The sequence below is a fragment of the Triturus cristatus genome, chromosome 8 (genome assembly GCF_964204655.1).
Source record: "Triturus cristatus chromosome 8, aTriCri1.1, whole genome shotgun sequence".
In the NCBI taxonomy this organism is placed as follows: Eukaryota; Metazoa; Chordata; class Amphibia; order Caudata; family Salamandridae; genus Triturus; species Triturus cristatus.
Window position 1 is genome coordinate 1,071,358,434 of NC_140591.1, and position 144,179 is coordinate 1,071,502,612.

Sequence of the window (144,179 nt, forward strand, 5' to 3'; positions counted from 1 at the left end):
AGTGCATTGCGGGGGCGCGAGTTATAGTTAGCTGAACTAACTATAACAGGGGAATTTCTAGGGTTTTGTATGAGGGAAATGTCCAGCTAACTATAACGCCCCTGAAACCTATGGTTTTTTCAGTGAATATATATATATACAGAGCAAGGGTCAGCAGCTTCCACAACAAAAAATAATAAAGCTTTTAAAAAATGTAAAAACAACAGAGCAGTCATTAACAATGCGAAAAGACTGAGACCCTACGCTTGACCTATTGACTTTGCCACTGCTTGTTTTTAGGTGTAATACTGTTTATTTGCTTAATACAATTAGAAGGTAGTGCATCTGGTGTCACAAGTGTGCCCCAGTTAGGTGAGAAAAAGGAGTGAAAGGCAGGAAAAGTTTTGAAGGATCATTTTAATTTGGAATGGAAGTGAGCAACAGGTAACTAAAAACGCACAAAGGGTTATAGGAGGAATGTTTGTACTTTCTCTAACTACTAGCGATCGGTCGGGGTAGCATTCCAACCCATCGTTCTTTTGCTCACTATGTCACCTCAGTTTGGACACAGCCATATGCAAATCAGCCTTGACCCTGCTCCCCATGGGAATAGTCCAGCCCGAACTGCCAGGCCAGGTACTCCCTGAGCCGATAACAAGCATCCTGGGACCGGTTTCGGGGTTTCACCCCTCATCAGCCAGGCTAGCTTGAATCCAGTGACACAATGAGCATGGGACCCACATTCAACAAGTTTTATTTTTCACTTTAGAGTTCAAATGCAGTGTAGCCAGGACAGTCTTCCATTCAATGCCAGCAACTTGTTGAATAACATGTGAATGTGACAATACATTCAAGGGTGCGACGAAGTTTATTTCCTCACGATTTTGGTATTATTTGAAGATTTTGGAGTCATACCTTTAGTATTCATGAAAGATTTAGGAACGTTTGACCATGTACACAAGAGAAACTTTGCCCTTCCATTGTGTTTAATACTTGATGCCCTGACAAAGCCTTATCTAAGGAAAAACGCGTTAGCTGCGTGATTGTGAAAAAGAAGAAAAAAAGAGAAAGAGAAAGAGATAGTCAACGCAATAAAGCAAAGAAGCTAATCCACTAACCAGTTCTTATGACCGTCAATTTAGTTGTCTCCTGAATTTATGATGTTTACTAATTAATTGTGGTTGCTTCTCTTTTTGTATAAAATTCATATTTGCAAAGTTCAAACAACAATAAAAGCAGTACTGAAATGTGCCTAATTTCATACCTTATTGAAAGTGGGTGTTGTGTAGTCATGTCCTGTCTACCCTTCAGGCCCCCTTTCTTGGCTTCTTTGCTGAATGCAAACTGTGATTCTTGCCTCCTGTTTAATATTGGTCTATGAGACCTTATCATAGTAACATTCACTCGACTGCACGCCACAGCCAACTGTTATTATTTGGCTCTATGTTTGTTCAGTTATTACCCATGTAATCCTATGTAAATGTATCTGTGCCCTGCTACAATCTTTATTTATATTTATATACGTGATGTATCTACCTCAAAAAATTACCATCTATTTATCCTAATGCCTCCATATATCTCGCCTACACACTGTCTTTGTACTGTATGCCCACCCCAATATGTTCTGCTAATATGTGTTGTTAAAACAATATTTATATCTATAGGGAGGTTCTACCTCAAGAATGGATCCATCGATGTTTGACTGCACACTGCAGCCCATTGTTAGATGGCTCTATGTATATCACCTTATTCCCCGTGTAACCCTGTGCAAATATAACTATGCGCTGCTAAAAATTATTTATATATATATATCGGTCCTGTATCTACCTCAAAACTGTATCAGCTACTGATCTCAATGCCTTCTTACATTAAGTTACATGTGCTGTTTCTACCTCAAAAATTGTTCCAGCTGCTGATAATAATGCTGTCTTATGTTTCACTCACATACTGCCAATTTTTGCCTCCAACTCTACCTCAAACTGTAGACTACGTCATTACAGCAATGCACATATTGTGAAGTGCTCTGATGCCTTCGGGTCAAGTTCTTTCTATGTAAAACTATACAAATAAATGAACTGAGTAACAATTTGAAAGAGCCAATGCAAAGTTTTCTTAGTTACCTGTTGAACACAATAAGATGATGACGGAGCGCTGAAACCTTTCAGACACTCACCCCGAGTCACTATTAGATCTTGGTTGAATCCATCATCATTCTTTGCTCACTTCACTACCCAAGTTTAGCCCGAGCCATATGCAAATCAGTCTTGACACTGTTCCTCATGGGTACAGTCCAGCCCGAACTGCCAAGCCAGGTCCTCCCTAGACCAGAAACTGATGTGAATTCAGAGCTCCTGCAGAGTGGGCCTGTAGTGGGCTGTGCACCCCCTAAGAGCTCGTCTTTTTCACTTATTTCTGCAGCTCTCATCCTGAATAACAATAGATTCTCAAGAGCAAATGTGTGTGGTTTGTAGACAGACGCTTCTTCAGAACACATCCGGCTCAGCAAGTCAAGAAGCACACTGCTCTTTGCAGTGAAATCTGAGTACAGGGCCTCACAGGACCACAGCTTGCAGTTTCATGCCAAAGAGCGCAGTCCCAGCGGTGACCAGTGCCAGTGTGCGCGCACACTCTGATCAGAAGTACTGCCAGACATGGATGTAGGAATTGTGGGAGATGCAGGGGATTTTTCCCCTCAGATTTTGGAGTTTGGGGACACAGGGGACAAGTGTGTGGGGACAAAGGGGACAAACGACCCTGAAGTTTAAAAAGAGAAAGCGATGCAGTCTCAATTTAAACTTCATTTGTTTTCTGTGCATTGAAAGTATGGGGATTGAAAAATAAATTAAGTTTAAACGAGCTGCTGGATCTGACATTCCTTTACTGCAATGTCTGTTGTTCACTTGTATTAGGGAAAAGACACACTCTGAATTTAGGCCCCTGCTCTACCTGCCCCTTGTGCTGTAGCCCGAGCTGCTGCAGCTTCCATGACACACAGGATTCTTATCTGATGTGTGTGCTGGACTCTAGTACATCACAGGGTATTCAAAAGCCTTTTAAAAGTAGAGGAGGCCTTGTTTTTAATTTGGGTCCTGTGCCCCTTGTATCTCGCTCTCTCTTCAGCCCACTTGCAAGGTGTCAATTAAAGACTTGGTGGAGACAGATAAACAGGGATGAATATCTCCATTACCATATTGCTCTCCATTGCCAAATACACTGCAGTAGTACCTTGTCACACTCTTAACTACTACAAAGGAGAGGTTATGCAATTTCCCCTTAAAATATTAATGACCGGAGCAGTAAAATTGCATTGCCATTTTTATATTGCTTTCCTAACCCTTGTGAGTCCCAAGAAGCTGTTACAGAAATATTTATGAAAGAATATAAATGTTAACAATGTTTTTATTTTTATTTTCTTAGAGCCTTGAAACCATTCCAAACATAAGGCACTATTTAAACAGAATTTTTATTGAAAAAACGTATAGTCTGTCACCAGTTTCTATAAATGATTTTATTCAATGGCCCAGCCTTCCATGTCCATCTGTTGTTCTCTTTCCAGGTAATTGATGATTTTATCAAAGTGTATTGTGGTGCTGTAAGCCCTGTTGAACAAGTGAAAATCGCAATTTGCTTCTACAGAAGCTGTTTTGGGGGTGATTGGGTGAACGTGTGGGCCTTTTAAGTACTTGATGCACTGGGTTTGCACCTTCATGGTATGTTATGTTATGTTATGTTATGTTAAGAAAGATTTATAAATCGCTCGGCTACTCAAAAAGAGGTTGCCGGCGCTAAAAGTACCTGCCGGACAACAAACACTCACACACGACCTAAAGACCTGTCGAGGCAACATAATACAGTCTAAAGAAGAAACAGCCAGGTCTTAAGATGCTGTCTGAAACTAAGGAGTTCAGAGTCGCCTCTAAGGGCCAGAGGGAGGGTGTTCCATAACTTACTGACAATCACCTGAAAGGATCGGCCTCCCTTCCTGGTTAGAAAGAATTTTGGAACCTGAATCAGATAAAGAGTAGAAGATCTTAAGGTCCTCACAGGGCAATATGGGATAATTCTCTTTTTAAGATAAGAGGCCCCTATGTCATGAAGTGATTTAAAAGCAAGAACCAATGCCTTAAAATGGATTCTATGTTCCACTCTGAGCCAATGGAGTGTTTTGAAAAGGCTAGACAGATGTGTCCTAGGACCAACCCTCATGACTGCCCTGGCCGCGGCATTCTGAACCAGTTGCAGACGGTTCAGCAAAAATTTTGGGATACCCAGACAGAGAACAGTTACGTAATCTAATCTAGAGATAATAAGAGCCTGGACCACGGTCTGTCTATGGGGCATAGAAAGAAGGGAGAGAAAGTTCCTCATCATTTTAAGAAGCCTAAAACCTGTGCCTGTCTTGGGATTGACTACTTAACTGATCGCATAGCCATTGCCCCACTTTTGAAATGGATCTCAATTTGGCTAAATCCTGAACTAGAACTGAACCATGCAATTTTAAAAGATTGCTTATCTTTAGAGTATGGTAAAACTATACCGTGGTTGAACCATATTAAATTTCTAGCAAGGTATCTGGGCCGACCTGAGTTATTTGAAAATCCAAGCACTATAGTAAGGGGGGATTTAAAATGGGCTAAAGTCACCTATAAACAGAGGGCTATGATAATAAGGGAGGAAAGAGAATTACTCAAACCCACTGTAAAGGCACACCAGCTGATTACTACATCTAACAGTTTAGAGCCTTACCTGGGTATTGTCAACAAGATGGACCATCGTTTTTTATTAACTAAGTTCAGAATGAACAAATTCCATCTTTTATTACTGACTCTCCTGGTTGGACTAAGGAGAAGGATCTGGGGATCTGTTCGTGCGACAGATTCTCCATAAAAGACACTATGCACTTTATCTTCTTCTGTGACCACCTGTCTTTAATCCGTAAAAAATACATTATTCCTCTTTTAAAAAATAAAGGTTTCAGACAGGTGAAACCAGCTCTCATGTATCTTCAGATGTTGGGCTCTCCTTGGGAGATATTTAATATTGCCACTTTTTTAGTAATATCAATGAGATTGAGGAAAAAGATCACATGGCTATAGTGTATATCATTTTTGATTTTTGAGTAAATACCTATTGTAATTTTATGTCAAATGTTTTTAAATGGTTGTATTGTTTTATGTTCGTCGTACTTTTATGGTTTTTGCTATGAACCGAATAAAGTAATTTTGACTGACTGTGCCTGTCACAGATTTCACCTGCGATTGCATGGAGAGATCTGAATCCAGTAAGACTCCAAGATTTTTCACTGTAGTCACAGGATTGGGTGGAGAAGGCTGATCCTGAGGCCACAAATTTCTCCACTCGTCCCCAGGAGTGTGTCCGAAAAAAATAATTTCAGTCTTAGCCGAATTGCAGGACAACTGGTTCAAATGAAACCATCCAAAAATATTAGACAGACATTCCCTGATTAGAGGTTCATTAAAAGGTTCATCTTTCCCATAAGTAAACAGAATTTGTGAGTCGTCAGCATATGTTAAAATTTTGGCTCCAAATTTTTCAGCGAGAGGGGCCAGTGGGGCCATATATATATTAAAAAGGGTCGGGCTCAACACAGAGCCCTGGGGTACTCCCACATTTAATTGGGGAATAACAGCCGAAAAAGGAGGAGACCAAACAGATTGTTGACGCTCTTTAAGGAAAGAGGAGAACCAGTTGAAAACCGTGCCCCGCATGCCACACTCCCTCAATCTCTGAAGGAGGCGGTCATGGCGCACGGTATCGAAAGCAGCTGAGAGATCAAGCAGTATAAGAACTGCTTTACCTCCTCTATCAAGAGTGTTCTTAATGCTTTCAGAGATTTCTAACAGAGCTGTCTCAGTACTATGATTTGCTCTAAAGCCAGATTGGCTCGCATGAAGAGCATTGGTGGTTTCTAAATGATTAGTAATTACTGCATTCACATATTTTTCCAAGGTTTTAGAGAAAAAAGGAAGCAGTGTGATAGGCCTGTAGTTGTTGGTAATTGCTGGATCGGACGTGGTTTTTTTTAAGAGAGGGAGTATCTTACCCCATTTCCATCTCGCAGGGAAGGTACCGGTGCTCAATGCCAAATTCAGCACGTGATTAGCGGCTGGGTTTACAACTTCTGCAACAGATGCTGATATTTTGGCGGGACACCAAAATACATCTCACACCAAAAAAGCCAAAACCATTGGCCACAAGGCACTCACCCACTTCTACCCATCCATACATTAGAATCAGTCAAGAGCAACCTATCTTTCACTCCTTTTCACCTCAAATGTATGCAGGGCTTTAAGTGGACCGGGTCTGTCTGGGTCTCAAACCCGGCAGGATATTAAAGTGGACATTGAAACTGGTCCCGTTTAGGTCCTATATTCATGTCTTGAACTTTAGAGGTAAAGAGACTCCATGACTTCTGAATAATAAATGTGAAAACGTTAAGGTAGTTTATATTAGCAATTTAATTCCTGTTTGTTTCACATGTTTTTCTTAACCTTAATCTTCCACTCCAGAAGAGTGTTTACATTTCCAGGATGATGTGCTCCTGTATTTTTTAATGTATCATATTACTCTTGTATAGCACATTCTTTGAACTGAGTCGCCTCTGGGTGTTTAGAATGAGCCACGATTGTGAACTCTGGAGTTGAGGCTGAAAGCAGTGTGAGTTTCACACAGTCAAGAAAAAATGGAAGGTGCACTCGTTGCGGAGTCAAACAAGCAAGCAAGAATCTGTTCCAAAATCGCATCTTTTATTCAATCAATCTTTAAAACTGGCACACAGCCAACGCGTTTCGTTCCCAATTTTGAGGGAACTTTGTCAGGGCTCCTAAATATCCAGCTGGTCGGTGGTTGTGATAACTATGTATGGTGAATTTGGACCTCAAGAGGCAAGTTTGGCCTCAATAGCGGTATGTATTGCTAAATCTCGCACCCAAGAACTGCGGGGTTTCAAGTATCCTGAGTAATATAATGGAAATAAGGCAAGGTCCCAGTGACCACTATTCCGTAAAAGGACTTTATTGATGTGAAGTCATGCTGTATGTAATTTAGACCAGCGTCTTCTCATGTAGCGGCATGATAACCGGCACACAGTGCCTGTCAGTGGATCAGAAGAGATGTTCAGAATAGATGGCCATCCAGTCCTTGGCCTCTCTGCAGAGCAATGTTCACGTACTCCAGTTGCAATTTTGATTCTGTGCAAATGTGAGTGATGGAGGTACACAGTTTTCACAATTCACAGTTTCATATTAAAAAATATTCAACATTAATTATAGACAATAAAATCATTAACGAAACCAATAGTCCTAGCTAGTTTTAGGTGTATGTCAGTTATTGTAAAATACAATTCGGGTGGTGCGCTATGGACATCGCAAAACTTTAGCTGAAGTGTGAACGCCATGCCTTTAATGACAAACGCAACACCCTTTTTAGAGACCTCCGTACTTTTTTCACCCCACTTTTAAGCCCTGAATTCATGCATACGAGCTGTAAAACCATATGATAAGAGCACAGTTCTTATCATCACATACAACATATATGTAACCATTTGGCATTAAACTGGTACTAATGCAGTGAAACCTTTACCCATGCAATTTTAGGATTTGTAAATATGGCAATATAATGAAGTAATGCCATCGAAAAAAGTGTCACATTATGCAGCATAATTAGATTTTTACTGCTGTATAATCAAGTTAAAGCTCTCATGTAATTTGGTCCTCCCTGCCGCATAATTCCAATATTTGCCATGAAAATCATACACCAAACATCACTTATAATATGGTAAAGTCTTTTCAAAATTAAATAAAGAGTCTATTTCTTTAACATGTGGAAGCTTTAATAGTAATACATCACATTATAGACCTGCACTGAGAAGTATTTATTAAAAAAGTTTGGTTTTATACATGAACTTAGAGCCATTCCTTTCCTGACAGTTGTCATGTGAATCCTTTATGCAGCCCACATTCTTATCAATAGAGCAGCATTATAATCTATCAAATGCAACACAATCGTTTTGTTGAACTCATTTATTTGATGGTGCTTTTATATCCAAGAGTGAAAAAAAATGGGAATGGGTAAAATAACATATTTGCCTAAGATCACACAATTTGGTTAAGCAAGGAAGCACTGATTAATTAAGGTTTTCTGTTTTCACTTTGCACAGTTCAGCCACTAAACTGGTATACATTTGTCTCTCAAATGTTAATGTTTTGTTGTTTCCTCTTTGTGCATGAGAGTAGAGTGAGGGTGGCCGGCAGAAGTGACACAAAAGCTCGGCTCGTTATGGGCTTGAGGTTCCCACAGAACCCCAAGCTGAGCCAGGGTCAGGTTTGAGCCTGCTTGAACTTTCTGTGACACACCCACCTCTAGGTTAATATGATTACTTCAGATATCTGTATGTATAACTGGTTGGTGCACTGGGGACCAGTAACTTGTGTGTTTATAGACATATGAGGTCCCAGCCTGGCAGTGAAACCACTGTGACTATGTAGGACAATTTAAAGATGTGTTACAGGCTGCACACAGTATAAGATAGACTGCCAGAAAATGTGCAGAAAGACCTGGGGAAATGTACTACCTTTTTTCCATCAGGTTTGCATCAAAGTGTTGTATTGGAATTTACTTTCCAAAACACATCCTGATTTGCATTGGAAAGTTACCTAGCGGCTTTGTGACAAGGGTACATTCCATAGGCTGCCCATGGGCAGTCTCATACAACAATCCATGGTTCTTGTCAAAGCCTTATTTACTAAAATAGGTAGATAGGACTTTCTGTCAAAAATATACACCTCCTCTAGGGAGGCATAAAGTATTAGTAAAGTTTCCTTTTCTGAGAACCTTTGAAACTTTATGAAGGCACAGTACTTTACAGCATACATACAGTGGTAAAAATATTACACTATTTTAAAGCATAGTTTGTGTACTAGAAAAGTACCCTTCCACTACAAAAATCTATGCTTGACATCAAACACACCAATGCAGTAAAGCGCATGGATAAGTGCAGTGACTCAAGGCAGCCAAAATTGCACCAGCGCATGGAGAGACAAAACAGGCATCATACCTTAGTAGATATGGTGCGATTCTATTCTCTCCTATTGATGCAGGAAAGTAACTTTGATTACTGTGCTATGTTGTATCAAGAGTTAAAAATGTACCCCTCAGCGTTTAACTGCTTACAGACCTTGAAGAAATGTTTTTTAGTATGACAGATTTGGAATGTACCTAGTGCCATTCTTTTCAGGACTGGTAACAACCTTAGAGTGCCTTTCATAAAACAATTTCTCTTTGACACCAGAAAGCTTCAAACGATTCTATGCATTAAAGCCTGTCCTGGCTCAAAAGAAGCCCTTAGATTTGCCTATTTACCAAGCATCACCCACACTCATCTTGTTCTGTATATTTCACTATACTGAATTTCTGGGAGCATCTCACAATCCGGTGCCACATTCCTCATTGTTTCAAGTATCTCACGATGTAGGCTGCTCTGTATCTCACACAGCAGGCTTTATGCGTTTGTACAACCTGACACATGCACACTGCATCTCGTTTTTGCGAATATCTTGCGAACAGACAAACACACACACACACTGCATCTAGATTTTGACGTCATTTCACATATTAGGCTTTATGTATCTATTTCTTTCACATCAGGTTTTTTACATTTGTAAGAAAACTATCTCCAGTATGCAAAGAGTGTGCATCGCATTTTGTGAGCATCTCATACAGAAGGCATATTTCATGTCATGTTTGTCTGAGTCTTCAATTCTTCAGTTTGTGAGCACTCTACACTCATGGCATACATCTGCACTAATTCTTCCCACGGTGTAGGCAGCAAACGTCTAAAGTTTTTTTTAAATTCTGTTTCATATTTTGTGTTGCATTGAGTCCATACAGTGCCTCAATTTCCACCTTCTAGCCACAGGAGAGCAAGCAATGCCCTTCAACTGTCTGTGGAGGTATCTTCACCCTTCCTTTCCCTCTTGTGCAATTCTAAAGCAAATGCCAGCAAATATATGTGATGATTGACCATGAGCACACAGTTTTTCAAAAAGAGACGCTGGGAATAATTATCATTTTTCCTGGTTCCAAATTGACCACTGTACTGCAGTTATTTTGAGTTGGGTTCGGATGTAAATGCCCAGAGATTGCTGTTGTTGGCAAATGCCACTTTTCTGAACCCTTTACAGATTTTAATGCAGTGCTTATTACATCATATATTATTACAAGAGGAGAGGCTGGGATTAGAAATCTTATAGTTCCTTACTAAAACTGAAACATAGGATCATATTGAGGGGACTGGTGCTGTCTGCTAATGCCAGTGAATTGCCAACTGAAGATCTGGTCAAGGGTTTTTTAATAACATTGTTTCTAAGCACTTTCATTCTTTGACAAGCAGATTGTTAAACCTCTCCTAGAGGTCTTAGATAGTAGGTATTTACTGAATGATGAATACTGTAAGACATTGGGTTTCTGCTTGAGTGGGGTGAAACCCCTTCTGAAGGAACAAACACAATCCTTGTGAGGGTGAGCCACATAAGTTACTAAATTAATGTGTACTTAAACCTCTGATAGCTTGGCAAAAAGCAGTCAGGCTTAACATAGAGGCACTGTGTTCAGTATTTATACAGCACACAAATGGTAATATAGTGAAAAAAGACCACCAGAAAAACCCCACACCAATTTAGAAAATCAATGAAAATTTAATATATAATGTATGACCAAAATCTATTAGTAAAATCAGAAATATGCAATTTTTAAAGTTTAAGTAAAAATAGCACCAAGAAGCAGAAAGCTCTAACTGTGTGTATCTGGTCACTAGACCGGGAAAAAGTCACAAGTTCCGGCCGTCCACGATGGAATGCAGGACAGACACAGTGACCAGGTTAGTCTTGCTGAAAGATGCTACCTTCTGAGTTCAAAACTTCAGAATTTACCAGGAGGAGCTTAACTAATGTTAGACAAGGGTCCAGGAACTGGGGAGGCACCTACTGGGGATCCACAAGAGGCCAGCAGGGCTCAGGCAGGTCCAGTTGCAGGTCCAGGCAGGTTCAGGCAGAGCCACCAGGAACTGGGGAGGCACCTACTGGGGATCCACAAGAGGCCAGCAGGGCTCAGGCAGGTCCAGTTGCAGGTCCAGGCAGAGCCAGTTGTAGCAGGTCAGCTGGGCAGCTGCAGGGAGGCCAACAGGAGGTCAGCCAATTTGACCCTTATAGTCACTATAGTAGCCCTGGTTTTAAGGAGATTGTCCTCTCTCTTTCAAGCAACAAGGCAGGCCTCAAAAAGCAAGGCAGTCCTCTACAGATAAAGCAGGCTTCAAGCAACAGGTCAGTCCTCTGGAGAACAAGGCAGGCCTCAGGCAGCAGGGCAGTCCTCTGGAGAACAAGGCAGGCCTCAGGCAGCAGGGCAGTCCTCTGGTAGCAGCAGGGCACTGCTCTGAGATACAAGGCAGGCCTCAAGAGGCACATCAGTCTTCTGAGAAACAAAGCAGGCATCAAGCAGCAGGGCAGTCCCCTAGAGTACAAGGTAGTCCTTCTGTAGTCTTCGACAGGTCTAAGATTGTACTGAAGAGTTGGCTTGAGGGTCCAATAAGTTATACCTGGTGCCAGCCTCAGAAGTGGGAGACACTTCTAGACTTCCCCACATATGGTTCTGGAATTTCATTTCTTACCCTGCCCAGGTTACCAGGGGTCTGGGATGACATTAGACTTGTGTCAAGCTCTTTGTGAGTGTGATGAGGCTGCTCCTTTGAAATTTCAATTGGCCAGGGAATAGCTCTGCTCCTTTCATCCTGCCAACATCTAATCCCCCTTTGTCTCGCTGTCTGGGAACAATACACAAAGGCCAACTGACAACTACACCCAGTCATGTGACACAGGATACAAGCTACAGGCACCAAATTGTTAGGATGTGAAAATGCCAACTTTCTAAGTGGCATTTTCAGAATTGTCACTTAAAATCTGACTTCACCATTAAAGAAGATTATAAATTACAATTCTTTAGACATCAAACTCGACCTCTGACATGTTCCCAATTGAAATTTATCACTTATTAAATGTAAGAAGGCAACCTAATGTTGTCCTATGGATGAGGCAGGCCTTGCAGTAGTGAAAAATGAATTTAAGAGTTTTTCACTACCAAGACATTTAAAACTTACACGCACATATCCAACTTTTTAAATAACCTGCCCCCTGCCGTTTGGGCTCTTTTGGGTCTACCCTAGGGGTGACCTATATCTATTAAAAAAGAAGGTTTATGACTGGCAAAAGGTGTATTTCACCAGGTCAAAATGGCAGTTTAAAACTGCACTACTTGCTGAAGTGGCAGGTGTGAGACATGCTTTAAAGGGCTACTTAAGTGGGAGGAAAAATAAGTGCTGTAGGCTCAGTACTAGTATATAATTTATGATCCTTGGAGACATGTAGTACCACTTTACTAGGGACTTAAAAATAAATTAAATGTGCCAATTGGATGTAAGCCAATTTTACCATGTTTAAAGGAGAGAGCATGAGCAATGCAGCACTGGGTAGCAGTGGTAAAGTGCACAGAGTCCTACAAGCCAACAAAAACCGGTTCGGAAAACAGAAGGGGAGAGGCAAAATGCTTGGGGGTGAGTCTGCAGAGAGAGCCAAGTCCAAAAGGTACTGTTGTTATTATTGGTGTCCCATTCCTAAGATACTCTTAAATTCCAAATCAATATGTATTTATATACCTAACTTTCCAAGGGTAGCAGCCGTGGGCAGTCAAGATTTAGTCGAAGTAATAGAGGGATGGTGTCTTCCTTACTGCATGATACATTAATCAGACCCAATAAAATTCAATGAGTGATTACAGCTCTATCTTACAAAAGACTGAGGGCTTATTAAAGAGAATGGCAGTGTGGACTGACACCTCAAAAATGGGGACAGATACCTACACAAGACACCATTGCTCAATCCCAAGAAATCACCCTTTGCTACCCTCACTTAAGTTAACTGTATTACCAAGTATGTTTAAGTACTCTTCAGGGCCAGAACTTGTAGATATATATATATAAAATGCTTCCAAAAGAGAGAGCTTTTTTTACATAGGTTAAGAAACTATAACAGGTTATCCAGTATCTATTTTGAGGCTGAGAGAAACTTCATTGGTCCCCACTAATTGAAAACGTGGTTAAGATCAATTACATTCCAGAAAAGACTGAATCATGTCATATGCAATATAGAGTAAAGAGATGATGGAATCATTTGACATACAGACAATAGCAAAATAATTTGTGTTCCACACTGAACACTGCAAGAAAATATTTGGTTTTTCAAACAAAAGCTTAGGAGTTTATCATGACTGTCTGCAGCAAGGAAGAATGGCTTCTGATTAATCAAGTTGAATTTCAAGGTTTTTGGAGATTTTGTTTATTCTTCCTTTTTTCTCTCCCACCCTTGTTTGCTTGGTGCATGAAGATGCAAGGTTCATGTTTTTTTCACATTTTTGTAATTACTTGTGATGACATGCCCTCCTTTCTAGCTATTTCACTTCAGAACTATACATTTATCGAAGCCTGCGGCTCTCAGATGTATTTATGTACAAAATAGTCACTCTGTAAAATATGTGCTAAATATGAATTGAAGCTCAGGTCGTCTTGTGTCACTGGTACATACTAGGGAGCCACGTCAGTATCCGTCCAGTGATGTTTACCTGCAGAGAAGACAGGCTTAGAACATTGACGGAGGCACAGGAGTGGATTATTCTGGCACGGGCTCTATGGCAATGTGCATTGAAATGATATTCTAAATCTCTCATCCCAAATGACAAATAACAAACTGTGAGGGGCATAACGCAGACCTCAGCGGCCCCTGCCCTTCAGGGACCTCAACCCGTGTGTGGGGGGGAGCATTCAGCCAAAGGCAATTGATTATCTGTGAGATATGGGCAGGACTTTAAGCGGCCGCCTCCTGCCAGTGCTTAGCCCTGTCAGTTTTAAAAAGAAGGTGCTGAGACAGGTCCCTATCGGGCCCTCCATTTTTGCCCTCACCCTCGAAGTGGAAAAAAATCTTAACTCTGCAGCAGTACCACCCTTTTCTGACTTTGATGTAACTACAAAGAGACTCGCTCGTTCACATTCTCATCTTTTCAGAACTGAAACATTATCTTTATTCTATATAACAAAGCCATAGTTGTTGCATATTTCTCTTATGCAACTAACAACCATTGACAAAGCCAATAGTCATGGCTTGTTTTAGGTGTAATGTTACTTCTTGTATTACATATCTTGATGCAATGAGAGAAGCACCAAAATTCCAGTTGGGCGGCCCACTATGCAAAGTACATGTGCTTACATCTTTTTAAGCCATGCCTTTAATTAAGTTGGCCACTCCCCTTTAAGAGACCTGCCAGTTTTTTCATCCTACTTAATGCCCTGGATCTGAGAGACTCAGGGGCTCTTGTTCACATTGTGCAGGGGCGAGGGGGTCATCATTTTGGGTTCGCCACTGACACTGAGGCCCAGATTTACAAAAAAGTCCCGGAACACAGCGCAGTAGCCAGAAATGCTGTGCTGTGTTGCGTGAGAGGGAGGGAGAAAGAGAGCACCATTTCTACAGAGATATAGCTCTCTCCTCCCCTCTCCCTAGTGCCGATGCAGCTTTTAGCTGCTGCGTGCCAGGCACACACGTTTGCGCCATAGTGCAGGAGTGCTTGCCTAAATCTACCATAGGTTTTGTACTAGAAGGGTGCCCTTCCAGTATAAAATACTACACGTAGACACATGGTAATACTTTTCCTACTTTGCATGAGTGCTGAACAGTGCAGCACCCATGCAAAATTGGAAAAGAAAGGAGAAATAAAAACATTTCTTGTCTTAATGCCCCCTTTACAATGGCGTTAACTTTTGGTGCTAAACCCTGTCTACTATTGTTTGTAGATAGGGTTTTGTGTCAAAAGGGATGGGTGGATGCATGGGAACGGCCATGTACCACCCATGTAACGCCCCCTTGGTGCTTAGTAACGCAAACCAGTGTTTCGTTCTGCTTTGCGCTACTATCAGGGCCAGCACAAAACAAGTTTTGCACTGGAAAGTAAATTAGACAAGCATTGGCATAGCCAATAGGTCTCGCCTTTGAGACCTTATAAGTGTTTAGCTATGCAACAGTTGCATAACTAAATACTTATAAGGTCTCAAAAGCGAGACCTATTGGCTATGCAAAGCGGGCGTGAAAGTGATCGCGATCAAACATCAAAGCGGCCGTGTGACCGCCAAAGTGAAAGTAATCGCGGTAAAGCGCCGCGCGCGCGCCCGCGCACATGCACTGTAGCTCTAGGCTGGCCTGGTAGCACTTTTTGGAGCCCTCTCAATAAGTCTCGCCAGACCAGCGCATGCGCTGGGTCAGGCGAGACCTAAAAAAAACATTTAGGGTCTCATTTACAAACAATTGATGCAACGTGGCAGTGCAAGCCATTTTGCTGCACCGAGCTGCATCATTTTAAAAGCAAAGGTATGCGTCGCATTAACAACAGTATGATGCATCCATATGCTTTAACCTGCGTACAATTGGCTGCATGCACCAGCACAGGCACCTTTGCATCATGTTGCAAGGGTGCCTATGTTGCGGGGTGATTGTTTTTGTGCAAGAAGGGACACCTTCCTGCACAAAAACAATCATTGGTGGCATTTTCCTCTTTCTATGGGTGCTACACAATGCAGCACCCATAGAAAGAGGAAACACGAAGAGAAATAAAAGTATTCCTACTCGTTGCATCACTCTTAAGCCTCCCCTGGGAAGGCGTAGGATTCTGATGCATTCCTAACTTGACAAAACTTTGTAAATCTGGGAATGTGTCTGGTTTCATGGATGTTCATTGGCAACACCCACAGCAACACCCATGGGCCTCATTTGCAAGGCCATTGCACCGTCAGTACATCACTTTTTTGGATGCACCGGCCGCGCAGTGTACCTTCCCATATTTACAAGCCCACGTAAGGTCACCCTGCGTGTTTTTTCTTGGCCTTGTAAATATAGACACCTTTCACCCATTACTCTGCAGAGTGAAAGGGGCATTCCATGGGTATTGCTGTGGGTGTGAAAAGTCATGCAGGGTGACTCTACGTGGCCTTGCAAATACTGGCAGGCACACTGCGCTGCCAGTGAGTCAAAAAACGTGATGCACTGGCGGCGCAATGGACTTGTAAATGAGGCCCTTTGTGCTGATTTGCGTCACGTTTGTGACTCTAACCCAGTGCAAAATGTTAGCAAATCTACACCAGAGTGGTTCTAGATTTAGATGCGCTTAATATCAAGCTTAACCATAACAATGCAACCGCCCTAGACAAAACTTCATACTGCAAATAAACATGGCGCGTTGACCTGGGTATGAAACGCGTTAAAAGTATTCATTTCATCCCCAAGAATTGTAATAAATTACATAGGGTACAGAGGACAGATTCTTTGTTTCTTTTTGTGGTTTTCGACGAGGGTTTTCCGTGGGTTTTCTGTTACATTGTAAATATAAGCCGACTTCATGTATTGGCTGACTTTCGTGCTGACTTTCTGTTTATTGTCACAGTGGCTGTATGGTACCTTTTCAGCTGACTAAAACGCCAGTTATACACTTTCTCAAAAGACAAGGGTCGCATGTTATTTTTCGGGGAGGCTGACCCAGACTTTCCTTTCACAAAAATGAATAATTAATTACAACCACATAACATTATTATGATAGGAAACATCTATTTTCTAATATATTGTTGTTATTGAAATCCAAACTGTGAACTAGATCACTATAAATTGCACTAAACCCTTTATATGTTAGAACATGTATATTGATCGTTGCTACAGTGCGCATCCGGCATGATTCCTCCCTAAATTTAGGAAAGGATTACTGTAAAGAGGTATCCACCTCATTCTGATGAGATTGTCACGTTAGTATAGTCTCTATCGCCATCTAGCGGTAGAGATTAACACTTTCTAATAACTGCATAATTTGACAGGATTACTTTTACATGCAGAGTTCTTTTTACCACTCCTTTTTACTGTTTTGTTTTTCAGAAGAACTATAAAAATAAAACTGTGCAGAATACAGCACAATCCAAATCTTTTTTTTTGTTGTCGACCGGAGTGGCAAAGTGTGTGTGTAGATAGTAAAATGTGATGTTCTGTTACCTTGGGTAATTAGTAGATCTATGTACAAGTGTGTGTACAAATTTAAATGTCTGTAAAATTAATTATGAATACAGGATATTAATAAATGGATGTATATACAACTATAGGTGTGTGTAATGGTCTGTATTATATATTTATATAGATATTTGTTAATTTGTTATACAAAAACAATATATAAATATATATATATCACGCTAGAATGTTTTATTGAACAAAATGCGCGAGTATGAAAATCCACATTTTGCAGGGAGACAAGAAAAATGGGAAATTAATTAATGGTTACCAATGACTATAAGTTTCAGCACCATAATTACAGTCCCCAACACATTCGGCAGAGTTTAACCATATTACCACATTATTTTCATTATTTTGCGCTCGGAACAACGTTATTGAAATCTGCAAATAGCATAACAAATTATGTTGCAAATGTGGTAAAATAATTATTATCTTGTAAACTGCAACCACAGAATCACATAAATCCACCGCACTTCACCACTGCCCATTGTTTTATAAACAATGGGAGATATTCTCAAGAACGTGCGATAATCATCGCCAAAATAGGTTAACGCAATGTTTCACATCGCCGTCTAACGCGAGAAAATAACTCCGTGTTAACGTCCTATTCACAACACGGCGGTAACATGCAATAGATGCCCGATAACGCGACTGTTGTGTCCAAATAATTATTCCAAGGGCCACACTTACCATTGGCCCGCAATATTAGGTAAGAAGGAGCAGTTGGCAACGTGGAAGGTTCAAACGTTTATTAGCCACCGCAGAACTCTATATAGAGGAGCCTCGTCGATCCTCACCCATCAGGTGCGCCGAGGAAGACTGCTGGCTCCTTGACAGTAACACACTTTTATACATTATCAGTACAGCATACAAAACCATATATGTGGAAAAGTACCAGTTAGTCCTGGCGCCCCTAATGAGCTCATGCCTATTTCTAGTTTTGGTTACACATGCAAAGGGTTACTATCTTTACAGAGAAGGTCGAAAGGGTGACTCCCTTCTCGTCCCAGGCCTAGAGGAATTTGCCTGATACTCCCTTTTAGCAGATGTGACCTTGCTTCTCAGCAACTCAGCCTGTCTTCTAATTAAATGCAAGGAAAGGGGAAAGCAGAGGGTGTGCGGAAAAGACCACGTGACTTCCAAGTGAGAGAGAGAGCCGCAATCCAAGATGGAGGCGGTTCGGTTTCTCGGCCCTTTTTGTCGTACTAAACATAATCGGGGATCTCGAACCGTTTAATACACCATAACGAGGTAAACTATCATTAGATATACTGCACTAATCATATCGTAATATCTTGAATACCTCAGAACGGCCCTTTTAGCGCAGCATAGCTAATAACGGGGTCAGTCTTCGAAAATACCCTCATCAATCTGCATTAAGTCGTGCGTCTCCTTCTGAGCCCGCTGAGTATCTATTCTGGTTTGGACGGGCTCGGGCCTAGGGATGGATCGGCAAACTTGAGCAGCACAATATGCACAGCAAGTAGGCCCGCACTGTAGACAAAGACAGCAGGTGAAAATGACCCCCACTATTCCTAAAAGAATCATAAATAACTTCCATCCCCAGGTGGTCACCAAATCCCAAAACCACCCAGACAAAGACCAAGTACCAGTCTCGGTGTGAATTTCGGATGCTAGCCGATGTAGTTTCTGAATGGCTAAATGGACAGAAGGGGCGGAGTCAGGTATATATACACAACAGGAGCTGCCGATGACTCTACAAGCTCCTCCGCGATCAGCTAGGATAACATCTAAAACAAGACGATTTTGAAGGGTCACAAGCCGGGTCGCCTGGAGCTCCACTGCGATATTAGGTAATATTCCTGCAGTAGTATTGACCACCCCTTCCACTACTCTAGATAGCCTCCTGACTTCTTTACTATTGAGGATGGGTCCCCATATAGGCAATGCCCCTTTTATGATATCAACGAAGTGTTGGGCTGGAGTGTCAGTCTGGTCAGTGGCATCATTACTGGCGGCTTCAGCTTTTAGGCTCCGCCGATTTAAGGAATGAGATTTGTGATAATCGGAAGGAGCTATGTAGACCGGTGGGTAAAGAAAGGATAAGTAACATCGACCTGCCCATCCCCTGGGTAGCCAAGTGTATGCATTTTCACCGCACACGAAATAAACATTGGGAGGGGTGAGTGTTGGGGGACTACTGAAAGTCTGTAGTTTATAAGTGTAATTACATCTACTATAACCTACGGATAGATGTCCAGTACCCTGCACGCAGAAGGAGGAGGGCGTATTTAATACCGGGACGGGAATGATTTTCTCATCTGAGACATTTCGCTCCTGGAAACACTTGAAATACTCAGTAAAATTAAAGGTCATGAAATCCAACACTTCATCCCTCAACCAGGTATCATTCTCATGATCAGTGTATACGTTCATACAGGCGGTAGGATCAAGGGTACCATCCGTCCCCTCAGCATTAGGAGTAAAACCTTGGTGTGTCTCTATATAGGCTAAAATCAAGGCGTAATCCTTCTCTGAGAATCGACGTTCATCTATAGCGTAGTGTTCATATAGCATGGATAACATTTTGAACCAGGCTTCGCAACTACCTAAATAAGACAAGGGCATTGATATGAACAAATCTTGCTTATGCATCACTGACGGGAGAAGACCACAGACCCAACAATCAGTAACATTTGTGGAACTATGAGTCTGGTGCAGCATCTCAATGAAAGCATTATGTACATATGTCTGTCGGTGTCTCTCCTTATGGGGGGCAAAAGTCTGGAAATGATGTTCCTTAGGATCAAGGTGTGCACAGGATGGCGAAACTCTAGATATATAAACAGACCTAAGCATAGTACAAATGATACAATCAATATAGAAATGAAAACAATCTTAACACGCAAACTCCATGAGGAGAACATTGGCAAATGCGGGGGAATGGTACGAGGTACTATAGGCCGCCCTTCTTCAGGGACAAAACGAGCAAAAGGGTACATTTTCTCACTAAAAGTCCAATATAATCTCGGGAAAAAGGGCTACGAGCAGTCCGACCTGCCGGAGGGTGCTTCTTTCCAGTGTCCGTATAGAGCCTCACAGGCAGACTCCTATTGTTCAGAAAAAGAAAAAAGAAAAAACTTCTTGCGTTGGGGTCGCACTTGACGCAACCCTTGTTGAAAGGAAACTCCACCTGGGCCCCCACCAGTCCAACCAATGTCTCTACCTTCGTTCTGAACAGAGCTTTACTGAAAGTTCCATGCTCTCAACGAGTTCAGTCCAGTGTTCTACCAATCCTCAGGTCTTTTGCCGAGGCTTCCAACTTTTACTTGCCAAGGCTAGACCTGGGATTCCCTATTTCCGGGGCCGCAGGTGATATCGATCCCGACCAGGGGTTTCAGGATTCACAAACAAAGCAGGCACAGTGGGATCAGACGGGGAGCCGGGCTCCCGACCAGACACCTCACTCAGAGCAATTGAGTGGTCACAAAAAGGGTCTTGCAGGCTCACAGCACTCTCCCCTCGCCCGTCAACTTCTCTGCGGGTGTCCAGGGAAAGTCGTTTCCTAGTGCTGGGTTCGCCCTGGTTTGGCAGGCCTTCCTCCTGGTCAAGCTGCTCCCTTGGCAATGGGAGAGGAACTCGCTTAAGATGGGAGATATGGATCCAGCGCTGCTTACCCTCAACTTTCACCGCCGTTCGCGTTGCCAGGAGCACCTGGTACGGTCGGGACCAGCGCGGATCCAAGCTCGATTTTCGTTGATAGTTCCGAACCAAGACCCACTGTCCAGGTTCCACGCTGTGTCCGGGTCCCTCCGGCAGGGGCTGCAGTACGGCAGATATCTGTTGATGAATGGAATGGAGATCTTTAGTTAAAGCATACAAATAATCAGTCAACATAGGATGGTCGATGTCCCTGAAGGATTTGGGCCGGGGTACTCCCCACACGTTGGCAGGTCTGCCAAAAATTACCTCATAAGGGGAGATACCGCTCCGGGAATGGGGAGTAGTTCTTACGGACAACAGGGCCAGGGGCAGGAGATCAGGCCATTTTAATCCTGTCGTGTCCTGAAGTTTAGCCAGTTTCAATTTCAGAATCCCATTATATTTCTCAACTAGACCCGCTGATTGAGGATGTCGGGCTGCGTGAAATTTCTGCTGAATGGACAGACCCTTGCATACATGCTTAACTAAGTCAGCATTAAAATGTGTCCCGTTGTCACTCCAAATCACCCTTGGCAACCCATATCGAGGGAAAAACTCTTTTACCAGAGCTTTCGCGGTTGCCAGGGCAGTATTTTCCTTTGTGGGATATGCCTCCACCCATTTACTAAAAGTACAGATCACCACCAGCACGTATTTCAGATTGTTAACTCGTTCTAGCTGTATGTAATCCATTTGAAGTACTTCAAAAGGCAGGGTGGGCGGCGCAAAACTACCCGCCAAGACGGGAATGCTAACCCCAGGATTATGCTGGAGACAAATCATGCAATGCTGAACCAGGTTCCTAGCTGTCTTATGGATATTAACATTATACCAGACAGGATCCAATGTGGCACAGATGCCCTGGACCCCTACATGTGAAGGTCCGTGCGCCATAGTTACTACTGCATTTACGAATGCGTTTGGCAGTAACCATCTACACCTCTCTGACAAGTCAGTCCAACATCCATTCTCATCAAGCCTCCCCACCTGTTCTTGCCAGTATGTCAGTTCTTCCGGGGTCACCTCCTTTTGTAGCTCTTTCACACTGTCTATGGTGTTGTTAAAAACCCCTGCCTCTATCATTTTTGTCACTACAAACATGGAAATGGTGTCAGACTGGGCTGTTTCTTTGGCGATCCTATCCGTAAAGGAATTTCCCCTCCCCACATCATCCACTATAACCTTGTGTGCACTACATTTCACTATGGCCAGTGTTTTAGGCAACGTTAATGCAGCCAGCAATCGGTCAAATAATGGCCCATTCTTTATCTTTTCGCCATGAGATGTCAAGAATCCTCTTTCCGCCCATAACCTCCCGAAGCTATGTGCTACACCGAACGCATATTGGCTATCGGTGTAGACATTTACCTTCAAACCTTTCCCCAACTCGCAGGCCCTGAATAATGCAACCAATTCGGCCGCCTGGGCCGACCGGTATGGTATCTTGGCTGCCTCGACTACCGTTTACAGGGTAGTGATCGCATAAGCCGCAGCTGTCGTACCATCCGGTAATCTAAAGCAGGACCCATCAACATACAATTCTCCTTGGGCATCAAATAGTGGGGTGTCCGTTAGATCTATCCGGCCCTTGGTTTCTTCTTCAGTTCGAAAAATGCAATCATGTATGTCTTGTCCACCATCCCCTGAAGGGAGGGGCAACAACGTGGCAGGGTTCAAGTTAACACATCGTTTGATCGTTATATGAGGAGCAAACAGGGTCAATTCGTACCCTGTAAGACGTGCACTAGTTAAGTGCTGCGTCTGTGTCCTGTTTAATAATACGTCCACAGCATGAGGCACCATCACTGTCAGATCCGTATTCAGGACTAGCCCTTCCGATTGTCTGATCGCTACAGCCACTGCCGCTGCAGCCCTCAGACAACTGGGAAGTGCTCTGGCGACGTTATCCAAAACCGCCGAGAAATATGCACAAGGCCTTTGCTTACCACCAAAGTCCTGTGTCAACACTGAAAGAGAACAACCGTCCACCTCATGCACATAGAGCACAAAAGGTTTCCGGTAGTCAGGGGTGCCAAGCACAGGAGCAGAGCAAAGAGCAGTTTTCAGAGCAGAAAAGGCAGTCTGACATTCATCAGTCCAAGGTAAAGGTTCATGCACATCCTTCGTAGTTAGATACAAGAAAGGTTTAGTCAAGAGAGAATAGTTAGCAATCCATTGGCGACAGTAGGAGGTTATACCAAGCAAAGCGCGGACATCACGTTGCGTGCGAGGAACAGGCATGTTAGTTATGGTTGCGATGCGCTCAGAAGTCAACCGTCTTCCCTCCTTCGACAGGAGATGACCTAGATAGGTCACCTCCGGTCGACAATATTGAAATTTAGAGAGCGACACCTTGTTACCATGAGTGGCTAAATGCCGTAGCAGGGTAACCGTAGCATCGCGGCAACCCTGTTCTGTATCAGAGGCCACAAGGAGGTCGTCAACATACTGCAATAGGACATTACCTGGCGGCAATTGTAAAGAATCCAATACTCTTTTTAGGGCTTGGCTGTAGATACTAGGGCTTTCGGTATACCCCTGGGGGGGCGCGACAGAATCTAAAGCTGCGGCCCCCCAATGAGAAACCGAACAAATGTCTGCTATCTGGATGTATGGGAATACTAAAGAAGGCATTCTTCAAATCAATCACCGAGAAAAATGTTGCAGTGGGAGGAATCATGGTCAAAATGGAATTAATGTCTGGTACCACCGGATATTGGGGTACCACAATCTTGTTAATCTCTCGCAAATCAATCACAAATCGGTAGGTATCGGTATAATCAGGGGATTGGGGTACGGGGGCTCGTTTAAGAATCGGAAGAATGGGACTGTTACAGACATTAGAAGCCGTTTCCTCCACCACCCCTGTTCTAATCAAGTCAGAAATAATGGCCAGTAAAGCGCATTCCCCTGCGGGGGCTATTTTATACTGTGGGATCCTCGGCAATTTGGCATTCTGTTTCAGGATGATGGACACCGGGGGAATTTGTAGGAATCCTACGTCAGTGTCCCCCAGGGCCCAAAGATCCTTTGGGAGTTGTGCAAGCTCAGGAGGTAGTGAGTCCGTTTTCGAAAAACATTGAACGGAGGGGATAGAGGTATTCCGGATGGTCAGATAAACTCCATCGGGGGAGCAATAGATGTGGGCATGCAATCTTTTTAATATATCCATACCCAGGAGATTTTCCCCACACTGGGAGGTAAGGAGGAAAGGTGATTCTATCGAAACCGGTCCTAGAGTAAGGGAAAGTGGCTTAGAAATGGGGCTCACCACCGGAGTTCCAGAGAACACCACGGACACATTAGTCTGGCCAGACAGAGCGGCCCCCGGGACCAGGGCACGTGAAACAGAACTGTTCATAGCCCCTGTGTCAACCAAAAACTTTCCTGATGCATCCAACAATCGTGCATGGACATAAGGTCCAGCTTGGGATTGACACATGCCCCCTACTCTGCCCTTGGCTGTCCTATGCTTGAGTATACCCGGCGTCTTCGTCCGTTACACGTCCATCATTGTAGTACTGTTTACCCTGGTTTTGGTCGAAATAATTCTGACTGTTCTCACCTCGGGCTGCCTGTTCTTGTCTCGTGTATCCACCTCGATGCCCACTCATCCTTCCCCGTCCGCGACCCCTTGAAGCCGTATTCTGTTCATATAGTAACGGACACGGCGCTCTCCAATGTCCCTCCTCTTTACAGAAAGCACATTGATTTATGCCCAAATCTGTTCGCCCAGCTGTTTGCGTCGGTCCCGCCCCTCTTGGAGCGAAATTCTGCAACCCTCGTCCTCTTCCTCTACCCCTCTCCACTTGCTGTAGTAACACTCGTGTTTTCAACTCTTTTGACTTTCTTTCTGTCTTATCCTTGCTCTCATTCTCCCGATGCTCATAATACTGAGCCATGCTCAGTATCGTGGAGGGCGTGGTGGTCGTCCAGGTACTCTCAGCTGCCTGTAACCGAGCCGATACCTCAGGTAGCAAATTGGTTACAAATCTATTAACAAATAAACGTACACCCCCTTCCGTTGCCAAGTCCTGTCCGCTGAAGTCAATGAACACTCCCTCAAACCTCGTGAAAAAATCAGAGACACTCTTGTCCTTCTTTTGCTTACAGGCCGTCAGCTTGTCCCAATCTACTTTCCTGGGTGGGATCAGTGAATGCATATAAGTTATTATTCTCTCAGGCAAGGCCAGTATCTCAGGTCGGGGCTTGTTCCCTGGTTTACGATCTCTATCCCAGTTTCTCAGTTGATCCCATGTCCCACCAAATTCCGTAACATGGTCCTGGTCATGTACCTGGCGCCAAATGTCCACCGGTACTAATAAGGCAAAGAATAATTCAATATCTGCCAACGTCATTACCGCTGACGAGGCGGCCTCGGTCAGTTCCTTGTAATATGCGGTGGGGTTCTTTCTAGGATCTGGCAACTGGCTTTTTAGGGATAGTACCTCACTCCGCTTCCAGGGGGTATAAACCCATTGTTCCTGGAACCGGGCGTCTACCCCGGGACGGGTAACGACGCCGTGGGCATCTACTACTGCGGCAACTTCTGGATGGAAGATAGGGTGCACTTCCCGCATAGGGAACTGGGAGAATCCGGCGGGAGTGGCAGACTGCAAACGAGTTTTATAAGAGACCAAAGTCTGTACCTTCCCATACACCTCCTCCGGTGTCAACTGAGATTTATGGACCTGATCAAGAATATCATATAATATAGCCGGAGCCTTCCCTTCCTGGTGTACCTGTTCCCACACAGAAATAAGACGGTTGGCCATATGCTCCAGAGCATGCTGTTGCATCACCGGTTCATAGTCTCTCATAGTACTCCAAATATCGGCAAGCGTATAAATGGGATGTCGCATCCACTGGGATGCTTGTGTAGCAATAGCTTCCCTTTCTTCCGTTCCCAAGGCCGAACGAGTGAACAACTTCCTACCCTCAGTTAGACTGGCCGGACGTATCGGAGTAGTAGCAGCTGTTACCGGCGTGGTACTGGTGGAGGAGGAGGGCAGAACAGAAGGGGAAGGCATTGACCCCAGCGACAGCCGAGGGGTCCTGGCTGCAGCTGTCGTCAATAAATTAGGCAGTATGGCCATAACTTCAGACACAGATGTCGGTAGCCGGGAGAGGTTCGGCAGGGAGGGAGGGGTAGTGGTGGCCGGGGGAGCCGAAGCCGAGGCCCCCAGGGACATATTTGGAGCCGGGGCCGAGGCCCCTGATACCTCCGGATATATCCACTGTGGCACATAAGGGGGTGGTGGTCTGGTGTCCAGTAAATCATCTATCTCATCTTCTGCATTCGGGCGGGTCACATAGCTCTTATCCACCTTTAGTCGAAATTCACGATTCATGCAATCCAATCCCCTTTCTACTCTGTCTCGGTCATAGGCCATAGCTTTCTGAGTAACATTCTGTCCTGCCTTGGCTCTGGCTACTTTCTCTTCCCTTATTCGCCGTTGTTTGGCCTCTTTCTGCCATGCAATGAGGGCGTCAAACATGGCCTGCCTACTTCGCCTAGAAAACAGCTGTTCCTGTAGGAACGCAATTTTCTTTTCATCAAATGAGCCCGTTTTGGGCCAGCGTAACTCCTCATTGCCCTTGGTATACTTATGCCACAGAGTGCAAAACAACAACGGAGAGATCCCATGTTTGACATACATAAAATGGCTAGGACTGCCCTCCGGCGGGGCAGGTTGGCTCTCAGCTAGTCTGGAGTCACTTGTTCGACAACAGCAGCCAAAACAATTCAATTTACTAAAACAAGACATTTTGTTAGTTTTCAGACATGTATACACAAACAACAATCAACATGAATCATACACAACATACAATCAGTATCAGAGAACCAAGCCCGTCGACTCTGGTTCACAGTCCAAACACCAGACTGTACGCGGGCTTCCGGCCACCCTCCTGGCTCACCACTAAGGCCAGCCCCAAACGAGGACTCGCCCCGTCAGGAGTATGCCCTGTGGCTACCCAGTCTAGGTCGCGGGTCCTTCCACGCACAATCTGTTTTATAATCCTTCGGCGTGCCGTTTTTACTCAAATCAAATACAACCTGTACGTACTTCAAGTCAAACCACGGTAATGCTAACCTCGATCAAGCAAGACACCACCCTCCGGTGCGTGTCTTCAAATCAATGCACCGCTGTCCAGCGCGAGCTTCAAACAAATGCAATCCGTGTTCAAAATCAAAAACGCATCGTTCTCAACGAATGCTCTCAAATCAATCAAATAGCACACCGTCTTCGACGCGTGCCTAAACCAATAATGCACCGTGTACAACGCGTGCGTCAAAATCAAATCAATACTCACCGGGTGCACCCAGATACGAATGTTCGTTCTCCGCTGCCAACTCCTCCCGACCAAATCGATCCAGTTTCTGGGTTAAGCCCGTAGGACCCCGGTGAAGGGTAACTAGCAGCAGGGGACGTACCGAAAAGTCGTGCAGGGTGGGAGAAATCCTCAGGCTCCTCTCCCGCCAACCGGTCAGGACGCCCCCAACCCCACCACCCGAATACGGGGGGGGAAAGACCCTTTCACGGGGTCCCTTCGTGGTCGCCAACTGTTGTGTCCAAATAATTATTCCAAGGGCCACACTTACCATTGGCCCGCAATATTAGGTAAGAAGGAGCAGTTGGCAACGTGGAAGGTTCAAACGTTTATTAGCCACCACAGAACTCTATATAGAGGAGCCTCGTCGATCCTCACCCATCAGGTGCGCCGAGGAAGACTGCTGGCTCCTTGACAGTAACACACTTTTATACATTATCAGTACAGCATACAAAACCATATATGTGGAAAAGTACCAGTTAGTCCTGGCGCCCCTAATGAGCTCATGCCTATTTCTAGTTTCGGTTACACATACAAAGGGTTACTATCTTTACAGAGAAGGTCGAAAGGGTGACTCCCTTCTCGTCCCAGGCCTAGAGGAATTTGCCTGATACTCCCTTTTAGCAGATGTGACCTTGCTTCTCAGCAACTCAGCCTGTCTTCTAATTAAATGCAAGGAAAGGGGAAAGCAGAGGGTGTGCGGAAAAGACCACGTGACTTCCAAGTGAGAGAGAGAGCCGCAATCCAAGATGGAGGCGGTTCGGTTTCTCGGCCCTTTTTGTCGTACTAAACATAATCGGGGATCTCGAACCGTTTAATACACCATAACGAGGTAAACTATCATTAGATATACTGCGCTAATCATATCGTAATATCTTGAATACCTCACGTCAAATGTCCGCCATAGAATCACCGGGACGGTGATAAAAATCTATCCCTGGACCTGAAAAAAGCTGCGATGGGCCAACAGCGATAAAAATACAGCGATAAGCAGCGCCACGTCTGCAAGTCCCACAAGTCAGGTGGGAAAAAATCACTATAAAAACAGCAGCAAAAAACACATACAACTGTGAAGCACCATGGAGGTAGCCGGAGCAAGCACAGAGGACAACCAGAACCCCACAAGCCCCACAGAGGACCAGCCTGGGACCATCATTGGGGAGATGGTGGCAGGAGTTGGGGGACCGGACACTACACAACAGTGCCTGAGCCAACAGCAACAGGGTGAGGAATGACCAGGAAATGGGGGGACGGGGGGGAGATGGGCACAATAGCCCACATGCACAATTAAGTATAGCACATCTGCGGACAAACCATCCTCAACTCCGACCAAGAGCCCAATTTACTCAAGTCTGCAACATCTCAGCACTGTATAAGCACAATAGTGAAAGGCACACCGCCTGAAAGGGATAACGGCCCGCTAAATCAGAGATGAAGGGGCGACCCACCCACAATGCAGCACAAACACATAAGAATTCGAGCACCTCAACATTGTCAACAATATGGTACAAACTGCAACACTCACACAAAAGAACAGAGGACACAACAGCCGGTGCTTGTGTGCAGAAATTGGCCATTCACATTTGGCATAACATGAAACTGTGAGATGAGAATGTACAAGTACAACCTCACATCCCTGATGGAGTAGAAATGCCAACTGTCCCGCATCAAATAGGCAGCTCCTCACAAACAGTCACAATGTACATTGTCATGCAGTCAGTTAGTAAACTTGTACAATGTGTGAACATACATGTGAATACAATGTCAATATGCATCTCCCCTTCACATTGCAGAGGGACAATCAACACTTCCTGCAGAGCAGACTCAACAGCACAGCCTTGATGATGAAGAAGACCTCCCCAACATCGACACCGACGTCCTCCAACAGCTCATGGTCAGCTCTTGCACCCCACCCCCAGGAGCAGGGCAGCCCAGCTGCATCCAGGAGCACCCACCCCCTGCACAGACCACACAGCAGGAAGCACCCACCACAACGGCTGTCTCCCAGGACCCCCCGACCAACCCATGGCATTCCAACGCCATGTGTTAGAGTGCCAGGAGAAGATGGATGATCAGGTGCGGTGGGGTTTGACCTCATGGCAGCCAAACTAGATGCCATAAGTGGGTGTCTAAGTCCCATCAGGGACCACTTACAGTCCCTAACGGACACCCACTGTCTGCTCCATGCTCTCCAACAATCCATGGCTGAAATCACTGGAGTCATGACTCTGAGCCAGGAACAACTGTCTAGTCAGAGTGGCTCCAGCGATGTCAGCCAGAAGTTGGGACACATAAGGAGAATGATGGAGAGCTTGGAGCAGATGCAGGTGGAAAGAATGTTTGCCACGGCTGCTCACCAGCGAGATGTAGCTGGGATCTTCCATGCCCTGCAGATCCTCTTCGTGGCATTGCCACCACAAAGCCTGGCACGGATGAATGCTGCTGCTACAACACCATCCACATCTCCGCTCCCTGAAGTGTCAGTGCCACACAGTGCGACAGACATTCCACCTCCAGTTCCTGATGTGTCCCTGCCACACAGTGATGCAGACAGAACACCACCACCAACATGTGCGGCACCTGACACATCAGAGGACGATGATGATGATGAATCTGGCTTTGTGCTCCGAATGAAGTGGTAGCATTCATCTCTACCATATGGCGGTTTCAGCTTGGTTCCGCACTCTGCATCATGCCCTGGAATAACACCTTCCAATGTCCCCCGATACACTCAGCGAAACTCACCTTGGACCTCGACATGGACTGCAATATTTTTCTGGTTACCAATGACACAGCAATCACACTGTGGACTGAAGTCTTCCACTTTCCCTGAACTTGTCAATCCCTAAAGGACTCTGGCTGGCCCTCCAGGGGGTAACAATGTGAAGTGGGGTTTGCATGGCCCTGTACTGCTCCACCTTCAACACAACCACCGAATGTGTAAAAAACATACTAATTCACACAGATGTGTCATGGCTATGATCAATCAAGTATGTGAGTATGGATGAATGTAGGGACAGTGATTCAACAAAAAGGTACTCCCTGGGCAATGCTATCAATGCGCATGTATGGCTGTGACCCAGATGGGAAGTGAGACACACATTGTCATTCAAATCAACACTCATCACAGTTGAATACAATTGAAAATGCGTACACTTTATTAGCATATGCGTGTCAGTAGGGGCAGGAGAAGGGCCACAACATGCAGACCAATGCAGCAGTATGTCTCAATGAGGAACCTTGCCAAGCTCCTCTGTCCACTCCGGGGAGTGCCTCATCTTTCACAGGTGTGTGTCAACCCGCGTTGTTCTCCGCTCATGTAGTTGGAGTCCAGGCGAATGCAGCCATGTCCACTGTTGTCGTGAGATATGTGACCAGAACTCCAAGATGCAACAAGGTGTCAGGACATGTGCAATGGGCCCAAATCAGTCGCGGCTGCAGGTACGTAGTTACTTGTCCATGAAATCGATTGCACTTTTGTAGGCCATCATTTCCAACAGGAGGTCTTTGTCAACTTGATCTAACAGGATGGCGAGTCCATCCACTAGCAGGTTCGGACAGATGTGCTGCGTCCACCCCCTTTCACCAATTAGCACTACAGCCCAATAGGGGAGCTGTTTAATGAGGTCACTGCACACAAGGATTTGTGCAATCTCCCAGGTCCAGCTGCCAGCGTGTATGCCAAGTAGCAAGGCATCCCATAAACGGGTATCATGGTAACACTCCTGGTCGTGTGCCAACAGGGGGCGCACACACATGTCAAAATCCAGTTCATATACCTTCCTGTTGGATAGGGAGACATCCATGCACCACTCGAATATGCACGATCGACAATGCAACACAGGCTGAATGCAGGTGACGTTGGCAAGGCTTGAGGCTTAGCCCGTAACTGATCCACAGCACTGCCAATGACAGTGCCCCCAGTAAATGCAGCATTCATGCATGGTACAGTTCCATGTGACAGTGGTTATTCATGTGTCCAGGATGTTCAGCCATTGCGTTAGTGGCTCTTGTTGAAGCGGCACTGTTCTGACCTGCACCAGTTCTGTAGATAAAATGCCACATCTCGGATCAATGAGTTGTTTTAGTGTGCACCGGCTGTACGCCTGGGATGTTATGGGAGTAAGTGTGAAGGCCATTCCATGCAGGATAACTTCGAGCAAGGACTCCTGTGTGTGGGGTGTGTGTACATTGGTCTGTCGTCGGGCTTAGCATAGTGTGGGAGTCAGCATCAGCTGCTATAGTATCTGTCAGGGGGTGCCGGGCACATGCAATTCCGAGGTCGGAGGTGCAGATGTGCTTCCGTCTGATAATTCAGACAAAGGAGCTTTCATCCCTAGTGTTGGTTTTTCATCTGCTTGCATTCAGGAACTGTGAGGTGACTCGTTGGTTGCGAGTTTGGGGTTAATTTATTACATGTCTTGCATGTGACATATGAGCGGCATCACTGTGTGTTACGTTGCCTCACAGCTGTCGCTCCCTCCCCGAACCCATTTACTTATGTGCGCTGTGCAATTGCATTACTTGCACACCTACTGCACAGTATTGTCATGCCTGTCCACGCATGTCCACAAGCATGACAACGAAACTGTGTTGTTGGCCGTTGACGGTGGTGGGCCACATGAGTGTAGGCCTATGGTAAGGATAGGGTGGACACAGATGTAGAGTACATGCCTGACTGAACTGGCGCTGCTAATGTGGCTAGGCATTTGGCTCATGCTGCAGCAACACAGATACACACAACAGTTGGCATGTATGATCCTGGACCATGAGCGGTCTTACGCACCTTCATTACTCCGATCATGGGAGCCCACCCTCTGGGTGCATGCTACATTGCAACATTGTCGCTTACAGAGGGGGATGATGCAGCTACATGTCCAAGCTCTTACCCACTGCCTGAGGTGACATGGTTGCGTCCGCTGTCGACAGCGCAATGTAATGTGGTAGGGCCCGGGGCCATCATTCATACATATTGACCACACGGACACACCTGGATAGATAGTGGAACTGGCTTACGGGCACGTGCCCCCGGCCCTTTTTATCACCAGGATCACACATACAGTGACGCCTGTGCTGGATGGGTGTGGGGTGAGTGTGAGCAAGCTCTCAGGGAGTGGTTGGTGCTGGCAGCAACTTGAACACTGATCACTATTAAAGCGGAAACAAAAAACACCAACATAACACAAACAACTGCGAAGCATTATGGAGGTAGCCGGAGCAAGTACAGAGGTCACCCAATAGTCAATGAGAAGGGGCCATGACATGTGGTGCACTGAGAAAGAGGCACCAGAGCTGAGAATGGTCATGTGAAGAAATTGTCTATGATTGTGTCCCTTTGGAATATTCCTGCTGCAGCTGCAGAGCGGTGTGTTACACCTGCCTCATCTTCATCATCATTGTCCCAGGTCTTCCACACTGCCTGAGGTGACATTGTTGCATCCGCAGTCCACAGAATGTAACTCAATCATAAACAGTCCATGGGTTGTGGTGCACAGAGTTAGTGGCACCTGTGGAGCTCAGCGTGTGTGCAGCCTGCGATGATGCGTGAACCGTGAAGGTCATGAATGGATCTGATGTGCATGAGCCCTGCTGACCACAGTGTAGGCCAGAGGCAGAGGTCAGCAGGGGCCCACAGCCACATGGCATTGACTTGTGGTGCACAGAGTTAGTGGCACCTGTGGCGCTCAGGGGGTGCACGGTCTGCGATGATGCGTGGTCCGGGCGCGCCGCACTGGTAACAATGTCTTTTGCCTACTGAATTCTGCCTCAACAAGGCCTCGTGACGTTGACTTGTGGTGCACAGAGTTAGTGGAACCTGGGGTGACCAGGGGGTGTGTGTCCAGCTGTGATGCGTCATCCGTGCGGGCCACACTGGAAGCAATGTCTGTGGCCTTCTGGCCTGCACCATGAATTAATCAAGACTGGATTCGAATTATGAGCCCTGCTGACCGCAGTGTAGGTCAAAGGCAGTAGTCAGCACAGATATAACTCCGTGGTGCTGTGCCGCTGGGGGCCTGTGTCACGGTTGCCAGTGATTGGCTGAGGAGGCCGGTGGTCACGTCGGTGGGCTCGTGGCAGGGTGAAAGGCGCCGCCCTGGCAGACCTGTTGGCCATCCCGGAAGTGACCCATGCCCAGAACCCCGGCCTATTTATTCACACTCCTACACTGGACTCGCGTACGCCGGACCAGTCCACTCCGCTTACTCTTACAGGTGGGACGACACAGCCACATGACCAAGGTCTTCCCCACTGCCTGAGGTAACATGGTTGCGTCCACTGTCCAGAACACTGCAAACACCAGCAGTATGTGTCCACATGGACAGGTCTGTGCTCTGCATACTGAGGTCTGTCCAGCACATCACCGCCATACTTGGCATTGTGTGCATTCTTATTCATGGGTGACTTGCCTCCTTCACACATACTTGGTTCCCGCCTCTCCTCACATTCTGCAAATGAGTGGCTGAGGGGCCATGCCGATTTCGGAACGTCCACTGTCCTGTTCTGCGCTGCCTCGTCGTTGTTGGGGGGGTGGTCGGTGGGGGCCTGGGGGTGTTGGCGGTGGGTGTTGTGGACCGCTTGGGTCTCCGAGCTGCATGGTCAGTGTCTCCATGACATGTTTTGGTCTTCAGATGTAGCTCTGGGCTGTGCTTCCTTCCATACTGCAGGTAGTCATCCTGCTTTACACCAGTAAAAGGCAGGTGTTAAATCCCTGCTGCTAATGCGCCTTATCGCCTGTTTTTGGATCATATCGCAGATCTGGCTGGCCGTTGAGAATATCGCGAAGTGGTGTTTTCATGTGTTTTTGCACGGGAACGCCAACTCTGCATATCATTAGTGTTAGTTGTCACTCTCATCCGTGGCAGTGTTTTTTGGGAAAGCTATCGCTGGAAAACTGGCGATTTCGGCAGTTTGCACCAGCTTGTGAATGGAGCAATAATTCTTTCGCCACTTTTGCTGCGCTAAAGTGTCGATAACTCGGCGATAAGTCCTTGAGAATATGCCCCAATGTTTTTAAGGAAGACAAGCAAAACCTAAATGCTTTAACTCCTATCAATGCCCATTGTTTCTTGAAAACATCTTTGATTGTTTACAGTTAAGAAACCGCAATACACACATAAAGAAAAATAAACACAAAACTTTAGCCATCCCCCAATATGTGACATGCAGTAAGAAGTGATTGCTGACCAAAGCCCACAGAAGAGTCAGAGCAAAACTAAGGTATCATGCTCCAACACTCTTCTCATAGTTAGCTCCACTTAGAAGGAAACAGCCTTTTCAAGTGATCTACTCCAAAATAAATCTGCAATAAAAAATAAAATACATAATTGGTGGTTTATAATGTCACCAGAACCCCTAGATGTCAAATTTGGAATATCTATCTATCTATCTATCTATCTATCTATCTATCTATCTATCTATCTATCTATCTATCTATCTATCTATCTATCTATCTATCTATCTATCTATCTATCTATCTATCTATCTATCTATCTATCTATCTATCTATCTATCTATCTAGCCCTCTCTCTCTCTCACTCTCTCTCTTTTTTCTATCTCTCTCTCTCTCTCTCTCTCTCTCTCTCTCTCTCTCTCTCTCTCTATCTATCTATCTATATATATATATATATATCTATATATATATACTCACTGAAAAAACCATAGGTTTCAGGGACGTTATAGTTAGTTGGACATTTCACTCGTACAAAACCAGAGAAATTCCGTCGTTATAGTTAGTTTAGCTAACTATAACTTGCGCCCGCAATGCACTGCTGATGACATCACATATTACATCATTCATGACATGGTCAGTGACATCACTGATGACATCTCAAATGACATCACTGATGACATCACAACCACATTGCACCCGGGACCTGGCCCACCCGGGGGCCTCATTAAAATGAAGCGCGGGAGCCCGTGCTTCATTTTCTTTAACATTTTTGGCGGGATTCACGACCCCAATGCGAATCCCAAATTATAAAAAATGCTTTTTTCGGCCCTGGGGGTCCTTGTGGGACCCCCTGAGCAGGCCTAGGAGGTCAGGGTGTTTCTATCCTGCCCCCTTTTCTTGGCTTTTATCTTTGTTTTACTGTTTTCTTGGGCTGCCAACACTTCCTGGTTTGGAGTGTTGGCAGCCAATCAGGATGAAGCTCGTGCTCGGGAGGGTTCGCGAACCCACCGAGCCCAAAGATATCGATGTTTTTCTTTTTTTAATTTCTCAGGAACTACTTAACGGATTTACACCATTTAAAAAAAGGGGCTCTTTCTGAACCAAAACCTACCTTTCTGCCTAATTTGGTGTAATTCAGTACAGCAGTTCGGGCTGTAGCTTTGTCTAAAGTTTCCTAAGGAAGTAAACATTGAGAAAACGCATTTTGGGGCCCCCTTTTTGAAAAGTTTGCGAAGATTCGACAACCGGTGCTAAAGTTATGGGGGAAAGGAAAAACGCTTTTTGAATGAAAACGAGGTCCTAACTATAACTACCTACTGGCGACCGCAAGTAGGTTATATATATATATATATATAAACCAAGTTTGCCCTGTGCTTGGAAAATGCACTCCAACGAAGGTTAGTTCAACCGAACTTTTATTAATTGTCAACAGCCTTCCAAACAGAATTATTTTCAGAGTGTCCCTGACGCGTTTCGAGGCAGCATGCCTCTTAATCATAGGGAAAAGCAGTCAGTGTGCGCACGCATTCCAACTCATTTTTAAAGTTCCTAATCTGCATGCTGCTCACAGGTGAGTACTTTTTTCAGCATGCTGGGAGTTGTAGTGATGATTTAATCCCTCCAATGGGTATTTCACAAGCCTCCAGTGGCTAGCGAGCACTGACCTCGTTGATGCTTTCTTAATCTTTTAATCAAAACCCTCCAGTGGGCTTCTGTGTAGAAAACTGTTCATTTAAGACAACCTTCATGCCGCATTTCGCCAGTACAATCCCGGCGCGCAGACCCGCCCTTCATTCACGCGGGTGGTGCATCTTCCCACGGCCGGACTGCCGCGTGTAGAAACATAAACCAAGTTTGCCCTGTGCTTGGAAAATGCACTCCAACGAAGGTTAGTTCAACCGAACTTTTATTAATTGTCAACAGCCTTCCAAACAGAATTATTTTCAGAGTGTCCCTGACGCGTTTCGAGGCAGCATGCCTCTTAATCATAGGGAAAAGCAGTCAGTGTGCGCACGCATTCCAACTCATTTTTAAAGTTCCTAATCTGCATGCTGCTCACAGGTGAGTACTTTTTTCAGCATGCTGGGAGTTGTAGTGATGATTTAATCCCTCCAATGGGTATTTCACAAGCCTCCAGTGGCTAGCGAGCACTGACCTCGTTGATGCTTTCTTAATCTTTTAATCAAAACCCTCCAGTGGGCTTCTGTGTAGAAAACTGTTCATTTAAGACAACCTTCATGCCGCATTTCGCCAGTACAATCCCGGCGCGCAGACCCGCCCTTCATTCACGCGGGTGGTGCATCTTCCCACGGCCGGACTGCCGCGTGTAGAAACATAAACCAAGTTTGCCCTGTGCTTGGAAAATGCACTCCAACGAAGGTTAGTTCAACCGAACTTTTATTAATTGTCAACAGCCTTCCAAACAGAATTATTTTCAGAGTGTCCCTGACGCGTTTCGAGGCAGCATGCCTCTTAATCATAGGGAAAAGCAGTCAGTGTGCGCACGCATTCCAACTCCTTTTTAAAGTTCCTAATCTGCATGCTGCTCACAGGTGAGTACTTTTTTCAGCATGCTGGGAGTTGTAGTGATGATTTAATCCCTCCAATGGGTATTTCACAAGCCTCCAGTGGCTAGCGAGCACTGACCTAAGATTAAAAGATTAAGAAAGCATCAACGAGGTCAGTGCTCGCTAGCCACTGGAGGCTTGTGAAATACCCATTGGAGGGATTAAATCATCACTACAACTCCCAGCATGCTGAAAAAAGTACTCACCTGTGAGCAGCATGCAGATTAGGAACTTTAAAAATGAGTTGGAATGCGTGCGCACACTGACTGCTTTTCCCTATGATTAAGAGGCATGCTGCCTCGAAACGCGTCAGGGACACTCTGAAAATAATTCTGTTTGGAAGGCTGTTGACAATTAATAAAAGTTCGGTTGAACTAACCTTCGTTGGAGTGCATTTTCCAAGCACAGGGCAAACTTGGTTTATGTTTCTACACGCGGCAGTCCGGCCGTGGGAAGATGCACCACCCGCGTGAATGAAGGGCGGGTCTGCGCGCCGGGATTGTACTGGCGAAATGCGGCATGAAGGTTGTCTTAAATGAACAGTTTTCTACACAGAAGCCCACTGGAGGGTTTTGATTAAAAGATTAAGAAAGCATCAACGAGGTCAGTGCTCGCTAGCCACTGGAGGCTTGTGAAATACCCATTGGAGGGATTAAATCATCACTACAACTCCCAGCATGCTGAAAAAAGTACTCACCTGTGAGCAGCATGCAGATTAGGAACTTTAAAAATGAGTTGGAATGCGTGCGCACACTGACTGCTTTTCCCTATGATTAAGAGGCATGCTGCCTCGAAACGCGTCAGGGACACTCTGAAAATAATTCTGTTTGGAAGGCTGTTGACAATTAATAAAAGTTCGGTTGAACTAACCTTCGTTGGAGTGCATTTTCCAAGCACAGGGCAAACTTGGTTTATGTTTCTACACGCGGCAGTCCGGCCGTGGGAAGATGCACCACCCGCGTGAATGAAGGGCGGGTCTGCGCGCCGGGATTGTACTGGCGAAATGCGGCATGAAGGTTGTCTTAAATGAACAGTTTTCTACACAGAAGCCCACTGGAGGGTTTTGATTAAAAGATTAAGAAAGCATCAACGAGGTCAGTGCTCGCTAGCCACTGGAGGCTTGTGAAATACCCATTGGAGGGATTAAATCATCACTACAACTCCCAGCATGCTGAAAAAAGTACTCACCTGTGAGCAGCATGCAGATTAGGAACTTTAAAAATGAGTTGGAATGCGTGCGCACACTGACTGCTTTTCCCTATGATTAAGAGGCATGCTGCCTCGAAACGCGTCAGGGACACTCTGAAAATAATTCTGTTTGGAAGGCTGTTGACAATTAATAAAAGTTCGGTTGAACTAACCTTCGTTGGAGTGCATTTTCCAAGCACAGGGCAAACTTGGTTTATGTTTCTACACGCGGCAGTCCGGCCGTGGGAAGATGCACCACCCGCGTGAATGAAGGGCGGGTCTGCGCGCCGGGATTGTACTGGCGAAATGCGGCATGAAGGTTGTCTTAAATGAACAGTTTTCTACACAGAAGCCCACTGGAGGGTTTTGATTAAAAGATTAAGAAAGCATCAACGAGGTCAGTGCTCGCTAGCCACTGGAGGCTTGTGAAATACCCATTGGAGGGATTAAATCATCACTACAACTCCCAGCATGCTGAAAAAAGTACTCACCTGTGAGCAGCATGCAGATTAGGAACTTTAAAAATGAGTTGGAATGCGTGCGCACACTGACTGCTTTTCCCTATGATTAAGAGGCATGCTGCCTCGAAACGCGTCAGGGACACTCTGAAAATAATTCTGTTTGGAAGGCTGTTGACAATTAATAAAAGTTCGGTTGAACTAACCTTCGTTGGAGTGCATTTTCCAAGCACAGGGCAAACTTGGTTTATATATATATATATATATATATATATAACCATAGGTTTCAGGGGCGGTATAGTTAGCTGGACATTTCCCTCGTACAAAACCCTAGAAATTCCGCCGTTAGAGTTAGTTCAGCTAACTATAACTCGCCCCCCGCAATGCACTGCTGATGACGTCACATATTACATCACTCATGACATGGTCAGTGACATCACTGATGACATCATTGATGACATCTCAAATGACATCACTGATGACATCACTGATGACGTCTTCCAGTGAGTCTGTGTTTCTGTAAAGTTTTAATATGTTTAATATATATAGGGAAAGGCCTGTTGAAGAATGAGTGGGTGTACAAGTGTGTGAATGGATGATTTTCAAGGTGCGTATCTGACTATAAGTGAGTCATTAAATGTATCTTACTGCAGACTAGTGACTAAACTGTGTGAATGTCTGTATGTGTCTGTCTGTTGGTGTATAAGTGGCTGCATTTATGAGTGTCTATATGGGTTATTGATTGGTTGTCTGAGTATCTGTATGGGTGCCTGAGTGTTTGTGCGGGTAGGGTGTGTGTGACTCTGTGCATAGATGTGTGAGTGGGTGATTCATGGTTTTAAGAGTGCAACTGTGATGGACAGTATGGTTGGGTGAGTGTATGTATGGGTGTGTTAGTGATTAAATGTATATCTCAGTTGCACATGTGTCAGTAACTACATATGTGAAAGGCAGTGTATATGTGTGTAAGAGTATATAACTGGCTATATGTGAGAGTGTGTGATTGCGAGAGTGGCTGTATGGATGAGTGTGTGCTTGTATCAGTAATTGTATAAGAGCGTCAGAATGTGGTAGTATTTGTATGAGTAAGTGAACTTGTGTGTGTATAACTGTATAGGTGAGTAAATTGGAGTGTGATTAATTGGAGTGTGATTAATTATTTGCATGACTGACTAGGTGTGAGAGTACCTCTATGGATGATTGGTGGTGTGTGAGTGTCTATGTAGGTGTATAAATGTATATGATAGTCCTGTACTGAGTGACTGTAAGTATGAGTGACTGTACAGGTGAGTGAGTGGATGTGTGTATAGATCTAAGAGTCAATGAGTGAGTATGTAGTTATTTGTATTGGAGTATCTATGGTTTTGAGAATGGACATCTGAAATTTTGATTGCGTATATCAAAGGGTGTGAGAAGATGCACTAATTTATCACATGGATGACGTCATCAGTGATGTCATCAGTAATGTCATTTGAGATGTCATCAGTGATGTCACTGACCATGTCATGAGTGATGTAATATGTGACGTCATCAGCAGTGCATTGCGGGGGCGCGAGTTATAGTTAGCTGAACTAACTATAACAGGGGAATTTCTAGGGTTTTGTACAAGGGAAATGTCCAGCTATCACACCCCTGAAACCTATGGTTTTTTCAGTGAATTTCTAAGGTTTTTTAAATGCTAATTCCTATCTATAATTTATCACTAAAGCTATGATGTTTAATGATTTTCATTGGATTTCTACATTTTTCTATTTCAGGCTGTCAATTCCTTTAATTATGTTTTTTTTAATTCATTTTTATAACCTTTTTTAAAACGTATTTTTTCAATTAATTCTTTGAAAAATTAAAAAACATTATTTGTTTTTATTGGTTTAAAAAAAATTGTTAGTTTTAAAATATATTTTTATATTTTAAAAAAATATTTTTTAAACTATAATTGCAAAAAAAAAATTTTCCAATTTTTTGGGGATCTGTGCACCCTATGCGCACCCTTCACCACCCGTACGCGAAAGCATCCGCGTACCGTAAGTGTTGGGTGCGTGTTTGGTGCGCGATTACAATGCGACCGGTACGTGACTCTAAGCCTATACGCGACACGTACGATGCACGTTACGCGACGCTTGCGCACTTCTGCGATGCGTCATGTGCGTGCAAGACATGGTGGGTGCGCGAATCCCGCGAAATATTTAACATTTAAAAAACATATATATGTATTTTATGTGAATATTAATTGAACACAAACTCTAAACTACTCATAAAAGTAATATATTTTTACATTTAATCCTATATTCTTTTTAAATTCAATGTCGTGGCTGCACGCTGGGTGCGTGCTGTGTAAGCACACGGTGCGCGGATCCCATGTGACCTGAAAAAAAGAGATTTGATTGGCTCATTACACTTCCTGTTCTAACTATTGAAAGACCCCACCCATTTCAATCATTCTTCTTTGACCTTCTTTGGAGGAGCATCTTTTTGCAGAGAAGAAGCTTTTTTGACTAGGTTTTAACTTAGCTCAAACTTTTTTCTAACCAATCAATGGCTTCAGGGCAGCAGGCATCTCCTGGATCTCCTCATTCATCTGAGGATGAAATTTTGAAAGAGCCCCCACGCACACCACGTTTTTCATCTGTGGTGTGGAAATTTTTCACATATCCAGAGGGGCAAACAAAGACCAATGCCACCTTGGTCACTTGCAAGATCTGCCAGAGAGTGCTGTCTCGTGGGGATCCAAACAAGAAATATTCATGCGGAACGGCGAGCATGTTGAAGCATCTGAGGACCCTTCATCCAGTAAATCTTGCTCGGGAGGAATGCCAAAGGATGAAAGTCGCTCCTGCTCCTACGGATTCATCACAGCCAAGCACTTCAAGAGTGCATCCTTCTTCACAAAGTTTGGATATCCGTCCGCAATTCCAATTTTTGAAAGTGCTCTGTATAAAATGCAATGCTACTTTATGGTACAGGGAGAAGTATATCGATCTGATCTGCCGCAAGCAAGAAAGTCACCATTGCTAGTTTTTCATTTTTTATTTTTTTCCCCTGAAGTTCATTGTTTTGTTCCTCCAGTTCTATTTTTTCCTTTTTTTTTTTTTAAAGAAAATCCCATTTTTTTTTAATTGTTCAAAAAAAAAAAAAAAATAAATAAAAGTAAAAAGAAGAAAAAAAAAATTCTTCTAAGAACTAACTTTCCTGGTTTAAAAAAAGAGCTATATACTTGTTTGTTGGTGTGTGAAAGTTTAGATGAATGTATGTGTAGAACGTAATTGACTGAATGAATGCATTAATAGCGTATGGTGAATGAATAAATGCAGAACTATGAGGAAGTGTTGCAGCATTACACAGTAACCTCTTTAACTGCAGTGTGCTGTAGTACTCCCGAAGCACAGGGATGCAACATATGTACATAAATATGTTGCAAATCTATGCTTCTCTCTGCACGGCTGCTTAAATTGCAGCCATGTGGTGACACAGGCACCCTTGCACCATAGTGCAAGGATATCTGTGTCATGTGCTGTTTGGTTTTGTGCAGAAAGACACACCTTCCTGCACAAAAACAATGAATAAACGCATTTTTCTCCTTCAATGTATGCTGAACATTTTACCATGTATTGAAGATTTAAAAATGAGAAAAGAAAACAATTCTCCTTGTTCTGCTTTTGTACACCAATTAGAGAATGGTGCAGCATTCACACACATATCGAGATTTATGATTTCTGATAAATCTGGAAATGTGTCTTGTACTATGAGTATTCAGTGTAATCATACACAACAACACTTATAGAACAACCTTTAAACGCAAAGTGGTGCGTATGATGAGGTTGTATTTACATGGAGTAGAAAAAGTACACCGAGCGCCTTTCCCTCTCTTTGTAAATATGAAAGAGTGTCTTGCGCAATAACTATGTTACAAAAACTGACATATTTCTGTTTTAAAATTGCTTCCGAATAATTTAAGGTAAGCACAGAGTTTTATCTGCACAGATGCTCAAAGAAGAATGATTGAAATGATTGCGGTCCTTCAATAGGTACAATAGGAAATATTATGAACCACTCAAATCTGTTTTTTTGGAGGTCACATAATATCCAGTAACAAAGAGATTTCAAAACTTCATCGGTATAAACAGAGTGTTTTTAAAAAGTTGTTCAATCTTTGTAGGTTCTTGCAGATCTGCCCATTCTGCATATTTATACTTAGTTAAACTTACCTTCACAGTAATAGAAATTAAAAATCGTATACATTTTTTTCAGATTTTTTCGCAATAAAAATTGATGTAAACTGCTTATTTAACCCCTTCGCTGCTAGGCCTTTTCCCCTCCTGTGCTAAGCCCTTTTTGGGCTATTTGAGGTAGTGCGCGCTTAGGCCCCTGTAACTTTTTGACCACATTAGGTATCCACGCCAAATTTGCGTCCTTTTCTTCCAACATCTTGGGGATTCTAAAGGTACCCAGGGTTTGTGGATTCTCCTAGAGGGGTCACAGAAATTAGTCAAAATACAGCAATTTTTTTTTTTTTTTGTGAAAAATGTGAAAAACGGGCTGCAAATGAAAGCTTCTGGGTTTTTCTCTGCAAATGGTATCAAAAAAGGGTTTGTGGGGCTGAAATCACAATTTCTCCAGCTTTTAGGGAATGACAGACTTTTGTTAGAAAACCAACATTTTTTACACAGTTTTGGCATTTTTCTGGGACATACCCTATTTTTGCTATTTTTTGTGCTTTCAACCTCCTTCCAGTTAACGGTAGAAAAGGGTAACAAAACAATAATGGATCCTGGAAAGCTATACATTTTTGAAAAGTAGACAAAATTCTGAATTCAGCAAGGGGTCATTTGCGTAGATCCATCAAGGTTTCTTTATAGAAATTTACAGGCAAATATATGAGAAATTAAAAATTTGTTGAAAAAAGCAGCCTCTTGAGTCAACGTTTTTACCTGTAACTTCTTCGAATTATGACATCTCTTTGAAAGCAATGTACCGTTACATCCGGTAGACCTTCCTGGTTGTGTGGACATATAGGACTTGTAGGTTCATCAAGAGCCCAACGAACCCAGAGTAGAAAAATGAGCAGCATTTTGTAATGTTTTTTTTTTTTGGTCCGGGTATATAGCTATTATTGTGGGAAAATGTATACTTGGAAAAATCGGTATGAAAGTCACCTATGTATTTCTGAAATGGGAACAAATTACAGAGTTCAGAAACAGTGCATATTTGCACATTTTCGAAATTGGGAATACTCATATTTGCATGACAATTATTGGTCATTTTTCAAAATGACTTTTTTTTTACACAATGTCTTTCATTTGGAAGGGAGAAATGCATCAAAAATCAACAGGTAATAACAGTAGCTTTACAAATTTGAACTACCCTAAGTCTCCCGAGAAAAATGGTACCTCACTTGTGTGGGTAGGCATAGTGCCCACGACAGGAAGTGGCTCAAAACCTAAGGTGAACACACCACATTTTCACACTGAAAATTTACACTTTTTTTGCAAAGAGTCTAGCTGTAGTTTTTGAACCCTAGCCCTGCCGGCACCTAGGGAAACCTAGCAAACCTATACATTTTTGAAAACTAGACACCCAGGGGAATCCAGGATGGGGTGACTTGACTGCCTCCCACCATGGTCTGTTACCCAGAATCCCTTGCAAACGTAAAAAATTGAAAAAAAAACCACATTTTCCCCACATTTCTGTGATGCAAAGTTCTGGAATCTGCGTGGATCCACAAATTTCCACCCACCCCGCGTTCCCCAAAGTCCTACGAGAAAAATGGTACCTCACTTGTGCGGGTCGGCCTAGTGCCCGCGACAGGAAACGGCGCAAAACGCAACGTGGTTTTGGAGTGAAAAATGACCCTTTTTTTGGCAAAGTGACTAGCTGTAGATTTTGTACCCTAGCCCTGCCGGCACCTAGGGAAACCTAGCAAACCTATACATTTCTGAAAACTAGACACCCAGGGGAATCCAGGATGGGGTGACTTGACTGCCTCCCACCATGGTCTGTTACCCAGAATCCCTTGCAAACGTAAAAAATTGAAAAAAAAAACACATTTTCCCCACATTTCTGTGATGCAAAGTTCTGGAATCTGCGTGGATCCACAAATTTCCACCCACCCCGCGTTCCCCAAAGTCCTACGAGAAAAATGGTACCTCACTTGTGCGGGTCGGCCTAGTGCCCGCGACAGGAAACGGCGCAAAACGCAACGTGGTTTTGGAGTGAAAAATGACCCTTTTTTTGGCAAAGTGACTAGCTGTAGATTTTGTACCCTAGCCCTGCCGGCACCTAGGGAAACCTAGCAAACCTATACATTTCTGAAAACTAGACACCCAGGGGAATCCAGGATGGGGTGACTTGACTGCCTCCCACCATGGTCTGTTACCCAGAATCCCTTGCAAACGTAAAAAATTGAAAAAAAAAACACATTTTCCCCACATTTCTGTGATGGAAAGTTCTGGAATCTGTGTGGATCCACAAATTTCCACCCACCCCGCGTTCCCCAAAGTCCTACGAGAAAAATGGTACCTCACTTGTGCGGGTCGGCCTAGTGCCCGCGACAGGAAACGGCGCAAAACGCAACGTGGTTTTGGAGTGAAAAATGACCCTTTTTTTGGCAAAGTGACTAGCTGTAGATTTTGTACCCTAGCCCTGCCGGCACCTAGGGAAACCTAGCAAACCTATACATTTCTGAAAACTAGACACCCGGCGGTTTCCAGGGAGGTATGGCTTGCGTGGATCCCCCAACGTTTCCTTACCCAGAATCCCCTGCAAACCTCAATTTTTGCTCAAAAAATCACTTTTTTCACACATTTTGGGGTGGGAAAGTAGTGGCATCACCGGGCTCACACAAATTTACCACCACCCAGCGTTCCCCCAGGTCTCCCGGTAAAAATGGTGCCTCACTTGTGTGGGAGGCCCAAGTACCCGCGGCAGGCAAGGGCCCCAAACGTAGTGAGGCCACCTCAAGATGGCCTATCGCCAAACCACCTGGTTTTGCAAGGGGGGTCACTTTGGTTTTTGGCCCGGTGCGCGGCGGCCATCTAGGGAAACCTACCAAACCCAGGCATTTTTGAAAACTAGACACCCGGCGGCTTCCAGGGAGGTATGGCTTGCGTGGATCCCCCAACGTTTCCTTACCCAGAATCCCCTGCAAACCTCAATTTTTGCTCAAAAAATCACTTTTTTCACACATTTTGGGGTGGGAAAGTAGTGGCATCACCGGGCTCACACAAATTTACCACCACCCAGCGTTCCCCCAGGTCTCCCGGTAAAAATGGTGCCTCACTTGTGTGGGAGGCCCAAGTACCCGCGGCAGGCAAGGGCCCCAAACGTAGTGAGGCCACCTCAAGATGGCCTATCGCCAAACCACCTGGTTTTGCAAGGGGGGTCACTTTGGTTTTTGGCCCGGTGCGCGGCGGCCATCTAGGGAAACCTACCAAACCCAGGCATTTTTGAAAACTAGACACCCGGCGGCTTCCAGGGAGGTATGGCTTGCGTGGATCCCCCAACGTTTCCTTACCCAGAATCCCCTGCAAACCTCAATTTTTGCTCAAAAAATCACTTTTTTCACACATTTTGGGGTGGGAAAGTAGTGGCATCACCGGGCTCACACAAATTTACCACCACCCAGCGTTCCCCCAGGTCTCCCGGTAAAAATGGTGCCTCACTTGTGTGGGAGGCCCAAGTACCCGCGGCAGGCAAGGGCCCCAAACGTAGTGAGGCCACCTCAAGATGGCCTATCGCCAAACCACCTGGTTTTGCAAGGGGGGTCACTTTGGTTTTTGGCCCGGTGCGCGGCGGCCATCTAGGGAAACCTACCAAACCCAGGCATTTTTGAAAACTAGACACCCGGCGGCTTCCAGGGAGGTATGGCTTGCGTGGATCCCCCAACGTTTCCTTACCCAGAATCCCCTGCAAACCTCAATTTTTGCTCAAAAAATCACTTTTTTCACACATTTTGGGGTGGGAAAGTAGTGGCATCACCGGGCTCACACAAATTTACCACCACCCAGCGTTCCCCCAGGTCTCCCGGTAAAAATGGTGCCTCACTTGTGTGGGAGGCCCAAGTACCCGCGGCAGGCAAGGGCCCCAAACGTAGTGAGGCCACCTCAAGATGGCCTATCGCCAAACCACCTGGTTTTGCAAGGGGGGTCACTTTGGTTTTTGGCCCGGTGCGCGGCGGCCATCTAGGGAAACCTACCAAACCCAGGCATTTTTGAAAACTAGACACCCGGCGGCTTCCAGGGAGGTATGGCTTGCGTGGATCCCCCAACGTTTCCTTACCCAGAATCCCCTGCAAACCTCAATTTTTGCTCAAAAAATCACTTTTTTCACACATTTTGGGGTGGGAAAGTAGTGGCATCACCGGGCTCACACAAATTTACCACCACCCAGCGTTCCCCCAGGTCTCCCGGTAAAAATGGTGCCTCACTTGTGTGGGAGGCCCAAGTACCCGCGGCAGGCAAGGGCCCCAAACGTAGTGAGGCGACCTTTGGGATAGGCAATGTTGATGTTGCCTCACTACGTTTGGGGCCCTTGCCTGCCGCGGGTACTTGGGCCTCCCACACAAGTGAGGCACCATTTTTACCGGGAGACCTGGGGGAACGCTGGGTGGTGGTAAATTTGTGTGAGCCCGGTGATGCCACTACTTTCCCACCCCAAAATGTGTGAAAAAAGTGATTTTTTGAGCAAAAATTGAGGTTTGCAGGGGATTCTGGGTAAGGAAACGTTGGGGGATCCACGCAAGCCATACCTCCCTGGAAGCCGCCGGGTGTCTAGTTTTCAAAAATGCCTGGGTTTGGTAGGTTTCCCTAGATGGCCGCCGCGCACCGGGCCAAAAACCAAAGTGACCCCCCTTGCAAAACCAGGTGGTTTGGCGATAGGCCATCTTGAGGTGGCCTCACTACGTTTGGGGCCCTTGCCTGCCGCGGGTACTTGGGCCTCCCACACAAGTGAGGCACCATTTTTACCGGGAGACCTGGGGGAACGCTGGGTGGTGGTAAATTTGTGTGAGCCCGGTGATGCCACTACTTTCCCACCCCAAAATGTGTGAAAAAAGTGATTTTTTGAGCAAAAATTGAGGTTTGCAGGGGATTCTGGGTAAGGAAACGTTGGGGGATCCACGCAAGCCATACCTCCCTGGAAGCCGCCGGGTGTCTAGTTTTCAAAAATGCCTGGGTTTGGTAGGTTTCCCTAGATGGCCGCCGCGCACCGGGCCAAAAACCAAAGTGACCCCCCTTGCAAAACCAGGTGGTTTGGCGATAGGCCATCTTGAGGTGGCCTCACTACGTTTGGGGCCCTTGCCTGCCGCGGGTACTTGGGCCTCCCACACAAGTGAGGCACCATTTTTACCGGGAGACCTGGGGGAACGCTGGGTGGTGGTAAATTTGTGTGAGCCCGGTGATGCCACTACTTTCCCACCCCAAAATGTGTGAAAAAAGTGATTTTTTGAGCAAAAATTGAGGTTTGCAGGGGATTCTGGGTAAGGAAACGTTGGGGGATCCACGCAAGCCATACCTCCCTGGAAGCCGCCGGGTGTCTAGTTTTCAAAAATGCCTGGGTTTGGTAGGTTTCCCTAGATGGCCGCCGCGCACCGGGCCAAAAACCAAAGTGACCCCCCTTGCAAAACCAGGTGGTTTGGCGATAGGCCATCTTGAGGTGGCCTCACTACCTTTGGGGCCCTTGCCTGCCGCGGGTACTTGGGCCTCCCACACAAGTGAGGCACCATTTTTACCGGGAGACCTGGGGGAACGCTGGGTGGTGGTAAATTTGTGTGAGCCCGGTGATGCCACTACTTTCCCACCCCAAAATGTGTGAAAAAAGTGATTTTTTGAGCAAAAATTGAGGTTTGCAGGGGATTCTGGGTAAGGAAACGTTGGGGGATCCACGCAAGCCATACCTCCCTGGAAGCCGCCGGGTGTCTAGTTTTCAAAAATGCCTGGGTTTGGTAGGTTTCCCTAGATGGCCGCCGCGCACCGGGCCAAAAACCAAAGTGACCCCCCTTGCAAAACCAGGTGGTTTGGCGATAGGCCATCTTGAGGTGGCCTCACTACCTTTGGGGCCCTTGCCTGCCGCGGGTACTTGGGCCTCCCACACAAGTGAGGCACCATTTTTACCGGGAGACCTGGGGGAACGCTGGGTGGTGGTAAATTTGTGTGAGCCCGGTGATGCCACTACTTTCCCACCCCAAAATGTGTGAAAAAAGTGATTTTTTGGGCAAAAATTGAGGTTTGCAGGGGATTCTGGGTAAGGAAACGTTGGGGGATCCACGCAAGCCATACCTCCCTGGAAGCCGCCGGGTGTCTAGTTTTCAAAAATGCCTGGGTTTGGTAGGTTTCCCTAGATGGCCGCCGAGCCCTGGGCAAAAAACAAAAGTAACCCCCCTTGCATAACCAGATTACCTATTGTTACTACAGCGTGAGAATTTAGGAATAATACTGCAAAGAAAATGTGGCAGACAATTTGAGGTTTACAGGACAATGGGGATAAAAAATATTTTTCAAATCACTAGAGAGACATCACCATGAACTCCCAAAGGTTTTCGACAATATCTACAGTTGGTGGGTTATTCTTACATGGAAAGTGTACCTTGGCAGAGAAACAAAAAAAAAAGATTCCTGCACAACCATCTATTCCTCAAACACACACACATACTGGTTGGATTTGGCACGAGGGCAAGTCATGGTTCAGTGTATTAAATTTTATTAACAAGAGATTTCACAAATATGAAATGCACTGTCAATAATTAAATTCACAAAAATCCAAACCAATGACTTGCAGCTCGTGAGCTGTAAAGCCACGTCAAGGCACCAACCGCTTTACAGGCCATTCACACACCTTTCATACGTGATACAAACAAGACCATTCGCACCACCAGGTACAAAAGCAACACAGTACAAAAATCACCAAAAAGGGACAAGGTACACCCTGCTTCAAAAAAACAAATATTACTGCACAGTCATCTAACCCGCAAGCACACGCACATACTGGTTGGATTTGGCACGAGGGTGAGTGATGGTTCAGTAGATAAAATTGTATTACCAAGTGATTTCACAAAAAATGAAATGCACTGGTAATAATTGAAAGGGCAAGAAACTGAACCATTGACTCACAGCTCGTGAGCTGTAAAGCCACGACAAGGCACCAACCTCTTTACAGGCCATTCATACACCTTTCATACGTGTGAGACATACAAAACCATTCACACCGCCAGCCGCGGGCCCATCACATAACAAAACTCACACCGGCACACAGCGCCATTCAAGGGCCCATCACTTTCACACGCCCACAATCCAGACACAGCAACTACACAGGCAGAAGGATTGCGTGGAGTGGCACTCAGCTAGCAGTGTGTGTAGTGACCAGCAGAAAGTCACTACTCACACACAGCCAGCCAAGCACCGGTCGACACACACCGCTAGCCAAACGCCAGTCCACGCACACCGCTAGCCAAGCGCCAGTCCAGGCACACCACCATCCAATCGCCAGTCCAGGCACACCGGCAGCCAATCGCCAATCCACCTACACCGCCAGCCAAGCTCCAGTCCACGGACACCACCAGACAAGCACCATTCCACACACACCGCCAGCCAAGCTCCAGTCCACACACACCACCAGACAAGCTCCAGTCCACGGACACCACCAGCCAAGCTCCAGTCCACGGACACCACCAGCCAAACACCAGTCCGCACACACCACCAGTCCACACACACTGCCAGCCAAGAACCAGTCCACGCACAGCGCCAGCCAAGCACCATTCCACGCACACCACCAGCCAAGCACCATTCCACGCACACCGCCAGCCAAGCACCATTCCACGCACACCACCAGCCACGCACACCACCAGCCACGCACCAGTCCACGCACACCGCCAGTCCATGCACACCGCCAGTCCACGCACACCGTCAGCCAAGCACCATTCCACGCACACCACCAACCAAGTGCCAGTCCACACACACCAACAGCCAAGCGCAAGCCTACACACACCGCCATCACATTTTGGATTTTTTTAGAAAAAAATAAAAACACAAACAAATCGCAAATAGATACAAATTTTCTAACAGAAAATCAGCAACTAAATACATTGCACTAACACCAACCTTGAAACAGAATCAAATTATCCAAAGAATACAGACCAGCCAGTTCACTTTACCACTCAAGAATCCTCCCAAAAATTTTTTCGCGTGTGGTACGCTCTAAAACAAGCAGAGAGACACAGTGCAGGATGAGAGGGACAATCGGGGCAGTACATACGACACTCCTTCCGCGTACCTCTTCGCCAACAGACTCTACATCTCCTACTGGGAAAATCTTTTGCGGGTGTGGGAGGAATGTGATCTGGAAAGTGGCGTTCTTTCAATCTAGCAACATCCTCCACCAGTCCAACTCTAGGAACACTTGCCTGTTCCACTACAACAAGGCTGCCTATTACAGACTCCTGAAACTTAACAAAAGTCATCGTTGACTCAGGGCAAGAATCCTGGAACACAACAAAAGCATTAAACATTGCCAAGTGGAAAAGATGGATAGCCAACTTCTTGTACCAAATGTAAGCCTTACGAAGAGCAGTGTAAGGTTCCAACCTCTGATCTACTCTGTCAACACCACCCATGTACCTATTATAGTCTAAAACACATACAGGTTTGCGCGCTTCAGCGACCTGACCCCAAACAGTCACAGGTGCAGTGCTTTCATCATGGATGGAAGTCAGCATGTAGACATCTCTCCTGTCTGTAAACTTCACAGCAAGAAGCTCCTGGCAACGCAACGCACTGCACTGTCCCCGCACAAGCTTTTGACAAACAAGTTCTTTCGGAAAACCTTTACGGTTACAGCGGACTGTGCCACAAGCAAAAGTGTCCACTTTGGCCAATTCCCTGAACAACCGTACACCAGTGTAGAAGTTATCTACATATAAATGGTGGCCTTTGTTAAAAAATCCTCTTCCAAGTTCCCAAACAATTTTCTCAGTCACTCCAAAAGTGGACGGACAACCAGGGAGGTTAAACCTAGATTCCTTACCGGTGTACACCCTGAAATTAGAGACATATCCAGTCCTACTGTCACACAGCATATACAGCTTTATTCCATAGCGTGCCCTCTTACTAGGAATGTATTGCCTAAAAACCAAGCGGCCCTTGAACAACACCAAAGACTCATCCACTGCAATTTCTCTACCAGGGGCATAAATCTCAGAAAATCGATCAACAAAGTGATCAAGGACAGGCCTAATCTTAAAAAGACGGTCACAATCAGGGTGATCTCGTGGCAACGCTAAACCATTATCTACAAAGTGCATCATCCGAAGCAGAAGCAAATACCTGTCACGACTCATGACTGCCGGAAAAATAGACGTTGCCATCAAGGGACTGCTAGACCAATATGAAGCCAATGATGGCTTCCTTAGCAAGCCCATCAAAAAAGTTAAACCCAAGAACTTCTTCATCTCTTCAACATTTGTGGGAGTCCACCGGGTAGCTCTAGAGTGTGGCTTAAGACTGGCACTGTTGTCCCTCAAAAACTGTTCGGCATACAAATTAGTCTGCTCAACAATCTCTGCCAAAAACACATCGTCCATAAACAACTGAAAAAAATTTACAGGCAAAAAGTTCTCGGTATTCACTCTAGACCCTGGAACACCAGTAAACTCAGGAAATTCCGGCTGCACCATGCCAGGGGCAACCCAGAGGTCATCACTTTCAACGGGAAGACTTGCAGCCCCAGCCTGCAGCCCAGATGTCTCTTGCCGCACTACACCAACGGAAAGGCTTGCAGCCCCAGCCTGCAGCCCAGATGCCTCTTGCCGCACTACACCAACGGGAAGCCTTGCAGTCCCAGCCTGCAGCCCAGATGTCTCTTGCCGCACTACACCAACGGGAAGCCTTGCAGGCGCAGGCTGCAGCCCAGATGCCTCTTGCCGCACTATCGGCACATCAGTCTCCTCCTCTAACACAGGCACTTCATCCGCGCTAAGAGTATCTTCATCATCCGATGACCCCATACGGAGAGAAAACTCACTGCCAGAATCGTCCCCTGCCCCCTCTCCCTCAGAAGCAGAGTCAGTCTCTGACCCAATATCAGAGGAAGACTCAAACAGCAAACCAACAACCTGCTGAGCAGTCATCCTGCGGCTAGCCATTATACCTACTAAGATGGAAGACTGCACAAACAAGTCAACAACAACCAACAATGTGCAAACCAAGTAAGTAAAGAAATGTGTACCTTATATCAATAAGATCAATGTACTCAAAAACTATACAATCCAAAATCAAAAGAGACAGCTACACTCACCAGAAACAAACTCTGCAGTGACACAGCAAAGACCAACGATATCAAACTAGAAAGAAGAAAAAAAAACAAATTACTCACAAGACAACAAAATACACATCATGCACCAATGCAAAAAGTTTTTGAAACTCAAAAACCAAACATACTGCTATTATTACACCATTTGCAAAAAAAAACAGGCAGAGAAATCAAACACATTTGCATTGTACAAAAAAACAGTCTCTTACCAAACTACACAAACAGCAAAACCACCAGAACCAAAATGTCACCGTGAACAGAAGAAAAGCCTTCACCTAGAACAAAAAAGTAAACAAAAAAAACATTACAATTGGAAATCACAAAACATATAACAATAAACATTATAACATGCCATGTCACTACTCAAATGGTCAATCGGTTTGTGTGCCAGGTCAGGCAGAAAACAGCAGGAAAAAAAAGGCTATTCAGTCCCGGGGCAGGTGACCCAAATACATATAACAAATTGCACCCTGGAAGCGAGGGGTCACTTCTATTTCTAATTGAACTAATTCCCTGGTGTCTAGTGGGCTTTTCTGCCTCCAATGGGAGCAGAAACGGCAAAAAAATAAAACCGATCTGCCCACAGAGGGGGCAGAAAAGTCTTCAAAACATTTAGGGGCCCAAGGAAGCGACCCTTGCCCAAGGGGTCGCTTCCTACAATAATATTTATATCCCTGGTGTCTAGTGGGCTTTTCTGCCCCCCCCCAAAGAGCAGAAACGGACAGAAAGACGACCAATCTGCCCCCAGGGGGGGGCAGAAAAGTATTCTAAAAAATTAGGCCGCAAAGGAAGCGACCCTTGCCCAAGGGGTCGCTTCCTACATAAAGAAAAAGACATCCCTGGTGTCTAGTGGGCTTTTCTGCCCCCCCCTGGGGGCAGAAACGGGCAGAAAGACGACCGATCTGCCCCCAGGGGGGGCAGAAAAGTCTCCTAATCACTTTACCACCCTAGGAAGCGACCCTTGCCCAAGGGGTCGCTTCCTACATAACGAAATAGACATCCCTGGTGTCTAGTGGGCTTTTCTGCCCCCCCTAGGGGGAGAAACGGGCAGAAAGAAGACCGATCTGCCCCCAGGGGGGGCAGAAAAGACTTCAAATTATTTGGCCCCCAAAGGAAGCGACCCTTGCCTAAGGGGTCGCTTCCTACATAGCATAACCAATATCCCTGGTGTCTAGTGGGCTTTTCTGCCCCCCCCGGGGGCAGAAACGCGCAGAAAGCGGACCGATCTGCCCCCAGGGGGGGCAGAAAAGACTTCAACAAAATTTGCCCCCAAGGAAGCGACCCTTGCCCAAGGGGTCGCTTCCTACATAGTAGGAACAGCATCCCTGGTGACTAGTGGGCTTTTCTGCCCCCCCCGGGGGCAGAAACGCGCAGAAAGCGGGCCGATCTGCCCCCAGGGGGGGCAGAAAAGACTTTGCAAAATTTTCGTCCCCAAGGAAGCGACCCTTGCCTAAGGGGTCGCTTCCCAAATCCAAATAAACAAATCCCTGGTGTCTAGTGGGGCATCCCTACTCCACGATCGCGACGCTGTGCGCGATCGTGGAGCAGGAATGCCCTGTATTGAGACATCGGGGGAGAGGAAATACTCTTTCCTCTCCCCCGATGCCTCAATACAAAAGAAATCACCCCCGCGGCCCCCACCGGACAACGGAACCTACCTCTTGCTGCCTTGGACGCGCTGGAAGAAATGGATTCCAGCGCGTCCAACGCTTCCTGATGACGCCGGCGCGCGCTGTGCGCGCTGACGTCATCAGAAAGCGTGGGGGGGCTCGGGGGGGGTCGGGGGTGGCAGCGGAAGCTCTTCCGCTGCCACCCCCGTAAAGGGGGGCAAGATCGAGGCAAAAGGGGGGGAGCGCCAGCGCTTCCCCCGGGGGCTGTCCTCATGACGGAACGGTTCCGTCATGAGCACAGCCCAACCGATGCTCATGACGGAACCGTTCCGTCATGAGCATCGAAGGGGTTAAGAATTAGGATCTGTAAAGAAAAGAAAAAACAGTTCTAACATGTAATAACATATTTTTTACAACACAGCATAATTTCAACAAAGTAATTTGTTTGCCTTTTTTGCTGTTCTTAGAATATATTGAATTTCACTAGAAATAGTGATTTCAATCGTACTCATCAAAAAGATTATTTAAAAACACCCAACATGCTATTCTCAGTAAATTACCACAAGATACAAATCACACATATATGAAATGCTTATGGCTAACAACATTTTATAAGTTTAACTTATAAAAACTGTAAATGTTGTCGCTTAAAAATATTCACCGAGTCAATGAGCACAAAAAAGTCCATAATTCAAACATATACCTTTCCTTGGGGCCAAATGGTATTTTTGCACTCCTTTTTATGTAAATAGTCCAATGGTAGTCCTATTAACTTATAATAATAAATTTCTCAGAGAGTGAATTATCTTCCTAAAACTTTGACTATAAAAATATTAGGTAGGAATTTGGTAATTCCCTTGGCAAACGTTGTTTGAAAAGCAACTGGGAATCATTACAAAGTGTCACATTTTAGATAGGCAGTGTAATGTCCAGATGTGGTGAAAGGACCATCATGGAAAATTATTGCAATTGCTACAAAAGTCCTTCCTGATATTGATACTTGTGTTGCTACAAACTGCTTTATTAAAGTATCCAATTTTCTTCCATCAGCTGTACAACGTTGCATCATTAAAATTATGTATTGTCCATATTTTGTTAAACATATTGTGGCTAACATTTCTTAGTTACATTGGCTACACTCCATGTTTTGATTTGCACCTTTAACTAATTTATTGAAAGACACTGATTTACAGTCTGGTAATGTTAAATACAGAAGTCTTTCAGTGTCTACATTAGTGGAACATGTATACATGCAATTTTCACAATGATGTTCCCAATTGTAAGAAAGGCCAAAAATATTTTCTATTTCTACACCTTCATTTTCAAAAATGGTAAGCATATACATTACCAATTCCTGAGCATCTTGTTGGATATTTTGTGTAAATTGTGTACAACCAGAACACACATCCAAAAGATTATGAACATCTGAAACAGATTGTATTTCACTTGTATCTGTTGTCAATTTTTCAAAAACAGAATGCAACAGAGAACAAAATCTTTCTTGCCGATTCTGCATAATTTGTTCTTGCAAACCTTCAAGATAAAAAACAGCATTGATCACTACATTATCATAGCAGTTGACATCTGAACTATTTTCAAACTGATAACCAACAACTTCTTCAACAGTGTCTAACTTCTTTTTACTTGCAATCACAACATTATCTTGTTCTATTCCCTTCTGGACACCTTCAGAACAGATATTCTCAAACCTTCTTTTTCGACCAATCACACGCTTTTCAAATACAGGATATTGACCTAAATTTGGAGCATACACCCTTCTTAACCTATTATACTCTTTTACACAGTTTGCATCTGCAGTAACCTTTGTCTCACCAAAATCAATCAAAAACAAACCAGATAATGTTCTGACTCGCGACAAAGCAACATATGCCATACCCTCTTTAAATACAGTAGATCCAATGTTCACCAATGCACTGTCTACACTTAATCCTTGAGATTTATGAATAGTCACTGCATATGCCAGAGAAAATGGAAATTGTTTCCTACGGACATATAAATCTTTAACAAGCAAAAAACGAACTGAACAACGACCAATATCTTTAACATCTTCAATATGATCAAATTAAATTTTTAAAAATTCAATTCCTTCTTTTTTCTGATAATTAACAAAATCTACCACTTTACCCATTGCGCCATTAACTAACCCTTTTTCTACATCCAAATTACGCCTTAAAATGAACCGACAGTTTACACACGCATACAGTGTCTTTTCTAAACCAGCTGTTTTAGATATTTAGTTTTCTGAAGAATTCAGTTTTGTTTTCAACTTTCCCGTCAAAATAATAGTGATTCCTTCATGCTCTATTTTATCGATGGCTTCCATTTTTATATCTTCATTTTCCAGTTTCAATAGTTCTTCATTGAATATGGAACACTCGCGCAGTGTTGGCATTAAACAGATCACTGATTTATTTTCAGCAATTTTCATGTACACTTTTGCAGGAACTACATTTTCATTTGGAAAAACATTGCAAAGTAATCGACTTTCCAAAGCTTGTTTGCCATGTTTTGTAAGAATTCCAATTCTTATATCTTGAAGAATACTTCCATATTCAGCATCATTTGCCTGTCGCATATTTGTTGTCAGTTCTTTGTATTCAAAATTAGTCCAAATGTTCACATTACCAACACTACCAAGGGACTTTCTGGTATCTTCATGTGTAAGTGTTTTAAATACCGGTTGTCTTTTTACCGGAGTCAGTTGCAATGGATCTCCAAAAACTATGAAGTGTTTTCCTCCAAATAACACGTCATACTCTGTTTTAAGAATTTGCTGCATTCTTAAATGCACAAAGGCAAGCATCAAGTTTGAGACCATGCTCACCTCATCAATAATGAGAAGTTTAATTTTCTTCAAGACTCTTGAAACTTCACAACAAGCTTCTCCAGATAGCTTGTGGTATTCCAATTTGTTCTCATGCTCTACTGGTAGCATTAGTAAACAAAGTAAAGTAATTCCTTTAATGTTATGTGCTGCCAACCCAGTTGGAGCAGTGACAACACAAGACAAATGCGACTCAGTTGTTGTCTGCAGATAACTTGAAATTACTTTAATTAGGAAACTTTTTCCTGTTCCAGCTTGACCACTCACATACATTCGGATAGGTTGAAATGATGTACATGAGCACCCTTTCTTTTCATGAAGTAATCCATGGTCAATCTGTAATGTAATGTAATGTAATGTAATGTAAAGTCCGCTTCTATAGCGCTGCTATCACTCCAAGGAGTATCTTGGCTCTCACCCAGCTCAGATGTACGAGAAGGGGGGGAGTAGACACAGTTCGCGCAGGACACTACATCTCAAACCATTGCTGTACAAGCTGAATCGGTCATAGAGTATACCCAAGTTTTTAATGTTTTCCTGTATTGGGTTTCATCCGACAAGGAACGTAAGGAAAAGGGGAGCTTGTTCCATGCTTTAGCACCCAACACGAAAAGAGATTTGCCGCCTTTGGTTGTCAGCCTGAATTTAGGGATAACCAACAGGTTCTGGCCCACAGATCTTAGACAACGTACCGGATTGTATCGTCTAAAACCCTGGATTAGATATTTAGGGCCTCGATGGTGAAAAGCCCTAAAGGTAATCAAGAGGACCTTAAAAAGAATTCTCTTTGCAATTGGTAGCCAGTGTAATGCATCCATTGCTGCAGAAGCTGATGATCTGTGAGGCCAGCCTAATACTAGGCGGGCCGCTGCATGTTGGACCATTTGCAATCTGTGGAGTACCGATCTACTGGCTCCCGCGTATAAACTATTACAGTAGTCCAGCCTAGAAGTGATCAAGGCTACTGCAACAGTTTTCCGGGCTGACAACGGCAAGAAATCAAAGAACTTTCTCAAGGTTTTGGTTATGTTAAAACATGTGCCAGCTACCGCAACAGCTTGTTGTTTAAAGGACAGCTGATTGTCAAATTTAATGCCTAAGTTCCTGACTGATGTGATGGTATTGGGAGGAGTTACCTCACCATCAGGCCAACAACCTTTCGGGGAAAACAGATTTTCTTTCCCAACCGGAAGAATTTCCGTCTTATCGGCATTACATTTAAGATGATTATCTGTCATCCATTTAAATGTTGCGGCTAGGCTCTCTTTGAGATTTTCTTCGGCACCAGCTCGATCCCTGTCTAATACTAGGATAAGCTGGGAATCGTCAGCATACAAGATGGTATTGATCTGAAAGGAAGCAATCAATTCTGTCAGGGGAACCAAGTACAGATTAAAGAGTATGGGACTTAAACTTGAACCCTGGGGAACTCCAGAGCTGAGGGCCTTTGCTTCAGATTGATACTGGCCCAATACTGTAATTTGGTGTCTGTCTCTAAGAAAGTTTTTCAGCCAGGTCAGAGCTGTCCCATCTACCCACGCGGCAGCTAGACGGTCCACTAAGATGTTATGTGAGACCGTATCAAAAGCTGCCGACAGGTCAAGTAGAATTAGGACCGCCGTCTTTCCCTGGTCGATGGCCAAACGGAGAGTCTCAGTTGTAAACAATAGGGCAGACTCGGTAGAGTGTTTTGACCGAAACCCTGACTGATTAGGATGTAAAATATCATTTGTTTCCAGAAAATTTGTGAGTTGGTTATTCACGAATTTTTCAGTCAGTTTGGACATCACCGGAAGCAGGGAGATTGGGCGTAGGTTGGAGAGGGTGGTAGGGTCGGCGAGATTCTTTTTCTGAAGCGGTTTGACTGCAGCAAGCTTCCAATCGCTAGGGATATCTGCCGTCGCTAAAGATGAATTTATGATGCTGTTTATGATGGGATTAATAGTTTCTGCCAAAGATTGTAGAGCCAAAGGAGGGCAAGGATCAAAGGGGGATCCGGATTTGCTCGCAATAATGGCTTTAAGGGAGTCTTCAAGAGAGACAGGGGCGAAAGTATCCAGACTAGTTGAAGATTTCACCCTCTCCACTCTTTCATCTGCTTCTAGAATGGAAGAAGCTGGGGGAAAGGTTCTCACGATTTTAAGAATTTTGTTCTCGAAGTAATCCGAGATATCATTACATAGGCTTTGAGATGGCGGAATCTCCTGCGACAAGACAGAAGGATTCATAAAGTCCTTGACTATATAAAAGATTTCCCTTTGCTCCTGAGCTGCCGTTTCGATGGCCTGAAGATAGTAAGCTTTTTTAGCTGATTTTATATCTGCATGATACTGTCTTCTTTTTTTTTTTTTTTTTTTTTAAAAACCTTTATTGTCACTTCAAAATGTACACCGCTATTTAGCCAACAACCCGGAGGCAGGCAGCATAGTGACGTGGCGGCACGCCGCCAAAGCTTATCCACATCGTACATCTGAGCAGAATATCCAAAATAAGAAGATACACGATTCATAACAACAACAACCAAAAAGCGACAGTCGATGAACAGTAGCACACGCTAATCATCAGTACTCCTGTAGTTGCCAACACGTTACCCACGCGGTGCCGCAGCCGCGGAAACACCAGGCAGCCCATCCAGTCATACCGCAGCCCAGCCACCAGAGCATCAGCGGTCAGGGTAGCGCATCCCCATCGCCAGTTAGCTTCCACATGCAGACCCAAAGCGCGCCCTTATCAAACCACCAGTCCAACCGCTCATGGCCTCAGTCCTCGCCAGTCGCATCCCTCCTCGCCAGCCAGTCCACTAACGGCTGCCATATATCCACAGGTCGTGAGCGCTGCGGCAACTGGTCCCAATAGGCAGCGAGTTGGTCCTTGCAGTATATCGCGGACCTAACCCATCCCGCAACGGCCGGCGGGGCCTGCTTCTTCCAGTGTACCGCCAGTTGACGCTTGGCGAGCAGTAAGAGAAGGGCCACAAGACGACGCGACGCTGGGGGTATATTCTTAACAAAGCCCAGGAGGGCCACCAGTGGGTCCGGAACAATGAGCATGCCCACAATTTCACCGACGGCTTTGAAAATGTCATCCCAGAACCCGTCAATGGGTCCACATGTCCATACAAGATGGAAGAACGTAGCGTCCCCCGCGCCACATCTCCAACACTTCGCATCAGCCTGCAGGCCCATCTTGAAAAGTTGTATAGGTGTACGGTACGTCCTGTGTAAGTAGTTGAAGTGTACCAGCCGCAGCCTATAGTTAGGCGACAATTGCTCAAGCTGGGCGCAGCAGAATTCCCACTGTTTTTCCGTGATGCGCACACCCGCTTCCCCCTCCCACAGTGTCCTGGAGTCCACATGCGCAACAGGCGTCGCGCGTTGTGTAGACCTGTATATGCGTGTTATTAATTTCCGCGAGGAGGAGTTGGACAGTACGTCCTCTAAGGCCGCCAGCGACGGCGGGGCCTCCGGGAACGTAGGGTACCTCTGTTTACAGGCCGACCGTAATTGATAGTAGAGTAGCAGCTCCGATGCCGTCGGTTCAGAGGCCGCGGCCATGTCATGCAGTGTAAGGAAAGTATCGTCCGGATACAGGTCACCTGCCACTGTCAGCCCACACGCACGGGCCCGGCGCGCCACCGCCACGTCCGTCAGCGGACCCAACAGGGGATTGCCCTCCAAAGGCATGCTCGGGGCGTAGAGATCAGAGATGCCCGCGCGCCCAGCAATGCCCGCCCAGGCCCATCGCACCATTTCCACGGTGTCAATGTCTTCCCTAGGTCGTTTATATTTCTGGTACACCGCTGTCCGTAGCGGACAGGGCGCCGCCACGTCCATCTCTATCGCCACGTGTGGCTGGTAAGGAATCGGGTGATGCCAATAGTGCAAGTATTGTGCCTGCGCGCTGTACGCATACAGCTCAAAGTCCGGGGCTGCTAGGCCCCCCTGACGGAAGGGGAGTGTAAGGAGGTTCCAAGCCACTCGAGGCTGCCTGCCCGCCCAGACCAGTTCGATCACGGCTGAGCGGAGGCGGCGGAAGAATGCCTTTGTTAGTGGTAAAGGGATGTTTACAAATAGATAAAGGAACTTGGGCACAACGACCATTTTCGCGATAGCAATGCGGCCCAACATGGAAAGCGGCAGCGCCTTCCATCTCTTCACCTTGGTCTCCAGCCACTCCATGGCCACCCCAAAGTTAGACAGCCACACTTCCTGAATTGAGCGACTGATCCGAATGCCTAGGTACTTGACCTCGTCAGTGGCCCATTCAATCGGGAATTCCGTATGACATGCAGACGTGCCGTCCGTCAGCGGCAACATCACTGACTTCGACCAGTTTATATCTATGCCGGTTAGGCCACTATAGCGTATCACCTCTCTCATCAACGGATCAAAGTTCTCTGACGGGTTCAACATATATATAGTAAGATCATCAGCATACATCGATATCAACAGGCCACGTGACGTGAAGCCTATGCTGCGCTGAGTGTGGTGTTGCCTCAATCGAGCCGCCAGTGGCTCCGTGGCGATAGCAAAGAGTAACGGCGAAAGCGGGCAACCCTGTCGAGTCCCTCTGGTTATGCGTATGGGCGCAGACGTTTGACCATTCACCCGCACTCTTGCCGTCGGGCCATTATAAAGTACGCCGATACGCCTAGCAAAGGGCAGGCTAAAACCCATTCGGGTAAACAGTGTCCGCAAAAATTTCCACTCCAGGGAGTCAAACGCTTTGGTCGCGTCCAGCAACGCCACCGTCGCCTGCACCCTAGGGTCCAGGTAGTGTAGGAGCCCAAAAAGCACCCTCAGGTTCTGGGAGGTGGATCTCCCCATGACAAAGCCCGACTGATCAGACAGCGCTATCTGTGGCAGCATAAATTTTAGGCGGTCAGAGAGCAATTTCGCATATATTTTAGCGTCAAGGTTTATCAGTGAAAGCGGGCGATAGGAGTCCGGGCTAGTGGGGTCCTTTCCTGGTTTCAGCAGCGTGATGATCAATGCTTCACGCATTGACTGGGGAAGGATACCCGTTTCCACCGCCTCCTCAAATACTTTGTGCAAGCGCGGAACCAGGATGTCAGCATATTCTTTGTAGAAGGCCGCCGTCAGCCCATCAGGGCCTGGTGCCTTGCATGGGGGCAAACTAGCGATCACTGCCCTTATGTCGTCCGGCGCAAACGGGAGGTCCATGTACTGTCTGGCGCTATCATTGAACCACGCCAACGCTATCGTATCTAAGTACTCTCGGAGAACAGTGTCATCCGGATCCACCCTGGAAGTATATAATTCTCTATAAAAGTCTGTCATAGTGGCGAGTATATCCGGTGGCTCCCGCACCACCCCACCGTCTTCCCTCTGTAATTCCAGGATATGATCCGCCCCACGCGGTGCCCGCAACAAGTTCGCCAGCGTGCGGCCCGCGCGGTCCCCCTCTCCATATCGTCTGGCCTGACAGTCCTTAGACAAATACGCGACCTCACGGTCAGCTTCCTCCTGGTATCTAGTCAGCGTCGATCTAAATGCAGCCCGCACGCCATCAGAAGGCGCCGCAAGCAACGTGGACTCCAGCCGCGCAAGCTCCGCCTCCAAGGAGCGAAGCGTGAGCCGTATGGATCTCAGAACTCCCGACTTCAGGGACATGCAGTACCCTCTTGCGACCACCTTGCAGGCCTCCCACAGTATGCCCGGGGACTCCACAGATCCCTCATTAAGCTCAAAGTACTCCTCAAGCTTTTCGCGGAGACCTTGCTGGAATACCTGGTCGCGCAGTGCCCGGGAGGGGAACCGCCAGCTAAAGGGCGTAGCATATTTGGAGGGGGTAGCCAGTGACAATACCACCGGAGCATGATCAGAAAGTGACCGCGGCAGGTGCTCTACCTCTAGTACCGAGGTGTGTAGATCTCTGGATAACAGCCAGTAGTCTAGCCTGGACCAGGCAGCCCTATGCGCAGTTATGCACGTGCCCGCGCGATCCCCGGGGTGCAGTACCCTCCAGGAATCCACCAGCCCCGCATCCTGTATAATACCTCCGAGCGTCTCCGCCGCTCTAGGATGATGGTCCCTGGCCGCGCCCTGCCTATCCATCGTGTCAGATAGCACCACGTTGTAGTCACCCCCCCACAGCACTGCCGCCGGCCCCCGGGTCTGTACCTTATGCCATAACTCTCCATAAAAGTCGGGATTGTCGTCATTAGGGCCATAGACATTCACCAGCACCACTCTCATGCCATGCAGCGCCCCCACCAGTATGATATATCTGCCGTCCGCATCCCTAATCGTCTCATGTGTGGTCCATGGAAGCCCTCTTCTGATTAAGATCGCCACCCCTCTGGAGTAATTGGAATATGCCGCATGTACTAGCTCTGCCCATCTGTGCCGCCGGAGCAGCTGTATCGCAGTAGCAGTTAGATGGGTTTCCTGCAGGAGGCAGATGTCTATGTCTTTCCTAAGTAGGTAGGCCTGCACCAGCCTGGCCTTGCGGCCGTCATTCATACCCCGCACATTCCAAGTTAGGCACTTCACTTTCTGCACGGCGACAAGTACCTCAAAAAACCATAATCCAGCAGCAGGCCATATCCGCTCAGCTCGCCACTCCCGCCCCACCCGCAAACACAAGGGTCAAACCCCAGCAGCACGGCTAGCAACCAGGCACAGGAGTGAACGCAGCACCTCGTGCATATTGACGGAAAACATTGCAGTGTGTACTGTATAGTAAACAATAGATCACAGCGATGCGCTTCCTCTCGGTCGTCGCTACAAACCCCACAACTAACCATAACATCCTCCCAACTCCCAAGTCCAGAATCCCCACCCGCGCCAACCCCCCAATCAGGTTGTGCAACATCCCCCCCGATTACCCACCCCACCCCACAATCGTTAACTAAGGCCATTGGTAGCAACCCGTAAATGGGAATCATCCCCTGAGGCGCGCAGGTTGGCCACCTACTAACCCCGTACTCTTGACAGGGCGATCGAGCGCCTGCTGGATGTGCCAGCTCGAGGACCCCCACCCCCTAGATCAAGAGGTCATAGTAATAGCAGCCCAGCCATCTGGAGGAAATCCCCAATGTCCCCAGCAGACACCAGTCTCCAATCTAGCCCATACAGGCAGGTCACAGTGAAGCACCAAAAAACCCCATCGGATACAATCATTCCACATCACTTAGCCTGTCCTGGAGAACTGGTCCCTCCGCAGGCGGGTGGTTCTTCTGGTCTCTGGCCAATTGCTTCGCGTACTGGAGGGCTGCCTTCGCATCCACGAAGAAAGAAGGTTTCCCCGGGCCCTGCACCCGGAGCTTGGCAGGGTAGATCAATGAGTATTTCGTGCCCGTTTGTTGAAAGATTTTCTTCGCCGGCATGAATTCTCTGCGGGCCGTCTGAACCTGTAGAGTGAAGTCCGGGTACAGCGCGATGTGGTTGCCCTTGTATTGCACGTCCTTCATGTCTCGTGCCATGCGCAATATCGTGTCCCGGTCCCTGTAATTCAAGATGCGCGCGATGATGGGCCTGGACGGTGCTCCCGGCTTTGGCCTAGGTCCCAGTGTCCTATGTGCCCTTTCAACTAGGAACATCGGCGAGAGACCTGTCCCGAACAAGTCTTTCAACATCTGCTCGACATACTGCTCCATGTTGGTGATGTCCGTCGATTCTGCCACCCCCGTGACGTGGATGTTGTTGCGCTTTGAGCGAGCCTCCAAATCCTCGTTCTTTTGCTGTATGAGAGCCAGGACTTTTTCCATACCCCTCATTTGCGTGGCCAGCGCCGACTGGTTCTCCTCCGTCTCCGCGACACGGGTTTCCAGCCCTTCCACTCTGCCCTCCTGCTTGTCCATTTGCGTCGTAATACCATCCATGCGCGCCGTCTATTCCCTGCAGGCTCGTCTTTAGTTCCTGAAACATTGATTTGATGTCCACGTCTTGAGAGCCGCCCTGGGCATCCTTCGCAGCTTCGGAGTCCCGAACGTCCGGATCCGGCGTTTTTTGTTTAGATTTGTCGAATGTCAGTCGCGGTTGGCGGGTATCAGGCTTGCCCATTGCTGCCTCGCAGCGCTAACAACGGAACGGAGCCGCCGCTATCCCCAGACCGCAACCCGAATGGTTGTCGCCAGCAGCCACAGTCCCGCGCGGCAGAGTATGCCCTTCCACGGATCAATACGCTTCTCCGGTCCAGCTGCGGCACAGGTCACCAGCCGCAGGCCGCCCCCAGCGCGACCACTGCACTGTTAAGATCCCAGGTCAGGGCTTCGCGGCAGCACCGCACGGCGTCAGCAACGCTCCGACCCGGCAAAATGGCGTCTCACACGGTGCCTCCAAGGCGCAAACGCCGCCCGTCACCACAGGCACACGCACCGGACCTCGAGGGGTTGCGGCCCACTAACGCTCAGTCTCAGGGACCAGGCAGCAGGCACTCCTCCCTCAGCCGCAGCTGTAGGCAGACCGCAGTCACAGGGAGCTCCCACGCAGGCAGCCGTATCTTCGCTGGTCCTGGCGCGATGGTCGTCCTCCGTCCCCGGTCCCGAGTTACGGCGCAGATCCCAGCGCTCAAAGGAGAGCAGAAGCGCCCCACAAGCACAGCACGGATTACTTCGCCGGGTGGATCGGCAAATCACGCCCTGCTCACGGTGTCCCACAGGGCCCCTCTCCGGGCGACGGCTCAGGCCCACGTTCCTCGACCTCCGTTATGGCCTTCAGGCTCCCCCAAGCGCGGGGACACAGAGCGCCCTCCTGGCGCTGAATTGCAGTTCCGCCAGCAACGAACCTCAGCCCAGGGCGCACCGCCACCGGATCCCAGCGTCCCCCGAGGGGAAAGAGTCAGTGAGGCAGCGCTCAACCAGGCCCGGGGAGATCAGACGCACACCTTCGAGCAGCACCGCGCCTCCCTGGGCACCAGCCCCACGCCAGTCCCCGGCTTCCACGAGGGTCTCAGGCCCCGCCTCCGGTGGTCGCTCGGCAGGCCGATAGTCGCTGCAGCCGCACTCGCTGTGGCAGGGATCCCCTCCGGCCGGGCCCCCACACCAGGCGTTCAGGCGGGGGCGAGAGGGCCGAGACCAGGCACAAGTTATTCGGATAACCGCCGGATTAATTTACGCGATCGGCGGAGCTGCGGTTTCAGGCAGCCATTCCGCCTCGCAGCCAAGCCACGCCCCCCTGCATGATACTGTCTTCTGGCCTGTTTATAAGTGTCACGGGCAGTGATCTCATAATGCCTGCGCCACCGTCGTTCTAGTATTCTTAATTTTCCCAGTTCTACTCTCAAGGGTAATGTAAACCAAGGAGCCTTCTTTTTCTTTTTGATAAGGTTTTTAGTGCTGGAAGGGCCTAATTGATGGCCTATCACAGTTATCCAATCTCGCAGCTTTTGGTTATCTACAGAGGTGTTACCTGTTGGCACCAGGGTACCAATTCCAGGAGCATCCAACACATCAAGTCTGCTGGATAGTTGTTTCCAGTTAGGTTTACAAATCAAATTAGGAGTGATGGTATTATTTATGGTTCTGGCCGACATTTTATGAGTTAATGGAAAATAGAACGGGATAAAGAAATGGTCAGACCAAATCTGGGGACAGGGAGATTGAACTGTCAGCCTGCTGGAATTGGAGCAAATACAATCTAATAAGTGGCCTCCCGAGTGTGTATATTGATGAGTCAAAAGAGTGAGTCCTAGAATGTTAATAATATCCATAAAGCAGTCGACTCCAGAAGCTTTTGGAGAGTCAAGATGCAAATTTAGATCACCCAGTATGGTAAAATTCGAAAATCTAAGTACCAAATTGCTGAGTGCTTCACCCACAGTTTCCAGGAATTCTTTAGGGGGGCCTGGGGGGCGATAAATAAGTGCACCTGAGAATGTGAATGAATCATGTATTCCCAAAGAGAATGCTAACGCTTCTGCTCCCTTTATCTCAATGAGTTCATGGGAGGAGCATTTTAATGAGCTACGATATATAATAGCAAGGCCACCTCCCCGTTGTTCCTTTTTATCTAGACGCTGAATAGAAACATTTTCCGGGAGAGCTATAGCCAAATCAGGATTACACCAAGGCTTAAGCCATGTCTCAGTAATCAGAAGCCAGTCGAGTTCATTTTCAGAAATAAGCTCATGTATAGTTTGAGCATTTTTACACAGCGAACGGGCATTGATGAGACCGCCTCGTAGTATAGGAGAGATAGGCGACGTTTCCATGGAAAACACAGACAATGGCATAACAATATCTTGTTTACACGCGGCAGAGACAGAGCCTACAGCCTTGTAACAGTCAACAATAGGAACCGTGCCAAGTGGTACGATCGTGGATGCCATACATGCAGTGGAGTGGTATAGATAAAGCCCAAGAAGAGTCTCCCGCCTCCGCGCCTCCGATGCGCTAACGGGCGCAGACGGGCAAGACTCTGGCCCGACTCAGGCACGAGTCAGGCACTACCGCTGCCCGTCACCGCTGCGCGGTCCAATGTGAGCTTTAAATAGTAACTCCCCTCCCTCCGCCTGAGCACTAGAGCGCTCAGCGCGATGGTGTCACGAGGGAATCCCAAGATGGCATCAGGCACAGAATAAAACAATCGATTCTGCCCGCTAAAGAAGCGGTGAGTTTACTATTTATCTGCTCTTTCACTTGTTGATATATTTGTTGATATATTTGTTTCTGTTCAACATTCAGTTGTTCTTCCAAGTTTCCTAACTGCATTACATCTTCTTGAGCTTGATACATTACTGTTTCCACCTCATTCATGGCAATCGCTGCTTCATTTTCAACAATTGGTTGTCCTAGTGGATCTTGACTCTGTGAAGCAGAACTTTGACTGTCTTGAGAACTGTCTCTAGCAATCTCAGATGCAATTGTAGCTTCTTGATCAATTTCATCATTCAACATTTTCACATAATTTGCAAAAGTACTACATTGTATGCTATATTTACAAGCATTAAATTAATCTTCATAGCTCTGAAAATCTCCAAGTAATTCCAGTTCTGAACGCCATGGTTTGAACATTTTCAAAAGGGCTAAATAGTAAAATTCCCTTTTATCAGCAACTCAGTTTCCTGTGATTAATTAAATTTCCTTTCCTTTGTTTCACCAGACATCCTTCAGAACCAATTAATGCATATTTTCCATCATTGATGTTCTCTGTAGTATTCCGTTTAAAAGTGTAGTTTTGCAGCACTTCATAGAGACACATGTTCTCAAGATGATGACTTCTGTTTGGGTAATATGTGTCCAACATATTCGTTTTCAGAATATCTGTACTTTCAGGTTCTTTTTCTGCTAAATATTCAATTTCTTGAACAGATTTCAGTACCCAATTTCGCATTCCTGCAAGACCTAGACTCACTCAAATGATTCTTCTACTTTTGGAATATAGACTTGCAGATGATAACCGATCTGAACATTCATATGCTCCAATTTCACGATGCGATAACATCTTCAAACTGAAACTGTATAATTTCTTACTTAGAGTCTTCTAGTGAGAAATCTCTTCCCACATTTCTTTCAATTCAGTCTTTTCTGATTTAGTAATGTAGGACGTTACATATCGTGCAACAGCAATGGAATTGTCAGCAACATACTGATTATCCATGTCAGCATTCCACATGGATAAAATAAATGGATGGTAGTCATTTATGTATTTTGATTCTTCACTTCTTTTTAAGTTGTAGGTATTTTTCGGAGACTTTCTTGTGTTGGTATGTCGCATAGCTGACATAAAACTGTTCACTCTTCCTTTGAATAATATAGGACGTGGAAATCCAAAACGACATTTAGTATAGAACTTATCCTTTGACTTGTACTTTCGTCAACAGTATTTTCCAAATCGATGGCTTTGGAATCGTAAGACTTGTTGTATTAAGTTTTTATGTTCTCTGCTATTGGGTACAGCACATGTGGCATAATCTTCAATGAAAGACAAAACAGTTTCATCTGAATCTGTTCCAAATTTGGGTTTGTCCTTGATCCATAACAACATATGTATATGAGGAGCACCTCTTGCTTGATACTCCTTTCTCCAAAAGAAATCCACAACTTCTCCAAGAGGAGGATTCTTTTTATTGCAGAGGAAAGACATCATAGCTTCAAATCTATGATTGAAATATCTGCATACATTAACAGGATCCAATGAGCACAATTCTCCAGGTCTCTTGTATTCAATAGTTTTTATATTGGAATTTGCCTCTTGAAGAAGTTCAAGTAAATCATCCCAAGCATACTCAGCACAGCTTAGTGTAACAAACCATGTAGGAGTTCCCAAGTTACGTAGCATACATTTCAGTTCTCCCTGACGACGGTACCAATATTCATTAGTCCCACGCTGACATGCTATCAGATTAATCAACTGAGATTCTAAATGATCATCTCTCTGATGCACTTTATCCATAAAATCCTTTGCAGTTACATTTTGCAGATGAATTTCAGTTTTTAAAATGTGATTTACTGCATATGAAAGTCCAGACAAGTCACTTTCAAACAGAAGATGAAACATATAAGGAATACATTGTCGAAATCTTGGATCTTCTGCATATAATCTTGTTGTCCGATATTCAGATGCAGGAATCTGCACAGGACGTTCATCATATTGTCAACCTTTTCCTGTTGGAAACAACCGCGGAAAACAACGAGCTTCTTAACTCTCTTCCCATACACTCATGGGACTTCCTGTTGCTTTTTTCATTTGGAACAACTCAATCGTATTCCCCATCACCTCTTTGGAATGAAGTGGATGTACACTGTAATGTTCATAGATGTCTTCACATCTGGACATGTCCACTTTTTCAATTTGTCCACTTAATGTTTCAGTATCTTCTGCTAAATCTATTTCTTCTTCTCCTACAAACACATTTCTATAGTACTCATTATTTTTTAACAGATACAATGATGCCTTTTGCACTTTTCTAACATCCACTAACTCTTGCCAGATTTTCTTATTCTTAGTAGGAACACCATTAACTAGAATGGCTAGTGGCTCATTTTCTGCATGGTCTACACCAATAGTTTCAATATTTTTCCTTAAATCTAACGGTAAATACACAACTCTTCCTTTCAATCCTCTTTGCAACTCTGATGGAGGTAATTTACCTGTTTTAGGCTCCATACGAACAATAGCCTGAAACGGGTGAACACATTGAATGAGAATAGACTCATACGTATTTAAATCTATCAGCTCTGGAGGAATAGCAACCAACTCTAGATTATTATGAACAGCTCTAGCAGGCATTTTATTCTCATCTAATTTGTTATAACAAAATTTGCAAATACGCTGCTCAGATCCCAAATCAAAACAATCCTCTACCAACAAATAAGTTGCAAATTCCATCCACTTATCATTATCTTCTATTTCACTTTTTAAATACAGATTGACACCCCTAGTCTGATTTTTTTAGTGACTTCGCCGACAACAAATACAAGAAACATTTGGTCTTTCACCTGAAATTACCTTAAACTTTGTGATTTCATCCTCAAAATTTTTTGTAATTACGGGTTCTACATTGTCTTCAACATTTTGTTCTACTAATGTGTTAGTTTCTGCACTCTATTGCTGAGGACCAAAGTAACAAAACTCAATATCATCACAAACCTTCTTCACATCTGATACTGAGCCACGCAAAAGAGCACTGTTCAACTCATTTAACTTTAGTGCTGGACTTTTCGCATAATACAATCTTCTCACTAACTTCCGCATTTGAGTATGATGTACTGCCAGCATCCTGAAATGGTGAAAAACACTTTCACAAACTTTCCTAGAAAGACAAGCCAGAGAATGACCTTGCAAACCAGTATTTATTCTCACTCTGCAAGGGTCTAGTCCTTACAACACCTTAATCTTTTGTTTAACACTTTTATTACTGTATGCTCGTAAAAAACTACATAATTTATCAATAGATTCCTGTCATACACTACAAATACTACTGCAATCCCATGTATACACAGGGTGTTTAGGACGTCTCCCTAGAACTTCACCAGCTATCACTTCTGCATTTCTTTCAACCATTTTCTCTTTCTCAATTGGACAACCATCTCTAACTTCATAACCTCTACCACTGGTGTCAACTGCAAACAGTAATTTTTTGCTCTGTAAATAACTCTCTTCATTAAAGAAAGGCTCTGAACTGGAATTGTGTTTCCATTCTCCCAAAAAAAATCACACTTTTTTTCTATTAATTACTCTTTTTCTCCTACTTTTGGCCTTCAAGAAATGGATTGGTTTATCTAGTGATCGAATTCTATTTAATACTAAAATGAATAGTTTCCTTTTTACTTCAAAAGCCTTTTCAACAATGTTTTCAATATGCTTCTTCTTTTTATAAAATAGAGCTCTCTTTTTATATTTCTTCACATCTTTCAGCAAATTATGTGCTACTCTCTTGTAAAATATTTTTTTGCGTAATTCCTTATACTGATTTTGCCTTCTTTTAGCATACTTTGTCTCCTTTGACTGAACATTTTTTTTTTGCTTTTCCTCCTATTTTGATATTTTTTTCTAGTTGAAACATTCTCAGTGGTTTCAGCATTCTGTACATTCTGTTTGCTCCTACAAACATTTTTAATAAATTGCTTTGTGATCTTACCAGAAGATTTTTTCTTTTTAGCCACATTATCTTGTACATTCAATACTTGTGGTTGATGTTTCTTCAAGTAATTCTCCTGTCTCTGTTCTTTTCTTTTTCTTTTTTTTTCTGGCGTGATTTCTCTATTTTAACGTTGAAAAACAGTATCTGTAAAAAAGAATCACAAATAAAAGTATATTAATAACTTTCAAATGTATACTATTCTATTACTGTAGAAACACATTTTATATAAAAACCGACTTAGAAACTATAGCCCTGAAGCACAAGTGTGACGATGGTTAAAACACTACATGCATAGTGCATACTACTTTGAAGCAGTTCATGCCCTTACGCCTACCTCACTAAAAGACTACATGCTAACTGACTGAATGATTACAATACTATAAGGAGACACACTGGGTGAGTGACAGGGTATTTCCTAGAAGTGTATGAATACTGACATGGATATTGATGGTGTGAAAGACAAGTGTGTAGGTGAATAGAGACCTACATGCATAGTGGACACATGTTTGAATCCATCCATATGTTAAGGCCTGTATCACTCCAATAGTACTTGGATACTGATTAAATGATTAGAGTACTGCAAGGAGAGTGCCTGGGTGAATTTATAAGTGTTCGGGTTTTGGCACAGTGAATGGATTAGTCCATGGTGCTGAATGGGTCACTAGAGGACTGCAAGGGGAGTGACAGGGTGTTTGCTAGAAGTAAATGAATACTGACTAGGGAATTGAAGGTGTGAAAGACAAGTGTGTAGGTGGTTAGAGGACTGCATGCATAGTGGATAGGCATTTGAAGCAATTCATGTGCTAAGGCCTGGCTCACTGCATGAGTACTTGGGTACTGACTGAATGATTAGAGTACTGCAAGGAGAGAGCCTGGGTGAATTTATAAATGGTTGACTTTCGGCGCAGTGAATGGATTAGTACATTGTGCTGAATGGGTCACTGGAGGAGTGCAAGGGGAGTGATAGGGTGTTTGTTGCAGTGTATGTATACTGAGTGGGGAATTGAAGGTGTGAAAGACAATTGTGTAGGAGGTTAGAGGACTGCATGCATACTGGATAGGCATTTGAAGCAATTCATGTGCTAAGGCCTGGCTCACTGCATGAGTACTTGGGTACTGACTGAATAATTAAAGCACTGCAAGGAAAGTGCCTGGGTGAATGTATAAGTGGTTGCCTTTCGGTGCAGTGAATGGATTAGTACATGGTGCTGAATGGGTCACTGGAGAAGAATAAGAAGAGTGACAGAGTGTTTGTGGGAACTGTATGAATACTGTCTGGGATATTGAAGGTGTGAAAGACAAGTATGTAGGTGGCTAGAGACCTACATCCATAATGGATAGACGTTTGAAACAGTCCATAGAATATCACTGCAAAACTACCTGAGCACTGACTGAATCATTAGAGTACTACAAAAAGAGTGACTCTGTGAATCTTTTTAAGATTTTGGATTCTAATGCAGTGAATAGGTTAGTACTTACTGCCAAATGAGTCAGTGGAGGTGTGCAATTAAAGTGACAGAGTGTTTATTGGAGTTTATAGATACTGACAGAGAAATTGAAGGTCTGAAAGGCAATTGTGTTGGTAGTTAGTCTCCATGCATACTGGAAACACGTTTGAATCAATCCATGTGCTAAGGCCTGCCTCACTCCATTAGTACTTATCTACTGACTGAATGATTAGACCATTGCAAGAAGCGTACCTGGAGGAATTTACAAGTGGTTCAGTTTTGGTGCAGTGAATGCATTACTACATGGTGCTAATAAGTCACTGGAACACTGCAAGGGGAGTGACAGGATGTTTGCTGAAAGTACATGGATACTGTCTGGGGAATTGAAGGTGTTAACGACAAGTGTAGAGTGTGTTAGAAGACTGCATGCATACTGCATAGACATTTGCAGCCCTCTATGTGGTAATGCATGGTTCACTACATGAGTACCTGGAAACTGACTGAATCATTAGACTACTGCTAGGAGAGCGCCTGGGTAAAACTTTTACGTTTTTCACTTTTGGCGCAGTAAAAAGATTAGTACATGGTACTGGATCAGTCACTGGATGAGTGCAAGATGAGTGACAGGATGTTTATTGAAGTGTATTGATACTGACTCGTTAATTAAAGAAGTGAAAGACAAGTGTGTAGGTGACTAGAGGCCTGTATGCATACTGGATAGGGGTTTGAAGCAGTCCATTTTGTAAGGCCTGGCTCACTGCATGAGTACTTGGATACTGACTGAATGATGAGAGTACTGCAAAGAGAGTGCCTGAGTGAATTTATAAGTGTTTGGGTTTTGGCAAAATGAATGGTTTAGTATATGCTGCTGAATGGGTCACTAGGGTACATGGGGAGTGACAGGGTGTTTGCTTGAAGTGTATGAATACTGACTTTGGAATTAAAGGTGTGAAAGAGAACTGTGTAGATGGTTAGAGAACTGCATGCATAGTGGATAAGCATTTGAATCAATGCATGCGCTAAGGCCTGCCTCACTCTGTTACTACTTGAATATTAACTGAATGTTTACAGTATTGCAAGGACAGTTCCTGGGTGAAAACATATGCAATGACTGTCTTCTAATTCTACCAAAACTTGAGTACAGGAAAGTTTTTAAGCAGTTATTCGTATTCAAACATATGAAGTACCCAAATGCTTCTCTCACAGTGGTTCCCAAATGCACACAGACTCACAGTGTGATTCTAGACTAGCAACACTATCCCTAGGAGTTTACCAAAACTCATTCACTACTGTGGAAGGGGTAAAGGAACTGCACACAATCTACATATTTCAATACTGCACTTTACTGTCAATTTCTGACTCATTTTATCAATGCATAAGCAATGACTGGCTTCTAATGCTACTAAAACTTGACAACATGACAGATTTTAAAACAGTTATCTCTCAGCAAATACACGATGTTACCAAATGCTTCTCTCACAGTGGTTCCCAAATGCACACAGACTCATAGTGTGATTCTAGACAAGCAACACTATCTCTAGGAGTTTACCAAAACTCATTCACTACTGTGGAAGGGGTAAGGGGACTGCAAACAATCTACATATTTAAGTACTGCACTTTAGTGTCAAAGCCTAACTCATTTTATCAATGCATAAGCAAAGACTGGCTTCTAATTCTACTAAAACTTGACAACATGACAGGTTTAAAAACAATTGTCTGTCAGCAAATACATTATTTTACCAAATGCTTCTCTCATAGTGGTTCCCATATGCACACAGACTCACAGTGTGATTCTAGACAAGCAACATTATCCGTAGGAGTTTACCAAAACTCATTCACTACTGTGCAAGGGGAAGGGGACTGCACACAATCTACATATTTCAGTACTGCACTTTAGTGTTAAAGCCTGACTCATCGTGGTGCCGCGGCCAGGGCGACTGACTCCGGAATCTGGGGATCACGGTTCGATCCGCGGTGCCAGAGGCAGATTAGCACCATGTGACTCTGGGCAATAGCTTGCTTAATCTTCCCGACGGCCCCCAGCGCCGAGAGACCCTTACGGGTGATTGTTCGCGATTTACAAATGTGGATTATTATTATAAGCGAAGACTGGCTTCTAAAGCTACTAAAACTTCACAACATGACAGGTTTTAAAACAGTTATCTGTCAGAAAATGCACGATGTTACCAAATGCTTCTCTCACAGTGGTTCCCAAATGCACACACACTCACAGTCTGATTCTAGACAAGCAACACTATCACGAGGAGTTTACCAAAACTCATTCACTACTATGGAAGGGATAAGGGGACTGCACACAATCGACATATTTAAGTACTGCACTTTAGTGTCAAAGCCTGACTCATTTTATCAATGCACAAGCAAAGACTGGCTTCTAATGCTATTAAAACTTGACAACAAGACAGGTTTTAAAACAGTTATCTGTCAGCAAATGCACAATGTTACCAAATGCTTCTCGCACAATCCTTACCCAAATGCACACAGACTCACAGTGTGATTTTAGACAAGCAACACTATCCTAGAGTTAACCAAAACTCATTCACAAGTCTGGAAGGGGTAAGGGGACTGCACACAATCTACATATTTTAGTACTGCACTTTAGTGTCAAAGCCTGACTCATTTATCAATGCACAAGCAAAGACTGGCTTCGAATGCTACTAAAACTTGACAACATGACAGGTTTTAAAACAATTGTCTGTCAGCAAATACATAATTTTACCAAATGCTTCTCTCACAAAGCTTACCCAATTACACACAGACTCACAGAATGATTGTAGACAGACAACGATCCCTTGTACAAAACGCATTTACTAGTCTACAAGATCTAAGGTGACTGCACACATTGCAGAAAATCTAATACTACAGATTACTACCAAAATGTTTCTCTCAAAATGATTCCTAAATGCACACAGACTCACTGTGTGATCCTAGACAAACAACACTATCCCTTGCACTATACCAAAACACATTTTTTAATCTTCAAATACTACATTTTAGTGTAGAAACATGACTCATTTTGCAAATTTATAAACAATGAAAAAAACAGCCCATTTACCTTTCTGCAAAGACATGAAAAACACAAATGCTTATCACAGAATGATTTCTACATGCACACACACTGTCAATAAGATTGTAGACAAAAAAAGTACTCCCTGCGCTTTACCAGGAAAAATACATTAGTCTGATTAAAATAAAAAAACAGCACATACATCCCCTAACAATTAAATAACTCACCTTTCAAGTTGTTTTATAGATTAAGAAGTATATCAGTCACACACCAGATTTTCTTACACAGAATCTCTGCACTGTGCACCTGTCAGCAAAACCAAAGAATGGCAAAGTTTCCCTCTCATTTTCCACACATATACATGTAAACATCAAATCACATTCCTTCCCACATAAATTCAAAACCAAACACACATTTCTATTGGTTAAACATTTCAACCCTTTCCAAATGACATAAATTTAAACCTTACCCCCAATCTGCATTCTGCCTGTTACCATAGAAACAGGTCATGGAACACTGAACTGAGCACACAGGTCACAAGTTCAGCACACAATGTTGCTAATCAAAACTGCAAGTGTGCTTGACTTTTCAACATATCAGCTTATCATATATAATGTTCCTTTCACTCAGTTTTTGTTAACCAATAAGAATCATGCGTTTAAAAAACAGAAACATGCACCCTACCTTTCAGTGTAGAAGGTTGTCAAACAACCAATGATTTCTTGTCTTTTTTCAAAACTGCATCTTAGCCACCATTTTAGAAAAATCTTACTTTTCAAACTGCCATTTCATTTACAAAGACCATCTGAGTGCATCCAGACCTCCCTTCAAGATGCTTAGAGTGTGGATTATGAGACACAGCTATATTTTCTGGAGCCAAAGGCATGCAGAAAACAAAGGCATTCACAAAGACCTAGGTTTGCCAAATGTAGACATTAAATGGATTGGACAGAGAGGGTTAAAGTGGCACCAATTGATGCCATTGGTAAAATCCTTTATGCATATCCAACACCCTGACCTCATAATAGTGAACTGTGGTGGCAATGACCTAGGCACTTTGATTGGGGTAGGTCTGGAAATGCTTATGAAGGACACCTTGGCAGAATTGATTTCACTTTTTCCCAAAACTGCCTTTGTGTATTCCAACATATGCCAAAGGCAGAAATGTAACTGGTCCAATCATTTTTGTCCACAAATTGAACAAGCTAGGAAACGTGAATCAATCTGTTTCTGCTTTTCTCTGAGACTATAGAATGGGGTCCATTTACAATAACAATCTGCGCTTTCATATGCAAGAGATGTATAGGAGAGATGGAGTACACTTTACTGATGAAGGAAACAGAGTTTTCCTCAACAACTTTAGACTCTGTATAGGTACTTACTTATATGTACCAAAAACTCTCAATGAACACAACAGCTCTTTTTAGAGCCACTCAAGAACAAAACACTTAAGCTTGATATTTATCTCCCAAAAATGTCAGTTTTTTTTCCTTGGATCCGCGCAACCAATGCGTTAGGAACCCCGCACTCAACGCGAGAGGAACCGCGCACCCAACGCGTTAGTATGCGCGACTCCTAATTTTACCGCAAAAAAAAAATGGTCCCTATCACTAAATTTTATTATCCCCGGGGACCCCATCCCCCGGGGCTTATAAAAAAACTTTGGAGACCGTGGGGGGAGCCCCAACGCCCCCACGGTCCCAGCCAGCTCCCCGCTTCCTTCAGGAGCTGGCATTGCTTTTTCACATGGGGAGCTGTTGACATGCAGCTCACCGTGTGGAAAAGCAATATCGTTTGGATTTTGAAAGAGAGATCAGGTTTCCCTGCTCTCTCTTTCAAAATCCTAACAAAGTTTGCTATGGGAGGGCGGGAGACTCCCGCCCTCTCATAGCAAACAACAGTGTCCTGGGGGTGGGCACCCCAGGACACAGTAGGAGCCGGCCCTGGGGGGTGGCAGTCCCCAGGGCCCTCGAAGGCTCCAGAAGGGGGGCCACGCAACCTCCCTCCCTCGATAAATTTCCAAACATTTTACCCCTGGGATTTGGCCCACCCGGGGGCTAATTATTAAAGAAGCACAGAGCCCGCGCTTCGTTTTTTTTTTCTTTTTCGTCCGGATCCACGCATCCTGCGGGCATTTCGCCAATTTTTTTCTATTTTTAAAAAGGGGGGTCCTTCTGGGACCCCCCAAGCAACACCAGAGGATCAGAGGATTTCTACCCTGTCCCCTTTATATGTTTTATACACTTAATCCCCTTACTTCTTCAGCCTCGCTTCTAACGCACAAAATGGCTGCCAACAGTTCCTGGTTTCGAATGTAGACAGACACTTGACAGCCAATTAGCATTCAGCGTGTGATCAGGAGGGTGCGCGCTCGGTTCGGGGAGGGTGCGCTTAGGGTGCGCATAGGGTGCACGGATCCTCCGAGGCCATAGATATATCTATCTTTTTTAGTCTAATTTTCTCAGGAACTGCGGAACAGATTTACACCATTTATGCAAAAGGCATGAGTCTGAACTGAGGACTACCTCTTTGCCAAATTTGGTGTAATTCCGTTCAGCAGTTCGGGCTGTAGCTGCGTCAACAGGTCCTATGGGAAATTGCATGAGGAAAATGCGTTTTGGGACCCCCCTTTTTTCTCAGCCCCCGCTTGACGAATCACCACGAAACTTTCAGGATAGGAGCGGACCGGAGCTGGCCAAAAGTTTGGAAAATGTCACGAAGATTCGCCAACCAGCGCCAGACTTATTGGGAATAGAATGTTGCGGATTTCCTATGGAAAATAGGTCCTAACTATAACTACCTACTGGCGACCGCCAGTAGGTAATATATATAGATCGTGAACAAGGCAGCGTGAGTCTGCTGAAACGCGTAGATGTTAAACCTCGTCCAATAAATAAAAGAGACCGAGTGTCCAAATTTTACCTTGGAGTGCTGGATGTTCATTTCCAAAAAAAAAGGAATGCACCCATATTTGGATATATATATTTATGTTGATCGTGTGATGTCAACTTGCAATACTTAAACATTTTTTACAGTTCATTTCGATGCAATTTAATATCTGATGCCGAGTTGATTAATGCAGCCACATCGAAATAAGATGTCAAAAGTTAATAATTTTATCCTTTTGAGGCTCATGCATTTTATTGACTATTGTACATGTATTTATAAATATTTATTCAAATGTGTTACATCCCTTTTAAAACACATTTATTTGCTTTTATTAAGGGTAGGTTTTATCCGGTATTATTTCCGGGTTCAATAAAGAATTGATATAATACAGATATTTATTTATACATTTATAAATTTATATTTTTAATTACATTGCATCCATTTGCACATTGTTTGAAATTTAAGAACTGTTGTATTCACAATATGTCGTCACACTACTCAAACACAGTATTTTTTCCATGTCGATGACAAGGTGCTGTTTGAATGAGGCATTGTCACTTTAAATATGGTGAGTGTATGTAGTAGCGTGTCATGTGATCAAGGTCCCGTCAGAATCGAAACGCGTAATGGCGGTGGTGCTGGGCACACAATCAAGAAAAAGAAGAATTGCAAGTTTTGGGTTCGCTTAGTCTTTTCCATCATAGGAAGATAGAGACGAGTCTACAAGATACGTTTTACCGGGTTGGCTTCCCTGGTACCAGCGTAACCCCTTCTTCAGATACGGGTCGTACGGCAGGAAGCAGTTGTATCACAGCCGTGATATTTTGGAATCTCCTTGGAAAGGAGCAGCCGTGGTTGCCCCCGGTCAGCGGAACAAGCGCCTACAGCAAAGCGGCAGATAGCTGGTGTCGGACGAGATTGGCTCATCGACACGGAGGTAGGAGCAAACGCATTGACCGGTGAAGGAGTTTGCAGATAAACGCGAGCGCCGATATTTAATCAGGCGTTTGGTTTTTGACTTTGTAATTGCCCCCATTTTGAATGCACCATGACCGCCGACACGCTACGCATTCGGGAAGCAGCAGCATGTAATATGTTTGACGATTCCCCGAGTGGGGAACATCCATCCAGTTTTACTACGCAGTGTGCCTCTGACACGAATCCCACCACACGCGAGCTCTTTAAAAAATTAGAAAAACTTATGAAGGCAGAGCAAGCGAAGTGGTGGGAACACAGGTCTTTAAGTCGATACTTGGAAGTGGGATGAATACCGAGGGGGCTTCGCATAATGCTCGCCCCCAGCTATGAAAACCCCGACCCGAAGATGGTCGCAGAGTGGGCAGAATGTAATTTGGAGTCATCACGCAGGTTGGTGAAACTCCTAGGAAAATATGCTGAAAGTGATCGAGTAGCGCTCCAAAAAGAAATTGATATCCTCAATACAGAAATTAATAAAGTAGATGCAACAGACTTGATCATTAAATATAGAGAGGAGATGACCATACGCTTAACACGGGAAGAGGAGATAATCAAGAAAAGGAAAAGTATGAGCGAGACAAATTAGATTATGAACACGGACAGATCTTTACTTTTTCCAAGAAATACGACAGTGTTAAGGCAATTAAAAAGGTGGTTCCCTCTATATCATCTAGTAATGAGGTATCCAAAGAACTACATTCTGCAACATCCGTATCTGACCTCAGTTCTGCAATTGACAGTAGCTCTGAAAATGAATCAACTAGGTCACAATGATCGGGGTTTCACAAATTTTCCTTGGCGCAAGAAGTGGACTGTCTGCGCCAAGACAGACGTCAAACACTTCGCCCACGTGTACAGGGTGCTCAAAGCAAATCAACTGCAACAGAAAGAGATGGGAAAGACGACAGTGCTGTCAGCAACGCAGGCAAAAAGCAGAATAGAAAAATAAAGAAACTATGGAATCGGAAATGTGCACTAATATGCAAAACTATGATGCACAAACAGTCATCAATCTCACAGACATTGTTCTAACTGAAAATGAAACCTCCATTTTGTCCCTTGGCCTTTCATTCAGTCCTAGGAGTGACTTTAATTACGCGCAAAGCCGCATAGATCTGTACAAATTTGTACGCAAGATAAAATTGAAAAAATTCCATATGATGCAAGGTCCCCCAAAAAGAAAACAAGACGTGGTGACAACCAATATAAGCATGAGTCCTCCAATGTTAACAGCAGTTGATGCCAGGTTACTACAAGATCTTCATGAATTACAGAGGATGAAAACATTGAGGCCACTTGTAATTTCTCAGCGAATAGACAAGACATGGGTAATTTGACCTCATTCAAACCAAAGTCTACCTTCTGTCCGGTAATGGTAAGAGACAATATTGATGTGTTCCATGAAAAAGTGACACAAGAACTCAAAAATCTGTATAAAAAGCAAGGTGACATTAAAAAACGCTATACTGCCCACGATGACTCCTATTTCAAATTGATGAAAAAACTGCGACTTAACAACAACGTAATAATCAGACAATCCGATAAGGGCGGCAACGTTGCCTTATGGCCCCGTAATATGTTCATGACGGAGGCCCTGAATCAACTGAGTGACAAAGATTTCCATAGACACAGTGATATGACATCTGTCAAAGCTTCTTGGAACTGTTTTCACATCAAATTACTGGCATGGAAGAGTACAGGTCTCCTGTCCATGGAAGAATTTTGCTTTCTAAAAAATGAACATCCTGTGATGCCTGTGGTGTATTTTATACCAAAAATACATAAGGATGTACATACACCACCGGGCAGGCCTATCATTTCGGCATGCAACAGCATCATGGAGAATGCTAGTAAATATGTTGATTTCTTTTTACAGGAACATGTGAGGTCTTTACCGTCCTTTATACTTGAAACAGGGGACCTATTACGCAAATTGAAGGACGTGGTTTGGAATGATGATTTTTTTGCTTATATCGCTTGATGTCTCATCACTCTATACGAGTATCCATCACAGAGATGGCCTCAAGGCAGTAGAACATTTTTTAAATTCACGGTCCATTTGTTTCTATGAACATAATAAGATGTTATTGGCTGTCATAACTATGTGTCTGGAGAACAATTATTTTCTGTTCCAAAAACAAGTGTACCAGCAGGTTAGGGGCGTGGCTATGGGGGCCTGTTTCTCCCCCAGCTATGCTTGCTTGCATATGGGGCTCTGGGAGGAACAGGTCCTCAGGCCAACCTATGAGACGACCATGACCAACCATATAATTCGCTGGTACAGATACATAGACGATTTGCTCATTATTTCAAAGGGCTCGGAGATTGGGGCCCAGCAATTTATTGAGCAAATCAATGATAATAATCTGAACTTGAAATTTACAGGTCAGTTAAGCCGAGAGACAATTTGTTTTTGGATGTTGAAATTTTCATTAAAAATTCACAGTTGCACACTAGATTGCATAGGAAGGTGACGGCAGGCAATACACTGTTGCATGCATTAAGCCATCATCCAGCTCATTTGATCCGCATCATCCCATTTGGGGAAATGCTGCGAATCAGGAGAATTTGTAGCACAGAAGAGGACTGTAGTCGAGCACAGATTGAGTGCCGCGCAAGATTCATTACACGAGGTGACATCCCCAGTGTAGTTGATAAAGCTATGACTAAGGTCAACGAGCAGGGCAGATCTAAGGCACTGGCGAGTAAAACTCCTAACGAAAACCAGTCAGAGACAGTACAGACGACAAGACTTATATTGACATACAGTAATCAACATCAAACCATCAGGAAAATAGTCAATAAGAACTGGAACTTAGTGAGAAATGATCCAGTGTTGGGTGACAGATTAACAAGGTCCCCAAATCTAACATTTAGAAGAGCCCGCACAATGGGTGATACACTGGTCACCAGTAGTCCTGAAGTATCACTCAATACAAATTGGTTGACTTTAAGTCCTGGTTTCATCAAGTGTGCAGTCTGCAAAGCATGCAAACATGGTGTCAGCAAGACGGAGTACACTACACCATTTAAGAGTAGGCCTATCAAGATTGATAAAAAGCTTACTTGCAAAACTGAGTTTGCGGTGTATGTGCTGGAGTGTCCTTGTGGCCTGCGTTATGTGGGCAGTACGAGGCTGCAGGTCCACAAGAGGATACTCCAGCACATACGCGCAATCAACAATGGTGATACAACTTATCCGGTAGCTCGACACTTCAGTGAATGTCATGCCAACAAATCTAGTGAGCTAAGGAACTACGTAGTTGACTCAATTCCACCACTGAGAAGAGGTGGGGATCGAGACATTCTTTTGAGAAAACTGGAAACTAAATACATTCTTGACATGGATTCAAAAACACCTAATGGGCTAAATTCCAGTGAGGATTTCTATACGGATCTGTAAAATAATTATCACATTTGCGGAATAGACATAGTACCAATATTTTCATGCTGCTGTAACCCCTAGATATGGTTTTTAGATTTACTTATTTTATGTTATAACTATTTTTGCACATTAGGGTTTTAGTTAAGGGCTTTCTAATGTGACACTCTGAATACACTAGCACTTTAATCTTCAACATGGAGTATTTGCCCACTTGGGCTCTATTTATGTTGATCGTGTGATGTCAACTTGCAATACTTAAACATTGTTTACAGTTCATTTCGATGCAATTTAATATCTGATGCCGAGTTGATTAATGCAGCCACATCGAAATAAGATGTCAAAAGTTAATAATTTTATCCTTTTGAGGCTCATGCATTTTATTGACTATTGTACATGTATTTATAAATATTTATTCATATGTGTTATATCCCTTTTAAAACACATTTTTTTGCTTTTATTAAGGGTAGGTTTTATCCGGTATTATTTCCGGGTTCAACAAAGAATTGATATAATACAGATATTTATTTATATATTTATATATTTATATTTTTAATTACATTGCATCCATTTGCACATTGTTTGAAATGTAAGAACTGTTGTATTCACAATATGTCATCACACTACTCAAACACAGTATTTTTTCCATGTCGATGACAAGGTGCTGTTTGAATTAGGCATTGTCACTTTAAATATGATGAGTGTCCGTAGTAGCGTGTCATGTTCAATTCAATTCAATTCAAATGATCTTTATTCGGATATAAACAAGACATCCATAAAAGTACATACAAAATACAACAGACATTCTTAAACACAGTCAAATAAGTGCAGATTCAAAACGCAGATACTATAAAAATAGTTCTAGATCAAACGTGTCAGAGATTTCCAGAAAATACATCCATTAAAAAGCATAAAAAATCATCCCAATGAATAATAAAACATATTTTAAAAGAGCAACATGTCTAAGATACATCAAATGTGCAAATATGCAGTGTGCAAACGATAAAACAACCTAAGACATTGATAAAAACTAATCTTAAAAACAACGTATCTGATGGTACACCCAATGTACAAAAGTGCAATGAACAAAATAATAAACAGGCTTTCAAACCAAGTTCATTAAGGTTAGTGGACAACCAATGAACAAAACACAAAAAGTTAACTTGACAGAATAATCAACACACTTCAAGTCGTATTCATTGAGGCACGAGAACGGACAGCAGTTTGAAGAAAGTGGTTGACTCTGTAGATTACATCGTCAGTACTTAACATCCGTAAAACTCTGAAAGCCTCATTAAAATCCGTCAGGGCATTAGCTCTCAAATAAGGGATTAGAAAGTGTTTGGTGTATTTTACATAAAAGCCACAAAACAGTGTAAAATGCAACAAACTTTGCTTTCCACCCTGGTTACATGGGCAGGATAGACTCCCCAAGTTATGAGTGTAGCCTAAGGGGAAGCAGAGTAAGTTTACCACACTCCCATCCCTAAATCTAAACAGCAAACTCCAATTCCATCTGCCCAATTTCTTGCGTAGGTAGCCTTGGGGCATGTTAAATGGCTTAGTACATGATATTTGTAGTGGTATGTACCCAATAATTACTGGCTTTGTAAATTCCATTTTTTCTCTGTTCACTCGATACAAATCAAATAAGGCCCTTTTCACTATGGTCCTATGTGATGTATCGATTGCTTCGGGTGCTGAGAAGAGATGCCCCATATCTACGCTTAGAAGGCTCATCTTTACCGCGTTGAGCCAGGGAATATATTTTGCCCGCTCACTTTTTAGGCAGTCTGAAATTATGTCACGAGTCAATGAGGCTGCTGGGTTACGCCAAATTTGTAACCAAAACAGAGCAGGTCTGGATTTTATAAAGTCCTCTATGTATGGGAGGTTCAATTCTCTATGGCACACGTATGATGGTGCCGAGATAACACCCCCCAGTACCCTCCTACAGAACTTATTTTCTTCTATCTGGATGTTCGTGCAGCTCGAGTATCCCCACACCTCAGCACCATAAGTTCCTGTGGGGACGCACTGGGTTTTGTAAACTTGTAAAAGTGACAGAATGACTTCGGTATGCTTTGGTTGGCGTAAAGTGATTATAGAATTGATGGCTTTACCCAGTTTATTCCTCCCTCTGGCAACATGTGGTTGCCAGGATCCGAAATCGGAAAACAACAAACCTAAATAAGGGAAAGTGCTAGTGCTGTTTAGGACATTATTCCCTGACGTAATATGGTTGATTTTATGTTTCTTTGGCCCACAAGACATTATGTAAGATTTTTTAAAATTTGTGCATAAGTCAAGATCGGCCATATAGGAAACGAAGCCTGATATTAAAGTGCGAAGTGCATTAGGTGTACGACCTAAAAGTACCGCATCGTCGGCATAAAGCAATACAGGGAGGGGTTTGCCGTTAACGAGCGGAACGTCAAAAGTCAGTTTATCCAAGGATGTACTTAGTTCATTTATATATACAATAAAAAGCAGGGGAGCCAGGACACAGCCTTGTCTAACACCCCTGCCAATTAAAATCTCGCCCGAAACTTCACCATCATTGTTAATACGGACACAAGCTTTTAAGTCACTGTGTAAGTGGGCCAAAAAGTGGACCAGAGATTCATCCAAACCATACCTCAGCAAGGCTGTCCATAGGCGTGATCGGTTGACAAAATCAAAGGCGGAGCTTAGATCCATAAAACCTAGATAAAGTGGGGATTTTTTAGCTATAGTGTATTTATCTAAAACTAAGTTTAGGTTCAGGCACTGCTCAACCGTCCCTACGTTGCTTCTAAAGCCTAACTGGCATGGATGTAAAATTTTGTTTTCTTCGGACCAGATGTTAATCTTATTAAAAATGACCCTGCCCAGAATCTTCAATGTATTGTCAATTAATGATATCGGGCGATAACTCCCAGGATCAAATCTATCCCCTTTTTTAAAGATTGGTACGATGGTGCTATTGGACCAGGAATCAGGCAGTGAAGTGTTGGATAAATTATTAAAAACATTACACAAAAGTGGGGACCATAGATCAGGCTCTGATTTTATTAAATCAATAGATACTCCATCAGGCCCTGGCGCTTTATTTCCAGCGCTTTGAAGAATTGCATCCTCTACTTCCGTTATTGAAATATGCGGAAACCTAAATGATTGACAATTTTCAATAGGAGGAGTCGATGCCATGTAAATATTTGTAAAATGCTTCACCCATACATCCCCTGGTATGCTACAAGTTATGGGAGTGATATTAGAGCCAAATGATTTCAGGTTCTTGACCTCTCTCCAAAACCCGGCAATATCCTTTGTTGCTGCAGTTCTTACGAGTGATTCCCAATGGGTTTTTAAAAGCTCGTCGGATCGTGTTCTTAAAGCACGTTTGTAACTAGACCTCAAGGTCCTCACCAAAAGCTGATCTGGTGGATCGGTCTTTAAGGCAGCTCTCAAATCTCTATTGGCTCTGGAGCAAGAGTTGTCAAACCATCTGGGGGTGATGTTAATATTAATTAAGACTGGCTTGGATATCTCCTTCTTTATAGTCTTGCACAATTCAGTGAATGCTTCCACAATCGCATAATCAGGGTGGTCGGATGACAGGCAGGTGAAAACTAGTCCAGGATGAGATTTTATAACCTGGGCTAGTACCCCCTTATTGTTAATCCCCCTCCAGACCACCCTTAGCCTATCTGTCGACACGGCTAGATTTTTTGCCCCTATTTCCTTCCGCTTCAACCTTTTGTGGGGAAGTTTAAGAGTGGATAGAATGGGGTAATGGTCGCTATAGATACACCTGACTACTGAGGCCTCTAATAAAAGGTCCACCAACATAGGGCTCATGAGTACATAGGCAATTGTGGAAGCACTCCCATGTCCAATATAGGTGGCCACAGGGCGGAGTTTTTCCATGGTGTTTACTTTTTCCATTACATTAATTAAATCCCTCGTGGCCAAAAGGTTGGATAGTTCTTCACCTCTTTTACAGGGAGGAGTTTGACGGTGGATGTGTGCATTAAAGTCGCCTCCAACACATATCCCGTCAAGTTTACCACACATTTGTCTTTCAGTAATATCGTCAATAAAATTAAACAGCTCTATAAAATTCATATTGGGATGTGTTTTAAAATCGTTGTTATAAAAATTTACAAAACATATTCTAACACTGCTAATATAAAGCAATGCCTGGAAATTTCTATTGTTTGTTTCCAGTGGTTCAGTTATGACATCGGCACCCATTTTGACCCATGTTGATAGTCCCCCACTGGGTCTGCCTAAAGCAGGTATAGAAGCAGTTTGATTAAAACAACAGAAACCATCAAAAAATAAAGGAGTGGTACACCAGGTTTCTTGAAACATTAAAATATCGAATTTAGAAACCCAGTCCACCCAGTCGCTGTTTGTAACTTTAGCATTTAAACCTGCTATATTCCAGCTTAGGATTGCCAAATTGTTAATAGAAGATACCGGAGTAGAAACATAGCTATTATTCTTAGGCACCTTATCATCGTTGGCAATCACTGTATTTAAATCAATAGGAGAATCCTCTGCTGGCCTGAGTATTTTAGAATAGTTCCTAATTGCTGAGTCTGACGAAATAGTTGGTGGTCAGTCCAGAGTGCCCAGGTCAGACAGGGCACTGTACCTATTATATAAGGGAAAAGGCGGAAAGGTGGAACTAAGAGGTCTATAATGGGGTCTGTAAAAGTAACCCAATGGCAAGGAGGTTATATCAGTGGATGGAGAAAAACATGTATTAGTACTACCAAGGATGAATTTAACTGTAGAGGGATTTCTGAAATTGATGACAATACAATCCCCTTCTATATTCTTTGGTAGAGGCCCAACCCAGCTCACCCGTCGTGTAGTCAAAATTTCTCTCATGATATTGGGTCCTACCCCTTTATGTTTAGATAGCCAATCTATGCATTTGTTATTAAGCTGCATCCATGTCTCGCTCTGTCCCTCCCTTAACTGAGGGACGCCTGCCAGAATTATCACATAAGGGCAGGCGTCGGGGGGCAGATTAAGGACAGGCCCTGAGTGCATTGTTGGCCTTGTAGTAGTTATTTGGCCCATATCAGATGCGGTGTTAGTAGGTGCCTTCCTTCCTGTGGCGTGGAGGGTGGGAGCATCCTTAGGCGTATTAGTGGCTATAGTATTGGGGCATATTGGTTCTATGGCTGTGATCTGGGTGTGCTGTGGGGTTTTTGAAGTGTGATTTCTCCCGTCACTAACGCTGTTCGATACAATGTTTGCAGTGGTGACATTTCTGGGGGATTTTCGCACGTCACTTAGTATACCTTTGTTAACGTTTTCTAAATCTTTGAAAAAGCGCTCACCCCTTATTAGATCAAGACTGATAGCCCCCTTCCTCTTAACATCCTAATTTTTAATCATTGTTTCGATACGGTCCAATCTTTTAAAAATATTATTAAACTGTTTGATCATTTGACATTCTAACTGTTTAAAAACGGTATCTACAATGGTTTCCAAAAAGTTAGCATTTGATTTCATTACTGGAATATTTTCACTAACTGGCTCAGTCTGTGTGTAAGTACAGTTTATGCCGTTACTGGGAGGAGTAATATCCAGAGGTCCTTCAACCAGTTGCACTTCATCAGTCGTAGCACCACTGACCCCTATTGTTTTTTGCTTCCCTCTGGTCCACATACTCTGCGGTGTGGGTTGGCCCTTATTATACGGAACTGGTTTCCTTTTGTTATTTAAAGATTTTGGGGGGCCTCTTTTCCTTTTTCCTCCAGCAGGTTTGACTTTCGGGGATATATGAGGGATAGGGACGTATTCAGTGGTGTCAAGCTGGGATTCAAGGATAATAGTATCACTTTCCTCCTCAAGTGTGATAGATGGTGGGTTGGGCACATTGGATTTAGACACTGTAACGGTTGGAGATAGCGGTACAGTGTAAACTACGCTTGAATCCCTGGACTCAGGGTGTACACGCAAGAGTTCCAGTGACATCCGTCTCTCCGTACTCGCAATTTCATTGGCAACCATATTAAAAGCATTGTCCAGCATACTTTCCAAAGATAATGGTATACTCGTATGTGCCGCATCTGGGCCACCGCTTTGAGTAGCAGAGCGCTTCCCCCTTGTAGCCATATCGCTTCTCTCACCTGTCTACAGCTTAGATGGGTGGCCCGCCCGACCACTGTTGACCTCTGAGGGCCTCAGAGGGCCCACCCTTTGCCCGGGCTTAGCCCTGCGCCGCCCGCGCGCGTCCCGCGACGCGGGAGGAGCCGCGGTCTTTTGTGCGCCTCCGAGTGCGTTTGGCGGCGTCCGAGAGTGAGGGACCTCAAGGCAGGCTGGGGCTTGTAGTCTCCCCCTCTCTCTCGGCCGCTAGATGCTACGGCGGCGGGGGGGGGAGAGGCAGCTGACGAGACCCCGGTGATAGCAGCAGCGGCGGTAGGGTTACTGGCTTTCAATTTTTAAATTTCCCCGTGAGGATCGAAACGCGTAATGGCGGTGGTGCTGGGCACACAATAAAGAAAAAGAAGAATTGCAAGTTTTGGGTTCGCTTAGTCTTTTCCATCATAGGAAGATAGAGACGAGTCTACAAGATATATATATATATATATATATATATATATATATATATATATATACACACACAGAAAAAACATAGGTTTCAGGGGTGTTATAGTTAGCTGGCCATTTCACTCGTACAAAACCATACAAATTCCTCCGTTATAGTTAGTTCTGCTAACTATAACTCGCGCGCCCGCAATGCACTGCTGATGAGGTCACATATTGCATCATTCATGACATGGTCAGTGACATCACTGATGACATCACTGGTAACATCTCAAATGACATCACTGATGACATCATCCAGTGAATGTGGTTTAGTTTGAAATTTAAATATGTATTGTATATATACCAATCTGTATTGAAGATTGAGTGGATATATAACTGTCTGGATGGAGGATTTAGTAGCTGTCTGACTTTCTGTTTAAGTGAGTAATTAAAAATGTCTCACTTAATACATGGATTAGTAACTAAACTATGTGAATGTGTGCAGCACTGTCTCTGTTGTTGTATAACATGCTGCATCAGTTGGTCACTAACTACATGAGTGTGTATATTAGTTATTGATTAGTTGGGTGAGTATTTGTATGGGACACTGAGTTTGTGTGTGGTTGGATGGGGTGTGTGTAACTATGCATAGATGTGTGAATGGTTGATTGACTAGCTGGATAGGTTTAAGAGTGCATGTGGAAACAGTTGTTTGGGTGACTGAGTGTATTTATTTGTGTGTTGGTGAGCGAATATATGTTTTAGTTGTATATCTTCAACAAAGTAAAAAAATAAAAGGCATTGTATGTGAGAGTTGGTGTATATAAATCAGTATGTGTAAGAGTCAGTGATTGTGAGAGTAACTATATGAATGAGTGTATAATTGTAATGGTGCTTTTTTAACATACTAACTATGAGTTACTATGTGTTTGAATAAATGAGGTGTTGTTGGATAATTGTGTAAGTGAGTAAATGTAAGTGCGAATAATTTTTTTCATGAGTGAGTAGGATGACTCCATAACCGACTAAGATGACTGCTGATGTGTCAATGTCTATATATGTGTATAAGTGCATTTGATATTGTTCTATTAATTAGTGACTGCATGTATAAATGAATCTGAGGTTGAATGGGTAGTTGTGTGTGTAGACTTGGGAATCAGTGAGTGGGTATGTAGTGACTGGTATTGGTGTGTCAATGGTTTCAAATATGGTACTCTGTATTTTACAGTGAGTGATGAAAGGTTATACTAGTGTATGATGAGGTGTATCAGATTGTCACGTGGATGATGTCATCAGTGACGTCAGTTGAGATGTCATCAGTGATGTCATCAGTGATGTCACTGACCATGTCATGAATGATGCAATATGTGACATCATCAGCAGTGCATTGTGGGCGCGCCAGTTATAGTTAGCAGAACTAACTATAACAGAGGAATTTCTATGGTTTTGTACGAGTGAAATGGCCAGCTAACTATAACACCCCTGAAACCTATGTTTTTTTCTGTGAATTTCTAAGGTTTTTTAAATGCTAATTTCTAACTATAACGTCTCTGAAACCTATGGTTTTTTCAGTGAACTTCAAAGCTTTTTTAAATGCTAATTTTTAAGTGTGATATTAGTTATACCTATTTTTTGTACTGATTTTCTACAGTTTTTTAACTGTTTATTTATAAATATTTTATTAATTAAATAACATTATATATTTTTCTGAAAATTTCAACAAAAAATTTCAAAAAATAAAAACTGAAATATTGATTAATTTTTTGTTTTCCTTTTTTATTTTAATATATTTATATTATTTTCTTTTTAAAAAAAATCCAATTTTTTTCGGAGTTGCGCACCCAAAGCGTACACATCACAGTGGGTGCGCGCATTCTATCCATCATTTTAGAAAAGTCATGAAGGATCCGTGTATGGTGTGCAACAGCTGCGTGTTTTTCAGTTACATCATATACATTTAATATCACGTGATGTGCGCGATTGGTATGCGACCAGTCCGCGACTCCTGCTCCCGTGCATTCGCGACACATGTGCATTACGGTACAAGATGTTTGCACGGTTGCGGGTCCCGCATGACATCATATACGTGCTGGGGCGCGCTGGGTGCAAGACTCCCGCAAAAAAAATGTATGTTCCAAAATGATATGTATGTGTCTTTAATATACATATTAGGGCAAGAGATTATGTAAGATATTCATAAAAATAATATATTTGTGCTTCTAATAAACTTATATTATTTTTGGTGCATGCATCGTGAGTGCAGAAAACCAGGTCAGCAGAGCTGCTGTACAGCCAGAGAACCAGGTCAGCAGAGCTGCTCTAGAGCCAGAGAACTAGGTCAGCAGAGCTGCTCTAGAGCTAGAGAACTAGGTCAGCAGAGCTGCTGTAGAGCCAGAGAAACCAGGTCAGCAGAGCTGCTTTAGAGGTAGAGAACCAGATCAGCAGAGCTGCTTTAGAGCCAGAGAACCAGGCCAGCAGAGCTGCTTTAGAGCCAGAGAACCAGGTAAGCAGAGCTGCTTTAGAGCCTGAGAACCAGGAAAGCAGAGCTGCTCTAGAGCCAGAGAACCAAGTCAGCAGAGCTGCTTTAGAGCCATAGAACCAGGTCAGCAGATCTGCTTTAGAGCCAGAGAACCAGGTCAGCAGAGCTGCTCTAGAGCCTAAGAACCAGGTCAGCAGAACTGCTCTAGAGCCAGAGAACCAGGTCAGCAGAGCTGCTGTAGAGAGAAAGAAACCAGGCCAGTAGAGCTTCTTTAGAGGGAGAGAACCAGGTCAGCAGAGCTTCTCTAGAGCCAGAGAACCATGTCAGCAGAACAGCTTTAGGGCCATAGAACCGGGTCAGCAGAGCTGCTTTAGAGCCAGAGAACCAGGTCAGCAGAGCTGCTCTGTAGTGTAAGAAGTAGGTCAGCAGAGCTGCTCTAGAGCCAGAGAACCAGGTCAGCAGACCTGCTTTAGAGCCAGAGAAACCAGGTCAGCAGAGCTTCTTTAGAGGGAGAGAACCAGGTCAGCAGAGCTTCTCTAGAGCCAGAGAACCATGTCAGCAGAACAGCTTTAGAGCCATAGAACCGGGTCAGCAGAGCTGCTTTAGAGCCAGAGAACCAGGTCAACAGAGCTGCTCTGTAGTGTAAGAAGTAGGTCAGCAGAGCTGCTCTAGAGCCAGAGAACCAGGTCAGCAGGCCTGCTTTAGAGCCAGAGAAACCAGGTCAGCAGAGCTGCTTTAGAGAGAGAGAACCAGGTCAGCAGAGCTGCTTTAGAGAGAGAGAACCAGGTCAGCAGAGCTGCTTTAGAGCCAGAGAACCAGGTCAGCAGAGCTTCTCTAGCTTACACTGACTGACTGACACTGACTGACTGACACTGACTGACACTGACTGACTACTCTCTACTACTCTACTACTCACTCTCTACTACTCTCAACTACTCTCTCTCTACTACTCTACTACTCTCTACTACTCACTCTCTACTACTCACTCTCTACTACTCACTCTCTGCTACTCTCTACTACTCACTCTCTACTACTCACTCTCTACTACTCACTCGCTACTACTCTCTACTACTCACTCTCTACTACTCACTCTCTACTACTACTCTCTCTACTTCTCACTCTCTACTACTCTCTACTATTCACTCTCTACTACTCACTCTCTACTACTCTCTAGTACTCACTCTACTACTCTCTACTACTCTCTACCACTCACTCTCTACTACTCTACTACTCACTCTCTTCTACTCTCTACTACTCTCTCTCTACTACTCACTCTCTACTACTCTCTACTACTCACTCGCTACTACTCTCTACTACTCACTCTCTGCTACTCTCTCTACTACTCTCTACTACTACTCACTCTCTACTACTCACTCTCTACTACTCTACTACTCACTCTCTACTACTCTCTACTACTCTGTCTCTACTACCCTCTCTCTCTACTACTCACTCTCTACTACTCACTCTCCACTACTCGCTCTCTACTACTCGCTCTCTACTACTCTCTACTACTTACTCTCTACTACTCACTCTCTACTACTCTACTACTCTCTACTACTCTCTCTACTACTCACTCTCTACAACTCACTCTCTACTACTCTACTACTCTATACTACTCTCTCTACTTCTCACTCTATACTATTCTCTACTACTCACTCTACTACTCTTTCCTACTCTCTACCACTCACTCTCTACTACTCTACTACTCACTCTCTACTACTCTCTCTCTACTACTCACTCTCTACTACTCTCTCTCTACTACTCACTCTACTACTCACTCTTTACTAATCTACTACTCTCTCCTACTCTCTCTACTTCTCACTCTCTACTACTCTCTCTACTACTCACTCTCTACTACTCTCTACCACTCACTCTCTACTACACACTTTCAACTACTTGCTCTCTACTACTCGCTTTCTACTACGCTCTACTACTCACTCTACTACTCACTATCTACTACTCTCTACTACTCACTCTCTACTACTCTCTCTCTACTACTCTCTATTACTCACTCTCTACCACTCTACTACTCACTCTACTACTCACTCTCTACTACTCACTCTCTACTACTCTCTCTCTACTACTCTCTACTACTCACTCTACTGCTCACTCTCTACTACTTTCTAATACTCTCTCTCTGCTACTCACTCTCTACTACTCTCTACTACTCACTCTCTACTACTCACTTTCTACTACTCTCTACTACTCACTCTCTTCTACTCTCTACTACTCTCTACTACTCACTCTCTACTACTCACTCTACTACTCTCTACTACTCACTCTCTGCTACTCTCTATACTATTCTCTACTAATCTCTACTACTCTCTACTACTCACTCTACTCTCTATTACCCGCTCTCTACTCTCTGCCTCTCTACCTCTCTCTCTACTACTCTCTACCTCTCTACCTCTACCTCTCTACCTCTACACCTCTACCTCTACACCTTTACCTCTCTACCTCTCTCTACACGCACACATATGCACATATATATATGCATATATATGCATATGTATTACCTACTGGCGGTCGCCAGTAGGTAGTTATAGTTAGGACCCTGTTTCCATAGGAAAACCGCAACATTCTATTTTGAATAACTTTGGCGCCTGTCGACGAATCCTCGCGAAATTTTCAAAACTAATGGGGCGCTACGCTCCGCTCCTACCCTGAAAGTCTCGGGGGGATTCTTCAAGCGGGGGCTGAGATAAAAGGGGGGTCCCAAAACGCGTTTTTCCCATGCATTTTTCCATAGGACCTTTAGACACAGCTACAGCCCGAACGGCTGAACAGAGTTCCTTGAAATTTGGCAGAGAGGTAGTCTACAGGTCAAGGAAGTGCCTTTTGTAGGTTTGGTGTAAATCTGTTCAGTAGATTCTGAGAAAATAGCCTTTAAATCAATATATATATCTGAGCCAGCTTACGGTGCGCTTACCGTACGCGTACGGTGACGTGCGCGAGCGCGATTCTGATTGGCTGTTAGATCTTAGTAAACATTCGAATCGGTCAAAACCAGGAAGTAGAGGCCGCCATTTTCTCTCTCGCACTCTGAGAGGTGGTTAAAAAACAAAGGCCAAAAACATGTAAAGGGGCTGTTTCGACAGCTCCTAAGCACCTAGCCATGTTGAGGGAGTCCTCAACGATCCCCCAAGGCCAAAAACGGAATTTTAAATTTTTCGATAATTTCGCCGATTACGCTTACCGTACGCGTACGGTAAAAATTAATAAAAAAAAATAAATATCCATACTCTCCCCACCCCATGTGCAAATGGTGCCCGTAGGGCACCATTTTTGCATGGCCTATTACACATTTTTAAAAAAATTAAATATTACCTTTCACAACGAAGCGCATCATATGTCCTCCATGTGCGCACGGTGCGCGAAGCGCATCGTGCGTACATGGCCCATCTAGCGTAACGTGGGCACGCGGTGCGCGTAGCGCACCGCGTGCCCATCGTGCGTGCACGGCACTAACTGCGTAAAGTGGGCGCGCGGTGCGCGAAGCGCACCACGTGCTCACTTTGCGAGCACGGTGCGCGAAGCGCACCGTGCGTGCACCGTGCGCTCACGGAACGAACTGCGTTAAGTGGGCGCGCACGCCACGAATGGCGTAAAGTAACTTAGCATTTTAAAAAACGTACAAATTCACTGAAAAAACCATAGGTTTCCCACACGTTATAGTTAGGAATTAGCATTTAAAAAACCTTGCAAATTCAGTGAAAAAACCATAGGTTTCACACATGTTATAGTTAGCTGGACATTTCACTCATAAAAAAACAATGAAATTCCCCCGTTATAGTTAGTGCAGGCAACTATAACTCACGTGACCGCAATCTTCTGCTGATGCTAATACTGTATTTAGACACTTATTTGCCCATGTCTTCTTCCATTAAATTTTAGCTATACATATATTACAAATATTTTTTTTTCATAAAGACACATATGTCATCAGCAGAGGATTGCGGTCGCGTGAGTTATAGTTGCATGCACTAACTATAACGGGGGAATTTCATTGGTTTTTTACGAGTGAAATGTCCAGCTAACTATAACATGTGTGAAACCTATGGTTTTTTCACTGAATTTATATATATGTATGTATATATATATATATATATATATATATACACATACATATATAAACATATATATAATCTGCATATCTATATAAATATATATGCGTACATACATATACATATACATATATGCATACTTATGCATGTTATGTACATGAAAATTTGAAAAACACTAATACAAGCAAAGCTAAAAAGCCACCTAATTACAAACAGAATTGCTTTAACTTAAACGAGGGTGAGACCTATTGCATTTTCAATGCTTGTTTACTTTGGTTCCATCAAGAAGGCATTCACATGTGTCACACATTTGCCATAAATTCTGAATGGTAGCACTTTAGTTGCTCATTAGATCACTGTAGTAACATTACTGCTCACCAGGGAAGTCTGCTGCTGGTATTCAAAGTGCATGTTTCAGTCTGCATGTCAGAATTTTTTAAGGAAATAGAAGAGGATTTGAGAAGTCAAAATGTGCCCTAATTTTTCTTTCAGCAGCACTAATCATAATTTCTATGGCAAAATGAACCCCCTCATTTTGTTCCTTTGCAAATTAAATGTTTTAAGTGTTACCACTTTATTCCAATCAAGATGGCTTCAGGTGTGCCATACTTTTGTCATAAATAAGACTGTTAGCGCTCTAGTACTTGGGCTACATCTGGGTGATATTTGTGCTACATTTGGCCTCTTTTGTCTCTGCTGGCCATCTTGGAGACTTATTTGCTATGAAGTTTCCTAATTTCCTCATTTACTACAGTCTCCTCAGTAGGAAATACTTTTAGGTTTTTTACTTGCATTCCATCAAGAAGGCATTCAGAGGTGTCACACATTTGCCATAAATTCGGAATGTTAGCACTCTAGTTGCTTATTAGATCACTGTAGTAAAGCAACTGCTCACCAGGGAAGTCTGCTGCTGGTATTGAAAGTGCATGTTTCAGTTTGCATGTCAGAATTTTTTAATGAAATAGAAGAGGATTTGAGAAGTCACTCAAAATGTGCTCTAATTTTTATTTTTCCACACTGATCATAATTTCTATGGCAAAATGAACCCCCTCATTGTGTTCCTTTTAAATTAAACTACTCACACTCTACTACTCACTCTCTACTACTCCCTACTACTCACACTACTAATCACTCTACTACTCACTCTACTACTCACTCTCTACTACTCACTGTCTAACAACTCTCTACTAACTCTAATACTCTCTACTACTCTCTACCACTCACTCTCTACTGCTCTACTACTCACTCTCTACTGCTCTCTCTACTACTCACTCTCTACTACTCACTCTCTACTACTCTCTACTACTCTCTACCACTCACTCTCTACTACTCTACTACTCCCTCTCTACTACTCACTCTACTACTCATTCTACTACTCACTCTCTACTACTCATTCTACTACTCTCTCCTACTCACTCTCTGCTACTCTCTCTACTACTCTCTACTACTCTCTACTGCTCTCTCTACCACTCACTCTCTACTACTATCTACTACTCACTCTACTACTCTCTACTACTCTCTACCGATCATGTTCTACTACTCACTCTCTACTCACTCTCTACTACTCACTCTACTACATTCTACTACTCACTCTCCATTACTCACTCTACACTACTCGCTCTCTACTACTCTCTACTACTCTCTCTACTACTCACTCTCTACTACTCTACTACTCTCTACTACTCTCTCTAATACTCATTCTCTACTACTCTATCTACTACTCACTCTCTACTACTCTCTACTGCTCACTCTCTACTACACACTCTCTACTACTCACTCTCTACTACTCTAGTACTCTCTACTACTCTCTCTACTACTGTCTTTACTACTCACTCTCTATTACTCTCTCTACTACTCACTCTCTACTACTCTCTACTACTCACTCTCTACTACACACTCTCTACTAATTGCTCTCTACTACTCACTCTACTACTCACTCTACTACTCACTCTCTACTACTCCCTACTACTCGCTCTACTGCTCACTCTCTAATACTATCTACTACTCACTTTCTACTACTCCACTACTCTCTACTACTCACTCTCAACTACTTACTCTCTACTACTCTACTACTCCCTACTACTCTCTCTCTACTACTCACTCTCTACTACTCTCTACTACTCACTCTCTACTACTCTCTACTACTCACTCTCTACTACTCTCTCTCTACTACTCTTTACTACTCACTCTACTACTCATTCTCTACTACTCTCTCTCTGCTACTCACTCTCCACTACTCACTCTCTACTACTCACTCTCTACTACTCGCTACTACTCACTCTCTACTACTCTCTACTACTCACTCTACTACTCACTATCTGCTACTCTCTACTACTCACTCTCTATTTCCCACTCTCTACTAATCTCTACTACTGACTCTCTACAACTGACTCTCTACTACTCATTCTACTACACTCTCCTACTCACTCTCTGCTACTCTCTCTACTACTCTCTACTACTCAGTCTCTACTCTATTACTCATTCTCTAATCTCTACCTCTCTACCTCTCTCTCTACTACTCTCTACCTCTCTACCTCAACCTCTCTACCTCTGCACCTCTACCTCTCTACCTCTCTCTACCTCTCTCTACACGCACACATATGCACATATATATGCATATATATGCATATGCATTTATATATATGTATGTGTATATATATATATATATATATATATACATACATATTATCTACTGGCGGTCGCCAGTAGATAGTTATAGTTAGGATCATGTTTCCATAGGAAATCCGCAACATTCTATTTTGAATAACTTTGGCGCTGATTGACGAATCCTCGCGAAATTATCAAAATAGGTGGCGCGCTCCGCTCCTTCCCTGAAAGTCTCGGGGGGATTCGTCAAGCGGGGGCTGAGAAAAAGAGGGGGTCCCAAAACGCGTTTCCCCATGCATTTTTCCATAGGACCTTTAGTCCAAGCTACAGCCCGAACGGCTGAACAGAATTACTTGAAATTTTGCAGAGAGGTAGTCCTCAGATCAGGGATGCGCCTTTTGCAGGTCTGGTGTAAATCTGTTCAGTATTTCCTGAGAAAATAGCATTTAAATCAATATATATATATCTATAGGCGCGCACCGTGCGCGTACGGTAATCCTTACCGTACGCGCACGCTGCCGTGCGCGAGCGCGATTCTGATTGGTTGTTAGATCTTAGTAAACATTCGAATCGGTCGAAACCAGGAATTGTCGGCCGCCATTTTGTCTCTCGCAGTCTGAGGGGGTGAAAAACAAAGGTGGAGAACATGAAAAGGGGGCAGGGTGGACAGTTCCTGACCCCCTAGCCTTGGTCAGGGGGTCCCAGAAGGACCCCCCAAGGGCAAAAATGTAATGTAATTTTTTTACTAAAAATCGCGGAGTGCGCTTAGCGTGCGCGCACGGTAGAAACGGAAAAATTCAGCGAACTACATAACGTGGGCGCGCGGTGCACGAAGCGCACGGTGCGTCCACCGCGCGCGCACGGTGAAAAACCTTAAAAAAAAAATACATAACTTAGCATTTAAAAAAACGTACAAATTCACTGAAAAAACCACAGGTTTCACACACGTTATAGTTAGGAATTAGCATTTAAAAAACCTTGCAAATTCACTTAAAAAACCATAGGTTTCACACACGTTATAGTTAGCTGGGCATTTCACTCGTGAAAAACCATTGAAATTCCCCCGTTATAGTTAGTGCAGGCAACTATAACTCATGCGACCGCAATCCTCTGCTGATGACATCAGATATTACATCACTGATGACATATGTGTCTTTATGAAAAAAAAATATTTGTAATATATGTATAGCTAAAAATTAATGGAAGAAGACATGGGTAAATAAGTGTCTAAATACAGTATTAGCATCAGCAGAGGATTGCGGTCGTGTGAGTTATAGTTGCCTGCACTAACTATAACGGGGGAATTTCAATGGTTTTTCACGAGTGGAATGCCCATCTAACTATAACATGTGTGAAACCTATGGTTTTTTAAGTGAATTATAAACATGTATATATAATCTGCATATCTATATAAATACAAATATAAATGCATGCATACATATACATATATGCATGTTATGTACATGAAAGTTTGAAAAACACTAATAAAAGCAAAGCTAAAAAGCCACCTAATTACAAACAGAATTGCTTTAACTTAAACGAGGGCGAGACCTATTGCATTTTCAATGCTTGTTTACTTTGGTTCCAGCAAGAAGGCATTCAGATGTGTCACACATTTGCCATAAATTCTGAATGGTAGCACTCTAGTTCCTCATTAGATCACAGTAGTAAAGCTACTGCGCACCAGGGAAGTCTGCTGCTGGTATTCAAAGTGCATGTTTCAGTATGCATGTCAGAATTTTTTTAATGAAATAGAAGACGATTTGAGAAGTCAAAATGTGCCCTAATTTTTCTTTCTGCTGCACTAATCATAATTTCTATGGCAAAATGAATCCCCTCATTTTGTTCCTTTGCAAATTAAATGTTTTAAGTGTTACCACTTCATTCCAATCAAGATGGCTTCAGGCGTGCCATACTTTTGTCATAAGTAAGATTGTTAGCTCTCTAGTTGTTCTTTAAAAAACTCTGGGACATTCTGTCATTGGGCTATACTTGGGCTACATCTGGGTGATATTTGTTCTACATTTGGGCTATTTTGTCTCTGGTGGCCATCTTGGGAGACTTATTTGTTATGGAGTTTCCTAATTTCCTCATTTACTACAGTCTCCTCAGTAGAAATACTTTCAGTTTTTTACTTTGATTCCATCAAGAAGGCATTCAGATGTGTCACGCGTTTGCCATAAATTCAGAATGTTAGCACTCTAGTTGGTCATTAGATCACTGTAGTAAAGCTACTGCTCACCAGGGAAGTCTGCTGCTGGTATTGAAAGTGCATGTTTCAGTCTGCATGTCAGAAGTTTTTTAATGAAATAGAAGAGGATTTGAGAAGTCACTCAAAATGTGCCCTATTTTTTCTTTCTGCAGCACTAAACATACCTTCTATGGCAAAATGAACCTCCTCATTTTGTTCCTTTTGAAATTAAATGTTTTAAGAGTTACCACTTTATTCCAATCAAGATGGCTTCAGGTGTGCCATATGTTTATCATAAGTAGGACTGTTAGCGCTCTAGTTGTTCTTTGGAACACTCTGGGAAGCTGCAGTAGAACACAAAGGAATCAACTGACAGTCTCTGCCCTTGTTGGATGTACATGTTTTACTGAGAATGTCAGACTTCATTCTCACATGTCTCAGAAAGATAATGTGAATTTACAGAAAATATGCACTCAGTTTAGCTTATAGATCACCTTCCAAACCTCTGTGGGAAAAGCATGAGAAAATAGTTTTCTCTCAAACATGATTCATGATATCCCAGCAGAAGGCTTTTTCACATGGTAAAATCACCTTAGAACATACCACAATTCCTAAGATGAGTATGGTACCATCAACAAATGATTTATAATGTAACTAAAGTCATAAAACCTTCTATTAACTGCAATGCTTTTTAATGAGGTGCTATCATGCATATTGGTCCCAAGATGGCTGCCAACACTTCTTGGATGAAGTGCTGACAGCCAATCAGATCTCACGATGAGATGTGTGGTTAGGCTCCGCCCAGATATATCTGTGATTTTACTTTTGATTTTCTCAGGAACTACTGAACAGATTTACCCCATTTAAGCAAAAGGTACCCACTCTGAACCAAGGTCTACCTTACTGCCAAATTTGGTGTAATTCCGTTCAGCAGTTCGGGCTGTAGCTGCGGCTAAAGGTCCTATAAGTAATTGCATGGAGAAAACACATTTTGGGACCCCCTTTTTTCTCAGCCCCCGCTACACGAATCATCCCGAGACTTTCAGGATAGGAGCGGACCAGAGCTGGCCAAAAGTTTTGTAAATTTCACGAAGATTCGTCAACGGGCGTCAAAGTTATTCCAAATAGAATGTTGCGGATTTCCTATGGAAAATAGGTCCTAACTATAACTACCTACTGGCGACCGCCAGTAGCTAATATATAGATATATATATATCTAACCTTGACTGTTTCCACTATGGGGTTATAGTTAGCTTTGGCCCCGTTTGACAAACCTCTTCAAAACTATACAAAAAGGTGCTACTTTAGACTAGTTTGCTCATGGAAAGTTCTGGGTTGATCCGGGAAGCCGGGGCTGAGAAAAAAAAGGATCCCACAATGGAAAATCCACATGAATTTTCCATGGACTTTTTTAGACAAGGCTAATCCGGATGATTGGGTCAGCTAGAGTCTCAAGAGAATCTCGCGGGAGCACCTGTTAGAAAACAAAGTGGTATTATAGGCCCAGGGAGCTTTATTTTCCTTGAACTAGCTCGTTTCCGTGGAGTCAGACTCCAGGGGGATGGAGCCTTTGATTGGCAGCCAGCAACATGAGAAAAATGTTGCTGGCAGCCATTACAGGACTCTCTGACTTAGTCCGCTGGTCTGATATTAAAAATAGTGATAATAATATAAGGGGGCAGGGTTGGGATACCCTGCCCCATGAGGGAGACCCAGATCCTAGCCTCCATGAGGGGTACCCAGAGGGGCACACAAAGAAAATAAATTGGCAAAAACATGCCGTGATCCCTTTGACTCCTGTGGGATTGGGAAATAAAACCAAAATGGCGGCCAGGTCGTATTCATTAGTTATAGATCCCTGGGAGCCGACCCCTGGGGCCAAAAGTTTGCAAAATGGGGAGGAGGTATGCAGCCCACCTACAAGAGCCTTTAGAGGCCCCAGGGACCTTATCCTCCTGGGCCAATTTCTTTAGTAAAGGGGAGCAGAATGCCCAGTCCCCCTCCCCAAGCCTCTAAAGGCCCCAATGGCCAAAATGTTGTAAAAAGGGAAGGTGGGCTGTGCAGCCACCCTTCCGAGACACTAAAGGCCCCGGGGAGGCCACTGTCATGGCCTAAATTACTGTAAAGAGGAGGTTGCATTTCCCCCCTCCCTGAGCCAATATTGTTTTGGGACCCTTCCCTCAGAGCCGGCTCAGTAGCTATGTCCCATGGAGCACAACCCCAGACATAGCAGTTTCCCTGCTTGTGCCGGCTCGGGGAGGGAGACCTGTATTTGCTCGCTCTTGGCAGGAGCATTTTTGATTTTCTGCCTAGCGGGAGCAAACATTAATTCCACGCCCAGTGAGCAGGGGCTTTAAAAATGTATTTGCCTGCTAGGAGCAGACTTGTGATCTGTATCCCTTGCCACACTGAAGTGGGCAGCAAAACGGGTAAAATGATTGCTTCCAGCAAGAGGGAGCAGCACTGGGGACCGCTCCCTCTGGGTGGGATCAATTTTGTCTCCCTCTGCAAGAGGGGAACCTGCTGGGGCCACTCTGGCCTTGGGCTTCCTCCTGCAGCCCCCATGACTAAATGGTGGGTGCCACGGGAGGGCACCCACCATTTAGTGTTCAGGGCCCCGGGGATGGGGTCCTCCTGGCTGACAACAGCTTGGGGTAGGGGGCTACGTAGCCCCCTCCCTTTTTCATTTAATAATAACAATTGGATAACAACTCAGGAGAGGGCTGCGCAGCCCCCCACCCCTTTATTTTTAGAATTGACCTTGGGTGATGAGTTCCACAGGGCCTAATAAGGCTTGGGGAGGGGCCGCATGGATCCTGGGTACCCCAGAGCCTAATGGACTTAATTCAGGGAGCGGGCAACATGGCACCCTACTCTGCAAAAAACATAAAGCCCTGTGGCCAACCCCTCACAGTGGGGGGTTTGGCTTTACATATCACAATAAAATATTATTTATGTAAAAAAATCCTAGATATTCACTGAAATAAACAAAGGTTTAACAAGTAACATTATAGTTAGGTGCAATAAAAAGATGTTTTTTGTGATTTAAAAAAACTTAGAAATTCATCGAAAAGTAACGTTGTAGTTAGGTATTTTGGCAGTGACAACATGAAAGTTTTGAACTAAAAAAAAACACAGAAATGTACCAGTTATAGTTAAACTTGCGACCCCGCCATGCACTGCTTATGACCTCACATATTACATCTCTCATAACATGTTCTATGACATCACTCATCTCAAATGACATCATTGATGACATTGCTGATGACATCATCCAAACTTCTTTTGTACACATTGCTCTATAAATGGGTATAGCATTAGAGCTCTGAATCTAAGTACAAAATAGCTCAGAAGCCTATGAGGCATCATTAGGGCCAGCACAGAAACAACTCCCTATGGTGTGGAAAGCATGAGTTATGTGCCACATTAAACTTATTCCATACATTTTTCGGGTGGCGTAGTACACATTAACAATAAACCACCGATATATGGGAAATCCTCACTGCATACAGTGTTAAACTGTCTACAGCTGTTCAGAGAAAGTAAAGTTCCTAAAAATACTGAACGCCTGTTCCAAAAGGTATACCCTACTACAGACAGCCATCTATATCAAACCCCTGACTGTCACTGAACCTAAATTGAGAAATTAAGTTGATATGAGTTGAGAAGTGGGTACTGTAAAAAGTAATGACTGTATGGAGACGGTTTACCCTGTATCAGTCAGTTTTCAGGCAGTGAAACTCTCATGAGAAATCCACTACAATGTATTAAAAAGTATCTACAAAGAACAATGTACACTCAATGCAACACTTGACAAAAAAAGACATTATTCACTTAAAATAAGCAACGCCTGAAGGTGCTAAAGATTTTACTGCATGCAGCCTTCACATTGTGGTGACAACTTTAGAGATAGCTGATCTTCTGAAGTAAATCATGCTCATATAAATAGCTTAATATCTGGTGGACACAGTCTTTTATGTCAAGTAGAAACTGTCATGCTAAGACGATTCTGTCTAATAACTCAAGGCTGCTTAAAATACTTAGTATGTAGTACATAGAATCCTTGCCCTGCCAGAAACGTTTTCTGCAGTGCCAAAAAATCTTGAGTGGAACATAATGAACACAAATCGTCAACTGTCACCTACACACAGAGTTACTCTTTAATACAAAGACTTATTACGTGTTCAATACATCTACACACCTATGATGCATTAGAAGCTCATGTGTTTTGTAAACAGTAACGCACATTAGCTGGACACAGGCTGTACAAAATTAGGTAGAAAAGTAATATAGTAGTTACCCACCACTACGTAAACTATAATAAAAAATAGCACACTCATTGGATGAGGTCATCAGCAATTTCATCAGTGATGTCATCAATGATGGCATAGAACATGTCAAGAATGATTTAATATGTGAGGTCATAAGCAGAGCGTGGTGGGGGCACAAGTGATAGTTAGCTTTGCTAACTATAACTACAGAATTTCTGTCTGATTTTTTAGCTCAAAATGTAAATATTGTAACTGACAAATTCACCTAACTATAACGTTATGTTAACTTTAGTTTTTTCAAGTGAAAAATATTACACTGTGGTGGTTGCCACAGTGGTTATAGTTAAGACAGAGTTTCCATAGAAAGCCATATGAATTTTGGTTCAGTTTCCGAATGTTCAACAGACTGTTCCATAAACAGTTACTCCATCCCACCCACTTCATGAAAAGTTTCAGGGTGACTCATTATGCAAGGGCCAAAAAAAGGTGCCATTTTAAAACATTGATTTCCCATGTTAATTCACACAGGAAACTTCTGTCACATCTACAGCAAAAATGTCTGAACATAATTAAACCAAATTTCGCGAAACATTCAAGCTTTACTCAGAAAGTGTGCTTTTGGTGATTTAGTGTACACTCAGTAATTCTATGCTGTATATGACAATGGTGTTACAACTGATGTAATCAGTGATGTCATCAATGATGCAATTTGAGATGTTATCACTGATGTCATTTTAACATGTCAAGAGTGATGTAACATATGAGGACATAAACAGCGCATTGCAGGGATGCAGGTTATGTTAGCTCAGTAAACTATAACTGGTGAATTTCAGACATATTTTACCCTTTAAACATTATTTTTTACCTTTATTCTGTACCCGGGGTTTTTTCTACATGATTATGGATTAGCCGCACTTGCCCCATATTCCATGATCTTCTGCAAAACGTGCATATTTTTGCAAAAAAATAGTTTCTAGCTCAAATGAATCAAAAGTTACTAAAAGTGCTACCACACTGAGCAGTGGCAGGTCTTTTGATGTGCAGAGGCAGGTCACCTTTAAGTTGCTCATTGCTGTATTTGGGTGTTAAACTGATATTAATGAGGTGAAACATTTCTCCATACAGAATTAAGATGTACAAATGACAAGAAAATGAAGTAATACTGCTTCACAATTTACTGCATTATGCCTTATAATTTGCCTTTTTGCCACATAATTTAGAGAACTCTGCCATATAATACCCTTAAAAACTGAGTGATTGGTTCTGGCTCAATAGTGAAAATTCCCAAAAATGCCACAGTTTTTAATTAGGGGTGTGAAGACTTTGTGCTGTGTTTTTTTTTGCCAACTGATGTTTTGTCGCCTGCACTGTAGCACCTAATTAAACAGGGCTGCAGTTAGACGTGACAAAATGTTCATGGGCAGGGAGGGAGGGGATAAGGGTAACCAGGGACGACACCCCCAATAAAAAAAAGTCAATAACTGTGGCGCAAACACAGTCTCCCAAGAATGTGATGTGTCAGTGTTTGCCCCACAGTGAAATGCCCTCAAATCTCAATTATGGTTACCAAGACACAAAACCCACACCATAACTCACCCCATACACCATGTTGTTTTCTTGATAGCTGTTTTCTTTGTTTCTGTATCACTGTCAAATTGGTGCTCTGAACATAGTGGGCATAGTGAGTTTTGGCATGTGTTGTGTGCATTGGTAAGCATAACTGGTGAGATTCAGTAGTTTTGTATTTTTGAGACCTAACTACACCTGTGAATTTCATTGTAGTTTTTATGATGTACTTGACCTATTTGCCAGTAACCCTTTCCCCCCTGATGCTGAGCCCCTTTTTGGATGGTTAGGGTAGTTTGTGTTTAAGCCTTTACAAGGTTTTTTCTGTCTGGGACAAATTTGTGTCCTTTCTTTTCCCATGTGCTGGGGATTTTAAAATACCCAGGGTTTGTCAGTTTCTCGAGGCAACTGAGATGAAAGCCAAAAATATACCAACATTCAGGGTCTTTGTGGAAAAATGGGAAAACGTGCTTTGCAAGAAAGCATACTTTTTCATAAAAAGTGAATCAACAAAAGGTTTGCTGTGGACTCATAGCCATCTTCAGAGCTTTCAGGAACAGAGAGAGTTTTAAAAACTCATTTTTTACTCCAGTCCTTGTATTTTGTGTAAGTTTTAGACTATTTATCCTACTATTTGAAGTTTCTACCTACTTGAAGATTGAGTTGGAAACAGGTGTGAAATCTATGGGTGAATACAGAAAGCTATACATTTCTGATACACAGACAAATTTGGAATTAATCAAGGGGGTCATTTGTGTGAATCGCTCATTTTTTCTCAAACAAATGAATTGTTGAAATAGAACAACAATGAAAATAAGAAGGAAAAATATGAATACTTAACCACGTTTTAATCCAGAAAATGTTCATCTCAATGGCCGATGTACAACATTAATATACCATTACGATCAATAGACCCTACCGGGTGCAAAGATTTATAGTGTTTTTGGCTGTCAAACAACAGGCGATGCCCAGAGCAAACAAAAGAGCTGCAGCTCATAATGATTTTGGATTGTGTACCAACCATTCTTCAGTTCATATAGTAAAATCAAATACATGAAAAATGGGTAAGAAAGAAACCTACACATTTTCAGAATACCAAGTTTAGGAATAATGATATTTGTACAGGTCTGAATTTAAGGGTATCCATACTATCGTGACTCAGATAGCATTTTGCTAAACGTGTTCTTTCTTGCACATTGGCTTACAGTTGAAAGCCAAAAGTGAAGATACATTAAATTGATAATCTGGAATGTTGCTCTATTCTGTGTTCCCACACATCTCCCAATAAAAACAGTATGCCATTTGAGTGACTGGGTCTATCACCCACAACAGCAAGGGCCCCAAAAAGGAACTTGGAGACATTACATTTTTACCTTGAATTTTGACCCATTTTAGCAATGCGGGTAGCTGCTGTCTTTGTGACTGGGCTCAGAAGCTACCCAGGGAATCCTACAAAACCAAGACATTTGTGAAACCTAGACACCCAGCGGAGTCCAGGGTGTTGTGACTTGCATGGATTGCATCTTACCCAGATCGCCCTATAAACTCCAAACTTTTGCTAAAATCACACATTTTCCTTACACTTCAGTGAGGGAACGTTCCAGAATCTGCTAAATTAAAACAAAAAGCTACCTAGCATTTCCACACTTCTTCCAATAAAAAATGGTACTCAGGGTGACTAGGCCTATTGTCTGCGATAGGAAAGGCCCCAAAAACACAACGTGGAGACATCAAAATGTGGATGTATGACGTTACAACGCACACTTTTACAACGCATGCACTTACAACGCATTTTTTACAACGCATAATCCATTACAACGCATGACATTACAACGCATGACACTACAACGCATTTTTAAAAAATACCTTTACAACGCATTTCCATTACAACGCATACTACCTTTACAACGCATACCATTACAACGCATAATATTAAATTACATTTAAGGTAAGTATTAGATAGTATAGGGGTAAAAATTACTATTCTAACTCCAGGGGGTGCAACAGTAGGGTAAGTGTTGGATAGTATAGGGGTAAAAATTACTATTCTAACTCCAGGGGGTGCAACAGTAGGGTAAGTGTTGGATAGTATAGGGGTAAAAATTACTATTCTAACTCCAGGGGGTGCAACAGTAGGGTAAGTGTTGGATAGTGTAGGGGTAAAAATTACTATTCTAACTCCAGGGGGTGCAACAGTAGGGTAAGTGTTGGATAGTATAGGGGTAAAAATTACTATTCTAACTCCAGGGGGTGCAACAGTAGGGTAAGTGTTGGATAGTATAGGGGTAAAAATTACTATTCTAACTCCAGGGGGTGCATCAGTAGGGTAAGTGTTGGATAGTATAGGGGTAAAAATTACTATTCTAACTCCAGGGGGTGCAACAGTAGGGTAAGTGTTGGATAGTATAGGGGTAAAAATTACTATTCTAACTCCAGGGGGTGCAACAGTAGGGTAAGTGTTGGATAGTATAGGGGTAAAAATTACTATTCTAACTCCAGGGGGTGCATCAGTAGGGTAAGTGTTGGATAGTATAGGGGTAAAAATTACTATTCTAACTCCAGGGGGTGCATCAGTAGGGTAAGTGTTGGATAGTATAGGGGTAAAAATTACTATTCTAACTCCAGGGGGTGCATCAGTAGGGTAAGTGTTGGATAGTATAGGGGTAAAAATTACTATTCTAACTCCAGGGGGTGCATCAGTAGGGTAAGTGTTGGATAGTATAGGGGTAAAAATTACAATTCTAACTCCAGGGGGTGCATCAGTAGGGTAAGTGTTGGATAGTATAGGGGTAAAAATTACTATTCTAACTCCAGGGGGTGCATCAGTAGGGTAAGTGTTGGATAGTATAGGGGTAACAATTACTATTCTAACTCCAGGGGGTGCATCAGTAGGGTAAGTGTTGGATAGTATAGGGGTAAAAATTACTATTCTAACTCCAGGGGGTGCATCAGTAGGGTAAGTGTTGCATAGTATAGGGGTAAAAATTACTATTCTAACTCCAGGGGGTGCATCAGTAGGGTAAGTGTTGGATAGTATAGGGGTAAAAATTACTATTCTAACTCCAGGGGGTGCATCAGTAGGGTAAGTGTTGGATAGTGTAGTGTAATATTATGCGTTGTAATGGTATGCGTTGTAATGGTAGTATGCGTTGTAATGGAATGCGTTGTAAAGGTAGTTTTTAAAAATGCGTTGTAGTGTCATGCGTTGTAATGTCATGCGTTGTAATGGATTATGCGTTGTAAAAAATGCATTGTAAAGGTAGTGCGTTGTAAAAGTTGCGTTGTAAAGGTTGTTCCCCTCAAAATGTACTCTTTCAATCTGACCTATTTTGTCAATGTGGATCACTGCAATATTTTGGTGTGGGTTCAGCCGCCACCCCGGGAAACTCACCTAACCCAGACATTTCAGGAAAACTAGACACCCCGAGGGAGTCACTGGTGGTATTCAAGGGTAGTGTGATTTCCAAAGATCCCACTACACTTTCTTACCTATTTTGTTTGCCTTCTGTGAGTCATGGCTCATCCTCCAAAGTCGGAATTGGTCAGAAATAGCATATTACACTCTACTTATGTGTGTTTATACTATTATAAATATAACAGCCCTCAAACCACTCTGCAGAGCTTTAGTATTGTCTGGGCAATTAGAATTATGCAGCAAGAAAGGTTTTCCTAATTATTTGCAGCCATTTAAGGTAGATGTTTGTGTAATCTGTAATTAATTGGCAAATTGTGTGGCAAATGCAGTAAATCCATAACTATGTGGTAATTGGTGCAGCCACAGAGTAGCATAAATCACCTGGCCCATACCATTGTCCATTGTTTTATCAGCAATTTCTTCACAAAATGTAAGCCTATATGTTGTTATAGCACTCACTGCCCATTGTTATCTGCAAATTGAAGAAAACACTTTTCAAGAAAACTACCTCAAAATGAACTTGTAGTAAAAAAAAACATAATGGGTAATGTGTGATGTGGTCCTATATTTCCATCTCAGTTTTCTGGTGATGGTGACATTTACAAACCATTCTCTCTCTCTCTCTCTCTCTCTCTCTCTCTCTCTCTCTCTCTCTCTCTCTCTCTCCCTCTCACTCTTCTACAAATGATATAGTTGTCAGTGAACAGTCACCTCAGTGGCCTGTACTTTTGGACCACATGTCAAAGCTATAATTTCGCCCAGCTCAACAGAGAGTCAGTTGAGGCCTAGCGGTTGAGATCTTACACTCTCTCCCTAAAGGTTAAAGGTTTCACCTTTTTCTGCCTCCATAAATATTCCATGTTAATATTATGTCATAGTGTGTTGTTTCAGGAATGTTTATTTTTTTTAAAGTACTCATCAAAATACAGGATGTGCAGAGACCACATACAGGCATTACATTCACAGAGTGCTTTAAAAACAATTTGAAGAGGAGTCATCACTAGTAGTAGCATTATTTCCTTGCATAAAGCCATTGTAACATGCTAATATGCACTTTGTGAGGCAATGAACAGTGTTGTTCTAATGCCATTTTCATTATACTGCAAGGATAACATGCCCTTTGGCCTATGCACTGTAGCCATCAATGTGTGAATGTATGTTTATTAAAACACTCACACACACACGCGCGTACGTTCTGAGCTTCTGAATCCTCCATGAATTATTGATGGTTTGCAGTATCTCCCTTAAAACAACACTGGACACGCACTGCGTTCTACAGTGGCAGCTCTGGCAATATATCGAAACCTCTTTTTCAGTAGCTGTCAGGTTTAAAGTGCGAGTTTGAAGGGAAGGGGTGCACGGCACAGTGCAGTGCAAAGGTGTTCAGACTGCAGCCTACATGAAAGGCTGTGGCTGTGTTTAAAGATGAATGCCAGGGCATTTATCTGCACATGAGACAGTTCAGGGGATTTCACAAGACGAGAATTTCTGCTTGAAAGTAGTCCCCTTTCCTGGAAAGTGGAAATGGTGTCACTTGTTTTCCAGAAGGTATTGGGAACCTCGCTGGCACGAGCTTTCATACCTTATCTTATACATTCTCCCCAAGGACACGATTGCAAAGTGTAAGCTCAATCACTGTTGATTAAACTCTATTTTTTTTACTACTTAATACATGATTACATAATCTTATATTCTGAAATTCATAATAACGCAGAAATGTATGCAGTTTTCCTGGTACCGTCGTGTCGACATGACGATAACCTAATTGTGCCAAAAACGTGCTAAAAAAATTCAAATAGATTTAGTCACTACAATGAAAAAATACTTTTAGAGAATGTTTCACTGAGGTTTGGAAATTCGATTTAAAAATTGCATTTACGACTTTACTTCAATACCTGTAGTTCATGTGCTTTTGATATGGGCTGTAGAGTTGCTCTGTATTATATATGTGGCAGGTGTGGCTCAAAAGAACAGGAAAGCAGAAAGTTACAGTGCAACAGAACTGCTATATATCGAAATATCAAGTTGTGGGCTTTATTTACAAGGAATTAACGCAGCGTGGTGCCGCAAGCTATTTGGCTGCGCTGCACCGCACTGCGTTAACTCTGAAACAAAGGGATGCGTCATATATACAACAATATGACAGATCCCTTTCCTCTCCCCTGCCCTGGAGCACAATTAGCTGTCATGCGCCGACTCAGGCACCCTTGCACCATGGTGAAAGGGTGTCAGTGTCATCGGAATGATTGTTTTTATGCAGGAAGGGACACCTTCCTGCACAAAAACAATTACAAGAGGCGATTTCCTCTTCCTATGTGTGCTGCATGATGCAGCACACATAGAAAGAGGAAAGAAACGAGGAGAAATTAAAACATTTCTCCTCGTTGCGCCTCCCTACGCCTCCCCTAGAGAGGCGTAGCATTCTGACACATTTCCAGGTTTACGATTTCTCGTAAATATGGAAATGCGGCAAGAAGCCATGGGTGTTGGTGGGAACACCGAAAGCAATACCCATGGCACACCCCTTTCTCGCAAAGTGTTGTGGGTAAAGTGGCCATACTTACAAGGACACGAAAAGCCATGCAGGGTGGCTTTATGTGTTCTTGTAAATATGAGGCAGCAGGTTGGGCCGACACACCGGTGACGCAAGGGGCTTGTAAATAAGCATCTATGTATTTTTGAAAGGGATGCTGAAAGACCTTCTATCACAACAACACTGCTAACTTGAATATCTTATCAAATGGAATGTTTCTTTGTTAGGCGAATGCTCTCCCCAGTGAGCTTGACTACTGAATCTGTTATCGCTCATTGACTCCGTATATATTATATATGCAGATGTACAGAGTGCAATGTGCCTTTTTATAACTATTGTTACGTGTGGGGCGGGGTCATTACCCATGAGAAGCATACGCTGGGGAGGAACATGGGGCCATATCTATGAAGCCCTTGCATTACCATTGCGTCCCGCAAGCCAATGCAAGGCAATGTAAGGGCTTTAGGGATATTTACTAAGCCACACAAAACGACCTTGTGTGGCTTTGTGTGGCTTAGTAGATCTACAGTAACGCAAGGCAGCCCAAATAGATGCCTTGATGTACTCTGCATTGGCAAGGCATTCCATGGGTTGAGTGTGGGCGTTCCAAAGCATTCATCCATGGATTTTGGTGCATTCCCAGATTTCCGAAGAATAGAAAACCTGGGAATGCATAAAAATGCTATGCCATCTCAATAGAGGCGTCATGAGGAGAAATATATTTATTTCTCATCGTTATTTCCCCTTTTGTTGGAAATTGGGTTATTGGTTGAGGGGGGCGAAACCCTCCTCAAGTGGCAACCACAATTTCCAGCAGGATGTAATCACAAGCAAACCCCAAATTAACCTATGCTTAACCGTTAGGTAGCTTGGCACAAAGCAATCAGGCTTAACTTAGAGACAATGTATAAAGTATTTAAGCAGCACTTCAGACAGTAATAAAGTGAAAACACAACACAAGAAAAACCCCATACCGATTTAGAAAAATGTAGTAAAATGTTATTGAATTTTTGTCATTTTAATCTCAAATAATGTATAAGTAGAACTGGAGATATGCAATTTCTAAGTTTTAAGTGAAAATAGTGCCTAGAAGCACAAACACCAACTGAGGTTATCTGGTCACACCAGACCGGGACAAAGTCATAAGTTCAGGTGGACTGCAATGAGCCGGAAACAGTGTCCAAGTTGGCCTGCTGAACAAAGTACCCTAAATCCTTGTTTCAGAGAGTTATGAGATCCCACATTGGGGATGCGTTGCACACCAGCGGTTCTGAGGAGTTGCGGGGCAGCAATGCAGAGCCCTGCGTCATTTTAGAAGAGATGAGGGGCTTGCGATATGAAAACTTGCACCATAGGATGTGTCCCAGAGCAGCGTTTCAGAGGAGACCGCAGGCAGTGATGCGAGGTCCAGTGTTGGTGATGCGTCACCCTGCAGAGGATCAGAAGTGGAGCTGCAAGAAGATGTGTTGCGTTGCATCAGTTCTACCCACAAGACAACAGCTGGGCCGGCAGAGCACCTTCTGGCCCACTTCCAAGGGTCCAGGACTGGGGTGGCACCGCTTGGGGGGCAAGACTCATGGCAGACAGAGTCCAGGTAATCAGTACAAGGTGGTTGGAGCTTTTTCTGTCCCTGAGTCTCTGACCAGGAGGCTAGCCAATCAGCCTTTGGAGCCACTCTGGTTGTCCTGGGATCAAGATGCCGGTCCACTCCTTTCACTCAGATAGCAAGGCAGTAGGGCAAGAGAGTAGCAGCCATTCTTGTAAAGAAGCACTGCAGCCCTGAGTCTTCCACAGGTCCAGAGATATACTGAAGAGTTGGGTATGAGGATCCATTATTTGTACTTGGTGCCCACTTTGATGTGGGAGAGGATTTGGAAGATTTCCACCCCTACAGTTGTTTGGAATTTCCCGCCTTCTTGCCCTGGCCCCAGCTTGTCTGGAGTCACAAAAGACTAGTGTCAAAACCCTTTGTGACTGTGCTGGGCAGAGTCTTTGTGATCTGCACATGTGGTAGTGACAGCTCCTTGCCCTCATCAAGTCAGAGATGGCCTATTCTACCAACACCTATTCCCCTTGTCTCACTGTCTGGGAGCAATACTCAACAACCAACTGCCAACTACATCTAGTCATGTGACCCAGGATACAGGCCCCAAATGGCCGGGAGAAGCAAATGCCAACTTTCTAGAAGTAGCATTTTCAGAATATGACTCAAAATTCGACTTTACCATTAATGAAGGTTTAAAATTATAATTCTTTAAACATCAAACACAACATTCCTACAAACTCCCAATTGCAAGTTAGCACTTATTAAATGTAATAAAGTAACCCAATGTTATCCTATGGGAGAGGCAGGTCTTGCATTAGTGAAAAACGAATTTACGAGTTTTTCACTACCAGGACATTTAAAACTTAAAAGTACATGTTCCACGTTTTAGATACACAGCATCTCTATTGGGTGTTTAGGGCCTACCACAGGGGTGACTTATCTGTATTTAAAAGGAAGGTTTTGGCCTGGTAAAAGGATTTTTTGTCAAGTCAAAATGGAAGTTTAAAACTACTTACACAGGCTGCAATGCTGGGCCTGGCACATGTTTAAAGGGCTGCTTATGTGGGTGGCACAATGAGTGCTGCAGGCCCACTGGTAGAATATAATTTACAGGCCCTGGGCACAAAAAGTACCACTTTACTAGGAACTTGCAAGTAAATTACATGTGCTAATTGGGTATAAGCCAATTCTACCATATTTAAAGGAGAGAGCACAAGCACCTTAGCACTGATTAGCAGTGGTAAAGTGTGCAGATTTCTAAGGCCAACGAACTTAGATTATCAAAAATGGAGGAGTACGTCAAAACATTTGGGGGAATACCACCTTGTGACTGACAGGTATAACACTCTTTCTATGTGAGCTGCATTGTGCGGCACACAGAAAGAGGAAAATGCCTCTGAGGATTGTGTCTGTGAAGGGATGTGTCACTTCCTGCACAAAAACAATCTTGCGTGTAGCACAAGAACCCTTCCACCAAGGCGTAAGGGTGTCGCTGGTGGCGTTAGGCAGTACTCAGTGCTCCAGCACAGAGAGAGAGCAGTAATGCGCCATACCTTGGTCAATATGGCGGATTAAGTTGCGCCAAAATTTAGTGAATTTGGCCGATGATGTCACTCCCCTGTCTCAACAATGGAAAGAAATAGTATATTACTGTTAGAAAATGGTTTGTAACCTGCTGTTATCTGATTGTAAGCATTAATTATAAACAAATGTAATCAACATAACAAAAGCACAAGGGCTTAAATCCAATCAGTGAGGTGGACTTAAAATAACTAGGCCTTGTGAGTATGGCCTCAGTTTTTTCTTTTGTATAGTGATTCTAGAAAGTAAACATTAAGGCACTAGGAATGGTTTTCCCAAGGTATCTAAACTTCACTATGGTAACTATGTGGGATTTCATTTTTGTATTGTAGCAATAAATGATTGAATTTGTATTTATTAGCACACTTGTTTTGAATAGTATGTAACTGGGCCACATTTATTTTGTATTGGCTTTGCTTCCTTTTGCTTATACCATGGCCCATGTAACACATTATTTAGAACAGCTGTACTAATAAATGCACCTTAATGCAGTTAATAATACAGTGCAAAGGTCAAAGTGCAATTTCTTTTATGACAGTAGAGTGAACTTGATTTGAGAAAACACTGTTTACTGCCTCACTGGCATATTACAATTAGTTTAAACATGGAAACACACCTATGGTCACACAGCCTCTTCAACATGATTTTATCTCACTGCACAAATGTGACCCCTTAGATCCTGGTTTTTATAGATATATTTTTTTAAACACATAAACATGAACAATGCCATGGCATAACCATGCCTGCAGATGTGCAGGATGTACAATGCTATTTATTGCCCTTATTGAGGGAGAGGATGGGCATCATGGCACATTGCAGGCTCCACATTATTGTGAGTTATGGCTCCTGCCCACAATCAAAAACGGCAATAAATAGCATATTAGTCTTTGTACATCTGCATATTTACTATATATTATCTCAGGACATTTACGTTGTAGCACAATGTTGTATGGCCACTAATGTGCTGTTTCCTCTACCTGATACTGCATACATTCATGCAATTAGGGCACAGTAAATAAGGCTCAACTTGGACTCCAACTGTGGTGCATGCACTAGTTTGCACCCAAAGCAAAATTAATAATACTGTAGTTGTAACCAGAGACTAAATATTGCAATATTATACAATAAGACACACAATATTATATCTAGCAGCCAAAGCAAGCACATGCCTTGCTATCCATAATCTAAATATAACCAGCTGTACTTTACTAAACACTGCAAACTGAATTACAGACATTCTCCATGACATAGCAAAGAAAGATGGCATAGGTGTTTCATTAAGTCCCTTTGCCCCAGTTGCCCAGAGCTTCACATCCATCTTAGTCTGTGCACAAGGGTGGTTCTATGATTGTTAACCTCTTTCTATTGTCAACCAGGGCATATTTAAGTTTATTGATCGGAGTCATTAATGACATGCACGGCTGTATCTGTAGTTCTGCATGCAAGGATGCATGCATGCTTGTTGTTCTGGCATGCATGTCTGTATCTGTTGTTCTGTATGCAAGTATTCTTGCATGGTTGTACAGTCTGCATGATTGCCTATGTCTGGGTGCCTGAAAACATGTTTGTTAGTCAATATGCCTGTGTGAATGGATGTCTCTAAGGGCTCTATTACGAGTCTGGCAGTCCACGGGGCGCGGCAGTGGTGTTCTCCCCACTGCCCTATTAGGATTTGGGTGGTGGGACCACCAGAGCCCTGCTGCAGCCATCAGGGAGTTGCCATTCCCTGGTGGTGTTGTGGCGGTGTAGGGCATCAATATACCTTACACCGTGGCGGAGAAGAAACAAAGGGGGGGCCACTGTGCCTCTCTGCCCTGTGGATACACACAGGGGGGCACAAAATGTACCCCCTTGTGTGGAGGCATACCTGTTCATGCACAGCATGAACTTTTCAGTCCATGCCGTGCAGGAACTTTTTTGGGCGTTCCCATTGCAGTACCCGTTTTTAGAGGCACCACTCTGGGATCACCCAAAAAAAGCCCACCAGACAGGAGGCAACTCCTAGTCTGGCGGGCAGTCTGACCACAGCTTTGGTGGTGGACCGGCGGGGCGGACCTGGGAGCGTACCGCCAAAGTCATAATCAGGCCCTAAGTGTGTTGGTTTATGTGCATGTATTTGCACTCTATGTCAGCATGTGTGTTCATATGTAGTGAATTTCTGAGCAAACGCTATACAAAAGCCAAAGCTACTGACTTGCTCAATGCTTAGTTTGGTTGTGGTGCTATTTTGCACTTGCTGCAACCAGTCTGCCAAATATTCGAGGTGGTTGTTTAGTTTAGACCGGCAGTGACAATGATGATCAATGCTTCGGTACGGAGTTTGGGAGCTATGAAGCAAACACCTTCCTGAGTTACCAGGCTGGAACAACTTCCTAAATTCCTGGGTCCTTTTTTGAGAGGACATTCCAGGTTATTTTCCTGTTAGACTGTCAGGTGTTTGGACGAGTCGACAAAGGATTAAGTGCCTAATTTATGAAAAGTGTCACATCGCTGCGATGAAACAGCGATGCAACACTTTTCACTGCACCCTCCTTACGACACCATGGATGTGCCATATTTACTGTACGGCACTCCATGTCTCAAGGATGGACAGATGCGTCAGGAATCCTAACGTATCGGTCGGCGCAAAACTTACGCATTGCTGGAGTTGTGTAGTAAGCATCAACTCCAGCATTGCATGGGGGAGGCCTTTACCTATTGCACTGTGTCACTCTTACGCCTGCTATGAGGCAGGCATAAGGTTTTGACACAGTGGCATCCTAGAAGTGGCACAGTGAAATATGATAGATTTCACTGTGCCACCCTGCATACATGATACCTGACCCAGGGCTAATGATGCGCAGGGGTTTACAGAGTGGCGCATCTGCCTAGGTGCGTCACTTTGTAAAGATGGCGCAACGACGCGCATTGTTTACATTGCTGCTGAATTACGAAAAGTGACACAATGGCAGTGCAAAAGTGTTACAAGAGCCTTATAAATAAGCCCCCGACAGTGGTTTGAGAAGAAAGGTGCTGGACTCTGGTGCTTGCACTTTGTTAGGAGGCAGCTTTTTTACAGCCGTTTTAATCTCTATAACACACCACAGCATGAACCAGAAAAGCCAACACAACCCCATCGAGTTCACATTCATCCAGCCTCTTAGGGTAGAACAAATGCAGACCATCTGGGTTTTGCAAGATTATTAACCTCCTGCTAATTATTTTTCTCAATGTTTCAGTTGAAGTTGCTTGGTTATTCTTTATTTATTTCTCTGCCTTCCTTTGTACACATTATAACAGGGAATAAAATCATTTTTCTCAAATGTTCATGCTACTGTTATGCATTAGTTTCAACACAAAGTTATCACTGCCAGTGTGAAGACTACTAGTATGAATGAGAAAAATAAACTTGCCATCGGGAGACAACATATTTCCCACATTCTTGTCTTTTTGCAGGGTGTTCTAAAATGTGTCCTATCATCTCTACATAGTTCTGTGGATAATATTCTACTGATTAAGAACAAGATGGTGTTTTCCATGTTCCTTTCCTTTCTCTGCATTCCAGGGCATCTTTTGTATAGTGGTCACATACACGAACAAGCACTACATTTCCAAAAATAATTACAAAAATTCATGATCAGCTGCAAGGCGAGGATAATGTCTCCAGACTTTCTATGGTCAAGCATCGCCCAACGGTTTGCTGAAGCTTAATGAATTATTGTTCTCCAAATATGAACTCCTGTTATTACACTTGTTGTTTGTTATGAAGCCTGTAACGCTCTGCTGCATTTTAAAGCAGTGGCAAATTGTCAGCGAGATGGATGCTTATTGATAGAAATAAACGACGTCATTAAGGCATTGGGAATCAAACACATTGTTTTCCAACCGATTAAAAAAACAGCACATTCCACTAACTTGCAGAACTTAATCCTCGTATAAAATACATATTTAAATAGCTGACTTGTAAGAAAACACAAATGCGGCCACTTTGTGCCTATTTAAAGAGAAATCAAAGGAAACTGTGATGAGCTTCTCTGAAGATTTCTATCCAGATGTGGAAATTGTTTATGGTAATAAGCCTAAATTCTGTTCATCCAGTAAGCATGTGTCCAGCAGGGTTCTTTTTGCAAAGCATTTAAATTTCCTCCAGTTAAAATACAAAGTGAGCCACTCTGTAGTTATAGTTATGGTTACCAGAGACAGGAATACCACAGATGTTTGTCCCTTAATAACTTTACACCGTTTGACGAATGTCTGGAAAACTTTTCATTCCTATTGCACCCATTAGATTGGTGGGGGATTGAAAGTTTTGCCATGTTTGGTAAACGGAGTGCTAAGAAAAAAAGGAGGGGGGTCCCAAAATACACTTGAAACACAATGCATTTTAAATAGACCTTTGTATTTCACATAGCGTGCAAAAGGTCAGTCGGATTTGGATGAAATTTGGCAGGATTGACCATTTGTTTATGCAGGTGATTCTTTTGGTGGTTGTATCTAAAAAGGGTTAGTATTTTTAGAGTTATTAGTATTTTATACTTAGTAATATCTGTTGTGGTATTTTCACGACATTTCGCTGTATTTCTCAGCAGTACCATGGTGCATAGCGATGACAAGTCATTGGGTGATTGACTAATGACTGCCTTTACAAAAGTTAAGGGCAGCCATGTTGTTTTTAAGTACAGTTTGGCTGTGTTCTGAGATACGCCTTCAAATCTAGATAAGTATTAGGTTTGGTAATTTTCCCCTGCCTATTACCACTTTCGTAAAGTGGTAATAAGTAGGGAAAAATATTACTAAGTTTCTATATATTTTAAATAAAAAATACGGAATACCTCAGTACTACCTCAGGAGTACAGCAGTACCAAAATAAAAATAATTGTGCAATATTTAGAAAGACACTGTAATACACTATATTTTATAAATAATGTATACTAAAGTGTTCTTCCCAAAGGCAAAGAAAAGATGCACATCAACCGCGGACCTCTCAACTGCACCTCACATAGGGTTCCAAATAGTATAGCACGGTGCACTTCTATCCCAATACCAGACGTTGTGTGATATTACTTTGAAGCAGAATAGTTCTTAGAAAAAAGATGCGGAATGGTATACCCATAAAACAATGGAGCAATGAGTCTTCTAGTCCATTAAAAAAAATCTTGCTTTATTCAAATCCAATTTTAGAGACTATGAGATCCAAAGATGAAAAACATCCAGCCAATGTATTTCGTTCAAATTCTATTGAACTTCCTCTGGGCTGTGAGTGATATACAAAAAACAAAAATTCATATATACATAAATACACATATATACATATGAACAAATATATATATATACATATTCACTTAAAAAACCATAGGTTTCACACATGTTATAGTTAGGTGGATATTTCACTCATAAAAAAACAATGAAATTCCCCCGTTATAGTTAGTTCAGATAACTATAACTCGCGCGCCCGCAATCCTGCTCATGACGTCACATATTACATCACTCATGACATGGTCAGTGGCATCACTCATGACATCACTGATGACATCATCCTTGTGATAGAGTGGCGGTCGCGCGAGTTATAGTTATCTGAACTAACTATAACGGGGGAATTTCATTGCAAAAGGCACATCCCTGACCTAAGGACTACCTCTCTGCCAAATTTCAAGTAATTCTGTTCAGCCGTTCGGGCTGTACCTTCGACTAAAGGTCCTATGGGAAAATGCATGGCGAAAACGCGTTTTGGGACCCCCCTTTTTTCTCGGCCCCCGCATGACGAATCACCCCGAGACTTTCAGGGTAGGAGCTGAGCGGAGCGCCCCATTAGTTTTGAAAATTTCGCGAGGATTCGTCAACCGCCGCCAAAGTTATTCAAAATAGAATTTTCAGATTTCCTATGGAAACACGGTCCTAACTATAACTATCTACTGGCGACCACCAGTAGATAATATTTATAATATACAAAGACCAACATATATAAGGATAGTAAGACATTTTTCCCTTAAAACGACCAACAATACATGACTAACTAATACCATACATTACTAACAAACATAGGTCTATTCTATTCTCTTAACAAGGACAAACATTCATTGTATTTTCTAACTTATGACTGCATACGTTTTGTGGGGCCTACACCAATGCTCATATATCGACTATAAATTGTCAACTAGATCAGATAATTCATAACAGTCACATCATTGAATGCATGTTTGCATAGAATACACAAAACTGACCTTTTTGTGGAAAAGATCAGTGAGCAACCTGGATTTCAAGCATGAACCCACATCATTCAACATCTATAACAATTGGGATGGACTGACATATACGTGTCATAAGTATCATACATGTTGTTTAAACTGTTTACCTATTTTGCATCCAAATGCAAAAGAAGGTCCACCATATGTTATCAACCTCAATGTCACATGGACAGATATTACATCTCCAGCCATGGCATTATATTAAAACACCTCATAAACTCCAAACACCCACTACGATCAACCAACCTTTTTCAAGCATAATTGCATCTCATATGCCAATTCTTGGCATGCAAAAAAAATGAATAATAGGCAAAGGAAAGAGTCCCCACCATGTCCTTAGGGGTGCCCCTCTTATGTTTATGCAAAACATGCGTGTACCTGATTTTGAATCCTCACACTGAGACATTTTGGACGTCTAGTGAGGGAATCCCCATCATGCCCCGGTAATGTTTCCATATTTTTGCATTGGGAGAGCTATTGGAATATTCTCATTCAAATACCATTCCTGACTATTAGTACATGAACCCAGAAAATAATGAAACTTTTTATCTGTATTGTGTCCTAACTGTGTGGTTCTGAGGCAGCAAATCCATTTAGCCTCAGTTTGTCTCAATAACAGTTCCCAGTCACCGCCACAAGGATTTTCTATTATGTGATCAATGCCAAAAAAACAGAAACTGGAATCATTCGGATGGGCAATTTTATAATTCTCGGTCATAGGGTACCTGCTATCACCATTCGCAATGCCCGGCAATGTTCCTGTATACGTGTTTTCAAGCACTGAACCGTGCTGCCTATGTAAATTATGTCACAACCACATCCTACTGTATAGATTACAAACTGTGTATTGCAATCAATAAAATGTCTTATGTGATGTGTTTGACTTGTGTTAAATATGGAATCCTTTATTTTTACCAAAGCAGGACACACAACCGTCATTACAGGTGTATAAACCAGATGGTTTACACTGTAACCATGTGTTCCTATTATGTGTAGAGGTAACATAACTTGGACATAGTGAATTTCTCAATGTATGACCTCTTCTATACACAAATCTAGGATTTATTTCCACCTCATTGCATAACCCAGGTATTTCTGCTAAGAGGTGCCAATGTTTACGTAGAATCCTGTAAATCTCCTATTTCGTTTCTTACTCATCCTTCTTTTTAAGGTAGCATCCCTTGAAACTTCTAGGACTTTTCTTTCTGCCAGGGCCAAATCTTTTGCTTCATACCCTCTGTTTAAAAAACGTGTTTTGGTCTGAGTGATGCTGGTCTTAAAAAGTAGATCCCCACTACAAATGTGTCTAACACAAATCATTTCTTCATATGGGATATTCTTGATAACAGAGGCTGTGTGTGCATTAGAGGCATGCAGAATACTATTACATGCCTTCTTTTTGCAGAACATGGCACTATGGATTATGCCATCCTTCACATAGAAGTGCAAATCCAGAAAATCAGATATAAGAAGAACTCATGAAGTGCCTCAGTTGGGCCCGTCCCAAGGCAAATGATATCATCAATGTACCTCCCTCAAAAGACAATGTAATCTGTCCAGGGTGAGGCACCCTTTTCCCCTATGCTTGCTCCCTCTCATAGCAGCCCATAAAGAGACAAGAATAGGAGGGAGCAAACCGAGAACCCATGGCTGTTCACTGGAGCTGGTGATACCAGCATACATCATGGATAAAGTAAATCCTTGACAATATGATTTCAATCATTTCCAGTATCATACGATTAGGCACAAAGTGATCAGCCTTATCCCTATCCAAAAAGGATTTAACTGCCAACAATCCAATATCCTTGCATATACATGTGAAGAGACTTGTCACATTAAATGTTAAAAAATGATTTGTTACGTAATAACGATGGATCAAATAATACATTTGTGTATTGATTGCCCCTATTTGTAAATATTCTTACTATTTTTAAATTTTTCTAAAACATTCCATTTTCAAACATATCACGTGATTAAGCAGCACAATTTGAATCTTAATGCAAAATGGGTAAACAGTTCAAACAACATGTATGATACTTATGACACGTATATGTCAGTCCATCCCAATTGTTATAGATGCTGTACGATATGAGTTCATGCTTTAAATCCAGGTTGTCCCCTGATCTTTTCCGCAAAAGGGTCAGTTTTGTGTACTTTATGCAAATATGTTCTCAATGATGTGACAGTTATAAATTATCTGAACCAGTTGACAATTTATAGCCTATATATGAGCATTGGCGTAGACCCCACAAAACCTATGAAGTTCATAAGTTAGAGAATACAATGAAACTTTGTGTTTGTTAAGAGGATAGAATAGGCCTTTATGTTTGTTAGTAATGTATGGTATTAGTTTGTCATGTATTGTTAGTAGTTTTAAGGGGGAAATGTCTTAATATTCTTATATATTTTAGTCTTTGTATTACCTACTGGCGGTCGCCAGTAGGTAGTTATAGTTAGGACCTATTTTCCATCGGAAATCTGCAACATTCTATTCCCAATAACTTTGGCGCCGGTTGAAGAATCTTTGCGAAATTTTTAAAACTTTTGGCCAGCTCCGGTCCGCTCCCATCCTGAAAGTCTCGGGGTGATTCGTCAAGCGGGGGCTGAGAAAAAAGGGGGGTCCCTAAATGTGTTTTCCCCATGCAATTTTCCATAGGAACCTTCAGTCGCAGATACAGCCCGAACTGCTGAACGGAATTACACCAAATTTGGCAGAAAGGTAGCCCTTGGTTCAGAGTCGTGCCTTTTGCTTAAATGGTGTAAATCCGTTCAGTAGTTCCTGAGAAAATCAAAAGTAAAATCACATATATATCTGGGCGGAGCCTAACCACACATCTCATCGTGAGATCTGATTGGCTGTCAGCACTTCATCCAAGAAGTGTTGGCAGCCATCTTGGGACCAATATACATGATAGCACCTCATTAAAAAGCATTGCAGTTAATAGAAGGTTTTAAGACATTAGTTACATTATAAAGCATTTGTTGATGGTACCATACTCCTTTTAGGAATTGTGGTGTGTTCTAAGGTGATTTTACCATGTGAAAAAGCCCTCTGCTGGGATATCATGAATCATGTTTGAGAGAAAACTATTTTCTCATGCTTTTCCCACAGAGGTTTGGAAGGTGATCTATAAGCTAAACTGAGAGCTTATTTTCTGTAAATTCACATTATCTTTCTCAGTCATGTGAGAATGAAGTCTGACATTCTCAGTAAAACATGTACATCCAACAAGGGCAGAGACTGTCAGGTGATTCCTTTGTGTTCTACTGCAGCTTCCCAGAGTGTTCTAAAGAACAACTAGAGTGCTAAAAGTCCTACTTATGACAAACGTATTGCACACCTGAAGCCATCTTGATTGGAATAAAGTGGTAACTCTTAAAACATTTAATTTAAAAAGGAACAAAATGAGGGGGTTCATTTTGCCATAGAAAGTATGACTAGTGTTGCTGAAAGAAAAATTAGGGCACATTTTGAGTGACTTCTCAAATCCTCTTCTATTTCATTAAAATATTCTGGCATGCAGACTGAAACATGCACTTTCAATACCAGCAGTAGACTTCCCTGGTGAGCAGTAGCTTTACTACAGTGATCTAATGGGCAACTAGAGTGCTAACATTCTGAATGTACGGCTAATGTGTGACCCATCTGAATGCCTTCTTGATGGAATCAAAGTAAAAAACTGAAAGTATTTCCTACTGAGGAGACTGTAGTAAATGAGGAAATTAGGAAACTTCATAACAAATAAGTCCCCCAAGATGGCCACCAGAGACAAAAGAGTCCAAATGTAGCACAAATATCACCCAGATGTAGCCCAAGTATAGCCCAATGACAGAATGTCCCAGAGTGTTTTGAAGAACAACTATTGCGCTTACTGTCTTACTTATGACAAAAGTATGGCACACCTGAAGCCATCTTCATTGGAATAAACTGGTAACACTTAAAACATTTAATTTAAAAAGGAACACAATGAGGGGGTTCATTTTGCCATAGAAATTATGATTAGTGCTGAAGAAAGAAAAATTAGGGCACATTTTGAGTGACTTCTCAAATCCTCTTCTATTTCATTAAAAAATTATGACATGCAGACTGAAACATGCACTTTTCATACCAGCAGCAGACTTCCGTGGTGAGCAGTAGATTTACTACAGTGATCTAATGAGCAACTAGAGTGCTAACATTCAGAATTTATGGTAAATGTGTGACATATCTGAATACCTTCTTGATGGAATCAAACTAAAAAAAACTGAAAGCATTTCCTACTGAGGAGACTGCAGTAAATGAGGAAATTAGGAAACTTCATAACAAATAAATCTCCCAAGATGGCCACCAGAGACAAAAGAGCCCAAATGCAGCAAAAATATCACCCAGATGTAGCCCACATGTGGCCCAATGACAGAAGTATGCAAAACACTTTTTATTTTTTTGTGTTTTTGCAGTTTTATATAGTGCAGACTTATCAGGTATTAGAGTGCTTTACATGAGCATTGGTTACATCACACAAGAACAAATTCATTTTGGTTGCAGACATGGGGAGATTAAGTGATTTGACCAGAATCACAGAATGTCGAGCTGAAGCAGAAACTCCAACCTGGTTCCCCAGTTGCAAAGCCTGCAGCTCTGGAAGTTACACCACATCCTCTCCCCTAAGTGCAACATTTAATCAAGTGGTCAACTGGATAAAAAAACATAAAGATAACAAATAATTTAAAAGTGCTTTATCGCTATTTGAAAACTCAGAAAACATTTCCTCATTTTAGTTTTTTAGAGCACTAACCATAGTTTTTATGCAAATAAGATCCTCTCATATATGTAATTTCTAAAGGAAATGCTCTAGGTATTACAGTTTTGATTACATCAAGATGACGTCAGGTGTTCCACACTTTTGTAATAAATATAGAATGCTAGCAATCTAGTTGTTCATTAGGATATTGTTGAGAGGCAGAGGTCAGGGGCACGGACTCTGAAAAATTAAGGCAGGTAGGAGGGTGCAGAGGCAACAATTTGAATACACACTGGACAGGCAGGAAGGGCAGTGGCAGCACAACAGACTATGGAGGGCAGTGGGAAGGGGGGCAGGTGCAACAAACCAACAATACAGGACTTGCAAGAGAGGCTGTGGCAATATAATAGACCATTGTGGGCAGAAGGAAGAGGCAGTGGCAGTACAACCATACATGTCAACAGACCCGATTCAGCCAGGGAACGTCCAATGTTTTTAAGCTCAAATGGGCTTTATTTGATCTGTCTCCTGTCTACAATCTCCTCTTTTTCAATGTAACTCAAAGGGGAAAATCAATACCCCAGGTTTTTTTCAAAATCTCCCTCTTACCAAGTTCAACATGTTCGCAAGTATGTTAAATTGGATCATGGAAGGCAGGAGGAATTGGGGTAGGGACATGGACTCGGATAACAGAGAACAGGAGGGACATGGAGAGGTGCACCAAACTGACCCTACAGGGCAGGCATCAGGGTTTGCAGCAGCACAATACACCACACAGGGCATGCGGGATGGGAGTGCAGCACAACAACCCATAGAAAGCAATAGGGAGGGGACTGGACCATGCACATGGACAACAGAGAACAGAGGGGAAAGAGGCAATGGTAGCTAGCTGACCATAATGGACAGGCGGGAGAGAAAGCTGCAGCATAACAGACCATAAAGGGCAGGAGGGACGGATCAGGGGCATTACAATGGAACAGACAAGCCAGGAGGGAGGGAATAGGGGTCTGCACATGGAAACAGAGGGCTGGGGGCAAGGGGGCAAGGGGGCAGGGCAGGAGCAGCAAGATGACCATGGAGGTCAGGCAGGATAGGCACTAGAAGCAAGAAACACCATGGAGAGCAACAGTGAGACTATGATGGCATACACACAGACCATGGAGGGAAGGTGGGAGGGGGTCAGGGGCAGCTAGCTGACCACACAGGGAAGGTGGGAGGGGCCGTGGCAGCACAGAAGACCATGCATGGCAAGCTGGAGGGTTAGTGGAAGCACATTGGCTATGATGGGCAAAAAGGAGGGTGCAGGGGCATGCACAAAGGACCATGGAGGATAGAAGGGAGGGTCAGGACCTGGGCACAGACAAGAGAGTTCAGGGGAAGGGGCCTCACAACAGACCACGCAGGGCAGGCAGGAGGAGCAGTTGCAGCACAACAGACCAGGGAGGGCAGAAGGGTATGGCAGTAAAAGGACCATGGAGGGCAGGAGGAAGCGGATAGCGGCATGGAATGTGGACAGGCAGGGTGGAGGTGGCAGGGACAGGTTACAGTCATCTGACAATGCTAGGCAGGTGGGAGGGGAGTGGCAGCTCAACAGAACACTCAGAGTAGATAGGAGTGGCAGGTCCATGGAACATGGTGGGCAAAAAGGATGGAGCAGGGGCATGCACAAGGACATCGGAGGGCAGGGGGAAGGAGAATAGAGGCAGCAAGCTAAGCACAGAGGCTAAGCAGGAGGTCAATGATGGGGCATAGAATTGGGCAATGGAGGGCAGGAGGAGTGGACTGGTACATCATGCTAAATGGAGGGCAGTGGCAGCACATCAGACCATGCATGGCAGGAGGGAGGAGGCTAGTCCATGGATTCAGACAACAGAGAATAGGGAGGAGGTGGATGGGGCAGCAAGCTAACTGTTCAGAGAAGGCGGAAAGGCCAGTGGCAGAACAACGGCCACACAGGGCTGTAATAAGGGAGCAGGGACATGGACTTGGACAATGGATGGCTAGGAGGAGGGAAGGCAGGCGCAGCAAGCTGGGGTGGGGGCAGCACAATGCCAGGCCCTGCTTCCAACCCCCCACCATCCATTGTGATATGCATCTTACTCAACGTTTAAAAACAACTCAAATTTGCTGAAAAAAACAAAGATTACAGGCACGGTATAGTTAGACGCAGATTTCACTCATACACAACCAGTGAAATTCAGCAGTTATAGTTACCTGAGCTAACTATAACGTACTCCCCCGCAATGTACTGCTAATGACCTCAGACATTACATCATTCATGACATGGTCAGTATCATCACTCATGACATCACTCATGACATCTCAAATGAGCTGTGAATGGAATGGAACTATAATCGCTAGAACTTTATTTAGGGATAGTGCATGTATTTTAACACCCCTTTTTTTCCTTTTCTTTCGTGTAAGAACCATTATAATACGCAACGTGCCCAGATTAATATGGCCGATAGCCTTTCACTTTAAAGTAATGTGTAGTCCATTGTTTATGTTGATGTTTGCAATTCTAAGTATGTTTATTATGAATAAGTCAGGTTGACGAACATACAGGTATGGCGGTCACGGGGCAAGATATGCTGAAATGACATTGTGTGCATATTAACACTTGTTTTCTTTTCTTTAATGTATCAATTCCTGAATTTTCACATCGTGACCAGGCCAATATGGCCTCCAGCTTTTTGGATTAAAGTAATGCACTGCTGATGACGTCACATATTACATCACTCATGACATGGTCAGTGACATCTCAAATGACATCACTGATGACATCATCTACGTGATCATCTGATGCACCTCCTCACACCCTAAAATACAGACTACCATTCTCGAAACCATAGACACACCAATACTAGTACAGCTACAATATTCTGTGCACTATGCATGCAGACCTCTAATCAGCTACATAGCTTTGATACAGTCTTTTAAATACTCAGTTAGTACCTATGCAGTCTAGGAATCCTTCTGTCTGTCCTATGCACCTCTCCATTCAACCATCCAGCACTATCTATGTATCCTATCATTCTGCCAATACCTAAGCACTAATAAACTTAGCATGCACTCTCTTTGCAGCACTGAAATTACTCCAGTTATTAGTCATATACATAAGGAGTGGCCTAGCCACTAACACAAGTGCAGGTACAATATTTTGTCCACTATGCATGCAGACCTCTAACCAGCTACATACTATTGATACGCTCTTCTAATCTTCTAAATACCCAGTTAGTACCTATGAAGTCTAGGAATCCATCTGCTTGTCCCATGCACTTCTCCATTCACCCATTCAGCACTATCTACGTATCCTATCACTCCACCAATACCTAAGTACTTATAAATTCAGAACACACTTTCTTTGCAACACTGAAATTACTCCAGTTATTAGTCGTATACTTAAGGAATGGTGTAGTCAAAAACACAAGTGCAGGTACAATATTTTGTACACTATGCATGCACACCTCTAACCAGCTACAATCTATTGATACGCTCTTGTAAATACCCAGTTAGTACCTATGCAGTGTAGGAATCCTCCTGTCTGTCCCATGCATTTCTCCAATCACCCATCCAGCACTATCTACTTATCCTATTACTCCACCAATACCTAAGCACTTATAAATTCACTATACACTCTGTTTGTAATACTGTAATTATTCTAGTTACTAGTCATGAACTTATGGAATGGCCTAGCTGCTAACACAAGTACTTCTATAATATTTTGTGCACTATCCAAGCAGACCTCTAACTAGCTACATACTATTGATACACTCTTCTAAATACCCAGTTAGTACTCATGCAGTGTAGGAATCATCCAGTCTGTCCCATGCACTTCTTTAATCACTTATCTACCACTATCTACGTATCTTATCACTCCACCAATACGTAAGCAGTTATAAATTAAGTGTTCACTCTGTTTGCAGCACTGCCATCATTCCAGTTACTAGTGGTATTCTTATAAAATGACCTAGGCACCAACTCAAGTACACATAAAATATTCTGTGCATAATCCCTACAAATCTCTAAGCAGATACATACTATTGATCCACTCCATTAAATACTGAAGTAGTACCCATGCAGCGTAGGATACCTCCTGTCAGTCTCATGCAATTCTTCAATCACCCATCCAGCACTATGTTCTTATTGTATCAGTCTGCCAATACCTAAGCACCTATGGGGCAGATTTACAAGCACCCTGCGCCACCAGTACATCACTTTTTGTAACGTAGTGATGGCGCCAGGCACTCCTTCATATTTACAAGGAGAGGAAAAGCCACCCTGCGTGGTTTTTCCTCTCCTTGTAAATACAACCCCTTCATACACAGAACTTTGCGTTGAAGGGGCGTCCCATAGGTGTTGCTGTGGGTGTTTCCATGCAACACCCATAGAACAAGACACATCTCCAGATTTATGAGAAATCGTAAATCTGGAGATGTGTGTGAATGCTGTGCCATCCTAGAGTTGGTGTAGCAAGGCGCAACAAGGAGAATTGTTTTCATTTCTCCTCATTTTTTCCTCTTTCAATGCATGCTGCATTCCACAGCATACATTGAAAGTGGAAAATGCCTTTACTGATTGTTTTTGTGCAGGAAGGTGTCCCTTCCTGCACAAAAGCAATCTCCACACGACACAGACATCCTTGCACCATGGTGCAAGGGTGCCTGTGTCACCACATGGCTGCAGTTTGTGCAGCAGTGCAGAGGGAAGTACAGAGTTGCAAGATATTCATGTACATATGTCACATCCCTGTGCTTCAGAAGTGCCACAGTGCAGTGCAGCTAAAGAGCTTTCAGTGTCGCGCTGCAGTACTTCCTCATAAATCTTCACCTATAAATTCACCATACACTACTAATGCATTCTTTAAGTCAATCATGCTGTATACATATATTCAACCAAACTTTCACACATTGCCTTGCAATTATAGTTCTTTCTTTAACCAGATAAGGTAGTTCTGATAAGAACTTTTTTTTTCTTCATTTTTATTTTTTATTTTTTTGTTATTTTTTTTAACAGTTTTGTATTTTTGAGTTTTTTCAAAAAATGAACAAAAAAAGAAAGAATAAAACAGGAAACATTTGGTATTACTTATCATTCCAAAAACAAAAAAAACAAAAAAATTAATAATGATGGTTGCGTTGCGCAGCACAAACTGCATCCACCGACTGCTCACCGAAGCATATAAGTTTCTTACACTTCATGCAGTGTTGCTCGAGAAAGACGAATTCTGGCCTAATGTCCATTGCAGGTGTTCCTGAGGACGCTCCAGATGTACTTGCCACAGCAGGTGAGGGGTTCAAAGCAGCTCGCCTCATTTCCTCCCGAGCAAGATTGAGAGGATGTGTGGTCTGGAGATGCTTGTACATAGAAGCAGTGCCACAAGAGTATTTTTTTTCACTGCCTCTTGACAGGACTCGATCACAAATTTTGCACATCACCTTTCTCGCATTCACTTTCTTCTCTCCAGGTGGACAAGTGAAGAATTTCCACACAACAGATTCCGACCTCTGTGGACGTGGTGCCTCCTGCAAGAATTCTTCTTCAGAAGATACTTCCTTCTGCTGCTGCTGCTGTGCAGATGCCATTTTGTTTGCTATTTTTGAAAAACACCAAAAAAAAACAAGCAAAAAGGGTTCTTGTAGGAAAAGAGATGTCTCTCTAAGGATGCTCCAACAAGAATGATTAAAATGGGTGGGGTCAATTAATAGTTACAGTGGGAAATGTTATGAACCAATGAAATCTTATTTTTTTAGGTCACATGGAATCCACGCACTCTGCGCTCACAAAGCACACACCCAACGCGATTTTGCGAAAATATATTAAAAAATATTATAAGTTTATTATAAGTACAAATATATTATTTTTATGAATATCTTAGATAGTCTCTTGCCTTAATATGTATATTAAACACACATACATATCATTTTAGAACATAAAAATATTTTGAGGGAATCGCGCACCCTGCGCGCCCCAGCACGTATATGACATCACGCGGGACCCGCCATCGCACAAGCGTCGCGTACCGTAATGCGCATGTGTCACGAATGCTTGGGAGCAGGAGTCACGGACTGGTCGCATACCAATCGTGCACATCACGTAATATTAAATGTATATGATGTAACGGAAAAACACGCAGCCGTCGCACACCGTACGCGGATCCTTCACAACGTTTCTAAAATGGCGGCTATAATCCACATACCCATCGTGATGTGTACGCTTTGGGTGCGCGACTCCGAATTTTTTTGGGAAAAAAACATTTAAAAAAGAAAATAATATAAATATATTAAAATTAAAAAATTAAACACAAAAATTAAACAATATTTCAGTTTTAATTAGTTTAAAAAAAAATTGTTGTTGCTATTTTCAGAAAAATATATGTTATTTAATGAATAAAATATTTATAAATAAACAGTTAAAAAATAGGTATAACTACTATTACACTTAAAAATTAGCATTTAAAAAAGCTTTGAAATTCACTGAAAAAACCATAGGTTTCAGAGACGTTTTAGTTAGAAATTAGCATTTAAAAAACCTTAGAAATTCACAGAAAAAAACATAGGTTTCAAGGGTGTTATAGTTAGCTGGCCATTTCACTCGTACAAAACCATAGAAATTCCTCAGTTATAGTTAGTTCTACTAACTATAACTCGAGCGTCCGCAATGCACTGCTGCTGATGTCACATATTACATCATTCATTACATGGTCAGTGACATCACTGATGACATCACTGATGACAACTCAAATGACATCACTGATGACATCACTGATGACATCATCCACGTGACAATCTGATACACCTCATCATACACTAGTATAACCTTTCATCACTCACTGTAAAATACAGAGTACCATATTTGAAACCATTGACACACCAATAGCAATTACTCCGTACCCACTCACTGATTCCTAAGTCTACACATACAACTACCCATTCAACAACAGAATCACTTATACATGCAGTCACTAATTAATAGAACACTATCAAATGCACTTATACACATATATAGACATTGACACATCAGCAGTCATCCTAGTCGGTTATGCAGTCATCCTACTCACTCATATAAAAAATGAATCACACTTACATTTACTCACTTACACAATTATACACACAACACCTCATTTATTCAAACACATAGTAACTCATAGTTAATATGTTAAAAAATCACCATTACAATTATACACTCATTCATATAGTTACTCTCACAATCACTGACTCTTATATATGCTTATTTATATACACCAACTCTCACATACAATGCCTTTTATTTTTTTACTTTGTTGAAGATGTACAACTAAAATATATATTCGCTCACCAACACACAAATAAATACACTCAGTCACCCAAACAACTGTTTCCACATGCACTCTTAAACCTATACACCTAGTCAATCAACTATTCACACATCTATGCATAGAGTTACACACACCCCATTAAACCACACACAAACTCAGTGTCCCATAGAAATACTCACCCAACTAATCAATAACTAATATACACACTCATGTAGTTAGTGACCAACTGATGCAGCATGTTATACAACAACAGAGACAGTGATGCACACATTCACATAGTTTAGTTACTAATCCATGTATTAAGTGAGACACTTTTAATTACTCACTTAAACAGACAGTCAGACAGCTACTAAATCCTCCATCCAGACAGTTATATATCCACTCAATCTTCAATACAGATTGGTATATATATAATACATATTTACATTTCAAACTAAACCACATTCACAGGATGATGTCATCAGTGATGTCATCAGTGATGTCTTTTGAGATGTCATCAGTGATGTCATCAGTGATGGCCACAGTGATGGCCACAACAATTGTGGCCATCATAACACAATAGAGAACGTATTACATTAATTGCAAATTTCAATAAATTAAGTTCAAAATTGATCAAAAATAGCTTATGTACCTTATAAGTTACCATTTCCTTCCTTATGGTGACATATCAATTGCAAATATAAATAAATGAATCGGGAACTGTTCGCATTACATTATTACAGGTCAGTATACCTCAAAGTGTGTGAAAATCATGATTCATGACTACCTCATACCTCTTGCAATTATGAATTAATCTGGCCTCGATAATGCATTTCCTTCTGTCTATGAGCATGAAATTGTAACAAACCTGCATGCATAATACAGTGGTATATTCACAGTGTACCCACAATATATGTTAAGCTTCTTATAGCATCAAAATAAGTGATTCACTGTAAATGCAATCATATATCCTTCTACCTCTGTAATTGCTTTTAAATTCCATGTCTTAAGGAAGGGATAGACTCAGTATCTCCCCAGTAGGCTGCACTTGCTATAAATCAAATTATATGATAAGATAGTTGCTATAATAATGCCACTCTTGACAAAGTTGGCTTACCCAAAATGAGTCCACCTATGCCATCCTTTTTTCAGGGGTATAGTTACCTCTCTGATTCCGCCACATGGGATAATGGTTGGTTGTTCAAGCCCCAGTGGGCAAGATAAATCAATTGTGTCTTACTTCACATTTGTTATACCACGATCTTGCAACTGTGTTGAAAACTAAAACAGCGATATGATTAAGCATTCACTGAAGACATGAGTTCTCTTTAGTTAAAATGTGTTCCTTGTCTTATGTTGACTAATGTCCGGACTCCATTTTGTATTGTCATGTCTCCACGTGCTTTGCACGAGAAGAGTCCTACCTTTTCGCTAGTTGCTCTTGTAATCTGCCTAGTAACAGTCTATAAATAGCTCCTTTGTCCGTCTGGCGCATGCCCAGACTTGACCACATCTGTTATCAGTTAATCCTTGTTTGACCATGTTTTCGCGGGCTCAGGAAATTGTTTACTCCGCCCATATATTGATCCTGTATCGAAAATGTCCATAAATGGTAATGAATTTTGCTCTATGTTGTATCCACCCACTTATGAGCCCCTCTGTTGTGTATAAAAGGGGACCATGTACGCAAGTTCTTTGTGCTACTCTATGCAATACTGAAGAGTGTTGTGTAGGTTGTAGGACCACCCTTAAGGGTTAATAAACTCTGTCTTTGTATTTGCAGTTTCTGTGCCAACTTCCTTCTAGCTTTCGTTGCCATCCCTCCCTTCAAGTCCAACTACCAACCACTGGCCATGGGGGTTCCGCAAGGGTCCTCGCTGAGTCCCACGTTGTTTAATCTTTACGTGAGACCGCTGGCGGATGTCGCTAGGCAGTGGGGCCTTACTTTGGTCTCATATGCTGACGACACTCAGCTGGCGGTTACTCTCAGTGGGGATGCGGAGATTGAGGCCCCCAGGTTTCAGTCCGGACTGAAGGCGGTGGCTAGTTGGCTGACAGGCAACTGCCTTCAGCTAAACGCCACTAAAACAGAGGTGATGGTCGTCGGGAAGGGAGTGGAGCTGTGGGGTGACCACTGGTGGCCCTCAGAGTTGGGACCTACTCCGATCCCGGTATCGGAAGTGAAAAATCTGGGGGTATGGCTGGATGCGGGCCTCTCCTTTGTAGGCCATACTAAAAGAACCGCGGCCTGTTGTTTTGGTCTCCTGAGGGGCTTGAGACCTGTTCTCAAGTTCTTTGACGCCCCGACCAGGCAGCTGGTGATCCAGGCTACTATCATCTCCCGCCTGGATTACGCCAGCTCTCTCCTGGCCGGGGCTAACCAGGCTGAACTAACCCGCTTACAACGGGTTCAGAATGCTGCGGCGAGGGCGATTGTTGGCTTGCCCAGATTCTGCTCAGTTACAGGTGTCCTTCGCTCCCTACACTGGCTTCCGGTTAGGAAGCGCATCCTCTTCAAGGTATTGTGCCTTGCTTTTAAAATCTTGCGAGGTACAGGCCCGGAAATCCTGTCGAGTTGTCTGTCTTTCTATGTCCCTGCCCGTAGCCTTCGCTCTCAGGGTCTGGCCCTTGCGGTGGTTCCCAGATTTAGGCTTAGCCGCATGGGAGGCCGCTCGTTTAGGGTAATGGCTGCGTCAGCATGGAACTCCTTGCCTGTTGAAATCCGCGTGCTGGAGGACCTTCTGACCTTTCGGAGGGCTATAAAAACCTTCTTGTTTTAGCTGTCTCTTAGTATCTGTTTTTAGCCTGTGGTTGTGTTACGTGCTACCTTGTCTCTGCGCCAGGACGCTCCTTGGCTGGAGTATCTGTGCGCACAATAAATAGTCGTAACATAACATAACATAACAGGAGAGCGAACCCTTGTATTTTGCGGGCCTAGCTGGGGCCTGTATTCATCAATTGGCGCCCGTCACGTGGGGCTCATCGGCGACTCGGATGCTCTAAGGACTGGTCGTGACGAAGGTGAGGAATTTGGCCGGGGATGTGATCACTGCCAGCGGCGTCTTTTAGTCCTGGCATCCCAAGGTTTCTTCCTTCCCTTCCGAGCTGACCATCTGGGTGCCGCCAGTCCTCGACTGAGACCTCTTCTGTCGGTTTGCCGTGTGATAGCCGTTTGGGCGAATTTTGGAACTTGGCAGTTGGAATCTGGACGCTCTTGATTGGTAAGAACCGTTGTACGGTACATGCTCCGAGTTTGGAAGCCTGGGTTGGCTATTTGAGTTTGATTTGTGATGACCGGTCATATTTTGTATTGATTATTGTGAGAATATATGCGTTGCAACACATATAGGCAGGTAATGTGGAGATATTTCTCCGGAGTTGTTTAAATTTGAACGGCGCAAAGTTTAAGTGCCATTTTTTGATAATACTGCATTTTGCATTATTTTTGAGCATGCCTGCTTTTAGCGCACTTCGTAAGTGGTGCTGCTGCTTTGGAAACCGGTTAAATCTTGAGGAATCCGCTCCAGCCCCCCCAGAGGGGACTCCTAATAGGGATATGTATGTGAAGCATGGTCTTTCCTCTATAATGTACAGCACAGTGTGGAGGAAATACACCAAAAAGGATCCTGAGTTACGATGGCCTTTGTATGGATCGTTTGATATGCGTAAGATTGAGTATGTGGAACAGTGTATGTGTAAACGGCGTGCTCGGCAAGACATGTTTGAATGTGTACGGTTATGGGTGAAGGAAGTGCGTGAGCGGGAGAAACATGAGAAAGCGCTGATTGATAAAGAGCAACGGAAAAATGATCATGTGAGAGCGCAGGAAGCGAAGCGTCGGGAGGAAAGAGAACTGGCGGAGAGACAAGAGAAGGAGCGTAGGCTGCAAGTATCGGGTCAATATGCTGTCCGCCAGCCACTTTATCCTGTCCTTACTAATCTTGAAGATGATTTTTATTTATTAGATCGCTCTCCACCCCCTTATGTTGGCGCGTCTGCCCCGAGGTCACAGGATTCTGGATCGGTTTCGGATAAGGTAGACACGCGGTCCATGTTATCAACTGATCGTATGGGTGAGCTTCGGAAAATTTATTTTCGTGCGCTTAAGGGCAAGCTATCTCTTACTGAATTATTGGAATTTTTGGAAAGTTGGCAGGATAGAGAAAAGTTGTATTTTGTTGAAACTTTTTCTGATGAAGTGGTTACTGCCTTTCGGAAATATTCTGATGTTTTTGAGTCTGATGATGTAGTATCAGATTCTAAAGCATTATGTAACGGTGTCTTTTCTCCCTCTAAGGTACCCGATGCGGTCCGACGGCTGTTTGCATTGCAGGACGCGGCGTTTGAACTCAAAGAGAAAGCATGCCAAAAGGCAGGGGAGAAGGAGCAATCGGATTCACACGTCGGCGGGAAACAATCGTCTACCTCCCATTCAGATAAGAGCGAACTAGTGCATGCTAAACCGATGCGAGAGGCGGCACCTTTGTATGTTCTTCCTAAAGGAGCTGGAACTAGTTCAGACATGTCTTCCCCCGAAGCTAGGGGATATTTTGTGTATAATTGGGTTTATACTCCCTGGCATAGGACTGATGTTATGGCATTGAAGAATGCATTGCCTGACCCCCGCAAGAATCCAGCGGCCTTTTATGAAGAGGTCGAAGGCGCCTTGAATTCTTGTACTATGACTTTAGCAGATATAGATTTGTTCTTTGGGCTTATTTTACCACCGGATATGTGGCGATCTGTGCGGAAGGTGGATGATCAAGCCGTTTTTAAGGCCAAGTGGTCTGAGATCGAGGATGAGGATAGGAAGAGAAAACCCGCGCAAAAACCGCCCCAGATTATTTTAGATCTCCCTGCTGCTATCTTGACCAAGTTGAAAACGATTATTCCTCCTAAAAAGATTGACTGGAATATGTTAGCCTCGTGTAAACAGAAGGTTGATGAATCAGTTTCGGACTTCTTTACGCGCTTTGAGGAAACATTTCATGATTTCAGTGGTCAGTCACTTACGGATGATACGGGTCGACATCTCTTTGTGGATAAATATGTGGCAAATTTATTACCGGGAATAACAGCTCGTATAAAAGCAGTGAAAGTTCTTGGTCCACCTCGTCCCGGGCATCCCTCCTGACTATGGCTCAGTATTATGAGCGTCAGGAACAAGAAGCGAAGGGGCATGAGGAGAAGAAATCAAAAGATTTGAAAACTAAGGTGATGTAAGCACAAGTGTATGGTCCGCCTCGTCGGGGTGTTGAGAGAGGTAGAGGAGGATTTTATGGTCCCCCTTGGGGTCGGACGGATGTTAATAGAAATCAATGTGCGTATTGTAAACAGATGGGTCATTGGGCCAGGGATTGTCCGGTATTATATGCTCCCCGTCAGGGACGTGGTCAGGGACCGCCGAGAGGTAGAGGGGGCTTTTCGAATTTTAGAGGGAACTCCAATGATCGTGCTCGCTTTGAGCCTACCGTGCAGCAACGAGATAGACCTAATGTGTTTGACCGGCAAAATCAGTATCAAATGTCTGGGAATGACCGTTCTGGGAACCATGATTCGCAGCATGCGTAGGATTGCGTTGGGTGGGGGTTGGAATCAGTTGAAGTGCCGGTTGATCAGAGGGGTCCTTATGTTTCAGCAAATGTTCTGGGTTCTACTGATCGGTTCCTAGTTGATACAGGAGCTACTCGCAGTGCGCTGTCCAAACAATTGGTTCCGAGGGCTCCCCCATCTGGCTTAATGGTTACATCGGTAGGGTTTGATGGTGCACTCTCTCGAAGCCCTTTATCCCGACCCCTTGCATTTCGTGTTGACCAACTTTCTGCACCTTGTCCGTTTTTGCTTGCCCCGAACACGCCTGACAACATTATGGGTCTTGATATGCTTAAGCACTTCAGAGCTACGATCCGCTGCTCCCCTACTGGAGTACGTGTGATATTAAACGATAATCACCCTATGACAGAATGGATGTGTGTGGTTGCAGAGGATACTGTATTAGCTTCTCTCCCTCGTACTTTGTGGACCACTTCGGATACTGATGTGGAACAGATGGTGATTCCGCCTGTCCACATTAGTGTCCAGGAGGGTGCTGTGTTACCACGCCTCCCTCAGTATCGGATTTCCCAGGAGGGGGAGGAGGCACTCATACAGATTGTGCAGGATTTGATCAAGGTGGGGGTAGTGGAGGAAGTTCCCTACAACGTCTGCAACAGTCCTATTTTACCCATTTTGAAGAAAGATACCGATACTAGGGTTTATCGTTTTATTATTGACTTACGAGAGGTGAATAAGATAGTGATACCTCAGTATCCAGTGGTTTCTGATATCACGACGTTGCTTACTCTGGTTCCGCCAACGGCGACCACATTTTCAGTTATCGATTTGAAAAATGCTTTCTTTTCGATTCCCATTCATCCTGATAGCCGGTACCTCTTCGGCTTCACTTTGAATAATCGGTCCTACAGATTTTGTAGAGTCCCTCAGGGTTATACAGAGAGTCCTAGTATTTACAGTCAAGCATTGAAAAGACAATTGGATTCCTTTGTTCTGCCTGATGGTGTAGCCCTTATACAATATGTCGACGACATCTTGTTGGCGGCCGACACTCCTGAGCTGTGTGAGAAGTGCACGTTATCCTTGCTTTCCTTTTTGGCATCACACAATCACAAAGTGTCGAGGAAGAAATTGCAGTTCTGTAGACCAAAGGTGACTTACTTGGGTCACCTTTTGTCTAAGGAGGGGCGTGCACTCACACCAGATCGTATTCAAGCAATTTTGGACACGCCAGTACCTTCCACACAGAAGGATGTGCGTGCATTTTTGGGTCTTGCTTCTTTCTGTAGGCAATGGATATTGGGGTTTTCACACATAGCTAAGCCATTGTTAGCACTTTTGACAAAAGATACCCCAATTCCTCTTCCCTGGTCAAATAGCTGTGAAATTGCCTTTCAGAAATTGCGACAAGCCCTTTGTTCAGCACCAGTGTTAGGTACCCCTGATTATACGAAGCCTTTCACACTGTATGTACATGAGAAAGATGGATGTGCATTATCAGTTTTAGTGCAGATGCACGGCGACAAGCAGCGCCCTTGTGCATATTTTTCGGCTGTACTTGATCCTGTTGCCCGAGCATTGCCTGGTTGTTTTCGCTCGGTTGCGGCGACAGCTGTGTCAATACGCCAAAGCGAGGGAATTGTGTTATCTCATAAGCTGTTGGTATTAGTTCCCCATGCTGTTGATGCTCTGCTTAATCAGACAAAGACGCAGCATTTGACCAGTGCTCGTTTAACGGGATATGAATTGACGCTTTTGGCTCCTCATATTACGTTAAAGAGGTGTGCAACGTTAAATCCAGCCACATTGTTGCCGTTCCCGGAAACTCAGTCTGAAGCACGAAAAGCACACGACTGTATTCTTGTGACTGAGGAACAGACAAAGGGTCGTATTGATCTCCAGGATACGCCCTTTACAGATGTAGATGGAGAACTATGGGTGGACGGATCATGCCTGAAGCTACCAGATGGTACGACTTCAGCAGCGTATGCAATTACCACATTACAAACAATAGTGGAGACAGCACGCATACCGCAGAAATCAGCTCAAGCAGCGGAACTGATAGCATTAACACGAGCATGTGAGCTCAGTGCAGGATTGTGTGTGAATGTTTATACAGATAGCCGCTATGCCTTCGCAGTAGTGCACGATTTTGGCCTACTCTGGAAGGAGAGAGGGTTCCTAACGTCACATGGAGCACAGATAATGCATGGAGAGTTAGTTCACAACCTTTTGACTGCATTAACCTATCCAAAGAAGATTGCTATAGTTAAATGTAGTGCCCATAAAAAGGTGGTTGATAAAGTTGGAGAAGGGAATGCTTTGGCAGACCGGGTGGCACGAGAGACTGCGATGCAGCCTGGCTCTACTGCAATGTATGTTGTGAAGTCACAGGCAGAAAGATGGCACGATGCTAGGAGAGAAGTGCTGGAGATACAGAGGACCGCTTCCGATAAAGAACGGGAGCAATGGTCCAATGATGGAGATTTAGATGATGAAGGGTGTTGGAGAAGTAAGCAGATGGATAAATGGAAGTTACCCACAGCTTTCGTACAACCTATGGCTCAGATGGCACATGGACTAGCGCATGTCGGAGCTTCCGCAATTGTCAAATTACTCACACGAGTTTGGGAGCATCCGGAGATCGCTAGTACGGCAAAGAGGGTGGTGCAGACTTGCATGATTTGCCTAAGGTATAACCCAGGAAAGGGTACACGAACTCCAGCAGGAGGATTTGCAACACCTACTGCACCCTTTGAGGTTTTGCAGATGGATTACATTCAGCTTGAGCGCTGTAATAATTTGAAGTATGTTCTAGTAGTGGTTTGTGCCTTCAGCAAATGGGTTGAGGCATACCCTACGAAAGACAATACTGCAATGACTACAGCCAAGATGCTATTGAAGGAGTTCTTCCCTCGATATGGTGTTTGTAGATTGTTGTGGAGTGATAACGGACCTCATTTTATAGCAGACGTTATCAAGTATGTCCTGAAAGGACTGGGAATTACCCAGAAATTTCATGCAGTGTTTCACCCTCAGTCTGCGGGATTAGTTGAGAAATATAATGGTACTTTGAAGCTTAAGATCGCTAAGATCCAAGCTTCGACTTCTTTGACTTGGCCAGATGCTTTACCGCTGGCATTATTGTCAATTAGATCGATACCGCATTCTCGGACCGGTCTCGCGCCATATGAGATCGTGTTTGGACGCCCAATGAATATTTGGGGTCCACCGAAACCGAAGTCAGTGTATGATGTACCTTGTGTAATGATGAATGATTATCTGGCACCGTTAATGGATAATTTGGTTTCTATTCATCAACAGGTTCGAGAAGCGCTCCCTGATCGGTCCACAGGTGAAGGACATAACCTCCGGCCTGGAGACCATGTTATGATCAAGGTGTTTGAAAGGACGAACAGTCTGGAGCCGAGATGGGTTGGTCCTGAGCAAGTCTTGCTCGCAATGAGGACAGCTGTGCGAGTCTCCAATCGGAAGAACTGGATCCACTCCTTGCACTGTCGCAAAGTGCCGCCTGGATTAGTGGAGCCTGCTGTATTGACCGACCATCGAGAAATCCTGACTGCAGAGACAAGCCGTGCTGTGGAACCAAACGACACTAAGGAGCTCTTCCCGGACCAAGCGATTTCTGGAGGCAGAAGATATCATCTCAGACCGAGGAAGTGATTTCTTTCTGTATCAGGACACGTTGTCAGAACGGCCCTTAGGTTAGTGAAACGGAGAGCCAATGAGGCAAGGGGGGGGGGATCAGCCCTGCATTAGTGTAGTGACACCCGTCTTGGCCCGCTGGTGAAGAAATCAACGGCTGCCTAAGGGGAAGAGTTCTGACAACCTTTTAGCTTCCGGAAGATATTGACTTTTACTACAAAATGGAGAAGAAGATTTTTTGTGCGACAAGTTTTATTATCATTGTAGCCATTGTTGGTATAACCATGTGGTTTGTTGAGGATGTGACTCCTGCCCGTGAGTTACTTGTTTTGACTACTCCAGTGCCTGAGGAGCACTACTTTTACACCCTTCCGTATCAAGAATTGAAGCATCATCAGTCTTATTTGAATAA